At 32.7% G+C, this 130,982-nt stretch overlaps 10 protein-coding genes and 1 long non-coding RNA gene across 18 annotated transcripts; 6 read left to right on the top strand and 5 right to left on the bottom strand.

Moving 5' to 3' along the window:
* Nucleotides 1–16,416: 16,416 nt before the first annotated feature.
* LOC108211878 (probable receptor-like serine/threonine-protein kinase At5g57670) lies at nt 16,417–19,021 on the top strand. The gene is made up of 7 exons (XM_017383587.2): nt 16,417–16,767; nt 16,912–17,166; nt 17,264–17,421; nt 17,540–17,619; nt 17,717–17,852; nt 17,930–18,079; nt 18,676–19,021. The coding sequence occupies exons 1-7, from the start codon at nt 16,536–16,538 to the stop codon at nt 18,856–18,858; spliced, it is 1,194 nt and encodes a 397-aa protein (XP_017239076.1). The 5' UTR covers nt 16,417–16,535; the 3' UTR covers nt 18,859–19,021.
* A 14,317-nt stretch (nt 19,022–33,338) lies between these two features.
* Nucleotides 33,339–40,324, top strand: LOC108214338 (plasma membrane ATPase 4). The gene is made up of 16 exons (XM_017386285.2): nt 33,339–33,565; nt 35,834–35,953; nt 36,065–36,301; nt 36,395–37,156; nt 37,236–37,358; nt 37,519–37,623; nt 37,744–37,888; nt 37,976–38,140; nt 38,253–38,491; nt 38,586–38,618; nt 38,725–38,806; nt 38,908–39,068; nt 39,176–39,349; nt 39,439–39,621; nt 39,708–39,889; nt 40,003–40,324. Exons 1-16 carry the CDS (start codon nt 33,521–33,523, stop codon nt 40,097–40,099), a joined length of 2,853 nt encoding a protein of 950 aa, XP_017241774.1. The 5' UTR covers nt 33,339–33,520; the 3' UTR covers nt 40,100–40,324.
* Nucleotides 40,325–41,083: 759 nt separating this feature from the next.
* Nucleotides 41,084–44,236, top strand: LOC108213837 (uncharacterized). Its single transcript, XM_017385624.2, has 3 exons — nt 41,084–41,956; nt 42,352–42,573; nt 43,511–44,236. The coding sequence occupies exons 2-3, from the start codon at nt 42,502–42,504 to the stop codon at nt 44,090–44,092; spliced, it is 654 nt and encodes a 217-aa protein (XP_017241113.1). The 5' UTR covers nt 41,084–41,956; nt 42,352–42,501; the 3' UTR covers nt 44,093–44,236.
* A 2,964-nt stretch (nt 44,237–47,200) lies between these two features.
* LOC108215076 (putative glucose-6-phosphate 1-epimerase) lies at nt 47,201–56,100 on the bottom strand. Its single transcript, XM_017387410.2, has 9 exons — nt 55,856–56,100; nt 51,956–52,030; nt 50,815–50,871; nt 50,574–50,734; nt 50,314–50,454; nt 49,913–50,015; nt 49,712–49,811; nt 48,499–48,742; nt 47,201–47,553 (listed from the first exon to the last, which is right to left on the bottom strand). Exons 1-8 carry the CDS (start codon nt 55,940–55,942, stop codon nt 48,531–48,533), a joined length of 936 nt encoding a protein of 311 aa, XP_017242899.1. The 5' UTR covers nt 55,943–56,100; the 3' UTR covers nt 47,201–47,553; nt 48,499–48,530.
* An 839-nt stretch (nt 56,101–56,939) lies between these two features.
* LOC108214562 (villin-4-like) lies at nt 56,940–72,833 on the bottom strand. 2 transcript variants are annotated; one of them, XM_064090375.1, is made up of 23 exons: nt 72,670–72,833; nt 69,134–69,225; nt 68,780–68,879; nt 68,458–68,526; nt 68,139–68,375; nt 67,883–68,060; nt 67,661–67,793; nt 67,178–67,340; nt 66,937–67,084; nt 66,693–66,793; nt 66,225–66,380; nt 65,859–65,927; nt 65,698–65,766; nt 65,441–65,578; nt 64,091–64,219; nt 63,500–63,647; nt 61,559–61,707; nt 59,922–60,047; nt 59,773–59,838; nt 57,922–58,246; nt 57,633–57,805; nt 57,363–57,548; nt 56,940–57,239 (listed from the first exon to the last, which is right to left on the bottom strand). In XM_064090375.1, exons 2-22 carry the CDS (start codon nt 69,187–69,189, stop codon nt 57,435–57,437), a joined length of 2,847 nt encoding a protein of 948 aa, XP_063946445.1. In that variant the 5' UTR covers nt 69,190–69,225; nt 72,670–72,833; the 3' UTR covers nt 56,940–57,239; nt 57,363–57,434. The 2 variants fall into 2 exon arrangements, with proteins under 2 accessions (XP_063946445.1, XP_063946446.1); XM_064090376.1 differs by lacking the exon at nt 72,670–72,833 and adding an exon at nt 71,254–71,274.
* A 1,024-nt stretch (nt 72,834–73,857) lies between these two features.
* On the bottom strand, nt 73,858–80,716 carry LOC108211801 (uncharacterized). Of its 4 annotated transcripts, none has more exons than XM_064090978.1 (8): nt 80,421–80,716; nt 78,297–78,574; nt 78,141–78,205; nt 77,976–78,040; nt 76,695–76,781; nt 76,502–76,613; nt 74,827–74,927; nt 73,858–74,350 (listed from the first exon to the last, which is right to left on the bottom strand). In XM_064090978.1, exons 1-8 carry the CDS (start codon nt 80,614–80,616, stop codon nt 74,100–74,102), a joined length of 1,155 nt encoding a protein of 384 aa, XP_063947048.1. In that variant the 5' UTR covers nt 80,617–80,716; the 3' UTR covers nt 73,858–74,099. The 4 variants fall into 4 exon arrangements, with proteins under 4 accessions (XP_063947048.1, XP_063947047.1, XP_063947050.1 ...); XM_064090977.1 differs by having other exon boundaries at nt 74,827–74,932; nt 76,483–76,613; XM_064090980.1 differs by lacking the exon at nt 73,858–74,350 and adding an exon at nt 74,449–74,672.
* A 3,749-nt stretch (nt 80,717–84,465) lies between these two features.
* LOC108211358 (AP-2 complex subunit sigma) lies at nt 84,466–87,673 on the bottom strand. The gene is made up of 6 exons (XM_017382936.2): nt 87,513–87,673; nt 87,332–87,430; nt 87,185–87,235; nt 85,849–86,022; nt 84,851–84,910; nt 84,466–84,745 (listed from the first exon to the last, which is right to left on the bottom strand). The coding sequence occupies exons 1-6, from the start codon at nt 87,513–87,515 to the stop codon at nt 84,704–84,706; spliced, it is 429 nt and encodes a 142-aa protein (XP_017238425.1). The 5' UTR covers nt 87,516–87,673; the 3' UTR covers nt 84,466–84,703.
* Nucleotides 87,674–98,935: 11,262 nt separating this feature from the next.
* LOC135151140 (WEB family protein At1g75720-like) lies at nt 98,936–113,876 on the top strand. 2 transcript variants are annotated; one of them, XM_064088752.1, is made up of 2 exons: nt 98,936–99,194; nt 113,212–113,876. In XM_064088752.1, the coding sequence occupies exons 1-2, from the start codon at nt 99,054–99,056 to the stop codon at nt 113,719–113,721; spliced, it is 651 nt and encodes a 216-aa protein (XP_063944822.1). In that variant the 5' UTR covers nt 98,936–99,053; the 3' UTR covers nt 113,722–113,876. The 2 variants fall into 2 exon arrangements, with proteins under 2 accessions (XP_063944822.1, XP_063944821.1); XM_064088751.1 differs by having other exon boundaries at nt 98,937–99,194; nt 113,206–113,873.
* LOC108213151 (uncharacterized) lies at nt 99,718–103,623 on the top strand. Of its 2 annotated transcripts, none has more exons than XM_064088749.1 (6): nt 99,718–100,253; nt 102,366–102,485; nt 102,580–102,804; nt 102,900–102,982; nt 103,063–103,163; nt 103,482–103,623. In XM_064088749.1, the coding sequence occupies exons 1-6, from the start codon at nt 100,119–100,121 to the stop codon at nt 103,538–103,540; spliced, it is 723 nt and encodes a 240-aa protein (XP_063944819.1). In that variant the 5' UTR covers nt 99,718–100,118; the 3' UTR covers nt 103,541–103,623. The 2 variants fall into 2 exon arrangements, with proteins under 2 accessions (XP_063944819.1, XP_063944820.1); XM_064088750.1 differs by having other exon boundaries at nt 102,371–102,485.
* On the top strand, nt 105,911–112,311 carry LOC135151141 (uncharacterized). Of its 2 annotated transcripts, XR_010289681.1 has the most exons (5): nt 105,911–106,503; nt 106,590–106,644; nt 110,959–111,193; nt 111,349–111,428; nt 111,752–112,311. It is a non-coding gene; the product is annotated as an uncharacterized LOC135151141 (long non-coding RNA). The 2 variants fall into 2 exon arrangements; XR_010289680.1 differs by lacking the exon at nt 111,752–112,311 and having other exon boundaries at nt 111,349–111,744.
* Nucleotides 113,877–117,730: 3,854 nt separating the features above from the next.
* On the bottom strand, nt 117,731–119,711 carry LOC108211613 (uncharacterized). The gene is made up of 3 exons (XM_017383256.2): nt 119,113–119,711; nt 118,915–119,015; nt 117,731–118,380 (listed from the first exon to the last, which is right to left on the bottom strand). Exons 1-3 carry the CDS (start codon nt 119,577–119,579, stop codon nt 117,758–117,760), a joined length of 1,191 nt encoding a protein of 396 aa, XP_017238745.1. The 5' UTR covers nt 119,580–119,711; the 3' UTR covers nt 117,731–117,757.
* Nucleotides 119,712–130,982: the final 11,271 nt, after the last annotated feature.

Consider the following 130,982-nt stretch of genomic DNA (forward strand, 5'->3'; position numbering starts at 1 on the left):
TCGATGAGTGTCTCATGTTCAAATTCAGTTCTGCGAAAACTTATTTCATCTAGTTGCTATTTAGGAGCGGCAGTTTAAAAGCTCAGATTGTGCAATGTTTCGATAAAACTGGTTTAAAAGAGCCGGATCAAAATGTGAGGCTTGAGTAGTTCGAGCTCGATTAAATAGTTCTTACTTCATCTCAATCAAGTCATATTTTTTAAGCTGCGGGTATGAAATAATATTTAAATATCTATACTATACTATAAAAAGCCAACATGGGTATAATTTGTAGTCGTACAAAATTTTGGTTTGGTACACTCCTATAAAACTAAAAGTCTGCAACATGTAGATATCTATTATACAGTTTCATATACTAAAAACACTCCTGGTGTATATTAATATCTTTTAAATATTATTTATAATTAATTGAAAAAAGGTGAAACTATTGTTAATAACATATATTAATATTAAAAAATATTTATAAATAAATGTATAACTAATTATAAATATACAATTTTGAATATCTTTTGTCTAGAACCATTACGTAACATATGAAGATATATGAAATATGAAAATTTTAATTTAAAATTAAATGAATAATAAACTGTCACATATTAATATCAGAAAAATATTTATAGATAGATAATAAATTGTGAAAGCTAAATTTCCGTTAGAAGATATAATCAGTTGGTTAATATAATTTAATTAAAATTCAATTCATTAATACTAAAATACTAATAAAATGGCGTTACGATTTAAATTATAATTAATAATTTACGAATTATATACCCGCCCGTGCTTTGCACGGGTTAAATGCTAGTATAATATAAATTTGAGAAGCGAAGGAAAAATAGTTATTTAGTTGAATTATTTCTTCAACTATAATCTAAAGTCTCCTTGGCGTGATGAAACATTTATACTCTTTTGTTCTTAACTACATTTTGTTAATGTTTCTGCTGGCAATCTACGTTGATGTAGACTTCCCTTGCTCTTACAATATTAAAGAGTTTTATACCGTTCAAATTACAAACACTTGTGATGTAATACAAGATAAAAAACTCCACCATTATTCTTTTAAATATAATTTATATATTATTTATATACTATATATTATAATTTTAAATTTATTATATATAATTTAAATTCTAACAACATTTTATTAGTGTTTTAGTATTAATGAATTGAAATCTTATTAAATTATATTAATAAACGGGTTACATTTTTTAACTAATTATAAATTATATTTAAAAAAATGATGGTGGAATTTTTATCTTATACTATATCAAACTGTTTAGAAATGTAAGATTATGAGAATTCTGCGTGTACACTGTTTAGAGATGTAAGACTATGAGAACTCTTGGTAAAACGGACTTTTAGTTATAAACTGAATCATCAAACACATGACCAAATCAAAATCATCTTGGCCTTGTATCACAAGATAAAAACTTTATCATTATCCTTTTAAATATAATTTATAATAAACAAAATTAGTTGATTAATATAATTTAATTAAATCCAATTAATTAATCTATAATACTAAAATAATATTAAAAATTATATTATAAATAAAAAATTAAGAATTATATAGTCGCCCGTGCTTCGCACGGGTTAAAGGCTATGTTAGATATAATTGATGATTACTAATGTTCTTAAAGTTTGTTTTAGAACAGGGATCATCAGAGTTTAATCTGGAAGCTGATCAGAGTTTAGTAAAGTCTGACAGAGTTTGATAAAGTCTGACAGAGTTTGATAAAGTCTGACCAGAGTTTACATAGTCAAGATTCGTCAGAGTTTACACGTGGAAAGAGCTCAGAAGCGGATATACTTCAAGGAAGGATAGAAGCGGAGGAGTGATTTGCTGACTATGGAAACTAAACAGAAAACTGGAGCAATCTTTGATTGATAGAATTTATAGCAGATTTATAGGATATCAAATCAGAGATTGATTTTGTAACTGTGTCTATATAAACACAGATTAGGGTTACTCTAGATGAGTTGAGTTATCGAGTACATTGTTAAGAACCCTAGCAGCTCTTAGTGATACATTATAAATCACTGAGAGAGTTTTTGTAACCATTAAAGCTTTGTGAATATAAGAGTTTATTACTTTCAATCTCTTATATTGTCTTACTGTGTTACAGATTGTGATCACTATATCAGATTATATAGTGAGTTTATAGGACCTAACAAGTGGTATCAGAGCCAGCTCTGTTAAGACTACTACAGTGAGATCTTAATCACAATCATGTCTGAAAAATCACAAGCTTCATCCTTTAGAGTTCCAATTCTTAAGCCATCTGAATATCCAGTCTGGAAAGAGAGAATGATAATATTCTTAGACTCTGTTGATCCAGAATACCTTGACAGGATCTTTGATGGACCACATATGCCCACCAAGCTCTCTGTTGGGCTTGTTGATGAACCTCAGAAGATGGTTCCAAAAGAAAAGAAAGACTATACCCCTGAGGACATCCTGTCAATTGGTAAAGACTCCAAGGTGAAACACCTTCTGCACAGTGCCCTTGACAATGCAATGTCTAATAGGGTGATTGGGTGCAAAACTGCTAAACAAATCTGGGATGCTCTGGAAACCAGATGTCAAGGAAATCAGGCCATAAAGAAAAATAGAAAAACAATCCTTACACAGGAGTATGAACACTTTGACTCAAAGTCTGGTGAGTCCTTGACAGATCTGTATGACAGATTTGTCAAACTGCTGAATGACTTATCTCTGGTAAACAAGGAATATGATCTTGAAGACTCAAACCTCAAATTTCTTCTGGCTCTTCCTGAAAAGTGGGATTTGAAAGTTACCACAATAAGAGACAATCTTGATCTTGGAGAAATGTCTCTTGATGATGTTTTTGGAAGACTGAAGACCCATGAACTTGAGATGGAGCAAAGAAACAAACGTCATGGAGGCAAATCAAAGTCTGTTGCTCTGAAAGTACAAGAGGAAGCTGCTAAGAACAAAGGAAAAGCTCATGTCACAAAGTCTGACATTGAGTCATCAAACTCTGATGACTCAAACTCTGATGTCTCAGACTCTGATGATAGTGATGATGAAATGATGCAGTTAGCAGCATTGATGGTGAAAAGCTTCAAGAAATTGGCCTACAAAAAGTTCAACAAAGGCAAAAGTTTTTCAAGGAAAGACAAAAACTCTGACAGAGTTTATGATAAGAAGAGCTTCAAGAAGAATGAGGGCAAGGAAGGGAAAGCTGGAAAAGCTGACAAGTATACCTGTTTCAACTGTGGTGAAAAGGGACACTTTGCATCTGAATGCAAGAAAGCCAAGAAGGAAAAAGAAAAAGCCTTCATCACCAAGAAAGGAAATTGGACAGATACATCTGATTCAGAAGAAGAAGTCAATTATGCTCTGATGGCAAACACTGACAACAACTCTGAATCTGCTGCAAAGGTACCTCATTCTACTCTTGCCTTTGATACTGAAGATATAACTGAGTTAAGATTGTTTCTTAAAACTTTGCATACCAGCTTTAGAGATCAGACTTTAGAAAATGAAAGATTAAAATCTGAAACTCTAAGTGTAAAGAAAAGGAATGATTATCTAGAAAAAGATTTAGTTCAGATGTTGGAAGTTCAGAAAGAAAGAGATGATGCTGTCATTGTCAAAGATGAATTATTAAAGAGGTATGCATCTCTTCAATCAGAACTTGCTAAGGAAAGGGAAATCATTAAGACATGGACTAATTCAGGCAAAACTACTCAGGATATCTTAGGTAGTGGAAACTGGAAGAAGGGACTAGGTTACACTGATAACTCAGAAGCTGAGTCATCAAAAACAGAGTTTGTTAAAACTCAAAAACCTAAGGTTAAACCTGTAAAATTTGTTGCTGAATCCTCTAAGTCTAAACAGAATAGACCAAAATCAGAGATTAACAACAATTTAAAATCTGATAAGCCCAAACAGGTTAACATAGGACTGATGACTCAGAAACAGCTTAAACACAAGCTTAAAGAAGTAAAGTCTGATGACAAAAACAAGGAGCCTAGGAAAAATAGAAATGGCAAGATTGGTATAGACAAGAGTAATAACTACATGCCTGTTCCAAATGCACCTAGGAAGACATGCCATAACTGTGGTAATACTAATCATCTTGCTAATTTTTGCAGGAAAAACAAGGACATTAACTCTTTATCTACAAAGTCTGGAGTTAGAAAAAGTAGTATTAGATATAAACCACAAGATCCATGTTTTCATTGTGGTAGTTTATGGCATTCTATTTATACTTGCAAAGAATATCATAGTTTGTATTATGATTATTATCAATTGAAACCTTCTTTAAAGGTCAATAAAAACTCTGCAAGTACAAAATCTGTTTCTAGTACAAACTCTGTTGCAAAGTCTGTTAGCTCAAACTCTGATAATAATACCGCTGCAAAAGCTAACAAACTTAATAAGGCCAAGGGATCCAAGCAAGTCTGGGTCCTTAAAACTAACAATTAGTGGTCTTTGTGATTGCAGGGCAACAGGAAGAACATTCTAGTCTTGGACAGTGGATGTTCAGGACACATGACTGGAAATAAGGCCCTGCTGTCAGAGTTTGTGGAGAAGGCTGGCCCAAGTGTTTCTTATGGAGATGGCAACATAGGAAGGACTCTGGGATATGGCAACATCAATCTTGGAAATGTCATCATATCAAATGTAGCTCTTGTTCAAGGGCTGAAACACAATTTACTCTCTGTCAGTCAGATCTGTGACAGAGGATATCATGTTGATTTCTATGAAGAACACAGTGAGATAGTAAGCAAGTCAACAGGCAAAGTGGCAGTGACTGCTCACAGACATGGGAACATTTATGAAATCCACTTGCCTACAAACTCTGAAGGAAAAGCAATTTGCTTGTCTACAAGGATCTCTGCAGAAGAAAGTTGGAAGTGGCACAAGAAGCTCTCACATCTGAATTTCAACTCTATAAATGAGCTTATAAAGAAAAAGCTTGTGAGAGGACTCCCTGAATCACTACTCACATCTGATGGATTATGTGATTCATGTCAAAAGGCCAAGCAGAGAAAGACATCCTTCAAGAGTAAGACTGAATTCTCAATAAAGAAACCATATCATCTTCTACATGTTGATCTATTTGGACCAGTTAATGTACCATCCATTGCAAGGAAGAAATATGCTCTTGTCATTGTTGATGAGTATACCAGATACACTTGGGTATATTTTCTTCACTCTAAAGATGAAACAGCCTTGCATCTGATGGATCATGTGAAACAACTGGATCATGGATCTGAAGACAAAGTGAAGATCATTAGAAGTGATAATGGAACTGAGTTCAGAAATTCAACAATGGAAGAGTTCTGCAAAGAAAGAGGTGTAGTGCAACAATTCTCTGCACCTGGTACACCACAGCAAAATGGTGTAGTTGAAAGGAAAAACAGGACTCTTATAGAAGCTGCCAGAACTATGCTTGATGAGGCTAAATTGCCTACTTATTTCTGGGCAGAAGCTGTTCAAACAGCCTGTTTCACTCAAAATGCAACACTGATTAATAAGCATGGCAAGACCCCATATGAGATGGTGAAGAAAAAGAAGCCAAATCTGAAGTACTTTCATATATTTGGGTGCAAATGCTTTGTCTTGAAGACTCATCCAGAACAGCTTACCAAGTTTGATTTAAAAGCTGATGAAGGCATCTTTGTAGGTTATCCTCTGATAACAAAGGCCTTCAGAGTCTACAATCTAAGAACCAAGGTGATCATGGAATCCATACATGTGTCATTTGATGACAAGAAAATCATGGGCTTAACAGATATGGATGATCATGAAAAACTGCATTTTGAAAATGAAGAAATATTCTCTGATTCGATAAACTCTGATGAACAGTCAAACTCTGACTGTGAACAAGATACAGCAAACTCTGATGAAAATTCACAAGTTCATGATGATGAAGCACTTGCTGAGGGGGAGCATCAGAATGTTTCAGACTCTACCCAAGACTCATCAGAGAATGCTGACTCAAACTCAGCAGAGAATACTGATTCAAACTCTGATAGCACAAACTTAGGGGGAGCTACAGAGAATAATCAACAGAATCAGGAGAGCATGGATCAAGGGGGAGGATCCAATGATGAAAATGGTCAACTTCCACATGCTAGGAAGTGGACAAAATCTCACACACCTGATTTAATAATTGGCAATCCAGAAGCAGGTGTGCAAACAAGGACAGCTACAGCAAATGAGTGTTTACATCATTGCTTTCTGTCACAAACAGAACCTAAAAAGGTGGAGGAAGCTCTTCAAGATGCTGACTGGATACAAGCAATGCAAGAAGAGCTGAATGAGTTTGAGAGAAACAAAGTATGGACCCTAGTACCAAGACCTAAAGACAGATCTATAGTTGGTACAAAATGGGTATTCAGAAACAAAACTGACAGTGAGGGTGTCATTACAAGAAATAAAGCAAGGCTTGTGGCAAAAGGGTATTCACAACAGGAAGGTATTGATTATGATGAGACATTTGCTCCAGTTGCAAGATTGGAGGCAATCAGAATCTTTCTGGCCTATGCTGCTCACAAGAAATTCAAGGTATTTCAGATGGATGTCAAAAGTGCTTTTCTAAATGGGAAACTGGATGAAGAGGTATATGTTGAACAACCTCCAGGCTTTGTGGATCCAAAGCATCCAGACTATGTCTATAGATTGGACAAGGCACTTTATGGACTAAAGCAGGCTCCAAGGGCATGGTATGAAACTCTGGCTCAATTTCTTCTTGAGAATGGATTTACTAGAGGTACCATAGATAAAACCTTGTTTTATTTGAATCATGGTAATGATCTGCTTTTAGTTCAAATCTATGTTGATGACATTATTTTTGGCTCCACTAATGCTAAACTCTGTCAAAGATTTGCCAAGCTCATGCAGTCTAGGTACCAAATGAGCATGATGGGGGAACTCAGTTATTTTCTGGGTTTACAAGTTAAACAGACTGAAGATGGGATTTTTATAAATCAAGCCAAGTATACCAGAAATCTTTTGAAAAAATTTGGTATGCAAGACAGTTCAGCTGCAACTACTCCTATGGCAACAGCAACCAAACTAGACAAAGACACTGGTGCATCAGTGGATATCACAAACTATAGAGGAATGATTGGATCTTTGCTTTATCTGACTGCAAGTAGACCAGACATCATGTATGCCACATGTCTATGTGCAAGATTTCAGGCAGATCCAAGAGAGCCTCATCTGATTGCAGTAAAGAGGATATTCAGATATCTCAAGGGAACCACATCATTGGGATTATGGTATCCTAGAGAATCAGATTTTAGTCTAATTGGCTACTCTGATGCAGATTTTGCAGGTTGCAAAATTGACAGAAAAAGCACAAGTGGGAGTTGTCAATTTCTAGGTGGAAGACTAGTTTCTTGGTACAGCAAGAAGCAGAAGTCTATTTCAACATCAACAGCAGAGTCAGAGTATATAGCTGCAGGCAGCTGCTGTGCTCAGATTCTTTGGATGAAGAATCAACTGTTGGACTATGGGTTATCCTTTTCTAAAATTCCTATTTATTGTGATAACCAAAGTGCTATTGCTATGACAGGAAACCCAGTTCAACATTCTCTGACAAAGCACATCAGTATAAGATATCATTTTATAAGGGAGCATGTGGAGGAAGGAACCATTGAACTTCACTTTGTTCCCACAGAACAGCAGCTAGCAGACATATTCACCAAACCACTAAGTGAAGCAACCTTCACCAGACTGGTGAATGAGCTAGGAATGATATCAGGAACTGAGTAAACATACTGGTCAGATCTTTCAACTTACAATTGTCAAATTTACCATACGTATTGCTCACAAATTTGCCATGATATACTCTGATTGTTAAAATCTGATGACATTCTCTGATGATATACTCTGTGTGCTATACTCTGATGATATTCTCTGATCGTCATTCTCTGACGATATTCTCTGATGTTTGTAAACTCTGAATCTTGATTAATGATTTCATTTTTATTTCTCTGAGAAAACAAATCTGTGAAGATATTATGAAGCATGATATGAATTAGTAATCATAAATCTCAGTTCAGTTCCTTAATCTTGATCTCAATTTTGTGCTACCACTTAACACTATATGCATGTTGATATCATTGAGACTCTATTACTTCACATATCTTAATTATAAGTGAGACTGACTAATTTAAATTTTCTCTCAGTAAAATTAGACAGTGATTATAAACTCTGATGCTATATACATACCCCTGCAAATAAGCATAGTACTCCTTTGAGATCTTAGATGTCTATATGACAGTGACTGGGAAGACCCAAACACTTACTGGTATTAAGTAATTGCCAAGATTTTATAATCTATGGTGACCAGTCACAATCTCTGATTACTGGAGAAATACTGTTGCACAATAATATTTAAAGGTCGTGATTCATTTACACTGAAAAGCGTCCTTGAAAAAAAAAAGAAAAAAAAGAAAAAAAAAGGGGTTAATTTATTTTATTTTTCTCCATCAGAGTATGCCTATTGTCTATGTCTTGAGAGTTTAAATAAATTATTCTTGTCTACCTTATAATTACGAAATTGTGAAATACTTCAGTCTCTGATCTCATATGTTCAATTACACCCATTATTTCACAAGCACATTATTGAGCTATGGATTTTGTGACAAACTCTGATTTTCTGATGAATTTTCTAAAAATCATGTCTTTATTCTGAGGTACTTAGAAATTTATTTTCTTTGATGTAAATCTCAGAGTTTAAAATTCGAGAGATTTAATCTTGATTTTTAAATCTTGTACATTTCAGGAGTACAAAATATTCAGAGAATATGAAGGGAGTATTTCAAACGGATGTATTGTTAGTGGGTTTACATGAAAAACATTTTAATAGGAGAACGTGTAATCAGCATTTATTACTGCACATGTTTTACTGCGCTCATGATTATCACTCTCGTTTCTCTATCCCACTAACATTCAACTACCAGTTAAAATCTGACAGGTGTCCAAGTGAACAAAGAGCCCAAGCGTGTACAGCTAATCAAAATCTGAAGAGTTTATCATCAGATTTTATTGCTTATTCTTCACTTCTACACTTAATCTCTATACACTCTCTCTCAACAAACTCTTGCTCTCTTCTCTCTGACATTCAAATTTTCTCATACACACTTCCTCAAACACCTTCTTTCTTAAACTCTGTTCTAATGGCCACTACAGCATTCATCTTTGCAGGTGTGGAATTTGTCACCAATAACCATGCTGCTATCCTAAACACTGCTGACGCTCCAAGGGATTATCATCCTATGCAGCAATTTCTGGCACAGAGTGCCATTGCTACCGCTCTCACAGCTCCTGCCAGACTCTCAGGAAGCCAGATCATAAACTTCTGGAGGACGGGTCAGTATGACAATGGTGGTGAAGATGGATCACCATCGATTGTGTTTTCATATGAAGGGGAGGAGTATTTTGTTACTCCAGCCACAGTCAGAACTGCTTTCAATCTGCCAGAGCTCGACACTGCTTATATCACAAATGGGGATGCAAATCTGAGAACAATGATGACTGATTTGGGCTACAGTGAATCGCTTGACAAATTGGGACAACTAAAGCGCCCAGGGCTCAGAAGAGAATGGAGTTTCTTTTTCGACTGCATCACCAGGGCATTTCAAAAGAAGTCTACAAACTGGGATGCCATTCCAATGGACATGCTGCAGATTGGGTATTCTCTGATCTACTCTACTAATTTTGATTTTGGTAGATTAGTTCTTAGAAATATTGGTGAAAGAATGCAAGAGAATAGAAAAGTCATATATTTCTCAAGATTCTGTCAATTATTGTTTAATGCTACTGTTGGTGAGGTAGATTTTGATGTTGATGATGAGATCAAGCCATTCAGGCTTCATAAAAGAGTGTTTAAGGACCTCATCTCCAAGGATGAGAAGTATCCAATTCAAAGACCTCTTTTAATTCCAGCTCAAGTTAGAGCTAGGATGGATATGCCCCCAGTACACCAACAACCACAACCACAACAACCTCAACCTCCAGTCTCTCCTACAATCCCCAAACAACCCAGAACTTCTGCATCTAAGTCCAAAAGGGCTGCAAAGTCTGATGCAGCCCCCTCCACTGCCAAAAGAACAAGAACCTCTGTTGCTACACAAGTTCTGAAAGAAAACTCTGACGTGCAGACAAACACTGATGAGCCAGTAAACTCTGAGGCTCATTTAAACTCTGAGGCTCCAAACTCTGATATTCCAGTAAACACTGAAGCTGCTACTCTTCAAAAGCAGAAAAGAAGAAGACTGGTTGCAGCTTATGACTATGATGATCTTGAACCTGCACATGCTGTAAACTCTGAACCTACTCCTACAACAGCCTCTGAACTTGTTCAAGCCAGTCCTCAGAAGCCAGCCAGATTCAAAAGAAGAGCTCAAAAGCCTGCAAGAGCAAAAGTCCATATCACTGAAATCACAGACTTCACAGTTGAGGAAGACCAAACACCATCAACTCCAGTTGCTGAAAATTCTCAAGCTCTGAAGGTGCTTCCTATCAAAGCTGTTCCTCTGACATCTCCTACAGCATCTACTTCATCCTCTGAAGTAGATGAAGAAATAAAGTGTGATGAACCAGTTAACTCTGAAGCTGGAGCAAACATGTCTGATCTTCATACTCCACTATCTGATCATGGACCCTCCACTCAAATTCCTAATTCTCCAATGAAAATTCCAGAGGGTGCCATAGTTCATGATACAGCTCCAGAAAACTACAGGTCTGATGTAGTTGATGAATCTGACAGAGTAGCTATGGAAGTTCTACAGTCTCTTGCTCAGACTGGTGAAGAGCCTATCAAATCACAGTCTGAAGCTCAAGAAAAATCTGCTCAAGATACTGTGGAGAAAGTTGCTGATCCTGTTCCTGAAACTGACAAAGCAAACTCTGATGCTGATACTGATGATGATGATAGTTCAGATACTGACAAGGATGAAAATGATGGAGTTCCTCTGACACAACAAAAGTGGGAGTCTACTAGCCAGTATAATGCCAGGCTACAAACTCTGACTACAGACTCTGAGCCACTTCCCAGGGATCTTCAAGTTGATCCTCCAAATGAAGTATGGGATAAACTCTGGCTGAGTCACCAACATTCTCTGGAGCCAGCAAAGGCTGAAGATTTTCTATCTATGGCAGAGAATAAAATTTCAAACTCTGATGTTTTGTCAAGCCTCAAAGGCACAATTCTTTATCTGAAGACATTTCATCCTGCTCATGCCCAGACATCTAAATCAATAGATGGTCTAAGAACAGAGGTGGCTAATGTCAAGGAAACAAATGAGTTGGAGAAGAAAAGGACTATAATACCTCTGAGAGATAATGTTCAGAAGCTGGTGTCTGCACATGAATCTCTGGACAAGAGGATGACTATCATTGAATCAACTCAGGAGAAGATGTCCAAACAGCTTGAAGCCATCCAATCTTCACTTTCTCTGATCACATCCATACTGATTCCTGATGAGGATGATGTCAAAAAGGGGGAGAGAGTAGCTCCAGTCAAATGCAAGTCTACTACTCAAACTCTGAAGAGGAAGAAGAAGGATGATGATGATGATGCTGATGATTTCACAAAGCACAAGAGATTTCAAGCAGGGACTGGTGGAAGAGTTTCAAACTCTGACAGTCAGAAACAATCTAAGCAAAGCACAAAGTCTGCTCCAACACATAACTTCACTTCTGGATCTAAGCAAAGACCAGTGACTGGATCAGACAAACCCATGACTGATGAAGAGCTTGCTAGATTGATTTTTGAACAAGAAAATCCAGAAGCCAATTTGGATTTGGAGTTGATTGCTGCAGAAGAAGAAGATCTAAAGAAAGAACATGCTGAAGCAATAAAGTCAGGAAAAATCCAGAAACCTGCAAAATCAACAGCCAAACCAAAAGAAAAAGGGATATTGATTAAGGAACCTACTGTTGCTGATCAGAGTTTACCAGTCAAAAAGGTATACTCTGAAGATGAATATACTTCCAAGGGCAAAAGCAAAGTAGATGAACATCTGGAAAAAGGCTGGGAAAAGAAGAAGTCTACAACCTCTGACAAGGATCAAGTTGTAAAGGAAAAGAAATTAGAAGCTGCAATCTCTGACAAAGCTCATGTACTTGCAGAACCTCAAAAAGAAAGATTAACCTCTGACATAGCTCATGTTAATAAGGATGCAAAGAAGGACACAACCTCTGACAAGGCTCAAGCTGTGTTTAAACCAACAACTACTCCACTGGCTGGATTTGCAAAGCCTACTCTGATGACTGAGATAAGCTTTGAAAAGGGCTCAATTCAACCAATCTCTCATCGTAAGGCAGGAAGAGATAAAGGAGGGCTGGGATCCAAATATGAAAAATTTGATCAGAGTATAGGATCAAGACCAGATGACCCCTCATCTCTCTGTGCTCCCAAGACTGGAGTATTGCAAGACAAAATGGACAAACTTGATTCAGTCCAGCTGGTGAAGAATGACAGAGGAGATAATATTCTTATCTACTTCATGTCTGATGGAACAGTGTTTAGAGTACTTGAAGCAGATCTCTATGCTAAACACTGGGAGGAATTGAGATATGTATCACACATATTTCAAGTGAAAAACAAGTCATGCCAACACATCTCCAACCTGCTCAAAGATCAAATCAGAAGAAAGATGGGTATTACAGGAAACAAGAATGCTGGACCTTTCATTCCTAAATACCTCAATCATAAAGGACAACTGGTGGAGATGAAGAAAAATTCAGCAAAAATTGAAACAATAGGTGGAATCAGAACTCTTGCATTTAATGAAGAGTCTGATAAAGCTTACAATATCAGGCTGGATAGGGACTTGAAGAAGAACAAGATCTATGATCTCAGAGCTGCAATTTATCAAACTGGAGTTTCAGATCCAGAGCTGAGAGAGATCAAGAGACAAATGATTACAGTGCTTGAAGAAGCTGAAAGAGAACTCCTCAGAGGGTATCTACAGACAGCAAATGGTGTCTATGCAGCTAAGGAGTAAAGTATCTGTAAGTTTTAAAAGTTTTCTGTTATATAGTTAAACTCTGTTGCATTTGACTTAAATGTTTTGACATCATCAATTATCTGTTAACTTGCACATAACTTATTTATGCACAAGTTGGGGGAGATTGTTAGATATAATTGATGATTACTAATGTTCTTAAAGTTTGTTTTAGAACAGGGATCATCAGAGTTTAATCTGGAAGCTGATCAGAGTTTAGTAAAGTCTGACAGAGTTTGATAAAGTCTGACAGAGTTTGATAAAGTCTGACCAGAGTTTACATAGTCAAGATTCGTCAGAGTTTACACGTGGAAAGAGCTCAGAAGCGGATATACTTCAAGGAAGGATAGAAGCGGAGGAGTGATTTGCTGACTATGGAAACTAAACAGAAAACTGGAGCAATCTTTGATTGATAGAATTTATAGCAGATTTATAGGATATCAAATCAGAGATTGATTTTGTAACTGTGTCTATATAAACACAGATTAGGGTTACTCTAGATGAGTTGAGTTATCGAGTACATTGTTAAGAACCCTAGCAGCTCTTAGTGATACATTATAAATCACTGAGAGAGTTTTTGTAACCATTAAAGCTTTGTGAATATAAGAGTTTATTACTTTCAATCTCTTATATTGTCTTACTGTGTTACAGATTGTGATCACTATATCAGATTATATAGTGAGTTTATAGGACCTAACAGGCTAGTATATATAATAGCCCAACACGTTCGTGTCAAGCCTCCCTCCTGAGCAAATAAATTACTTAGCTCCGAACCTGAGCCTAACTCCGAACCTAACTCCTCCTCATACATATAAAAAAAGAGTTATTAATGGGACTCGAACCCAAGCCCTGTTCATTACAATCACACCACTCAAACCACTTGAGCTACACAGGCAATTAATTTTTTTATTCAAAAGCATTAAACTCATACATTAAAACTGTTGTATTTATATTCTTTTCAATATCTTATTTATTTGAGATAAGTTATTATTTCAGGTAATCATATGTTTTTTACATGATAGATTAATATCTATAAATTAATTACTTATGTAATAAATTTAAATTTGATAAATAATTTGAACAATTGGGCTCGAGCCATGTTTCAGACTTCAAAAAATGGATATAATTCATATTTGAATAAAATTGGACGAATTCAAATCTAACATAATACTTTAAACGAGTACCGATACAATATTAGAGAAATTTAATTCATGAATGTGAGAAATAAGCACAAAAACTAAGATTTCGGTGAGCATATTTGAAAGGAAAAATTGATGGATTTTCAACATGGACTATGTCATATATTTTTTTTATTTTATAAAAGGTGACTTATAAAGAGATTACAATATTTTTAAGAAAATGAAATAAGATAACTGAAAGAATATTTTTGTTTAAAATATTTTTTATTTTAAACTTATGAATTCAGAATTCGACGTGTAACCAAATCTTTTCAAAATTTTTTTATACATATAAAAATAGTGACAAAGACATCAAATTTGGTGTTAGAAAATATGTCTAAATGATGTGATTTTGGTGATATATGAATTTGAAATATTATAACTTGTGATACAAAGGTGAATTTAGGGAAATTTAATATTGTTAATCAAAAGTCAACCAAATAATAATAAAACGTGTTTACGAGATACTAAAAAGAATTGAGTTATAATTTTTATTTGCTTAAAATAAAATAACACAGAGAAATAAGTTATATATATATATATATATATATATATATATATATATATATATATATATATATATATATATTAAAGTCTTAAAACTATAATTTTAATATGCCATCCATCAATGTATAACATACGAGTTAAATAAAATGATTCAAACTATAATTAAATTAATTAATCATTTACAATTAAACTAATAAAATATAATTAATTCTGAAATGGATAATCCGACGCGGAAAGGTGAAAACTAATATCTGATTAAACGGGAATAGAACAAGAATAGTTTTCCATAATCCAGAATATCGAACACCTGATTTGATCTTTAACAACTGAACATGATATACTACATTGCTCACCCCTAAGAAATAAATGTATCAAAATATTTAAAAATGTGAGTTTGAACAAAACTAAAAAAAGTAACTATAAGACTAATTAAACTAAAAATTTCTTATTTTTATGAACTTCATGGTGCCTAACTGACATCTACTCTATTTTTGCTATTTGAGATCTGGTTTATAACAATTACATGAAAAATCATTAAAAGTTTTAATCAACAAGCTCAGAAAACTAATGATAAAAAATTAATATTTTATAACAAGACAATATTATAACACGCAGTATCAAAGTAATAATCATCTAATATTTTAAATTAATAAAAAAAATATAAGACATTGAAATACTATATAATTGATATGAAAATTAAAAAGGTAAGCCACATCAAACGTGTCGGAATTTTTCGGGTACAATTATAAAATTATTAGTTCAATTGATGCTTTTATGATAAAGTAGGTAAGGTGTGTGCAACATATGATAAAAAAGAATGTGTTGATGGTCTGTCCATCATATATCATTTAACTATTACACAAACGTACGCTCAAAAAAGAAAAATAAATATAAAACAACGCGGACCACACATCTTCATCTAATCATGATTTAGGATATTATAATTCACATATCAAGAACAAGTTTTCATATTGGATGAAATAATTTAATAATTTTCAACAATGAATTACAGATCTTTTTAATGAGGTATAATATATTTAAATTCTAAAAGTTTCAGTATTAATTTCCAATATAATTTTGAACATGTAGATAATATGGTAGTGGCCTCTATATCCTAACGAATTTGAATATAGAAAAATCAGTTCAAATGTTGTTTTTGATCCATAATTTTTTAAAATATAGTACATATTATTACTATCAATGTTATTAGATTGCAAATGTTACATTTCATATTTACATATTCTGTTTTAAAAAAGACATAATAATTATGCTCGAAATAATATGATGACACACGAATATTATTTAAAACACAACAAAACTAGAGTCCCGTGCCTCGCACGGGTTTTTATGCTAGTTAACTCATAAACCATGAACCTTTTGGAAATATAGGCTTAAAGTCTAACCAAAAACCACCAATTATCATGTTTTTAAATCTCAACTGTCCAACCAAACAAATTTATAAGAAATATTTATAGGAAAATCTGTGTGATCTCCCTCATTAATTTAAAAAGGACATGGAATTGCAACCTTTTATGCTGTATCACATAAGTAGTAAATTGCAAATTAAAATTGTGTACAGAATGTCAACTTCACAGTACCCAAACACTATTTGTTGGTAGCTCCATCTAACAACTCCTAGTTGAACCATTTATTAACCTCCAAATCACGAATTCAATATCTTTAAAACAATTGTTTTTAGTATTCGTAATGTCCCCTTCAGAGATATATTTATATCACAAGAAAAAGAGCTGTTTCATTCTTGTTACTAGTGAGTGTATTTTTTGTCAACTCCTCTGTATATGGGCATTATTTTGGGATGTTACTTGTGAAAGTAATATTCCTCATAGACCAAGTATGAGATACATTCGCACAGGAAGCTTCAAGAAATTCTTTCATAGTATCAGGAAAAGTAGAAGCTTTGATGAACAAGAATGCCAAAGAGTAAGTCTTGTCAGTGATCAAGAGAACAAGAATGGTGACTTGATAAAAGATTTTTCCTTGATAGAGCCTTCTCAGTCGCCAAGGTGCACTTGGAAGAGCTTTTGCTTTAATGAAATCTTCAGAGCAACCAATGGTTTTAGCTCTGGTACCTCTCTCTCTCTCCCTCTCTCCCTCTCTCTCTCTCTCCCCCCCCCCCCCCCTCTCTCTCTCCCTTCCTCCCCCTCTCTCTCCCTCCCTCCCTCCCTCTCTCTCTCTGGTTAGAAGTAATTTTGTGTGAAATGAGTTGCAGATAATTTGGTAGGAAAAGGAGGGTATGCAGAGGTATACAGAGGAGAACTAGAAAACGGGGTGGCAATTGCTGTGAAAAGGCTAACAAAATTATCAAATGATGAGAGGAAGGAGAAGGAGTTTTTGTCAGAGATTGGAACATTAGGTCATGTCAACCATCCAAATGTATCTTCACTTCTAGGCTGTTGCACTGACAATGGCCTTTATCTCATTTTTCACTTCAATCCCAAAGGCTCTGTTGCTTCTCTTCTTCATGGTAACAAATATACTCTCATTGTGTGTGTAGCTTTACCAAAATACCTCTCTCTCTCACTTTATGAGTAGCAATACAATTTTTTATGTGAATTTTGCAGATGAGAATTCTCCAACAATGGACTGGAAATCAAGGTACAAGATCGCGGTTGGAACGGCTTTAGGCCTCCATTACTTGCACGAAGTCTGTCCTAGAAGAATCATTCATAGAGATATTAAAACTTCCAATATTTTGGTGACCGCAGATTTTGAGCCACAGGTAGTTTTCCATCATTTTAGTAACTCAATTATGGTAGGATTATATACATAGAACAAATTGATAAACTTTTTCGAGTAAATCGACAGTGATGATCTTCTTTCCTGTTTATAATGTACAGATATCTGACTTTGGATTAGCAAAATGGCTGCCATCGCAATGGACTCATCATTCTATAGCTCCCATTGAGGGGACATTCGGGTATGCAACATTGATTTCTTAAACATATATAAAAGACTCTCCGCACTTATCGTAGTATTATTGCCGTTAGTTTTCATAAAGAGACTTGCTTTTTCAGGCATTTGGCCCCAGAATATTTCACCCACGGAGTTGTGGATGAGAAGACTGATGTTTTTGCTTTCGGAGTTTTTTTATTAGAGATTATGTCTGGCAAGAAGCCGGTGGATGGCTCTCACCAAAGCCTGCATAGCTGGGTAATGCACTAGTGCTAATTGATTCAAATTATATGCCATTTTCTCTTCTGTTAATGCTGAATTTACTGAATATGTAGGCTAAACCGATACTAAACCAAGGAAATAATGAAAAGCTGGTAGACTCAAGGCTTAGAGATGCATATGATGTGAAGCAATTTAACAGACTAGCATTTGCAGCATCTCTTTGCATTCGGGCTTCTTCCGTGGGGCGCCCGACAATGAGTGAGGTAATATCAAGTTTCTTATCAGGGTGATGACAATTCTACCAACTTAGATATATGCTAGTTAGATGGATCTTACTCTGACTATTTTCACCAACACCCATCCTCTGCTTTCGCAATTCCGTCTCTCTTAATTGTTAATAATAATCCTGGTTGAATGCAAAAACAAATAGCGATTAGTTTATCACGCACTTCAAACACTTAAAACTTTCGAGTTGGATTCTAACTGGCCTCAAGGCTCAAACATAAGAGGAAACTAATGATGCATAAAAGGCACGGCAGGGAGGAAATATAAGTTCATATCTTCACGAGTCACGGATACAGCTGAGCGATATTTGTAGTTTGATACGCATTATTATTGCAAACAAACAAATTCTATTACAGGAGACATCAAATATAATAACTGCAGTTTGTTTGTTTGTTTCATGTTTGGCGTGCATGAGAATTATATCTCACGGGTTAGTTCAACTATCATTTCACTTTCATGACAGAATTATATATGAATGTCTAGAATCTTAGAAAAGACCTTGCACAATGCTGCACGCCTTTGTTGCGAATATATATATATAATAACAAAAATTGTGATGCGATTAAATTGGCAGGTACTGAAAGTGATGGTAAAGGAAGGTGAAATTGATAAAGAAAGGTGGAAATTGCCATTCGAAGAAAAAGAGGAAGAGGAAGATGAGTTTTGGGGTTTCGAAGATCTTGAATATGATGAATGTAATAGCTCCTCGACCTCTCTTCAGGATGACTGTCCCCTGGTTCTTGGCGATGCCATTTGAATGTAGTATGTATATTTATTTTTAGTCGGACTAATTACTGGGAGAGTTATGATGAAAATCTTTACACCTTCATAATTTTGGATGCAACAGGATCAGACTCTAATTAAGAGTCAGTTTGCTCAAGTTACATTATTATATCTATGGGATTAGATTAATTTTGTCACATTAGTCTTAACAGATTGTCCTTGCCAAATACTAGCAAAAAGCTAAACTTGAGACAACCAGGCCACTGAAGACAACATACTTGATAATTCAGTGGCCTGATTATTCAACCAAAGATTCTGAATAAGTATGGGTAACACCCAAGTATTATTATTGTAAGAAAGTCTCATATTTTGAAATTTCGGGAAAGAATCAAAGGATATGATAAATAGTCCAGAACGCTTGAATAACTAGCAGCAAATGTAGTTTAGTACTTTCAGACAAATAATCAGGAATTTGCCATGGAGAGAGATTTTGGTTATCACTACTAAAGTGAAGTTGCTAGAGTCAAGACAGAGTTTTTCAACTTTGGTGAGGTTAGCAAAAGTGTGATGAGTTTTTTAGGAGCCAACGAGACTATTGGAGATGCTATAGAAGCCCATTTACTTAGTGATGCAGTTTCGTGTAAAGTACAGCAACATTTATCCGCCGAACTACAAGCCACTGAACAATATGTCAATTCCATACATAATATTATCTTGATCTCATGCAGATAGCACGGTGCTTGATAACGCTTTACAAACCAACTTGTTTAGTGTTTTTTGTAGCCCTTCAAACCCAATGTTAAGCCATCGATCTATGCAACTAATTCGTGTCCGCGGCATGGACCAAATGAACGTGTAAGTCGCGAAGCAGGACTTCAACTGACCAGAGGAGAATCGTCTTTCTTTTTCGGCTAATTAGAGAAGCATTTTTTAGTACATAAAAGTTACTCCACACTCCACAGTGTCCATTCGAACCAATATTAAGTGCTATTTAAGTCTGTTTTTTGTGAAGTGTTTACTCCAGAGCCGGATGGAGTCTAGAGGGGTTCATGCCCCATGAAGCATCATGATTAGAACAAATATTACTAGTATTATGTTTATACTATAGCGAATGTTTATATACCACAGTTAGTATAAGGTCGAGTTTTCCTGGGTTATGTAGTTTTTCTCCTAAATTGTATGTTAATATTGTCATATTGATACTTCTAAAATATGAGAAAGTCTAGATAATTTTATACAGTTTTGATTAAAGTGACATTTTAAAATTTTAATGTAAGTTAGTTACTTCAATATAATATTGTATATATGAAATATTGTAAAATCATATCTATATTTTCAGTAAAAAATAATAATAATAATAATAATATTATTATTATTATTTTAATTTGGACCCCAAGGCCCAAGCGACGCACAGATGACAGACCAAAGCCCAGCCTTACAAAGTGTTCAACTACAGTCTACAGATTCGCTATGGCATTTAACTTAAACATTCGCTACAGCGAAGAGAACACCACGGCATGAAGTGCGCTTAATGTTTCTGACCATCTTCTTTAGATATATACAACCTCAAGCAATGATTTATGAGAGAGAAAGGAGAGTTGACAAATATAATTTTACTTTGAATATCTTCTTGCAGCTATATAATTTAGAAGGAAGTGTCATCTGTGCAAATTACTAAAATGATGCAAGACTTGTATATCCATGGGCGTCCGAGATAAGTGTTGGGCCAAAGCCCAATAAAAGAGTCAAACCCAAGGACGGGCCCAGAAGAAGCATAAGCCCAGCTCAAAGTCCATAAATAGGGGAAAGCACAACTTAAAGAGTAAAAGAGCTGCCCTTTGTGAGGTAGATTTAAGTGAGAATCGTGAATGTTTTCAGCTTGTATTTAACAACATCGTAGTTCCATGCTAAATTTTTTTGGATATTCTGTCGCAAGAAGTCGTTAAGTTAAAATTTTGGAAAAAGTAATAGGGGCCGAATGAAGAAGAATTTCCCTACCTTTTTAATTTTTATGCCATATTTATTTTAATTTAACATTGGTACGGGGGAAATTCACTAGAAAAAATTTCTACATCCGTAGCTGTAATGATTTTTTTTAGCTATCCATAATTGGATTTTGACGAATAGAGAAATTGTTTGGTTGCATTCTTTACTTGAAAACTACTTAATACTGTATTAAGATAAACACGTATACTTTGTACCTCAAAATTTATAAAAGACACTGTTAGCGGAAGAAATCAAAACGCTACCAAGAAAAAGGAAAAATGAACACGTAGGGATGTGAATTAGTGAATATAGTTGTCATCGAGGTGGGACTGGGACTTCGTTTTCCATGTGATATGCCATACTGAAAAAGCAGTGATTTTTCTTTAAAGTCACCACAAAATCATATGCTTCAACATTCAGTGGTTTCCATTTTACGAAGAGTTGAATTCAACTTGTTAGTAAGTTTGGTCGTCTTAAATGTAGGTTTATTTAGGGGAGGACAGTTTGTTTTTGTTTCTCTGCCAATAATTCAAAAGCTTTCGAGAGAGGGATTGAAGCCATGGCCACAAACAACACAATCATCAGATGCATTTTACAGGAATGCGAAGAGGTAATGTTTGGTTGAAAGCATGAAATGGGAGGACAAGTGGGGGGAAGGAACAAACAGTGAATTAATGGACCATCGTACGATTTCCCATATTCTTCAATAGTTATGAACAAACATGCAGATTACAAGCCATCCATTTATCTCATACTTGCCGGGCCCTACATACTTGATACTCTTTCCGTTTCAATTTACATGTTCACTTTCTAAAAAAAATTTTGTTTCAAATTATTTGTCCAATTCAACTTTCAATGCAAAATCACATTTCCAAAGTTAATTTTACTCCACATATCTCTTATTTATATTTCTAGATCAATCCCACTCCATATATTTTGATCATTTAATGTAATTAATTTATGAACAACCACTTTTCTTAAACTGTGTGATTTTTCTAAAGTGGATATTTAATTTGAAATGGAGGGAGTAGTAATTTAGAGGAAAAGAAGCATCTTTCACCCTTTGAGACAAGTATATTGTAATGCGATAATAGTATAGCAGTAAAGTAAATTCGTTACAAATTTGGACTCCCTCCGTCCCGCCGGTGACAATACGGGTTCACTGTTACACGTATTTTGATACTCTTATAAAATATAATTTTATAATATTTTTTTAATTTTATTTAAAATATTTAAATATCAAATTTTTATATCGAAAAAGAAAATTTTAAAAATATTACGGAACTACACTTTAAAGAAAGTTTATAAAAATGTGTCAAAAAATAATGATAAGAATGAGACAGAGGAAGCATTAGTTAATTAGTCAAAAGATATAGTAGGATATATTCGTGAATACATTTGTCATGAATACATTTGTCATGACAAACAAAAAGATGAACGTAAATGATTCTCACATCATTATTTCAAGTACAAATGGAGAGAAATGCACACTAATTAACATGTAATAAAATCTCAAGAACAACGTTCATAAAGAGACTAATTTCTTCAATCGGAAAACGGTTTGAATTATAAAAAAAAATCTGTTTGTCAGAATTCAAATCGAGTTATATGAAAAATTTTGTCCAAGATATGAGATTCATATTTTTGTATTAAGTCTCAAGTATCTAACCAAAGAGATTTCATTATCTCTTTGGTGTAGATTTTATAATTATTTTGGATTTAGTTTGGGTTACTTTTTCTATTTCTTTATTCTCTAAGAATACCTATATATTTTATTAGTTGGTTGGTGTGCTTTTCTTTCAGCAGTTTTAATTGATTTTATGATTTATCTTGTATATAAAAACTTCTTATGATTCTTTTATTTGTGTTTGTTTTTCCAGGTTACTCAACAGGAATAAAAAGCCAAAAGGATAAAGGACCTCTGATGGGTGTTTTCTTCTCGAACATTAAAACTTTATTGTCTAAGTGTCTTCGGTCATCTCTGCATGTGTGAGGGTTAGATGGTAAATTTTCTTGAACGAGAAAGGAACTCCTGGCCACGGCTGTTGTGCTATCTCTTTATACGAGAAATATCTTGTGACCAAAAAAAAAAAACGTGCATACTATCTCAGTCCTGTAACTAGTTCGTACTTTTATCCTTTTTAGGTTATTCATTAACAATATTTTCTATAAGTTTATTGATTTTTTAGTTTCATAAAAAAATTTATATATTCCATGAAACCATGTGCATCCCAATTTAAGTGAATTGTATTTACAAATTTTTATCTATATAAGTTCTAAATAATTGCAGTTTTCTCACATTTACTAATATTATTATACTAGTTTATAACCCGTGCCAAGCACGGGATTATATAAATTTTTTAAGTTTATTATTTATTGAAATTTTTTAAGTTTATTACTTATTAGAAATATAATATTTTTAATATAGTTATTTAAATTATTATTGTTGAGATACAAAACTTATTATGCATTAACATATTAATATTTAATTATGTTTAAGTTTTATTTTTCAAAATGAATATTCTCAGGATACATGTTATTATATGAATATGAATTTGTTTTAAAATGATACGTTTTATTTTAATGAAATCATTATGTTGTTTTTTATTCTAGATAGATAGACGGGAAAAAAAAATTCAACACCAGCATATATAAATTGGCTGAGAGCGTATTTAATCTTTAATAAAACTTAATTTTTTTAGTTCATAATTGTTTTATACGTCTAATAAATATTATTAAGTGTAACGCTAATTGAAGTTTTTGTAAATTTAATATTGATGGATATTTGTTAAATTAATATAAAACTATAACTGAGATTATAAATAAATGAATTTTAAATTAATTTATTTATAAATTTTTTTGACAAAGTCTCGTAAACCTCTTTTTATGACTATAACCAGAGAATTCACAGTAATTTTATTCTTGTTGAAATTTGCGTTTGTTATGGTAGTGCGACCACCCCCTTTCCGTTATTATAATAATATTATAATATTGTCAAGAGTAGGATAACGTTAAATTATATGATAATAACCAAATTTTATAGTTCGATATTTGGTAATGATGTTCTTCCACTAAAGAAAAATTTCGCATATTAATAAAAAGTATATATATGGACAATATCGATTTGGCTATTAATATCAATATAAACCTTTATTTATTTGAATGCTGAAATATGATAGGACTTTTACAGAGTTGTTTGATAAATTAAATTATTTGAGTTCAAAAAAATTAAAATAAATAATTTTATTGGTGGTATAACTGTTGCATTACAAACTCCTAACAACATTGGAAGTCTTTTTTTAATAGTATAACATTGAAGTCTTTAATTATAAAATCCCAATTAATATCAAAATCTGTTAATTATAAAATCCTAACCAATATTAAAGCCTTTATTTATAAATTAAAATCATAATAAATATGAAAGTCTTTTCATAATAATATAATAAAATTATAAAATCCTAACCAATACGACATTTTTCCCATAATAGTTTAATGATTATCATTATTAAGTCAAAAGTTTATATTGATTATAAAATTCTAATAACGGTAGAAGTCGTTGTTAATTATAATATCTTAAAATATTACAAATTCCTGACCAATATAAGTCTCCTAATGATAATATAATACTTTTAATATGAGTATAATAATTATAATAATAATAATAATAATTAAATATGATATAAGATGACCAAATTTTGGTACTTTTGGTACTGATGTTCCACTGAAACGTGGTTTCGCTTATTAATAGGATTTATTGATTAGGTTTTCTAGAAAAGTATATTAGGAGTCCTTTTTAATTTTCAAATATCATTGATAATTATGATCAATTAATTTTGAACAATTATTTTTTAAAAAAACTCATATATGATGGAATAGAGAGAATAGCTGAATTAAACAGGGAGTAGAATGGGAAATAATTTTGCAAATATCCAAACCGAATGAAATTGAGAATAAAATTTTGGATCCCAATTCTCGCACTCACCGCTGAACGACATTGCATGTACTTATCCAAACAACATGAAATGGAATCTATTTGTTTCAAGAATCACAATAATTGTGTTAGGAGACAGAGTAAGAATAATACTCGCAAGACCTCAACTCCAAATATAGGCATATATGAATACACAGAATGTAGAAAGCACCGGACAAGAAGAAGTGGCACGGCCACCTAAAATATACTACTCACATAGATTAGTTTGAATCATTCTACTATCATTCTCTTTTTCTTTTGCGTTAATAATACATTAGTATTATATTCTTCCTTCTTTCTTTCTTTCATTATTATTGTGTCATTTTAGATATAATTCTAAAATGTTTATTTAATGTAACTGGTTAGCTAATGCATGAAACTGGGAAGCATAGACATGGGGTGGGGCCAATGGAATCAGCAGAGTGAGTGAGTGATCAAAAGAAATGGAACCTTTCAAATTAGTGGAAAAGTAATTCCCCAAACACGCCCCTAAACTTTAACTGGAGGGTTGGAGATCATGATGAGTAGGTTCTCTGGGATCGTTAATTCGTTTACTCCCGCCCGGTTTATATTTTCGTATCTGACTGTGATTGTGGTTGGTACGTACTACGTACATAAAATAGGATCTTCAGAGAGTACAACCGGATGTTTCTTGTGTTATCCTTGTCCCTGAACCCCGAGTTCGATTCCGGGAGAAGTATTATATTGTCCAAATTAAAATGGGCAAAATTAAAATATTCCACTCAAATCTATTTGAAATTAATCGGATATAGGGTCATCCGTGTTTTCTTTAACTTCTAATATTATTGTGTAGTGTGTTTTTTTAGTTTTAGAAAATATTTTTTACGATAATTAATAGTCAAGCTAGCAATTGGATGAGCTATCAGCTGTTCTCATTAGATTTATAGCAAAGGATAAGCTAAAATATAATTAAAATCTAACTATATATACATATATAAAGATAAGCTACTAATTTGATTAAACGTTGCCAAAACATGCTTCTTTTTTTTTTTTTACATATAGAAGGATACATACGTAGAGTCAATTTTTATGGATTACATGAAAATATTGGAGTATTGAATTTAAACTAAACTAAAGATATTATTTTGTGTATATTAAAGTCATTATCTTGATTTGAATATAAAAAATTATTGACATATTAAAATTGACTAAATTGAATATCAGTTTTAAAATGAATATCATTTTAATGATAAAATGTTAATATATTGTATTAATTTATCATTGACAAATGATTTACATAGTAGAAAAATTTTAAATTAACGATCAAACTAAGTTAATTTTGGAATTTTGAAATAATAATACAAATTTGATAATTTGAATATAAAAAGATGATTTTAATATATATATATATATATATATATATATATATATATATAATATATATATATATATAGGCAAGTGCTCAAATACAAACTCCTTAGTGTACAAACGTACAAACAATCACTAAATGACTTGAACACAATCACTAAATGATTGAACATAATCACTAAATCTACCAGGATGGTCTGATGGAGAGATAAGGGGAGGGGAGCACTTGTGGGGCGGCATAGCCGAGTGGTGGTGCAGCGCGGCCGGTGGCAGCCGCGACGCCGGCGCAAGGGCATTGCTAGAAACACGATTGAGGGATAGAGACACGATTGAGGGAGATGAGAAAAGCAGTGGTGAATGTGTGTGTTTGTGTGTGTATAACACTAATCAGTGAGGGAACAACCAGAGAGAGAGAGCCGCTAGCAGTGGTGGTGGTGGTGGTGGTGGGTGGTGGTGGTGGGTGGTGGTGAGAGAGAGAGAGGCGCTGGGTAGTGGTGGTTGGTGGTGGATGGTGGAGAGAGAGAGAGAGAGAGAGAGAGAGTGGCGCTGGGCAGTCGTGGTGGTGGTGGGTGGGGTGGTCGTGGTGGTGGTGATTGGAGGTGATTGTGGTGGCGGTGGTGATGGATGTATGTATGTATTTGTTAAATTAAAATATCCTAATCACTAAATATTATTGTCATAATCACTGGTTTGTACGTTTGTACAGTAAGAAGTTTGTACTGGAGTAAGACCCTATATATATATAGGCAAGTGCTCAAATACAAAATCCTTAGTGTACAAACGTACAAACAATCATTAAATGACTTGAACAGAATCACTAAATGATTGAACATAATCACTAAATCTACCAGGGGGTCTGATGGAGAGATAAGGGGAGGGGAGCACTTATGGGGCGGCATAGCCGAGTGGTGGTGCAGCGTGGCCGGCGACAGCCGCGACGCCGGTGCGAGGGCAGTGCTAGAAACACGATTGAGGGAGATGAGAAAAGCAGTGGTGAATGTGTGTGTTTGTGTGTGTATATCACTAATCGGTGAGCGAACAACCAGAGAGAGAGAGCCGCTGGCAGTGGTGGTGGTGGTGGTTGGTGGTGGTGGGTGAGAGAGATAGAGAGAGAGGTGTTGGGCAGTGGTGGTTGGTGGTGGATGGGGGAGAGAGAGAGAGAGAGTGGCGCTGGGCAGTCGTGGTGGGTGGTGGGTGGTGGTGGTTGTAGTGGGTGGGGTGGTCGTGCGTGGTGGAGGTGATTGGAGGTGATTGTGGTGGCGGTGGTGATGGATGTATGTATATATTTGTTAAATTAAAATCTGCTAATCACTAAATATTATTGTCATAATCACCGGTTTGTACGTTTGTACAGTAAGGAGTTTGTACTGGAGTAAGACCCTGTATGTATATATATATATATAAATTATATACTTCTGCTAAGCTGAACTGGCATATCTTGCCCATTCGTCTAAGGGGCCGTTTCGCTGGACTTAAAAGAAGTGACTTATTGCTTAAAGTAAAGAAGTAGATTAAAAATGAGAAGTTGGTTTGGACTTATAAGTTATTATAAGTGTTTGGATACCGTGACTTATAAGTTTTTAAGTGTTTGGATAACTTGACTTATAAGTTTGTATAGTTTCATATTTTTGTAATATAATTATTTGATATTAACGAAATAGATTGAAAAAAGTTGATGAAAATATGAAATTAGATTAATATTTATATTATATAAAAAATGGCCTTTTGTTTGCTTTGTCTCTCATTTTGTTATAAGTTTCATTTATTTAGTTTTTAGGATTATATTAAAAATATAATTAAAGAATAACATGAATACATATGAGATAACATGAAGTAGCTAGTAGGAATGAAAAAATGAACAAATACAATAGCAAGTTAGCAACCAAAGAGGAGGGGCGGAGGCTGAAAGAATAAGTTGTGTCCTGAAAAAAGCCAGAATGTATAGTGCCTGTTTGGCCAAGAGAAGCAGAAGCTACTTCTGGCTTCTGCTTCTCTTGACCCGTTTGTGCAAAAAAGTAGAAGCACTTTTAAGAAGCTGAGAATGCTAGCTTCTCTCTCACAGCTTCTGCTTCTTTTCCAAACACTTTATTAACTTGTTTACTTTTCACTTCTACTCCACTTCTTTACTATAAGCAAGAAGTCACTTCTTTTAAGCTAACCCAAACGGCCCCATAGTTTTTTCTCCTGACTTCTTTTGCTGTTTTTAAGTACTTTAAATTGTTTGCCAAACGCTTGGCAAGAAAGTGGAACTGGGCTTCTGGACTTTTAAGTCCAGAAGTATCATTCCCAAACACCCCCTAAGACTTTTTTTGCCAATTTACAACTTATAAATCAAATTAAGTTTGTTTCAGCTAAATTAATTTATAAGTCAACTGCTGAATTATAAATATCAGAAGTTGAATATCTTAACTTTTTTAGCATCCTATTTTTTATGACATTTGAAATCGTCCATCTGCCTGCTAGTATATATATTTTTTGATACTACTTATAATATAAACAATAATCAAGTGTAGACTTGCACCTATAAAATACTGAATTACTAGCACAGGAGTACAGTTTGTGTTGGTGTCTGTAATGTACACATGTGGACACAAATGACATTTTTAGAATTAAAAAATAAATTGATGACCATACATTTTTTAAACTTGAAAATGATAATCCTGTAAACAATTCTGAAATTATTTACATTCTGAAATGATAATGACATGTGGCCAGTGTTGGATATTCTAACAATCAGCCTGTCATTTAGGATAATATAAATAGATGCTCTCATTTTCAAAAATATTCCTTTATTCATTTCTTTATTTAATATATTATTAGTTAAAATACACTCTCTTTTAGTCAATTCATTTGTATATATTGGGGAGGGGCCACACCCTGTATTTTTCATATTCCTATAAATTATAATTTCGTTAATTATTTTAACTAAAATTTAACATTTAAGTTTTTATTCAAAAAAATTAAAAATAAGTTTAAATAATTATATTTTATATGAACATTAACGTGCGTGACCCGAATTGTGAATCTGAAAATAAATCTAAATATACTCGCCAAAATACAATAATTTAGATAATTCATCACAATTTTGGTGTAATTGATAGTAATACTGTTACAAACTCTGTTGCTTAAATTCATGACGTCCTCATCTGCCGCCTACGGCTACGGCCATACGTTGTTACATTAGACGATTATGTAGATTTGCTAATAGCTAGAGCCTAGAAATATCAATCGGCTTTTCTGATGAGTTCTCTTTTGTTTGCGTGAGAAGACATCCACCTTTGGAGACACCTGTGAGTTGCTATATATAGCCTTGATTAGGGTAGAGCGGATGCGGGTTCGGTGCGGTTTTTGGATAAAACCGCAACCGGAACCGCATGCCCTCGGTTTTAGAAATCCAAAACCTCAACCGCAACCTCATCCTCAGTTTCGGGTTCGGTTCCAAAATCTCGGATTCGGTTTCTATCGGTTCGGTTTCGGTTATAAAACCGCATGAAAGAAAAAAAGAAGAATTATACATGAAGGCAAGCAGCATATCAATAGCTCTGAACAACCATATAACACAAAAGGACTACTGGTAGCTTCCTTTATAATATAATAATGACCTCAGAACTTTAATTTTTTTCAAGTTTTTCTTGTATTATTCTTAAGTCTGCATCCCTAACATAATTGAAAACAATACAACAGAGTAGATTATTAAAACCAGACAGCAGATGTTCAGCCATATAAACATAAAGATAATAGAGTAATCAGCAAAAGCTTAACAGACTCACACAGCAGAGGTTCTGGCTACTGCACTACTTCACCAAATCAACAGAAATAAGATTCAGACATGCAGTAGTTCAGAGTTTAGAAAGAAAGCAAAAAAATCAGAAAAAGCACAAACTACTAGCACAGGAAGTCCAATTTAATCCCAGTAACTCTAGATTTCTAATAAATATAAATATAAATATATATATATATATAAGTTTGTATTTTTAAAATTTAAATCATACTATAAATATTATAAATATAAAATATTATATATATATATATATAATATTTTAAAACTCGGATCGGTTCGGTTTTTTTCGGATCGGTTCCTAGTTATAACCGGAACCGCATAATCGGTTTCGGGTTCGGTTTTTAAATTTGCGGTTTCGGTTTCGGTTCGGTTTTATACGGTTCGGTTTTGTACGGTTTTTAGCGGTTTCGGTTTCGGATTCGGATTCATTCGGATTTTTGCTCACCCCTAGCCTTGATACAGAAAACCCGTGAGAAGAAGTAAACACAAGTATGCAAATCTATTCATTTTAAGCTGTATAATATTAATTTTCAACTGTGACTATTCCAGTTCGATTTAGCCCTCCTATACAGTGAGCAGACAACCTTTCGTATATCAAGAGTTGTTAAAATGAAAAATAAGTATAATTCTATTACTATTATCTTATACTCACGCTGTTGTCATTTTTTTGCCCTTTAGGTGAGCCGTAAGGCAAGTTAATGATATGCAAGCAGAAAGCAGCTTATCAGGCCATCTCCAGTAGTTGTGATCCAAAAATCCAAATTTAGAACACTAACTGATCTAAATTCTGATCCAAATTTCTGACCAACTCCAACAACGTGATCCAAATTCTGATCCAAATTATTTTTTGTATATTATATTATATAAATTTTATATTAAACTATATAATCTTAAATCTAATTTTTAATCATTATTAACTACCTATATTATAATTAATTAATTAATTTAATTATTTTTTTAACATCAATCAAAGTATCTCAAAATCAAGGAAACAAAGATGAAGCTCGAGGATTTCAAAATGATATGAATAACTACGGACAATATTTTGATTATCTTAGAGCAATTGGAAATAATATGTTTGACTAAATCAAAATTTATATTTATCGTACTGTTTTCTAGTCATTTCCCGGTATTGTAATTTTATTTTATGCATTTTCTATACTTTTATTTTATGCATGTAATGTACTCTTTTTTGTAATTTCAATGAAATTTGCTTTCCTTTTTACTAAAACATTAATTTTATTAATTATAAACTATTATTAATTAAATATTAATAATCACAAATTAATTTTAAGTCCGATAAACGAAAGATGTAAAAACAACAAAATCATTATTTTATAATAAAGTAGGTGATCCAAATTTGGATCACTGATCCTGGTGATCCAAATTTGGATAAGTACTGTACACTGATCCAAATTTGGATCATTATTTGGATCATTATTTGGATCACTGCTGAAAGAGAATTTGGGGTAATCTGCCTCAAATTTGGATCTTTGGATCACTGTTGGGTTTGCCATTAAACATAGAATTATGCATGAAAGACTTAGCGGGTGTTTGTTTCCGGCTTAAAAGCCGGACTTCTGATTTATAAGTTAGAAGCACTTATAAAAAGTTAGGAAAACTAGTTTTTGTTTCAGGGTTTCTGATTATTTCCCAAACACTTTAATCACTTATAAGTCTTAATTTGTTTCTAACTTCTACCCTTTTTTTTATTTTAAACTATAAGCACTTATTTTAAGTTCATCCAAACGGCCCTTAAATAAATCAGTTTTAAGTTGATGTCAAGAGAAAGGGCAAGAAACAAGAAAGATATTTAAAATAAAAAAGTCTTTAGTGACCGTCACATTCGATAATTCGACTGTCACACTCCATGATTGCCTGATTGGGTTCATCTTAACAGTAGTACTACTAATCAACAGGGATACAACATGTAAAGCTGTACCTTCTTTTGTGATACCGTACAGGGTGTCTTTTTCCATTTATTCACACACAGTCTTATCTTTGCTGCTTTTAGACGGTGGATGGAAATCAGGATGAGCGAAATCGAAATCTAAATTGAAAACTGGAACTGGAAATCAAATCGAAATTGAAAAAATTATTAAGCAAGCATACATAACTTTCCAAATAAAAATATGATTAAATTAAAATCACATCACTAATTTGATTTCGATTTTGATACTACTTTTTTTGAAAATAATTTAAAATTGAATCAAGACAAGAAAAAGGCAAGAGATAGAGACACGAAGGAGACAGAGGTGGAGGTTGAGAGTTTGCATGGACATATTCTTAAAAAAAACTAGATTATCCAATCTAATAAATATCTTGTACTTGTAGTTTTCATATTATCTCTGTTAAATATCCTAAATTTTAAGATTTTATATAATAACCATTTTTCGAGTTATTTCGACATATTTTGATATTATGTCATCATATTTTGTAGACTGTGGCGTAGTAAAGAATGCACACAGAGTCATATATTTGTCCATCACTCTTCATGTGCATCATTTAAATATTTAATGGTATTGATTGAGACCATTTGTGTCTATAATCATCTCATAACCTTGTATTTGCAAGACTGCTAGTGCAAATAATTTGACTAAGAACACAATTTTCAAATCATAATATTAATAAATTAATAATTAATTTATAAGAAAAGCTCAAAAAATAAATTAATAAATTAATAATTAAATTCAAAATAAAACGCTGACACAATAATATAGTATCATATAACATATGATGATAATATTAATTGTAATTTGTCAACTGCAAAAAAGGGGAAATATAAGTAAGCAGTTTTTATCAATCCATACAAGAAAGAAATATATATTAAAAGTATTCTAGTTTAACATTGTAGAGATAAACTACCAAGATTTTGCGCTGAGATAATAATATAATTTAAAAAATTAAAGTTGTAAATTTTATAAATTTAGAACTTGGGACGGACGAAATTTTTTGAACTTATGTTTTGGGACTGTTTACATGTTATTCACCGTCCCTAGTTCAAATTTTACCTTTTTGTGGATTAATTTATTTTATTAACTTTCAGTCATTAAGCATAATTTACGGATCCAAATTCATTTTTTTCCATCTGTGACCGTTGATATATCTTTGGAGTTAATTTTATTTTATTTATCCGAGTAAAAATAAACCCACAAGCATACAAGTTGAAAAACTCTTGTGAGCCATTTTCAAAGACATGTAAAGGTTACAGTGGGGTCAAATTAAAAAGATAGTAATAATGTTGACAAGCTAGGGGCAAATTTGGGCCGGGACACCGCAATTTTGACGGCGTGTGTTGACGAGGAAAGCACATAGGAGCATTACCTAAAGTGCAACCTACAGGTCAGCCGGTACCCAGTCACCACTAATAATAAAAAGAAAAAAAAAGAGTAAAAGGACAATTGTGTGTATATGTATCTATGATTCCATTTGCGTATATATAGGATATCGCAGCCCAAAAGAAAATCCCACCCCTTCCTTGTCTCATTTCATCTCTGCAACTCTCTCCTCTCTCGAACCCAACACATTTCTTGGGCTCGGAGAGAGTCAGCAAGTGAATCACTAACCCCTCATATACATCTGTTCATACATACATACAATTCTAGAAGGTGGTGTTGGAGAGTTGTCAGGATGGGGCTCAGTCTTGAAGAGATTAAAAACGAGACTGTTGATCTGGTATTGCTTAATCTCTCTTTATTCCGTTAATTATCATGTTTATGAATATAATTAGTAGCTTTCTTTTATACAATTCTTGTTATATACTTTGCTTTCCACTTGCATGTGTCATGTATTCTGGCTCAACTACTCATGTACAGAGAACACAATCCCTTTCAGTTTCATATGTTCGGTGTTTGGTAATTAGACGGCGGATGGATTATAACGAATAATTAGGGAAGAAATTATTCAATCACCCGATTAATCGGGATGCGTTGAATTCAACGAATCTACACATTCATAGCCGTAATGTTTGTTTGTAGCGCTCCTATTTGTGTTCGTCACATGGGCTTTCTAACTGATTTCAATACTTCCGTGATTTCTCTCTACGCCATGTTCTATACAAAGTACAACTAATTCAACGTGAAATGTACGTTTGTATATATGACATAATTGCCCCTCATTCATAAAAGGATATTTTTTTATTTCTTTTTGGCCTCACTTGATTTTTATTCATTTTTCGGAATTTGAGATTCTAATAAGATTTTTTCGTCTGTATATGTGGTCCAAGAATTTCTCATTTTTCTAAAAGAATATGAATATTTTACGTTTACGTTTAGGATAAAAGAAATAAAAAGTATTTGTGGTATATTTCTAAAAGAGGTCTTGTGATACTGCACCTAACTAATTTACCTTGAAGAAAAAATAAGGAATAAATTTAATTTTAGTAATAGCAAAGTTTAAACGGACGAATCTTGCTTTTTATAGGTTATATACGAAATAATGGGATGTCTATTTTGGTCTTTTAGCACGTCTCGGTCAAAACATTCAATCGGTTCGGTACTCTTCCGTGGTACCCTGCACACTTTATTCTCCCACACCTTTTTGGTCACAGTCTGTCCAAAATACCCCTGAGAAACGTGATAATGCCAAGAGTGCCACAGACTTTGGGAAACGGTACAAAACAATAAAGAGGCCTAGGAGACTTTATGGCTTTTGGGTAGTGTGTTAAGGACATGTGAGTGGGCCCAGTAAAAGCCGAGTTGGCTGAAATCAATGGCCATTGCTTTTAGTTGTTGGAACTTATTCTGTTTTAAATCTTTTTGGAATAGTGTTGTTTTATTCTGAGGCCCACTTTTGATAGTGGAAAGTCAACTTGCATGACTTTTTAATTTTTATTAACATTATTTTCTTTATGAATAATAATTTTCTTTAGTAGAATGAGTATTATATTGAAACCAACCATGGAGACAAAAGCCAGTTGAAACTTGACAATAAGCAACCACAAAGTACTTATTTCAACAAAATACAAAAGAGTGCTCACCCGCTCCCCCCTTAACAGAATTTATGGATTCAAACAAGACAAAAGCACTTCTTTATCTAACAAGTTTAATCATGAAAACTTAAATATAGGGTCAACAAACTTAAAACACAATTGTTCAATGCTTTATTTGAAGCTTAGTGCAGAAATTAGGTAACTCAGGTGTTTTATTATGTGTTACAGTACTACAGAGTAGGATAAAGTTTGTTAAGTAGTTGAGCGTGAACGTTATTGACTGATTACAGAATCATAACCATAAGCAATTCTTTAAGAAATTCTAATCTTTGTTGCTATAATTTGCTTTAGATGAATCTGGTTTTGAACAAATGAAATTAGGATTTACGCAAATGTGACAGATTTTGACAAGTATGCAGCTGATTGTTTCGCTCTGTAGTACTCCCTCCGTTTCTTTATTCTTTTCTCGTTTGATATGTCGGGACTGTTCATAACATGAGACTAATTACTAATTTACGTCTAATCTATAAGACTAAATATAGTCATGAGTGATCTTGTTGGATTCATATTCACGAGTACTTTAATACAATGAAGTTTTTATATTTAATACTAATACAAAATTAATGATATTAAGGATCAAAAGTGTGTATTGGCAAACGTGCCAGAGAGAAACAGGAAAAGTAATAAGAGACGGAGGGAGTAATAACTTTGAATAATATGAAATGGTATGTGATATGACTAGGTGAATCAAAGGGTGTTATTAACAAAATATGTCTTCGCTTTAAAGCTAATTGTTTAAATGAATGATTAAAAATGAATGATTGATAGTAGAAATATACATTTTTATATAATTGTGAGCAACTTAATTGTACTTGTTTATAGGCTGATTAATGTTCAGAATTGCACTTTCTAATCCTGTAGTAGATTTTTGACTGATTGTCCTTGGTATTTTTTTTATTAACTTACTTGACAATCTGGGCTCACTAGTCAACTGTTTGTAATTCTGATTATAGGAGAAAATTCCGATAGAGGAAGTTTTTGAGCAGCTGAAATGTACCCGAGAAGGTCTCAGTGCGGACGAGGGAACCAACAGGCTGGAGATCTTTGGACCCAACAAATTAGAAGAGAAAAAGGTAATTTCGTGTTTCATATTTTGTAGGTTTTTTTTGTCAAGGTAGTTGCTCATAGTTGAATTACTTAGTATGTATTGTAAGGATAATGGTCAAGCTGTTTTGGAAAAATAGGAAAGCAAACTACTCAAGTTTCTCGGCTTTATGTGGAATCCACTCTCATGGGTTATGGAAGCTGCTGCCATAATGGCTATTGCGTTGGCAAACGGGAATGGGAAACCTCCTGATTGGCAAGATTTTGTTGGCATTATGTGCCTGCTTGTCATCAATTCAACAATCAGTTTCATCGAAGAAAACAATGCTGGTAATGCTGCTGCAGCACTTATGGCTGGTCTGGCTCCCAAAACAAAGGTATGTCTATATATATCAAGAAAACTTGAAGTGGTTCTTATTATTTATGGAAATTGTATTGTGGTTATCCTCATGTTTTATGCATCAATGCAGGTTCTTAGAGATGGTCGATGGAGTGAACAAGATGCTGCAATCTTGGTTCCTGGAGACATCATTAGTATCAAACTGGGAGACATTGTTCCTGCAGATGCACGTCTTCTTGAGGGTGATCCTTTAAAGATTGATCAATCTGCCCTCACTGGAGAATCACTTCCGGTGACTAGGAATCCTTATGATGAAGTTTTCTCCGGTTCAACTTGTAAACAAGGTGAGATCGAAGCCGTGGTCATTGCTACTGGGGTTCATACCTTCTTTGGAAAGGCTGCACATCTTGTGGACAGCACAAACCAAGTTGGCCACTTCCAGAAGGTCCTTACAGCCATCGGAAACTTTTGTATCTGTTCCATTGCTATTGGAATGTTGGTCGAGATTGTTGTCATGTATCCAATTCAGCACAGGAAGTATCGGGATGGGATTGACAATCTCTTGGTTCTATTGATCGGAGGTATTCCTATTGCCATGCCCACAGTTCTGTCAGTCACAATGGCTATTGGATCGCACAGGCTATCACAACAAGGAGCCATTACTAAGAGAATGACTGCTATAGAGGAGATGGCTGGCATGGACGTCCTTTGTAGTGATAAGACAGGGACACTGACCCTTAACAAACTTACTGTTGATAAGAACTTGATTGAGGTATTTGCAAAGGGCTTCGATAAGGAAAATGTCTTGCTTTGTGCTGCAAGAGCTTCGAGGGTTGAAAATCAAGATGCTATTGATGCTGCTATAGTTGGAACGCTTGCTGATCCTAAAGAGGTCCGACTCTTTTTCTATCTCTTGCTTACAATTTTTTACTTTAAATGAAAAAGGGGCTCAAGACATTAAACCTTTTCAGGCTCGAGCTGGAATTAGAGAAGTACACTTCCTTCCGTTCAATCCCGTGGACAAGAGGACTGCCTTGACTTACATTGATTCTGATGGAAATTGGCATCGTGCCAGCAAGGGTGCTCCTGAACAGGTATTTTACTACTAAATCCTTACTTTTCCTGCTTGTAGCATCAGAAAATTGTATTATAACTGTTTGCTTGAAGTGGTCATATTTTTCTCAACTCTTTTTTGGATCCTTTTCCTTTGTTGATGATTGCTTACTTGGGTCTTATTTTCTTAATTATTCTCAGATCCTGACTCTCTGCAACTGCAAGGAAGATCAAAAGAAGAAGGTTCATGCCATTATTGATAAATTTGCAGAACGTGGGCTAAGATCATTGGGTGTTGCAAGCCAGGTTTAAGATGTTCCATTTTTTACTCCCCTGCACATACTTATGTCTAGTTCTTATATTGTGTTTATATATTTAGGTTGACGACCTAATTTTTATAGTGCTGATGTTTTGATAAATCTGTAGGTAGTGCCTGAGAAATCAAAAGACAGTGCTGGTGGTCCATGGCAATTTGTTGGATTGCTATCCCTCTTTGATCCTCCAAGGCACGACAGTGCTGAGACTATCCGCAGGGCTCTCAATCTCGGTGTAAATGTCAAGATGATTACAGGTAAAGTAATTCTATGTCCTGCATTTCTATTCCGTATATGTGTTTTATATTCTCTTTATTTAATTTTTGTTTGCGATTTTTGTTTAGGTGATCAACTTGCTATTGCAAAGGAGACTGGCCGAAGACTTGGAATGGGAACAAATATGTATCCATCTTCTTCTTTGCTTGGTCAACACAAGGATGAATCAATAGCTGCACTTCCCATAGAAGAATTAATTGAAAAGGCAGATGGATTTGCTGGAGTTTTTCCTGGTAGGTTGCCTAGTTTTGTGATTAATTTATGTAAAACATTCCCCCTGCCCCAATTTTTTAATATTTTAGAGCTGTAAGATGGTTCTAATGCAAAATTACTGAAATTTTGTAGAGCACAAGTATGAAATCGTCAAGAAATTGCAAGAGAGGAAGCATATATGTGGTATGACAGGAGATGGTGTCAATGATGCCCCTGCTTTGAAAAAGGCAGACATTGGAATTGCAGTAGCCGATGCCACTGATGCCGCACGGAGTGCTTCTGACATTGTTCTGACCGAACCTGGGCTTAGTGTTATTATTAGCGCAGTGCTAACTAGTAGAGCTATTTTCCAAAGGATGAAAAATTACACAGTTAGTGCCTCTCCTTTCTTTTTCCAATTTTCACAAGTATTGACCAGCTATACAGTTGAACTTATTGTGATCTTTTGTCCTTGTGAATTGGCAGATCTACGCAGTATCCATCACAATCCGTATTGTGGTAAGTGGGTGACACTTTGACTAGCGTTATACATTGATTTAGTTGTTTCTGTGATTTGGTTATTTCTATAGTGATTTGATTTTGATATCTGCTACCTATTTTGCAGTTTGGTTTCATGTTTATTGCTTTGATTTGGAAGTTTGACTTTTCTCCATTCATGGTTTTGATCATTGCCATCCTAAATGACGGTAAGATAGCAGGCTCATACTCTTCAAAATTTCAACAAGCAATCTTCCTGATTTCGTTTTATACTGTTATACTAACAGTTTCTTTATGTTATGTTTATAAGGAACAATTATGACAATCTCAAAGGATCGAGTAAAACCATCTCCATTGCCTGATAGCTGGAAGTTGAAAGAGATATTTGCTACTGGAGTAGTGCTTGGAGGTTACTTGGCATTGTTAACTGTTATATTCTTCTGGTTGATAAAAGATACTGATTTTTTCCCGGTAGGAACTTTTTGCTATCCCCGCAAATACAATTGATTTTTATAAGATTGTTGCCATTTACTGTTACCATGTGGTTTAAATTATATATTATGGTCTTAATGGTTCAGGACAAATTTGGTGTGAGATCTATCAGACATAATCCTGAGGAAATGATGGCAGTACTGTACTTGCAAGTGAGTATTGTAAGCCAGGCTCTTATTTTCGTAACAAGGTCACGTAGCTGGTCCTTCGTTGAGCGCCCTGGATTCTTGTTGCTTGGGGCCTTCATGATTGCACAATTGGTACGGCTCGAGTGCCTTTAAATTTTTTTGTACAAATAGCTTTGTTGTTGTTCTAACAAGCAAATAAAATCTGAAAATTGGTCTTTTAGCTGGCAACTGTGATAGCTGTCTACGCAAACTGGGGTTTCGCCAGAATTCACGGATGTGGTTGGGGATGGGCTGGTGTCGTATGGCTTTACAGTATCGTATTCTATTTTCCTCTTGATATCATGAAATTCGCTACTCGTTATGCTTTAAGCGGCAAGGCCTGGCAAAACATGATTGACAACAGGGTAATCTCAATAAATGTCACACTTTAGCCTTTTTTTTGCCACCTTTCAAGTCAATTAAACTTGTCGTTTCTCATTTCTTATCTTAGACGGCTTTCTCCACCAAGAAAGACTACGGAAAAGAGGAGCGTGAAGCTCAGTGGGCTCTAGCTCAAAGGACGTTACATGGACTTCAACCACCAGAGGCCTCTACCATCTTCAATGACAAGAGCAGCTACAGAGAACTTTCTGAGATAGCAGAGCAAGCAAAGAGACGAGCAGAGGTCGCAAGGTATGTGATTTCACTGCTTCCTGTTACTTGTCATGTTCATTTCGTTCAAACATATTACTCAAGCACACTCTAGGATCAAACATTAATTTGTGTACTTGTAATGTGTTATCTAGGCTTCGAGAACTGCACACTCTCAAGGGACATGTTGAATCCGTGGTGAAGCTAAAAGGCCTCGACATTGATACAATTCAACAACATTACACAGTCTAAGACTGAGATGAAGAGATATATGATTTGGAAGATGCCATCACTGAAAACTTATCTAAGCCATAGGAAGATAAAAAAGAAGGCATTAATAGTAGTTTATGAACAAGTGTGCACTTAGAAACTGCAGTGGGAACACTTAGCCTTAGGGCTATAATTCCAGTGATACTTTGCTTTCTCTTTACATTTTCTTATGTTACTATCTTTTTGGAGAAGCTCTGGTTTTTCTCATGCTTTGGATCTTAAGTTTTAATTTAGAGATCTGCAGTACCCCCTTTGGCAACTCTGAGACAAATATATACTTCAAACTTGAAACTCCGCAATTAAAATGAGAAGAACGACATAGTAGCGATACTGACAATGCAAGAATGATTTTGTCAGTGCAAGCTTGTAGACAATGTTAAAGGCAAAAGACGAAAAATATGAGAAAATATGAACAAGTGAGAACACAATAACGAAAGCTCCTGAAATCAGGTGATATTGGAAACAACTATGCATTAGTAGAATAGGGGACATTAAAGTGAATAGATTTACATGATAGAGGGGAATGATATTGTTAGTTAGTGCCTAGACTTGGCATATGACTTGATCAACCACAAAACAACACACATGAATGCATTCAAGTTTAAGTGTTGTAGATATAAGACAAGAGGGAAGAGGCAAGGCCACGTTCAAAATAGAATAAAATCAAAATGGATCCACAAATGTTATAAAAATATAAATATCATGAGATGAATGCATGTGAAATCCCACATGTGTACAACTTTGAATGGGACAATGTACATTTCTACATACAAAATTATCCTCTCTTTACTTATCGCACTTATTATCCGCAGTAACTTTATCATTTATCCGGATCACATACTTATCGCACTTATTATCATCTGCAGTATCAAATTATTGAAGTTGAAATTAGTTAAATATGTCCTAAATCACTGAGAGGTATTTTTTATATTATATTTAGGGTTTGAATTAGGACAATGTTGGACTTGCTCTAAGTGCGACAAGTATGTTGCAACAGTCGTGCACCGATCCTGTAACTATTTCAGGTCAGCATTTAAGAAAGGAGCATGAAGCATCTAATCTAATAAGAAACATATGTGAATCATCAGCTATACCAAGAATCTTTCATCATCAGATCATGCACAGATCGACATCTTCATCAAGTCTTCTGCTCTCATATAATACACAGATTGTTTAGTCTATGAGACAAACATAGACATGGTACTATCCTTAACAGATGCTAAGAATCTTAAATCTCTAACATAATCACCGAACCTATTAATTATAATTTGTTCAACCGCTAAGCAGCCGTTCTATGGCCTAATCCTAAATTATTGAATCCGCGAACGTGTTATTATGCTTCTAAAAAATATAACACATTTGGTTGTATGTGTATTATACTAGACACAATGTTGCAACAGCTCCTCACCTCACACACACACACACAAACACTAATCTACGAATTCTGCAACCCAAGTAGTATATGTTATCCTTCACAGCCTGTCAATCATGAATTGTTTAATGTTAATACAGATTAAAGAAAACATTAAGTTGAGGAGTTTGCTGTTTATGCAAGAAAAGTAGGAAGCAGGGGATAGAAGAGAATTATTATTATTTATTAGCTAGCTGATGCCTGTAATAGGCTGGTTAGCTTAAAGATTAATGCTGCTCTGAAGATCTCCTAATTGTACTTAGCAAGGACAATTTTTAGAGAGATCTATCGTTCGCTGTACTTAAAATCTAGATTCAGCTCCTGTTCCTTCGAGTTGTTATAAGAATATAATTAGCAGTTGCATGAAGCTAAAGGTTTTCAATGAACACCGCTGCAGATTATTCTTGTCAGCCAACTCTGCATTCCAGGTACAGTGATTTCATGAACCTCTGATTTTGTTCGTCTCACATGATATAATGTGCGCGCACACACACATTTCCTGACAATGTCTTTTTGATGCCTGAGTGGCATGCTTTTAGTCTTAGTAAAGTTAAGTAGCCGAGATTTATATAAGCAGCGGATTTCTGAATTTAGTAGAATTCAGTTGTTATGCGGTTGGGTATGATCCAAAGAGTATGAGAACTGTGCCCAATTCTCTGAGCTGTGCACAACTAAACTAGATTTTTTTTTTCTTGTATAAATTGCATGGCAGAAATCTGAATCTGCCACTTAAGCACTGTTACAAGCTGCATTTGTACTTATGCTGTAATATCTGAAGTATCTATGACTGAATAACTAATCAAGTAAACTTCAAACATTTCAGGAATGGGAACAAAGCTCCAATTTGCGCGTGATCTGTTAGCTACCTTTCCTAATACAAGTGTTTCTGTTCTTCAGTTGGATAATTGGGAGTCTTTAAATAATATCTAGTGATAGAGAAACTTTACAGGCGCAGATCTTAGGGTTCGGTAGAATGCTTGAAAAAGTCCAGACAGAGTTCATTAAGAAAACAATGGTAGATCAAGAAAATATATTTCAGCACCAGGTATGTGCAATCTCTTATCGTCCTCTAAGTTTTTGCTCTTATTTTGTATCAAGTAGTCTAGGAAACCATATAATTAACCCTTACTGGCAGAATAACTCAACTACTACTTAATACAGTGACAATTCTCCCCTTAATGAATAAACTCTGTTACCACTTAATTGAGTGACCATTTCTCGTAAAACATCAAGGTGTTAGAATTAGGGCTTACTAGGATCATTATATCATGTTAAGTGACCATTTCTTCTAAAATCTCAAGGTGTTAGGCAGATGACTTACCAGGATCATATTATAAAGTAAGCTTATTAGCAAAACAGAAGGCTCAGAACCACAGAATCTTACAATCTCCAGAGCTCAATTCCTGAGGAGCCATGATGGGTGTTGGATTCCAACTCTCCTAAAATCTCAAGGGATTAGAATTTAGTTATATGACGCAATTTGAGATTGCCTGCTCTGAAGTTTACCATGCAAAAATTATCAACTCTTCCAAAACTTCAAGATATTCTATAGGTTTATGTGAATCATATTCTTTGATGGCCGGAGAGCTCCACTAGCTTATCCCTTCTATGCTATGAGGAACTCTGAGAGTCAGACTGTTAAATCTGTGAGGAGCCGTTGTGGTCTTGTGGAAGAACACCACTAGCTTCTCCCTACTACACTAGTTGATGAATCGCCAAGTCAAACCACTGAGCCAATCAACATCAATAGTTCAATCTAAATTGTGCAGTACCATGGGTACAAAAAAACCATTTTAAAGACTTCATTGGGAGTCATTATCTGACCCATTATGATCATCATGAAGATTCAATATATTCCTCTGTGTCTATCAATTGTGAGAATTGAAATTATCGCATGCTTCATTGTAAAGAGCATTCTTTTCAGCTAGAAAGTGTCCTGTGAACTTGCGCTTATATATAACAAAAAAAAACTTGTATTGCAGGTGAGAGAACTTCATAGATTGTATAGTGTTGAGAAAAGGCTGATAAAGGAGCTGAAAACTGAAATCAAGCAAATTTCTTTGGGGGGATCAAGAGCAGGCATCCACATTAAAGATCCAGAATCTTTATATTCACTAGCAGAAAGTGCCAGAGAAATAGACCAAAGCTTAGGAGAACACAGTGCAAGCTGCTCTACCGAGATCCTAAAAATGCCAAAGGGATTTGATCTACAAAGGAGAGCTGAGCAGGAAGATGAAATGTCAACTGGAGTTAGCGCCACTGACGAGGTACGGAAGAAACCTAGTACTGACGCACCCTGGAAGTCTGGAGGCGACGAAGTTGATGCAAAGTTTAGGGACATAGAGCTGACCCTCAGCATTGGAGGTAGCATTGGCAGAAAAAGATTAGAAAGCCACAAGAGCCTGAAATTAGATAAGCCAAGGGAAGTCCAATCCTCTTCTATTATTAAAGGAGAGGAGTTGAGTGACTCGAGCAATACTCCCAGGTCTAGTTCCAGCAAAAACAATGAAAAAGGCAAGCAGATTCCCTGGTTTTTTCAAGATTTGAGCCTGAGCAGAACATAGTCATTTTTACATGTTGCATGTCTGCATCATTCCACATATCTTCTTACATATGTACATTGATAGTGTTTATTAATTCCGCTACTTCATCACAATGTGTGTGTAAATTTTAAACCATATCAATCATACTCAACGTTATTTATTCTAGATCATTTTCAATTAAAACGGGCACAAGAGTAGGGAGCGTCCGATAGACATGTAATCGTACCTTCATTTCTTCTAATGATAAACACTAATACACTTATCTTGACGCCAAAATTTTTTGTTTAGGAGGATTTTTATGTTTTTCCGAAAATATCGAAGAATCCAAAAGAATGATTTAGAGGGGTGTATTCGATTGGGATTTTAATGTATTGTTTTTAGTGTATGGATTTTAATGGATTGTATGTGATTTTGATTTTGTGCGGATTCTTGATAAAATGTCGTAGAGTTTAGGGCTGTTCACGAACCGAGCCGAGCCGAGTTTTGACCGAACCGAGCCGAGCTTTAATTTTTTTTCTGACGAGTCGAGCCGAGCCGAGCTTTTTTATCGAACAAAAATTGTGTTCAAGCTCGGCTCGTTAACTAACGAGCCGAACACGAGCTTGTTCGCGAACAAATACAAGCCGAGCCGAGCCGAGCCGAGCCGAGCCAGAAAAAAAATAAAGACAAACCGCTAGTTGACTCTTAAAATAGCTAACCAAATAATTTTAATTTTTTTGAAACTTTGTTTATATCACTAAAATGTATATATGTTAACATCCATACGGTTGGATCAGTAAGAAATATTTTTTTAAAAATTGAAACACTAATTTAGGATTAAACACTAGTTAGCGGTACTAGTTAACCTTCTACTTGACTGTTAAAATAGCAAACCATATAAAATTATTATTTTCCGAAATTTTGGTTACATCACTAAAATATATATATATATATATATATATATATATATATATATATATATTATATGTTGAATTCTGAGTTCAATAACATATATAAATTATAAAAAAAACCCCAAAAATATTACATTTTTTCGAGTTTTAACGAGCCGAGCTCGAGCCGAGCGAGCTCGAGTCGAGCTCGAGACGAGCTCGAGCCGAACATACTAAAAGCTCGGCTCGAGCTCGTTTACTTAACGAACAATTTTTTGTGTTCGAGCTCGAGCTCGTTAACTTAACGAGCCGAGCCGAACGAGCTCTTAATGAGCCGAGCTCGAGCTTGTTCGCGAACAGCTCGGTTCGTTAAACAGCCCTAGTAGAGTTGATAGGATTTAAGCACAATGCTTCAAAATCCCATGAAATTTGGTGGGATTTCAAAAAACTTAAAATACACTGAAGAATGCCATAAAATCCATCATTTTATGAAATCCAAAAAAATCCATCAGCATTTGAATACCATCAGATTTTAATGGATTTTAAACAATCCCAATTGATTACCATCAGATTTTAAAGCATTATTTAAAATCCCAATTGAATACCACCAGATTTTGTAGCATAATTTGAAATCCCAATCGAATACCTCGAGATTTTAATGGATTTCAAACAATCCCAATCGAATACCCTCGGATTTCATAAATGAAAAAAAATGCTTCAAAATCCCAATCCAATACACCCCTCACACTCTTAGAATAAATGAATGGGTAGACAAAAATTTATCTTTGACGCCAAAACTTTCTGTTTATGATGATGTTTACAACACGTGTGTTTTTTCCGAAAAAACTGAAGAATTCAAGGAATGATTCAGAATAAATAAGTCTTCCGACTCGCAAAGACTTTGTCAATAAGAATTAAAAAGAAAAGAAAAAAATAGTAAAGTAATATTGATTTTAGAATTTATTGCTTCAATTTGAAGTTTGTCCTCAGCCGATTCACCGTTATTAACCATTTCTAAAGAAAAAAAAATAGTGGTAGAGTAATATTGATTTTTCAAAATAAGATTATTGTTTATATATTTATTTTTTAAAAATTCATGCATAAAAATGGGTCCTGGTCCCAGCCAGTGTTACATAAAACGGGGTTCGATACGAAACGGGGTACGGAAACGGATACGCGAAACTTCATTTTTAGTGAACCCGGTACGACGGAACGTACGGGTACGGCGGAACGTATGGGTACGATGGATTTTTTTTTTTAAATTTATTTATATATAAGGTTATAATTTTAAATTATTATAAATTTATCTATATTATTTTGTTTATACTTTAAAAAAATTATTTATTTATAAAACAATAATAAGAGTCTGGGAGTTCATTAGGCTGGTGATTTAAGTCCTTTAAACATTAAAGATGAGTTAGCTTGAATATATTGTTAATGGGCCTGACCCAAATATTAAAATACTCTTTAACCCTACCGTTTGATCAAATGCCGCAGTTCTTTACATATGTAGATACACAGAACATATACACACAGTTACCACCGGCTTTCTTCTTCTTCTTCGTTTCTCATTCTTCTGTAAACATCACCACTGACAAAGACACACAGTACGATCACAGACACAATCAACTCTTTCTCATCAAGAATCATGCGTGTTCATATGGGTACGTCACTACCAGCGTTTCCGGTCGCGACTTCTGGCGTTTCCGGTCGCGTTTGTTCCGGATTCGGGGACGAACGAACTGGCACAGTACGATCACAGACACAATCAACTCTTTCTCATCAAGAATCATGCGTGTTCATATGGGTACGTCACTACCAGCGTTTTCGGTCGCGACTTCTGGCGTTTCCGGTCGCGTTTGTTCCGGATTCGGGGACGAATGAACTGGGTCGCCGATCGTGGTCACGTTCCGCGTATCTATGGTCCCAGCAATTATTTATGCATAAAGATGGGTCCTCGTCCCCAGAAATTGATTGCCGAACACCTTTTAACTGGCCTACTATTTTTAGACAATTCCAACTGTCAGGATTATAACATTTTTTTAACACGTTCAGCGCATTTTAACTGTCGGAGCACTAAACGTGTTAAAAAAAATAAAAAAATTCTACTCCAACTGCCCAAAAAGCCCAAAAATAGTAGGCCACCTAAGACGTCCCAACAATCAATTGCTAAGGACCAGGACAGGACCCCATAAAGATACAGCTTCAAGTCTTCAACCAGAAAATAGCACCATTGTAAAGGAGTAAAAACAAAATTACATCACAGGAAGTTAAGCTGTCCCATCTTATTATCTTTTCTACTGTTTTAATCATCAAACACAGAGATGAACAAGGGTGTTCCATACAGACTTGGCTTTAAAATCACAATTGCCAACCAGAACATATCATTTCTACTAGTTGAACCATCTATCTTTTTCTCAGGTATGATTTATGCCACAAACAGATGTTAAAAAAAGAAACATTGTTCGACAAATTTATACCCAAAAAAGTTCACCTTCTACCCCAAGCTTATGGAGCTTCAACAAGAAAACAGCACCACCAAAGAAATAAAGTAATATAAGAAGTCCTTGCCAGAGGCTGATGTCAGGTTCTAACCACGTTGCAACAGGAGACCTGCGCAAGAAGAGGCCACCCGCAACATTTTAGAGAATGAAACAACTTAAACACAGATACTGAAGTATTGCAGCTAAGTCTGCGAGATTGATTAAAAATAATAAAAAAAACAGAAGAGAAGATAAAACGAGCCCATAATCTACAAACCTGGTGCAGAAATGACGTTTATAATGTAGCTAAGGTAAAAAAAGATTATTCTTTATGACTCTCCACTTGTCCAATTATGTGAAGTGAAAATGCTTTTTAGAATATATACCAAAAGTCTACCAATTAATTATATCCTTATTTAATTAGAGTAAGAGAGTTAATGTGGCATTGTAAGGTATGACGTGGTCAGTCACGTGGATCAAGTAAATTTTTATCTTGAAAAACTAATAATTAATAAAATCAAAATATAAAAGATTAATGTATATTCATAAACAAATAAAAATAACTATAATTAGGACGCCAAAAAGTAATAGCCATCAAAACATTTCTCCTTGAAACAATTTTGTCTCAGTTTTAATCTTTTATCTTTATGAGGGAATCTATAAGTATATGTGTTTATAAAAAAGGAGAAAAAAAAATTGTTAGTACAGTTAATAAGCCATGAAAACTGTAGTAGCAGCATGCATGTGTGCAAGAAAACATTAAGATCAGGTACACACGGTGCAAGTGATAACCTGCAAATATATATACTAATAAAACTGGATTTGCTAATACATTATTCAGCGAGAAAAGCTACATTTAAAAATGTAAACCTTAAAACTGAAGCACAACAAAGGATGGTGTGGCAGTGGCAAAAGGATACACCGAGATGAAAAAGAAAAAAAACAGGGCAAAATCTATCTTTAAATACACCACATATTCATTAATTTTAAGATTCTCGTCAAAACTTTTATTGACTTGATAATTAATCGAAGCCTGCAATAGTTTAATACAAGGATTAGTTATGAAAAGGTGTACCTGTACATGAGATGGAGCAGAATGATGGATTTTTAGCTGCCCAGGACTCTCCGGGGATCAAGCTGCCCACTGCAGTAACTTGAAGGAACAGCAGAGAGTTCCTGCCTTCCTCTCCACTCCTCACCAGGCTTCAGTGTGATGGGTTTTTCTACAGCAGCAGCCTCAACACAAAGCATGTGCTTATATTCTTCATCTCCAAGATCAACAATAGCCTTTGCCCTCTTGTCCCAAGGATTCCACACAACTGAGATGTAGGAGAGAAAAGATTGTAAAAACTAAGCGTATTTGAAGTGAAGATGCACTACTATATACTATTGAAATTTTAGTAACTTATATGTTCAATAAGTTAGATTCAGAATCAAGTTAGGAGATGCATTGTAATTTGTAAGACATCCAAAATAAATTAGAATCCACACTCACTGTTATATAATTCTTTTTTGACAACTGCAACATATCAGATACAATAATAATAGACCTAGTCATTTTTGTTCACTTTTGTATGTACTTTGTATAGTTAAACCTGTACACAACACAAAATGAGTTTGCTAACCTGAATTCCAAACACGAAACAACGCAAAAGTACACAAACTTTTTGTGTACACGACACAAAGGTGCTTTTAGTGTACACGAAACTAGAGTACCCAAAAGAAAAAAAATAACATATTTACAGAAATATTACAGAAATTAATAATTAATTAACATATGTTAACTGATATCTTGTTATTTTATTCATAAAACTCTACTATTTATATTAAATTGTGTATATATTTGTGTTATAAAATTAATGCATAAATATATAAATATTATAAATTATTTTTAATTTAATTATGTCTTATAACTTCTTGTAGTGTAAACTGTAAACCCAAACACGACCTTAAATATGACCGTGTACTTTCTTTTCTGTTACTGAAATGTAAACACGGACTTTAAACTTTTGTGACGTGTACAAATTTGCGGGGTCTCAGTAATATATGTATTGGAGTTCACAAAATTAGTTTCTTACCAAAAAAATTAGTAACTTCACAAATTAGGAGCTGATAAAGAAGATTTAAAGTTCTCAGTTTTGTTGGTCTTTTAGGTCATACCCTGTCTGTCACAAGTAAAAGAATAAAATTGTACATACAGAAACAGAAGACGTAGTAGCTCCACTACCCTGCATTTAGTTACAAATTAGATAAGTAAGCATTAGAAAACAGAGGGATATGGCTCTCACCAGCATCTGGAAGTCCGTCTTTGCGAATCACAAATGTCCGTTTCTTTTCATGATCCAAAATTGCTATCTTTGTTGGCGTGCTGAGATATATTTTGTCCACCTAATATAGTATTCATGTTAGTAGTATGTATATGTGCAAATAAATATCACAGAAGAGGGGAAGAAGTCATTAAGTAAAATAGGAATAAAATAAAATCCTACTTCTGATTCAAATGTTAACGCATCCCCTTGTTCTGTAAATCTCTCTTTATTCTGCAGATTGTCAAGATAGTCCAGAGTCTCTAGTCCTTCAACTCGAACTTCACTGAATACAAGCAGATAACTAGGTAATATGATATGCTGCAGGCAATAACCTCTACCCAAAAAACGAAGATGGCCATATTACATCTCACCAAGAAAAGAATATCAATTCTGACCAATTACCAAGTTTGGAAACAAGATTTACTGTGTTTCAGGACATGCACGGCCATAGAAATTAATAAGCACACATATAAACAGGTGTCTTTGAAAGGAGACTTTAGTGAAGTATTAATGAGCAAAAGAAGTTTTAAAAAAATTTGATAAATTTCAAGGCACAAAAAAGTGAATAATTCTTTATATACCTGATATCTGATACAGAGAAATAGGTATGATACGCAAATGTAAATGTAAATGGCTTTCCATCAGTGTTCGTATTTCTGATACGAGATGTCAACATCAGATCTCCTCCGGGTCCAAGGGTAATTCTCAGGCGAAATTCAAAACTACAGGAAAAAAGAGAAAGTATAAACAAACTCCTAAATAATTCTTTATTGATTTTATTACAGAAATTCAATTAATGGATTGTTCATATGTCATGTTAATAGTTTATTTTATAGTTTACCTATGAGGCCAGATTTTTAGATCATCGTCAGACGGCTTAAGGATCAGGTCAACAAAAGCTTTACTTGAGGAGCTTGTTGGAAAAGGAGGGGGGTCAGAATCAATGCTCCAAACCCTGTTTCTAGCAAAACCATGCTGGTCAAGAGAACCGTGGCTCGAGAACTGCAAACGGGAAGGACCAAATTTACTCGGGAAAAACACAATTAATGCAAATTAAACAAGTTCAATTGAGAGGCACATACCTGAGGGAAGCAAATAGGAATACCTCCCCGTATTGCCTTTGGAGGCTTGAAAATCGCCTGCACAAGTGCAGATAGCTTAAGTATAAGATATACTCCCTCCGTCCCATTTAATTCTATACGTTCACTATTTGGCACGCACTTTAATGCTTCTATAAAATATGGTTCCATAACTTATTTTTAAGATTTTATTTTTTGAATAAAAAGTTAATAGTTAAATTTAATTTCAGAAAAAGAATATCTTAAAAATAAATTATAGGACTATATTTTAGAGAAGCATTAAAGTGCGTGCCGCTCCCCCTGCGTATACAGTGATATTTAACGTATAAACTGGGGGACCGATTGATATTTAACGTATAAAGTCAGTATAGTAAAGGAAAGCAGTGGATGCAGTTGATTTTATATTATAAAACTATACTACTTTTGGTAAGTTTTGAAATTAAAGAAATGGAAGGGACATCCCAAAAAGGAAAGAGTAAAGAAATGGTTGGGACGGAGGGAGTAGTTTATTTAAGGGAAAATTAAATTATTGGTCCTTGAACTATAGACTTTTTATTGTCTAGGTCCCTAAATTAAAGATTCCGTAATTTAGATCACTTAACTTTTCCGTTTTTTAATCTAAGTCCTTCCGTCAAAAAGATTCTAACGGTGTTAACTATGGTTTTTGATGTTAATATGGCTCAAAGCAATTTTGAAGGTATTAGTGATATCCAAACTTAAAGTTCAAGTAGTCAAATTGAAACTTGAATCACTGGAGACACTCATATGACACCAATTTTCACAAATTAGATTTAATTTAAAAAACCCCTAAATTGGACCATAAATTTAGGGTTTTTTTTATCAAAGTTAGGGACCTAATTCTACAAATTTTTGAATTGGACCTAGTTTGTGAAAATTGATGTCATGTGAGTCTCACTAGCGACTAAGCTTCAATTTGACTACTTGAACTTTCAGTTTGGATATCACTAACACCTTCAAAATTGCTTTGATTTGTATGAAACTCAAGAACCCTAGTTAACACCGTTAGAAACAGAAGGACTTGGATCAGAAAACGGAAAAGTTAAGTATGCTTTTCTATATGCAAGGGAGTTCTGGAAGTAAGACAAAACAAAATCTCAATTAAAAAAAAAAAAAAGCAAGATACCTTATTACTGACAAAAAGCAACTCCTCGCCATAATCATTTTTCCAAGAAGTCACATGGGCCCCATACAGATATACCTGTACACAACAACATGATATAACATTCAATAATAAACAAATAAAAAAAATATCATGCAATTATCAATAAAAAATCAACCACTGTAAATGCACTGAAAGTATCGACTCTGATGCTATAGATTGGTGAAGATCTCTTTGGTCGAGAAGCTTCTAATAATCAATTGCCCATATCTATAAACTTGAAGCTGACTTTACATAAAATTTACAATAATTCTTGGCCGGAACTCAAAAGTCAAACATGTGGAGGCAACAAAGAAACACTAAACAAAAAAACCAAAAAGTATGATTCTTGGCATTATAAATATTAATGTAATATATAAATCTACAGGTCTAAGTACATGTTGAAAAAGGATGTTGTAATTATTGAAATCAACTAAAGATGCTATGTCGTAGTTTGTCAGGATCTGCTAAAATGGTGTAACATAATAAGAATAACATAATACGAATTCAATTAGGCAATTGTAAGTAAGCATAAACATCAGCTAACTGATCAAAGAAAATTCACCAAACATGAGCTCTATCAATGACGGGAATCTAAATGTCATTATGATGAATGTAAAATGACTTTTAAACAGGTATACTCAATTCAATAGTTGAGAATGACCATCAAAGTTCCTTCTTTCTCTCTAACTGTTTCACTCTTTAGTTTCATTCGGAATCTGCCCGGACCTCTCTATATCTGATTCTTTCATTTTTTTTTCCTATTTTCCTCTAATTCCCGAGTTCTAACTCACAAAACTACTCTCTAACCCAGCTTTATAGGCAAGTCCATCTTTGTATTAGCATATTGTTTAGAAGCTTTTTGCCTTATGATGCTAGTGTGATATATCCAAAAGATATTTCCTATAATTTCTGACATAATTTCTTATGCCCAACTGAAGCACTCATATTTCCCGAACATTTTGTCTACGATGAAATACAGTAGACTACCGACAGGTTCCAAATTTGACCGTGTAGTCATCGTGAAATAATTACACAGCCTTCATACCACCAACACCACTAGCAACCTAGTCAAAATAATCTCTCTGAAACTTGCCATCAATATTTTTTTCAATTACCAATTCAATAAAATGTTAATATCACTACCACAAAAGCAATCAATTGGATCATCTTAGACTGTCAAACCCCACTTGTCAGCATTGATATAATTAACAAGTATCATAAGTAAATTTGCATAAAAACACATTTAAATTGCTTGTTCCACTAAGGAGCTCGGTTTAAGGTTACAACTAACTTATAATGTTATTTATAGTATATTATGTACATAGGAGTTCTAAGTCAGTTTCATAATGAATCAACCCTTATCATCTGTCTATTCTCTGTTAACAAGTTGTGACTTCTAAATCACATATATAAACATGGTCATAAATAAGCCAGTTCATATTTCAACATTTAGTATCATAAAGATGAACATACTATCAAACTATAATGGCTTTCAAGAATTAGATTAAGCTTCCCTAAGCGGCTAAGCCACATGCTTAGGTCAGGTTAAACAACCGTAAACAGCCCCATTTTATCATATCCTAGTGTTCATTTTGGATAACTTTAAAATTAGCGTGATAATCTAAAAAACATGTATTGTGTATCAGAACCAAATTTCAAACATTTCTTTTATAAATTTTTTGAATCTTAATTTCGAAAATATAATTTGGAAAATTTGGCAATCAGGAAACAATTTCAACACCTAATAAAAACAAACTATTTATTAGGACTAACTAATTTAAATTACATATATTTCTACCAGATTTTAGGATTAACAAAAGTAAAATTAAAAAATTGATAATCTATACAACCTTTGTTTCAATTATATAAAAAGAATTGTACTTAAACATGTACCTTAAAACAGGAACGCCCAAACACGTGGCCCACTAATACAGAAAACACATTCAACGACTCTCATTTGTAAAACCTTGACTTTTACTGATACATATTTTGCAATTTACTAAAACAACTAAAATCAGGTCTTACTAAAAATGTTAGACATGGTACTTGAGTCTTTAATGCATTTGAAACATGGACCTAAAGGTACCACAGCCTTACAACTTTCACTACTGACATATATAAAGCATTAAGGCAACAACGCAGCCTTCCAAGTCTAGCTCCATTTGCTATAATTTTTTCCCGAAAAAGTTCGCAAGATGTATTCAATTCATAAGCAGAATGTATCCATTATGATAAAAATTAGGAAATAGACATCACGTTATAGCTCAACTGTCATTGTTTTAATATTCATTATGATGAACAAAACAAATAGGATTGCAAGCTTACTCTAGAACACAGGTCCAAGGTAAGGAAAATTTTGATGTGAAATTGACTGGCTGACTAACCAAATCATAAAAGCAGAGATTGAGAGCCTGTTTTGGGTAAGTTAAAAAAGTTTAGTTATACTGGCAGTGTGTTCCTGAGTTCAGGAAAGAAAAGAATAGAATGGAATATCGGTTATTTAATTTTCTCTCCAAATCTTTCAAGAAGTGGGAATTTACGCTGTGCTCCCAGGTTTTTAACAAGAGAAAAGAAAGTGAAAGAGAGAAGTGATATAAAATTTAATCAGGATCTTTCAAGTGCTCCCGAGTTTTTAGTTTGGAAGGAGAGAAAATTTTGAAAAAAGTAATATTTATGTAAATATTGAAAATGATATCTGATAGGATCCTTTACAATCAATTTTTGAAAATTTTCTCTCTGCTTACTCAAGAATACGACTACAAAAGAAAATTTTGAAAGTTTCCTTTCCCTTCTTTCCATTTAAAAACTTGGGAGCACAATGTTATTATATTGGACAAATATGCAACGATCTTCTTTCCAAATCTTTTCTTCTTAAAGTAACACTCATGAACAAATTACAGAAGTTAAATACATTTTCTTTTCTATCGTATGAAAAACTCTGGAACACACAATTTTAAAGTATCACTTGTTTGCTTCAAGTTAAAAGTGATATTTTTACTTTAAAATGTATGTATCCTTTTAGCTAATTTACTTTAAGTAAATTAATTTTGACTAAAAAATATAGTTTATATTATTTAAACTTAGAATAAAGGTAAGTACAAATACATACAACAAATTAAAGTATGACTCAGATGTGTGTTTCTATTTATATTAAAGTTTATTGTGAAAAAAAAATAAGCAGAAAATAAGTACCTCAAACGAAGTTACTGAGATTGTATGAACTAAAAAATAACTATAGGATCCAAAAAATGAAGTGTATGCAAACACGTCACACAACACTTTAGAGCAGACAGGCTATGACAACAACATAAGCTAAGCTATGTTTTACCAAATAATGGTTGCCAATGAGATTAGGCACAAAGTTCCGTCAGGAGTTTAAGCATCAAGTTTCGCCCGATTCTATTTATTTTCATTATAACATTCTCATACTTCTACTATATAGTAAGAAGTCGATTCTATTCATTTTCATAATCACATTCTCATACTACTACTATATATGCAATTGAGAAGAAATAAAAATGGCAATTGATAACAATAACAATAATAAACAGAATCAGATAATGCAGATTATCAACAACATAAAGTTCATACCAGAAATACAACATATAAAATTAACTACTTTAAAGTTAAAATCAAACTTGAAATCACATTCTTTAAAACCTCTTGACAATTAAATCCCTAGTACAAGATCGCAAATTAAAACCGAATCTCCACAACAAATCTCCTAATATCGAATCACCGCGATCAACAGATTTAAACAGTAAACATTCAACACTCACTAGATCAACTACCAATCATCATTTCAAACCACAAAAACAATCAAATCAGGCGAAAACACAATCAATCAAATCAAACATCAATACAACAGAAATAGAAGATGACCTCAGCGGAACTGCCGCGAATTTCACGGAGGACGACTTTATCGAGGCCATTGGTGCCTTTACAGTGCTCAACATGAACCTTTTCCATTGAAATTTACTCTCATAACCTGTTTTTTACAACTCAGAAGAGAGTGATTTTAGAGGATTATATATAGATACAAAATGGGTGTATGTATAGGTGTGTATAACTGAATGCTAATGCTACCACTACCTCCTCTTACCTCTATTTATAAGCACCATTTGCTTAATTTTTAATATTCGTTGAATATTATATAATTTATGCTTTTGTCCCTTTATTTATCTTTTTGTCAATGCTATTCAATTTTGGGATGTAGACTTGTGATGGCTCGAAAAGAGTTTAAATATCATGTTTTGAATAACTTTGTGGTCTTATTTATAGTTTTGACTACCTTTTCTTTTGATTTAAGAAAAATAACTAGCTACAAAATTAAAAATTAATAACTGGCTACAAAATTAAATATTATTTAAGTATTTTGAATAGTGTTTGATATGGTAATTGTTATCCTATAAATGTCGTTATAAAAATGAATTCGCACAAAATGGTAATTTTTAATATGTGAAATTGATGTATTTTTAAGTTAAATATTTCGAAGTGGATATATTTTAGTTTAAAATTTTATAAAAACGTGGTATAACCCATATTCAAATCAAAATTTTATGAATTGACTGGTGATTGAAACAGACGCTGAGAGCAAGTTATTAAAGTGTTAATTACATTTCCTGAATTATCTCCTGATTTTGCTCTTGCTTGCTTCAAGTTTTAAACACTTGATTTGGTCGATCTTATTGCAGCCAATCACATGGCTAATTTTGTAAATTAGACAATCTCATTTCTTTTCAGGAAAAAAAATTAGATATTCATGAAAATAGTTTTAGATACTTTCCATTTCTCAATACACAGACTATCCGCGGCTTTTACACTGCTGTACACACCTTGCGGCTAATGGCATGTTTGGTTACACTTATTTTCCCAAAATAAGGATTTTTTTTGGGGAAAAAATATACATTTCAAAGAAAGAAGAATACATTTTTACGTATTCTTTTTCTTATTTTGAAAAATAATGTAAGATGAAGGGTATATATTCTGCTAAAATAGAATGGAGAAACCAGAGCTTTCTGAAAGCAATGATAGAATAATGGAAAACAAGAGAACAAAAATGCAAAAATGAAGCTCAGAACACACAGAGATCAACAATAAACATCAATCACTTGCCTAGTAAATAGAAGAATGCATATATAATTGTAAGCAGTATGTAGAGAAACAGGAGCCATCTCCAGTTTTTCCACAAAAACGCTTCTTGGGGGCAGAAGTAGTTAAAAATGCACTTATGCTGTCCCTCTCACGTGCGGGAAAATGACTCCCACTGATCAGAAAGATATAAAAAGGATGAATTAGATTGAAGGTCTGATAAATTTGCAAAAGTTGAAAAATCAAGGTCTAGTAGGAAGCAAGGTCAGTTTTAAAGTAACTATGGTGGGAAACTCACCACTTTTCAACAAAGTCTCTAATCCACAATCTAAGAGTGTCAGAACCTGACAAATGACCAGATGAGCACTTCTTAGAACAGCTGAAGTGCCATTTTTAGCTTATTTTGTTTCCATTTCGGCAACTTATAGAATGCAGCCTTTGCCATTTTAAATTTCTCTCTGAATTCCTTTGACGAGAGATAAGTCTGTGCAGCAGAATTTTAAGTTTCAGCAACGTTTCTTAAAGTCATTTAAAACTCACTAAGAAGTAATGTTACTGAAACACATACCTCCCGTTTGGTCACATCAATATCTGTAACAGGATTGTTTGATAATTTTGTAAGACGTTCGTAAGGGTACGTTACGAGCTCCTCATCATCATCAGCTTCACCCTCCTTCACATCCTCCTGTATTGTTATGGCTTCTGTTATGTTATTTATTGGGGCTTTCTTGCTTTCTGCATCTGGTTTTCAGAAGGGTGTATAAGGGATCACTTCGCACAGGATAGGATAAAGAACATGTATCTGAGATGTCGAAATAAAAGCCTATATGTTGTGGAGATATTTGAGCAGTGTATACCTTTAACCAAGTGGGGAATCGATGTGTCTTCTGCTGGTTTATCAAAACTCGAGGTTAATGTTGTTATAGGTGATGATCTAGAAACCGATTTTGCTGAATCAGCGCTCCCAGATTTTGGGTAAAGCTTCTTAACAATTGGGGGAGGAGTGGACATGTTCCTTGTATTAGAGTTTTCAAAAGCAGCTGCTAATGCATTGAAGGCTGGAGATCTTCCCCGTACACGAACTCGCTCAGGGCTAAATGACACACTTCTGGAACGCTGTGATATTTCTGGCAAAGCGGCAGATCTTCCTCCATATGAAACAGGTGTTCTCCTCTTGGGTTTCTGCGGGCAACATGTTCACAATTACAAAATACTGGAAAAATAGCACAATGATTCATCAAAGCACATTATCATCACACCTCAGGCCAGTCTCAGATCAGATTGTTATCATATAACGGTCAAGTATAAGGTCCCAAATATCCTGGCTTAGTAGTTAAGAACCTAACATTTGTGGCACGTGAACTTCACAGCTGAAGCTGTGGATCAAGTATGTTTGGTATTATTACCCAGTGGAAATGAAAAGATTGGAATTTGGATGGCCCCTAGAGCTCAATATTTTGACCCAAGATAGTTTGGATAATATTAATTTTTGCTCAAGGCTTGTCACAAGAAGTGCGTAAATTTATCTCTGTGCATTCTATATCAGTGGTTCTGGGACTGATACTTGCAATTAAATCTTATTAGAAAATGTCAGTATCACATCTTGTCTTTGTAATCCCGCTACAATGACGTAATATTGAAGGTATTAATTTTTGCATATGAGTATGGGCCGTATGGCAATCTATAAGTGCAAAGTGAATTTGTATCCCTGTCAATTTGGGCTCTTGTTTTTTAGGTAAAAGTTGGTTTGGCCACCAGTTTAAACATATTTCTTTACATATAAACTCACACCCATGTCACACCCAATCTCAGCATGACTGGATCACTCTCTTCTCACAAAGGGAAAGAGGGTGATACCACTTAGGCACTGCCCATCAGTCACCAACTAGTTAACTTCCTCTGTTGTTGAAATTGATTTTTATTTATTTTTGGTTTTAAGACAAGATATTGTTTATTGTAATGCATTTCTTATGCTTTTTACTATTTTAGTACTTTTTTACTACATGCTTTTATGACTAAACAAAATTTTATTCTAGTATTCATATTATTTTTCACTTCAGCTTCTGGATGCCTTGGTATGGTTTACTCAAATTATTTCAAAACTTTTAAAAGAATATCAAGAAATATCTTAGGTTTCAACAAATTATTAGAGTACATAAAGTTTATCTAGAAAGCGAGGTCAATCATGAACAACCTCACTGCTCATAGGTGTAGAGGTGAGTTCCCATACATCTCACCCTCCCTAGAACAACCTCCATGTGGAGCATAATTAATTAAGGTTAGTGTGAAGGCACTTAGTCAAAATCAACAGTAAAATTTCAACTTTCGTTTCCTACAAAAATCAAGCAGGTTGAGCGATTATGATAATTCTGCATCTAAGCAAAAGTGAATATGCCATAGCAAGCTAACTTGCTAGGACTAAAGTGTTGAAGTTACAGTAAATGGTAATATATGCAATACCTAAGAAACTCAAATTTCAAGCAACAGCCTACTTCAATTTTTGTTTGTTTGCCTTTTATTTTTTCCCCCCTTCTCAGTCAATAAATTATTTTTTCATCAAAATTTTTACAATATGTGACAGAGAACAGTTCCTGATACTAAGTGCTGGCAATTAGTTCAAGAGCATACATATATGACCGACAGTAGGCACATATTAATCAATAAACTGCTACATAAAAATGTACAGACACTGACAAGAGAAGGCTTACATCCAGAAGTGGAGTCCCTCCATTTTTTACCACGGCAAGTTTTCTCTGGAAGGAGTTTCCATGCATCTAAAACCATGCAAATAATATCAAACCTACAGAAATCTGACAAAGTTTTGGTTGAATCAAACCTTTATAATAATATAGCTTACTGCAGACTTCGTGGAGTCCCATGTAAAGAAACGTGTGAAGAATGTTGGCTCACTCCCTTCCGTTATGATATATATTGGCGCTTGACCACATAATTTCTCAAGAAGAAAGTCGCATTCCAGAAATTTCTAGTTTGATTTTCACGAAAAAAAATTAGTAAAGAGCATGTCATTATAAAATTTGCTTCTTGCACAGGTGTTGTGATTGAAGGTCAATAATTCACTTGATTTTCTCAACTTACTGCATAAATCAGTTTTCCCCGTAATATTTCTCCCACAAATTTCACTGAATATTGATGGGATTTTCATCTCAACAATCTAAACCTATATCATGCAAGACATAAAGCATGACTTCAATTCTATTTAATAACAAGGTAATCCAATAATTCCGACACTGCAATTTGAAGTATGAAATCAAAATATTGGATGATTTTGTTGGCTTCAATATAATCTGTTTTTTTCATTTTGGGTTGCTGGATTAGTAAAAATCTCCAAAATTGAGAGAAACTTGTTTGCCCAGTGTCTTTGACACTTCCAGTGCCTGGGGAGCTCTAAGTTTAATTTAGTCTACCTTCCTCCTCTGCACTTAAAAAAGGAAAATAACTCCAAAAACAAAGTCTGGATCGAGGAGTCCAGATTTGATCGAGTTTACCCAATGAGTACAGAAAATATTTTTTGACCCGACTAAACTTACATATTAAATATATTGCAAACATTTATTAAAAAAGATTTGTAAATAGATACTCAAATTTACAAAAATAACCATAAGCTTTTTAATTTAAAAAATGAAAACGTACAAGTTTTATTTCCATTTTTAATACATAAGCACTTCTAATTGCACGTGTAAATACCTTTGTCAGGGTCAGTCCTGAGTTATCTAAAGCCCCAAGTCAAAAATAAAAAAATTGTGCCCGACAATGATATTGAGAAAAAGGTAATAAATAACATATCAATTATATTTTTTTTATTAGATCAATCAAATAATAAGATATTCTAATATATAAGTATTCTATCAAAGTATTTAGGAACATGTTTGGTACATTTCTAAAATAAAGCTTATAGATATGTGCCCCTAAGAAAGTTTTGTGCCTATATATTTTTTAAAATTCATATCTATTCCTATATATATGTAAAGAAAAATGTGCCCCTAAAAAATTAATCTTTTAAGTGCCCCCATTCATGAGCATAAGCGGCTTGGCCTCAGGGCCGGCCCTGACCTCTATGTTAGACATGTGCTTACATAATAAAGAATTTTTTTGACATTTAAACGAAATGAATATAGTTACTTCTCTCATTTTCTTCTCTCCCCGGCTTCATGACATCCAAACTGACACCTAAGAAATTCAATGTTTAGAGTTTGTCTATCCTCGATGCTCAATGCAGAGCTCAAGAGGAAATTGAAGTGTGACAAATAATTCATATTACAGTTTGTAAGTTATTAAAATAAAATGATCAGAAGCCGCCACTGTGGATCTATGCTATATAACACATAGAAGACAGATCAATACACGACTGCTTAGGATTTACAACTCATCGACAGGTCACACCTCAAGGTTCAAGACATATAAAATTCATAAAGCAATATAATTAATAACATAAGACAGAATTTTTACTTGCTAGAGAATCTGGCTAAATCTTACCTGTCCAATAGTTAGAGCATCCCTTCTATATTTGGAGTTGGCCTGTTGCCCCACCCAGACATATATCTCTGAATGACAATCCAGGATAAAAATATCTTCAGTCATCAAATCGTCCTGGTCAAAGTTGTATATCTCTTTCACCTGCATAACTAAAACACATATTTAGGCCCGACGAAGCAAATATTCAGATGTTACAAAGTCAGATTTTCATACTCTTCCAAACAAAGAGATATGATATTGTAATTTAAGTACTACTTCTGCTGTTTAATATTTTAATGCCACTTTTATTCTCATAACGTGCATACCAAAATAATTATACAATATGCCACTAAATAATTTGTATACTCTCCCAATCCTAATGATTTTTTAGAGCCATGCTGAACAAAAACTGAATTACAAGACAACTGGAACAGCATATGTGAGTTTAATAAGGATTTGAGGTTATATTGCTGCATAGAATTTTAATGAACATCTGTACTAATAATACAAATATTTTAACTCTAAGATATTTACTTAGGCTAGTATTTTGACATAATAAGGACAAATTATATTCAAGTGGGATGCTGATACGTGTATCTTGCCTACAGTTTACGTTAGCCTTTAGCAAACTCTATATGTTCTAAGAACCCTCAATGATGTTAGATTTTACTTAGGGCCCGTTTGTTTTCGACTGAATACAGCTGAATAAGCTTTAGCTGAGCGAGTCATGTTATTAAGACCATTTGAGGGATAAATTTTATCTTCTGAACTATTCATAAAATGCTGACTCAATCTGTTTTAAATTCTTGAAAGAATCGCTCAGATGTCCACATGTGTGTTTGTTAATACAACTGTAGAGGGGTGCCCGTCAAAATGTACATGCAAATCTTATAAAAATTGTACATTTTTTGTTAATCTGTTACATATTATATGTAATATTTTATCACAAATTTTGTTTGTTAAAATAAATTTCTCTGAAAATAATATAATAATAATTAATAATGAATTTTAACTATATAAATTTTATGGATATTAATATATGTAATATTCTATTTATATATGTCTAAATATTTTTTATTTTATAAAAAATCAAGTGATATTTATTTTCTTCATATTTGTATAATTTTGTTTTGTTTAAATATATAATCACATTTCTAATATATTATTCAGATATTCTGAAGTTAATTCGTCAAATAATATTATTCATTCAGAATTCAGATGAATTATTCATTCATATCATTCAGATATATTAATCATTCAATTTAGATTTGCCAAATGACCCCTTATTGTCATGCCTTGGTTATTCCTTGTAGTGGATAGCCAAAAGACAGCCACCATTTACATCTACAATATCCCAATCAACATATGTTCATCTTAGACTAGTAAGAAAATGTTTCGCAACAGCCAGAAAACATTTAGTCCTAGTATCGATAACATGGAACGGATGTAAGAAAAAGACGCACCTTCAAATCTGAAGATCAGAAATCAATTCCAGAAATAGTCAGTGCAATGAACACAAGAAAGAAGTCAGATTACAAAATCTAATATAGGTGACTGCAACAGAACATTAGAGTAAACTGGCATAGTATATAAAGGCTGCTCTAGTAAAATTACAGAAAATATGATTAAAGTTACTTGTTAAAATTTTAATTACACGTTAGTATCTGTTTGGATAAATTATTGTTTTGTGTAACTCGTGAATTATTAAAAATATAACATTAAAAACAAAATTTATAAGTTGTACATGTGAATGATGATATTGACTTGCATCATATAAATTTAAATTATAGAAGTAAACACGAAGTTTAAAAATTCAGTTATTTTTTTAACTTCTAAAACACTTTTTAACTTATTACACAAACACACATTTTTTAACTTAAAAGTCAAAATTCACTTTAAGTTCAACAGTTAAAGCTTAGACAAACATGTTCATATATAGACTGTAGAAAAAGTTCTACTAACCATTTGTAAAGGAACATGAGAATAAATGAGGATCACTTTCAACATCCCTGCCAACCTTCTGACTGGGGTACTCAGATTTTCCACCTAACATATCCCAAAATTGCTCAGATTCCGAGCCTTCCTTTTGTGGTTTAGGCTGCACATTTGGCTGCACGGCACATAATTGAATAAGAAGAAAGTGTTCTGGACAAAACATTATCCTTTTTAAACATAATGGTAATTCTAAAAAAGTGATAGACTGAAGATAAGAAGAATGCACTGTGCCACTACTAGTATTAAAAGTCTGAAACTGAACTGCCCATCGATTTAATATCTGTCTGATGCTTAGCTGCATATGAATATGATAGTATATAAACTAGTACAAAAACTATGCGCTTTAAAACTACTAAATACAGTATATGTTAAGTATTAACTGACTTCTTTGCAACTCAAACAAGCATTTTATACTACAGGCGCAGTAAAGAAGCAACATATGTATTACATATTTGAAGCCAGAATATGAGTAACCAAAACCAGATCTGGGGAGGTATTAAATTTTCAGAGGCTGCTGGTAATTAAACAGAATAATATTAAAACCACGTCATATCAAACCTTTATCAAATCCAGCAGCCTCTCAACAAGTTCCTGGTCTTCTGATGTTGTAAGGTTGCCAAGCCACGTAAATAAAGAAGATCCGTTGTGTAATATATAACCATGGGAAGAATTTAAAGACGATGCAACCTGATTCAAATGAGATAGAAAAACAAATTTCTTCAGATTAATACAAGACATTGTTCGAGAGAAAAAAAAAATGTTTGAAAAAGTTTGCGCTATAACATTCCCCTTAAGTAACTTTCAAGAGCATAAGACCGGCAGTAAGTGCACCAGGTTATCTTGAATTTTACTCAATATATTATGTTCCAATAAAGAATTTCTAAAACTGCAGGTTTTGAAAGAGCTGGTTACTTAACATGGTACTAGAGCATATAAGAGTTCAAACCAGTTCACCCCTAGTTTTTGGATTTATTTATTTGTTTGTTTGTTGGTGCTCTCAGTTGTCTGTTAATCCACTCATTTGAGTAAGGAGAAGTGTTGAATATAATGTGATCCATTGAAGGCCTCCTCCTAAAACCTTAAGGTTTTGGGGAGTTTGTTGCTTAAACATATGTAAATCATACAACTTATACCTAAGGGGGCCTCCACTGTTGAGGCTTTTTTTTTTTTAACTGTCTTCATAGTTTCCTGAAAAACATAAGTATAGACAAGGTTGTCTTGTTAAAACATTTTGGTCTTTAGGAGGGGCAATATACAGTCTCTTGTAAGGTTTGATCACGTGACCTCCAAGGAGTCTCTCAAGCTACCAACTAATAGAACAAAAAAATGACGGTGGTCAGCCATAGAACACTTGCAGGAAATTGTCCTGCAAGGTTAAAGACAAGTAGGAAGATAGATCTCATCATCTCAAGATATTATGCAGCAATAGGTATGAAGACTAAGTTAGGTATCTTCAAACAATAGAGCATATAGTGTTTATATATATAAGATTCCAATGACACAAAGATCTACATTCCCCTTTCAAGGTTATATTTTGTCGCCATGGTTTTTTTAAATTTGGGGTCTAATTAAATTTATTCTGATTAGAGTATTACTAGTCATTGATGTTTATTTTTATTTGTTTTAAATATAATATATAATCACTTAGTCCATTATATAATTTCATTAGGGGTCAACATAATTCCTCTTTGATGCTATTGAGAACCCCTAGGTGTAACAATGATTATGCATTCCAATGAACCTAATTCTAACTTCTTACTTAATTTCATTAGTAGTTTCATATTTTCTAATATTTAATTTTGTCCTATATAACGTTTGAATTGCTATTTCTACTTCATAAACTGTTCTATTATATCACCATCTGTCCGCTCACCAAATACATAGAAAATGCAAGGATAGGGAACTAACTGCTTCGACTTGAATTGCTTGCATATTTTCTGGTCCAGTTCCCTGAACCCGAAACAGGGCTAACCCATCCTCTGAATACGTAACATCTGGAAGTTCCTTCTCCGCTATATACATTTTGTAATTAGCACTAACACCGCCCTGACAAAATTCCAAGGGGACACAAAATAAAGGAAAAAAGTGACAACTATATGTAAAAGAAAAAATACAGAAGTAAACACCTCTAATATAGGTTCCATCAGCATCTACATTTTCCATACCTTAAAAACAAGAAAGCTCTGGAATATTGAAAAGAACTGAATAGATTCATTTCCTTCACATATTCGTGCCTAAAACATACCATATTGAAACTATTGTAATATTGGATATACATGAAACTCCTTGATAATTGGCGAAACTGAACAAAACAAACAAAAATCACCTGAACAGGCAAAAACTTTAGCGACTCTACCATCTTGCTTGCTTGTAAAGTTGCTGAATTTCTGTCTTCCTGTAATGAGCCCTTATATGTTAAAAGTAATAAGTAGAAGGGTTGATATATGTTGTTCATTTATTATTGATATATCTCCTTCTGACCCTCTGTTTCCGAAATGATGGGGTTGCTAATATATTCATTGCACAATTAACATGTTTCCTTTCTTCTTTATTGTTTTTCTTTTTCCAATTAAAATTTTCCATTTGTTCAAAAAAAAATCGAGGGTTTGTAGCTTTTTGTGTATATTTGAGAATAGATATTCCCATGCTAGACATCTGAAATTACACAAAAGACATTGAAAACAGTCATCACCTCAACACTTTGCTCTCCAAACCATGTGCCTACAAGGTATTGATCTCCCAGTTCCCCAGGATACGTGTACTGAAAGATATAGCAATCTCCAGAGAAAAATTTTGACATGCTGGAACCTGTAAGAGGAATTTTCCCTTCAGCATCCATACGCCAGACCTGTTTAGTGATGGTGTCAATACTCAATATAGTTATAAATGAATCATGATAATACTGTCCTGATGCACATTGGTAATATGGAAGTGTCAAAATTAACAAACAATAGCAGGCTGGCAATAGAAGTGTCAATGTTAGCAAATGACTTCACATCATGATAAATAATTTCTATCAGTTCATATACTTAATTTGTATTTACTTGTTCAGCAGATTTTCCACAATAGTAGACTGTTCTCCTTCTTTTGGTTCTCTTACTTCTATGATTCATTAGCAACCAATCGGTTTTAGCTGACTTACTATCTTTTCCGCCAATACCTGTAAGTTTCCTGTGCAGTCAATATAAGATTGAGGCTCTTCTTTTTCAGGAGTAGCTTTCAGTAGGCCCTTCACATTCACCCCTTGGCGTTTCAGAAGTGCTACATAATAACCAACAATGAAATTAACATTATCAAAATATCTAATATAATCAGAATTACACTATGATAGGAAGATATACAGAAATCCACAGCAATGCTGGATTTCTGTGAAGGAGAAACAATACTGCACCGCATACACTCACCAGCAACCTTGCCTCTACCTTCCTCGGACACTGTTACATCTGTTGACTGAGGCCAAGAATTAAATTTTGATCGGAACATAACTGTCTCGAATCCCTCCATTACCCGGACTACTTGAGTTTTTGGCCGATGAACCGTATGAAGTAACTCCTATAAATTACGATTAACACAATAAACTTGAAGCGGAGAACACTCATAATAAAACTTAAGAAGCTAGGGTACACAAGCAAAATAAGGAAGTACCTCTGCAGCTCCACTTGCACTTTTTCGCTCGTCAAGAGAAGTATTTCTCCCCATCCAGACAAAGATTTCTGACCCACAATCCAATAGATAACACTTATAAGTGTCAAGTTGCTCTCTCTTCAGGGATTCAACATCCAAAGGTTCATGCTGCCCCTTCACAACACTTGACAAACACATGATTGTGAGAATAAGTAAAAGAATGATGGTGCACCACTCAGTTGCACTTGTCTGAATTTGTGTTAACAAAATGCAAAAGTCATCATCCTTTGTTTGATAAATATTGAATTAAGAAAAAGCCATATCAAGTCCAGAAAGAAAGTACAAGATAAATCACAATCACACATAACATCTATAACTAAATTGATTATATTGAGTTACAGTGCATCTTCAAGAAACAAGCATAACACAGAATCAACAAGGGAAGGACATAGCACAGAATCAATGAGGGACAGGCATAACATGAATCAGGGAAGGATATACTACCCAAAAAGCCTTGTAGAAACATCACCGGTATCATTAACATCAACAGTGGCAGTTTTCCTAGGCAAAGGAGCAAAACCACCAAATAAACCCCAGAATTCTCCAGTTTCAGCGTCTGCCATTAGTTTCCCATCCTCTACACAAAAATATCAGAATTTCACTTATAATGCTGAACAAAATTCGGGTTGTCTTGTCTCTTCTACAACTTGGCGATAATACACTAACCAATGGCCGCTATTTCACATTTTCCATCATGATAAGTATCTTTAATGTACTGAACTACTTCTAGTGCTTTTGCTCTCTCTTGTATAGATGAGTTGGAACCATTAAACTGAAAAATTTTAGATGTCGTATCAACTATAAAGATATCATCATGATTGAGTGAGGACCGACCAAAATCAACCTGGCAATAAAAGAAGGGCAGGCTGAATTAGCATTGCATGTAAAAAATCAAATATATCTAAAGCAGTACCAGACTTGCCTCTTTCACTTGAACAACATGCTTGCCTCTACACACATATAATCGAGTTTTGTGTTCTTCAGCTTCAGTGTGATCAAATCCAGATGCAACTCCTCCCTCTTGAGGTATGATACATGGTTTAAAGTAAGAAAGGAATTTATCTGATTCATGGCCTTGCACTTCCCTATATTGAACAGCACGCCCTCCAAGAACAGCATCCAGTTCAATAGTCTTAATTGCTGCAGTTCCAGATTCATCCTATTTACAGAAGTGTGTTGGCTTAATGAGTGACTATATCTTCGTGAATGCGAGATGTGAGCTATGCAATAAATGCACTTACTTGACTAGTATCCTTGCCTAGCCAATAATGAATATCGTGACGCACGGCACCACTCTTTAAGGCAGTTGTCTGCGACAAGATGCAGGGTTAGCATCACGATCAAAATGTAAAATAGGTTGCAATCAGTCAAGGTCTTATATTTTAGATGCACTTAAAGGTGAATACACCATATTATGGGACATTAGATATAGCTTAAAGTTTAAGCCAATGAAAGAGACTGGCCATAGTACAATACAAAATAAGGAGCTATTTATGTAAGTAAATATCTGCACTTATTGCAAATAAGTGAGAAAGCCATTGGAGTAAATATTATAATGATTACCTTTAAAATCACATATGAGTCTCCAGTAAAAAACTTTCCATGTAAAGATTTCGACACAGGTACCGGACGGAAACTCTCAATGCGCCATATCTCTAAGCCACTATGATTCTTAAGGATAACAGAGAAAAAGACTAATAGAAAACCCTAAACATAGAATTCCTTTAAAATGAAATGATACAATGATGGAAAATAAGCTAATAAACAGTTCTTGACTTGCAAAAGAGACCGCCTGCAAAAAGAATAGCCAAAATCTTGAAAAACTTGTTGGAGAAAATATGTATGTGAATGTAACAGAATGGAGATATTAATGTTTACAAATTAAAATCAAGGAAAGCATCTTAAACCAAAGGATACGCCTTTTGCCCAGCTCCTTGAAAAGCTGAATCCAAATCTCGCATTGAAACAGCCATGAATACTTTCTAAAGGCCTTTTTCGCTTTTGCTTATCTGTAAAAAAAACGCCACCCAAACCAATTAATATGTGGGAGAACATGAAAAGAGTTACCAATGGGTACTTGACAGAATAGTGTGTGATGAACTGCCAAATAGGCTTAACAATATCTTCAGAAAGTTGATAATTAAGTGAATATATGCTCCCAATATATGTGATGCTAATGATCAACTAACCATAAGCATTACCAATGAGGCAATGATAAGAGGAGTAAAAATTGAAACTATTCAGTATATCAATTTGATCTGGATTTGAGTGAAATACATGGCCACACAATCACCTCAGCCATTTAATTGAATTGCGCATGTACTATTCTGATAAAATGTTGACATTAATTCTTATCCAGAGTTAATTACCCATGTTAGTATAGATTACCATCAGTTAGAGTATGTAGAGTACATCTTCATAGAGTATTAGCTTCTAACCACAGTTCATATTGGGCGATGTCACACCACTAGAAAGAACATTTGATATGCATAACATATATTCATCGATGATTTATTTCCTTTATAAGATAAATTACCCCTACAAAAATAAAAGATTGATGATGTTCAGTTTAAGATAGACGGTAAAAGTGTCACTAGTTTTAAATTCTGATACTTTGTAATTACTTGAAATATCATGGTTCATTACATATATAGGTAATGCTTCTTGATTTAGTTTCCCATTTGTCATGTCACATGCTAATATGATTATGTAAATTTATCCAATTTTTCTGCATATCTTGGCCTAGCGGATACCTCTTACCCTTGAGTAGACGGATATCTCTTGTCCTTAAGTAGCAAAGGTTGAGGATTCAAGCCATAGGGAGACAAATGTGTGCATGAACATTAAATATCTTGTAAATGAACCTATATTGAAAAAAGTCCTATTTTACATTTATAGGCATTTGCATTTTAAATGGCTAAACTAGAATGCACATAATACAAAGTTTTATCATCTTCTATACTTCTGTTGTTGCTGGTAATGGGAAATTAGTTTAATATCTTCAGTAGCAACAACTACATTTCATTTTGTAGGATCCCAGACTATTTCTTTCAATTTTTTGTTTTTGACCTAAATACTAAGCTATGGCAATAATGAACATACTGGATTAATCAGTAAGTATATTAATATATACAAGACAAAACGGCATGGACCAAAAAACTGGAAACATGGATTCTCAAATTACCATGTTTATCAATATAAGCACTAAGGATCTCCAATGGCCTTGGCTAAAATGGTTGACTAAAATAATACAATATACTGTGAAATTTGGTGAACTTGCATTGTGCTTGGATGGGATTGACTATATTTTAAAATATGTTAATTATTATTTAAAGTTGTTATAAATATAATATATCATTTTATTATGGTAACAATTACTCCCTCTGTCTCAGTCAATTGTATACATTTCTTTTTCACTGCTCGACACGCATTTTAAGGCTCTTATAAAACATAGTTCTATAACTTATTTTTGAAATTTTCTTTTTCTGTATAAAAATATAAATGTTGTATTTTTATTAAAAAAAAAAGAAAATCTTAAAAATAAGTTGTGGAACTATGTTTTATTAAAGCATTAAAGTCCGTGCCGCGCCCCCGTCCCCCAATGTATACTATTGACTGGGACGGAAGAAGTATGTGAAACCTTCTTACAGTTCTCTGGAAAACGACAAATATAGCCAGCATGAAGAGGTTTGTTTATTACTATATTAACCTTTAAGAAGTATGAAGATTACACATCATTTATTACTATATTGAACTGATATATTCTATTTATAACAATCTAAAATATTAATAACATACTATTTTTAAATTATAGCCAACCAATGTAGCCAATACCATCGAAGCACAATGTCTTGCAGGTTCAGCAAATTTTACATGATGTTTTACAGGTCCAATTTAGCCAACGATTATAGTCAACTCCATTGAGCATGCTCTTAGAGCATCTCCAACCACTGAAAACCCTTAGCTAAAAAGTGAGTTGGCATACTAAAAATACAAAATTTTAGCCAACAGCTCTAAAAACTCAACTCCAACCATACCTAGCTGTTGTCTATAATTTTAGCCAACCTCCTATGGATGGCTAAATTTGTCGAACCTCTACAGGTCTGTAAGAAATCTGTAAGAAGATTGCACATCATTTATTGCCATATTGAACTGATATATTCTATTTTAACAATATAAAATATTAATAACATACTATTTTTAAATTATAGCCAATCAATATAGCCAATACCGTCGAAGCAAAATGTCATACAGGTTCAGCAAATTTTACATAATGTCTTACATGTCCCATTTAGCCAACGATTATAGCCAACACCGTTGGAGATGCTCTTACATATTATGTATAATTTTTAATTATGGTATGATTTATTGAATTTTACCATCCAGCCACGGACAATGCTCTGCAGCGGTTACGGGAAAAGGGAACACCATCTCTCTCTTAAACTCTATGATTCTATCATCTTTTTTTATTATTCATACCAAATCTTGATTCTTTTTCTAAATCTCTTCCTTTTTCACAACTTGATTCCATATTCCTCAAGAACAAAATATTTAAACTATTACAGTTTCTTTATTTACATTAAAGTTTCTTCTGATATATCTGCACTCGATCGGACTTTCTCTGCCCATTTTTGGATTTTCGTCGGTTTCAATTGGTACAGAAGCAGACCAGCATCCCACACCATTATTTGTCGATAGAATGGAAGTATAAGGATGATTTGATAGTTGTCTGAGAGGCGTATTACATTGATCAAGGTTCAGTTTCGTAATTTACAGAGGATTTATGACACTCTGATTTGAAGAATAGACTCAGATCAACAAAAGATTTCACGACAAAGGTGAGTCCCATGCAACAAAAATTATGGGCCCAAGTATTATTTACATATATATCACACAATACTTTATTGCACTAAGCCGAGGTCTGCACAGGAACAGTCTCCCTAATCTTTCAGAATAGGGGTATGTTAGGTTTGGTTTGGTTTATTGAATTTTAGTTAAGGGGGGTTTTGAAGAGTTGGAGATGCTCTAGGAAAATAAACTCACTACAACATTCATAGTGGCACTAGACACGATATCAATATGAACAAACAATAGAGTACAAAAATAACACTCGTGCTAATTACAAAACCGCTTCTTTTGCAATATTCAGTATGCAAATATGCAACAGCAATGCAACTCGAAAACAATATTATAATCTCTTTACCAATTCATTTCTATCACCGTTAAACTCCGAACAACAGATACAATGTACGTGACTATAATCATCCACATAAATCCATCAGAATTAAGCAACTCGACAAAACCAAATGCAACACCTACTCACCATTAAATTAAAACCTAGAAATTAAGACAACTGAACATATCAAGACAACACTAATCAGTTCTTACAGTAAAAACACTTCAAGTAACGAAACAAAATTACTATAAATAGAACAGTGTGTTTATTTGAATACCTGGAAGTGGAGAATCTGATAAAACGGATCCAATTATAAGAGTGAGATGAAGTTAAAGTTGCAGAGAGAGGAAAGAAAGAATTGAAACTGAATAGAATTGAAGAAGAATAAAGAGAGAAATAAGGAAAGCAGTGGAAAAAACATAGAAAGTAAGAGAGTGTTATGATGAGTTGCCAGGCGTGCTTATCACTAACGCCACGGTCCCACGTAAACGCTGTGTGTATATCTATACGAATCTTTATGTGTGTATCAGTGTAAGAATTTCTTTAAATTTAGTACGAGTACAATTAAAGAATCGAGAGTTGACCCCTTTAACAGGTGTGTATTGTTGGCTTGTTCAAACTCCGAGTTGCTTGTTTTTCGTTTGCAAACGCCAAAGAGTAACTAAATTGTAAATAGGTTCTTTACAAAAAAAAATTGTAAATAGGTTGTTTATTATTTATTTATTGTTTATTATTAATTACAAATATATAATCTTTTACGTAGGATGAGATAATTTTTAGTTACTGTGTTTATTCATCTAAATATACTAATTTATTAAGTTATATTATATTATTAGATAATTGTAACCACATACAATCATACTTGCCATCCTATGAGACCCACGTGTAACTATATTGCTATCACATATAAGCATTGCAATCCTAAACATCGTATTTTTACAAATATTTTTTTAAAAATAAATTTTTTTCACAAATATTTCAAAAAATAGTAAAATCGTTAAAAAGAATCGAGTATCATGTATCTCCCTCTCTCTTTTTTTAGACGGAAGAGTATCATGTCTCTTAAAATAAGTAAGATCGGATGATTTTGACTTTGTTTTCAAAGACTATCATGTCTTGATTTTCGGTGCACACACTAATCACCAAAATTGATAAATTTGAATAGTTTCCATTGGTTTAACCTCTTTAATAATAGTAGACCCCCTGCATTTACAACCACCACACCAATCAAAATCCTCCAATTCTATAAATATAAATGCTTAGCATATATACATTAATGAGAAATTATAATCTAGTCCATAATGATTTTTGTGTACGTTTCCGAAACATGAATGATTCAACCGAACGCATTCAGCAAATAATATGTATATCTGTGTAAACTTCAGTGGTTAAAATGGTAATAAGCCCAATAAATATGCACAAAGCAAATACACAATCACTTGAAGAATACTGGTATGCCATATGCTTACATGAAATAGATCATATAGGAACCCGGTTGATGTTTGATCAGAATGGATCAAGGTCAACTAAGCCTGCACAGCTCCAAGCAAAATATAATAGATATCTGAGCTTATAAGTTATAAATCCAAGTTGTATACTCAGGTAAGATGGTTGCTTGTAACTCCGATATATTATACTCTAAAGAATAGTTAGCCAGGAATGTTTGTTTTTTGGCAATCTAACCAGAAACCTTTTAAGTCTGACTTCTCAGTTGTCTCTTTTGATAGTTCTAGTGGAGTTGGATAATCCATACTTTGCACGATGTACATAAGAACCTTTCCTACTTGGAGGAACTTGTCCCCATATAAGACTGGCATATTCTGGATGATCAACGAAAGGATTTCTGTTGTGCTGGTAAAGTTTACATACTCTTTCATTTCGCAACTTCTCTTCCCTTGAAGGTGGATCAAGATCGTTCCATCTCAACAGCGTGGTAAGCAAACCCATCTCATTTTTCGCTGAATACAAAACATGAACTCATGAAGAAGGGCTCAAATGGGAAAGCTGCATTATTTATCTTTGGGGAGGGGGGATATAAAGACCAAGAACCAATATGTTCAGAAAAGAATTTCTTGCATATCAAAGTCTCTTCTGTCTGTAAATGTAATCCCCAAGCAGACAACGAAAATATGAAGAGACTGTATAGTGTATACACACATATTCCTATTCTTTTCATTCGAAACATTTATTTCGAGTATATACAAAATTGGTCTTGCAATATATGAAAGAGAATTATCAAATCAGCAACTGTTTTCCTTTTACTTTGTGTTTGACCTGGCACTGCCACATATTTGAGTCAGATTATATCTAAGATATATAATTATAATTATTTTCATGCAATTACTATATTTTAACTACAGTAAGATGATAATGATAGCGACAGCATATCTTGCAGAGAGAACAGAGGAGAACTTAATTCACTTTACAAACATACCAGTTCTTGGAAAATCAGACAGCCTCAGATTAACCCCTCCATCTGATTGAGGAAAGCCATAACAAACTGCCATATACATTAACGCTCTAGCAATGTCCCCTCTGACCTGATTTAAATGTTTCGGAAAACAAAATCATGAAATCCAGTAAAGGAGGGAAGGAAATAGATCTCATATCACAACAGGTTTCATAGCCTTGTTGCCCAAATGTTGTCAAGATTAATATTAATATATACGCAGAAAGAACCCAGAAAGTTTTTTCTTTTACTAAATTAAATTTTTGTAACCTCAATATTGTAGAACCTCAACTTTCAGCAATTGGATTACTTACAGAGCACAGTAAGTGTAACGAATTCAACTGAAGATGCAATAGGTTATTGACGGCTGATTAATTAGTTTACCAGTGTGAAAAGGAAATTCTGACTTAGATAAATAGGCAGCCAAAGGATACTAAATTACTAAGTAAAGTCTATATACTATTTATACATATGTATACTCGTTTAAATCTTCAAATGAAATTGATATGTGGAAGATCTACAGAATTCTCAAATACATATTCAGCAAAAAAATTTGAACATGTCTATTATTAAAGTCTACACTTAGGTGTCATATTTCCACATATGTCATGTGCATTGTTTCTTTACTAATTTTGCACTTGTCTCCATAAGACGGAAAAATTGTAGAAAAGAAACAAAACAGAACAGAACCAAAAAGTAGTCAACATCCAACACCACCAAAATAGATGGATATTATAAAACTGGTGTTCATCCCCAACAAATCACCAACAGTGTTATATACTATTTTATGCTATCCTATACATTCTATCCAACTGACAATACCAGAGCATGCAATGTTATTCATATGCTTAACATACTTGCATACACTTGAGGAGTTGAGGTGTTCTTCACTACCCACAGGATGTGATATTTACTACTCCCTCTATCCCATTCAATTCTATACACCTTCCTTTTATGGATATCCCACTCAATTCTATACATTTCAAAAGTTACCAAAAATAGTAAAGACTTATTATATAAAAATCCACTTACATCCACAATTTTCTTCCACTACACTCACTTTATATATTAAATATTGATTGGTCTCACCACTTCACCCACTTCTCTTACTTTTTCCCACTAAATTACACTTTTTCTTAACCTCCGTGCACAAACTCAATGTATACTATTGGATGGGACGGAGTATACGATTGTGTACATACCTTTTATTTTCACTTACGAGGGGAGAAGATGTCCAATAAAGGACACTTTAAGGTAAATATTTGATGAAATAAATACACACACACTTTAAGATAAATATTTGATGAAATAAATACACACACACCTCTAAATATATATGTGTATAAATTATATAAGAGCAAAACAGAACCAACAACATAAGATATTACAAATGCCCTCCACATATGCAACAATACCAGCATGTTAACAAAAGATTCAACTTCAGAAAGACTTTAAACAATTTCTTATGTTCAGCCATCAGCGAAGCTAAGCCATTTTGATATTCAAGTATCATATATACTCTAATTCAAGCAATAAAATGCAAAGATCCACAATTTCAACCACATTTTATCAAACTGGGATGTATAATAATCAATTAATACGTATACATGTGTATAATAATTGCAGGGGATAAAACTAAACCTGCAAGGGGGGCGCCCACCTCTTCTTGTCTGTTTCTGTGTCGGGTGCAGCTTCTCTGGTAGCCGGTCTCAAACAGTGGCTTGTATCAGGACTGCATTCTCCATAGTACTTGTTTCCCCTAGATGAATTAACTTCAGAAAAGAAACCTATTGAGTTAATTACCATATAGCTTCAGGAGATCTTCATACTAGGTGCTGAAGTAGTTGCATTACCGTTGGCATCCACGGCCCTAATATTGTGCACGTCAGTCAGAGTTTGATGTGTTATGAGCCCATAAGAGCGAGGCCACAGATGTTCTCCTGGGTTAAACACCAAGATAATTATATTAAGATTTGGGTGATTCAAGACTTTTCAGTTTTCACCAATAGACAACACATGGGATTAGCTTGCTTTAAACCTTTTTTACATAGTTTTATATTGCTTTTGATGCTTATGGAAAGTGAAATGAAAAGAATGGTAGGTTTTTGTTAAGAACTTCAAGAAGAGTCTAATTCTTATTCAATGGGCTGTATGTAGTGTGGCAACTGGGAACCTAGGCTTTCGGTGTCTATCTTTCATTAAATAGAATGGAATGACCATTAGCCATTGTGTTGATACTTATGCATGGTCTTCATTCAATACCTCAATTCTTTTCACAAGGTCTAACTCCATACCTTCAATAATACAATAGAATGCCTACCTTCTCCTACTCATAAATCCACTAATTCATTATCTTCTCCCTACACTAATCTGTTCATCGTATCCTTTAGTCTTTGCTCTCCTTCCTTTCCCTCCACTTCAAATTGTCATCATACATTTTATTTGATTCTCATACCCCAATACATTTCACCCAACTGAAAATAATTTTAGGGTTAAATTGGTGTAGCGGCTCATAGGGGTATCTAATATTTTAAAAACATTAAGCGGGATAATTGAGAGGATGAGCTGTAAGGCAGAGAAGTTTGAAACAACTGGAGGTCAACAGCCATTTTGTGGAGAACAAATCAGGCTGGAAACAAGTATTCAAGATTGGTTTATAGAGTTGAGTTGAAATATTAGATATAAATTACCATCCCACAATCAGTAATACTAACATGCATACAAAAAAGACATTATCATAGTCACTGAACGAGACAATGACCCTAACTTCTAAGTATGTAGAAATCATCTGTGCGATTCTTCTACTGACAAGCTATCTATTGTTTGTTCCACTTTCTGTACCATAAAGTTTTGATCAATAATGTTCAAGCAGTTTATAATCCTAAGCTCCTTACCATGCCTCACGACTCACGAGAACAGATCAAAGGTGTTACAACTAATTAAGCATTCTATGGTCATGGTGAATTGGAATAGTGAACACATTGTGATATCATGTTGTAGTTTCATATTGACAGTGTCATGGTCAATTACGTAGCAAAAATCATGGCTGGCTAGATTTACAACCGATTAGTTATTATAGATATAAGACAGAAGCTCCACTCATGCAATTGAACAAGTTGAAGTCAGTGACTTACTGTTCCATCCATCAGGTTTTCCAGCTAAGCTCTTTGAGACGGTTCGCAACGAGTAAATTTCAACTCTGTCCACAGTAAACAGAGTAAAAAAGGAATGGGTGAACCATGACCCAAAATTAGTTTTAAGACAAAACCCAGAACAACCAGGAAATGAAGCACGCTTACACATCAGAGGAGGCTTCTGGTACATCCACATCAGCAGCATCCAGGATCTTGATAGCATCCCAGACCTACTTATTTGTTCCACTACTTCAGAATTAAAAAATATATTACAAGGAGCTGTAATACGACTAGGAAGGATAATATAATTAATAAGAATACCTGTGTGTAGGGAAGGGATTGATGCTCAGAGATTATAGTATTCAATTTTTCCTTTAATTTGTCACCTTTTAAATGTTGAGCACCAGCATAATAATTCTGAACATGTTCACAAGCATAATATCCTGAAGCAATTTGATCAGGATGAGCCTCTGCAACAAGGCATAGGCAGATGCAGTACATGTAAACAATCCAAGAAGGGAAGCTCCACGAAAAGTCGAGCCATCTGGGCCGTATAAGATCACACAGCTCCCTAATAAAATGCTTGCAATTTATATGGCCTAAGACATAGGATCAACATATCAACAAATGATTTTCTCAAAGATAGCTTAACAACTTCAATTTTTTTTTAAAAATAGGAAGAAAAACTTAGGAACTCTTAAGAATGTCCTAATTATAGTAGAGCTGTTTGGATTAATATCACTTTTTACAAGCACCTCATTTGTTCTGGAATGTATATTTATATATAGTAAACTTTGAGCGCAATGAGATAGCTCAAGTGGTAAGGGCTTATCTCTTGTCATACGGGATTCAATTCTCGCTCATCTGAGATTTGTTATAACATATTTCTAAAAGTTCAGAGTTTTATTATCGTAACTCAACCCACAAGATTAATATATCCACACTTATAAATCTTCAGTGCGGCCTAAAAGATTTAACTCAGCTACAGATAAATTTTCAAAATTCCGTATATTTATTATTTGATCCGGTCCGAAACATCAACTGATCCATATTACATACTACTATCTGATATCTTTGTTTTGTAATTTTTTTTAAAACCTAGTCCAGGATACCATTCGATTAATAATTTTTATACTTTAACACGACACCAAAGATCAACCGACTACCAAAACATATTAATATTGTTTCTAAAATATAGTGTAGATAGCATGGAAGTCCAAGATCCAAATTTTAAGAATCTTTTTTTACAGCTATATAATGACATTTATACAGCTCAAGTCAAGCAAATATTTATGCTTCAAAAGCAATCAATTTAAATCCATGCATTTAATAAGAAGGGAAGCAAATAAAAAGTAAGGGCCGAAGCAGGGGCTTGTGGAATTGAAACTTAGAAAGTGACTACGCAGACATCCAAATATACTATAGTCAGTAGTCACAACAAACATAAGTAATCATTGTTTACATTAGTTGAGAGTTTTTAAACATATTTTCTTTTGTAGTTTTAAAAATCGAACCTCGGACTTTACATAAAATTTATGACAGGGTTATCAACCCCTACTAACCAACCAATGACCAAAGATCTCTAGTTCGGCCTTAATAATATATAGTATACATAGATAGCTGTATAGACATGCGATTTTGTAACCAAAATGGCAGTACTGTTAAAATATAGCATAAGATTCATTTGGGGCATTCCTCCAACACCTTAAGATTTTACATGGACTGGTTCTCAACATGGTATCAGAGCTCAAAAATGGGATTTCGAGTGAGGGGGAGTGTTAAAATATAGGCATATGGCATAAGATTCATTTGGGACATTCCTCTAACACCTTAAGGTTTTAAATGGACCGGTTCTCAACAAGTACTAATGTCGAGTCCAGTTCGGCGCTATTCCTAATTAGGCTCTCTGCCCGTCTTGCATAAGAAAAACAATTAAAAAGTCAAATTTTAAGTAGTGACGGAAACTTAAAAGTAAGTTAAAAGACATATTTTTAACTCTAGTGAGGTTATAGAATTTATTCAGCCCCGAAAAAATCATTTGTTCTAGTTTCACCACTGATACTGAATGTTTAAAACCTAAATACTAGTACAGCAAGTCATAAATATACCAATCACTGACAATGAAGAACTAAGAGAGGTTGCTCAGTAAAAACACAGAGATAATTATTTCCCAAGGTGTTAGGAAAATGTTGGAGTTTATGATCTTCCGATCCATCTCCATAATGATTCAATAACTACAGATAAATAAAGTTCATTTCATCTCTAAAAAAGGACTCAGACATGAACATAACACTAGTGTATTACTATGACACACAAAAGACTAAAATTATTTACAGGGTCAAAACAACATTAGCAATGCATAGACAGATTATTGAAGAAAATAGAATTTGTACTGAAACATAAACGAACAAACACACACAAATGCTTAGCAGATGAGCTGATTACCTAGGAGTACTGAAACCGGTACCTCGAAGCTTGCTAAAAATGAAAATTTGGTATTGGGTAAGTTTAAACTGAGATGCAAGTGCTTTGGTAGAAGTGGGGTCTTCCGGTTGTATATTTTGACGGCGCCAGAAGAAACTCCGTTGAGTTTTTGAGGTGTTGGGAATTTGAATGGGTTTGCCGAGCAACAAGACCACATTTTGTCGCTTTATCACTTTGCTCAATGGGTTATTGGCGATACGGATTTTCTAGCATGCCACCTATCAATCCTATTTCAGAAACGCGATGCTCCCGTCCCGAAACAAGCTTCAGTAATCTGAGATACAAATAAAACATATTTATACATAATATTTATTAAAAAATTTGAATAAAAATAAATATTAAATTTTTATTAGAAAAAACCACTGTTACAGAAATCAGAAATCGGACCTAATCGGTTGTGCTACCGATTCAGAGATTAATCAGAAATCGGGTATTAATCGGAAGGATTAATCAGATGAAAATCGGATTTATTTTAATATTAAAATATTATTTAATATTTAGTTATTATTATATTAGCTATTTGGTAACTAATATATTTACTATATTCATAAACTCTATAATTAATCATATTCAAAGTAATATAGTATTTTAGATTTATTAATTTATCATATATAATTCGATTAAAAAATATATATAAGGATTAATCGGATTTCAAAAATCGAATTGGTGGCCGACCTTGCAGGGGATTAATCGGTTAAATCGGGGATTTTTAGAACACTGGAAAAAACTGAAAAATAATACGTAGAAGTACTTTTTATTTGCACTTCAAATTATGCGTAAAAAATTAAAACGACATTTATTTTGGGACATAGGTGGTATATTTTCATGGAGCCTAGGTGCACAGAATTGTGTATATAAAATTTGTTGTGGTTGGTTTTAATTCGAGTTGTTGAGGTAAGTAAAGGGGTCGTTCCGATTAAAACCCATCACATTTCATTATGTACAAATTTTTTACACAATTATGTAGGGCTGTCAAAAAAATCCGAAAAATCCGATATCCGTCCGAAAAATCCGTTGCCGTATTCGGGAAAAAGCGGATATAATCCGTATCCGGAATAAAACGGATATTATCCGTATTCGAATCCGGGGTTTGCGGATACGGATATGGATTTAGGCGTATCCGTATCCGAAATTATTATATATATATATATATATATATATATAATACTTATATAAATTTATTATTTATTTATTTTATCATATAAATTTTGAAAAAGAATTAATATTTAAAATTAAAAAAAAACATTAATGTTGTGTTCGGTTGGGGTGAATGATTCCGGAAGGAATGAAATGAAAAATGAACTATCTTATGGATGATTTTTAAGAAATTTCATTACTTCCTCCATTCCATTCCCTACATCATATGCTAGATATCACCCCTTCCATTTGAGATGGAATGCTCCATTCTCTCCCATCCTCAGTTTCTTCTCAAATCTCATCATAACAATTTTGCACTCTTTCAAATTTTTTCAAAACTTTCTTCTTATCTCTATTAGTTTCAAGTATTTTTTACTCATTCCATTCTCCCCAACCAAACACAACATAAGTATCTTGCAATAGAACTATCTTCATCAAGCTTTTTCTTTTTAAAATTGTTGTTGATAGTGTTGTTTTTGTGATTATAAGTTAAAATTAATATTTTGTTTAAAATATTTGGCCTGAATGTCCAAACTTCTGTTAAAGTATGTTATTAATTTCTGACTGAGTGTACATTTGTTGTTGAATGGTTCAAAATATAATTTTTAATTAATTTGAGAATGTATATTTGATTTTTGGTGATGTTTGAAAAAGCGGATCCAGATATTATCCGTATCCAGATAATATCCGGCCAGATACGGATATGAATATTTTTATTCTAAAATTTGCATATCCGGATCCGAATCCGGTTTTAAGTATGCGGATACGGATATAGATATGGATATGGGCAAATCCGTATCCGTTTTATCCGTTTAACACCCCTACAATTATGTGCACCAAATATTTTTCTATTTTTATTCGCTACAATCTAATCAATACTCCATCCGTCCCCGGTCATTTGTATATGTTCACGCATTGCACACATTTCGACACTTCTAAAAAGAATAGTTTTATAATTTTTTTTAAAAAAAATTTCGAATAAAAATTTATATATCAAAATTTCATTCAGAATTTTTTTTTAAAACAATGTTTTAGAGCTATATTTTAAACGAGTTTTAAAAAACGTGCCAAAAGTAAACGTATGTAATTAAATGGGACGAAACAAAGGGAGTAATGATAATCACTCTCTATATATATAAAAATCTCGACTAATTAAAATATGAAGAAGTGAAATAAAATTATAGATATTTTTTTCAATACCTCTACTTAAAATAAAATTTTCATTTTATTCCTTCAAAATCCAACTGCACAGAGCGTTCCATGCATCCAATAGCTTACTTTGTTTCTACCTCGTTTAAACTGTCAATAAAATTCATTGGGAATTAACACCTCCGGAACTATAAACTCTTTACCATTAGCATCCCACATTCCAACATGACCCTCGGTTTCCAATTAGTATTCGCTATATATATATAATACTATAAGGAACACAGCTGTAGATCTGCACAAGCAAAACAAGAACTTTAGGATGGGTTTCTGGAGTGGGATTGCAAGTCTGGCAAGTGCTGCAGTAGGTAAAATCAAAAGTGTAGCCAAAGCTGCGGTGGGTAAAATAAAAAGTTTTGCAAAAGCTTGTTGGAGCAAAACCAAAAGTTTTGCTATTGCATGTTGGAAAAAAATTATGAGTGTGGTAAGTTTCTTGTGGAGTAAAATTATGTGCATGGACGAGATAGCTGGTGCGGTTGTTTTAGGGGTCGGTGCTGTTGCGTTTGGCATGGTCAGCCTCTTAAGCCTGATTCCTGGATTAGGACTAATTACGAAGGTAATTTCTAGACTTTTATTTGCCAGAAGACTCGTGGAAGTACTGTTTGGTTTCATTTTCAGGGGTGCTTTCCGGGAAGACTCTGTTGAATCTTATGGAAGGCAGCGCAGAGAAAGGGTGGAGTCATTTGCATTCGATCTGTTGATGTTGTGTTTAAGTTTTCTGGGTTTATTGTTGTTTGCGTTCTAAGTTTGCAATCCTATGTTTAAGTCTTGATGTATTTTGATGTGGTGTTTAAGTTTTCTGGGTTTTTGTTGTTTCGATTCTGAGTGCAATCTTATGGTGAAGTCTTAATGTATTTTGATGTTGCTGAATTAAGATGGATTCAGTGGACTGTTTTTCTCAGCAATCATGTATACATATGTAACGATCATTGCACTTGATTTTTTGTTGTTTTTAGTCCAATTTGTATCCATGAAAGAAAGATTTATCAACGAAATTAGGATTTGGTATATATACATAAGGACGAAGCCTTGAATTAAAATGATTTATTTAGAATTTAAATTAATGTTATGATTTAACAAGAACAGAGAAGAGAGAAGAGAGCTAATTGAAGAGAGTAAACCTCCTTGATCCGATGGTAATTAAATCGTGGCTCATACTTCAAATACAGTGCATCACAAGTGCAACTTTCCAACTACAGTGATCCACCACCCATGTTGTAACCTTACAAACCCATAATTTGGCAACTCTCACCATATGTCAAGACACTGTGCTAATTAGGCATCGCCGACAACCGCTATAAGTGGTCAGGTCCTCGAATAGGTTCAATTAGCCAATCGTCCTCTTCCTATGTTCCACATGGTTTACCTCACCTCCTTACCCTGACTGATGAAATGCATTCCATTTATAAGGCCTGGTCAATAAAGCAAACCAGAACTCTTCTCGCCATTGTTAAGGTGTCCATCAATTACATCTCACCCTCTCAAATCCTACTTGAGTGATATCACACTCTCATACCCTACTTCCGGGTGGTATCCCACTGAGTGCGATATATTAGCCATTGGGTCTATTTGGTTACGGTTTAAAGTATGAAATATGAAGCCAACATTAAAAAAAAAAAAAAAAAAGATTAACTGAATTTGATATATATAGTACGAAGCCAGCTTAAAAAGAAACTGTCATCTAACAAATTTGGACAGACTTAATCAAACATTAATATCACTTATACTTACAATAGAGATCAACTGAAACACGATAATACAAAGATGTAAATGATAGGTACCAATGTCTGCGGAATTTATAACAAATTTGTGATTTATAATGCTGGAGGTGCTGTAAAATTTTGTTTAACCAAAAATACAGGGAACTGCTCCCATATACATTGTCTGCTAGATTTTGGTCATCAATCTTGCTTCTCTAATTCACCCATTCTTTCAATAATTGCCTGCATGGTAAATTGAAATTCAGTACAGTTACTCTTTTTATGCTATACCAAAAAAGATACGAGTGCTGTAGAATTAAGCAATTGGCAAATGTGAGAAGACTCTACCTTTTTGCTAGTTTCTTGAAGTTCCCCAGCAAGAATGAACTCGTCCAGAATCAAGTACACCTTTTGATAAATGAGTCACATTAAAACAATACAGAAGAATTATATGTCAAGTGATTATGTGTCCATTTAGCAAGGATGCAGTTTAAAGTAATTTGCTACTGTGAAGAGAAATTACACCCAATTCGTACTGTCAAAGAGCTTGCTAAATAAAGATAACTCTGACTGCTGCTTGTGTTAGGTCAGAACTGAGAGGTTAAAAATTATGCTCATATCTTAGACTTTTGCACGTATGTTGTTAAGTAATACTAGCTTATATCCCGTGCATCGCACGGGTGATTTTTATATATATTCTCTTATGATTTATATTTCAATATTTAATTCTTTATTTATATTTTTACTTTATTATAGAAATGTATATGTTAACTTTGTAGGTTTCAAATCTATTAATAGGCTTATTGATGTATTTGATATCAACATGTTTTATTAATATGAGTTTTAAGTATCGCCATAATATAACTAAAATTAAATAGAATCAATAAATGTGTTTAAATTATGATATTAAATGTGTTATAATTAAAATATAGTTCACCCCTTATCAGGTCCATCAATACATATTTAAATAAAAATAAACCCGAGAGATATGTTTTTAAATTATAATAAATTATAGGTCGTATAAATTTAATAGAGGTGGCAACAAGGAACACAAAGCTATCTTTTCTGCGAACAATTTAAATTTGTTGTACTGCACAACAAGGAACACAAAGCATTGCTGGTTTGCCAAAGTAAGTGAATTTATAACCACAGGTGTCACGAGTAGTGAAAAAGTATAGCAGACAATTAATTATGTTATTAGATTTCTTAGCATGATATATCTATCAGATCACCATTGTAAATGACACTGAAAAGCAGAGTACAAGTATAATCACCTAATCAGTCTTGCATAGTTGCAGATAACTTGGATATCTACACAAAAGAAGTAAGAATGTAGAGTGGCATACCTTATGAAAGTTAAATACTAAATCTAGCTCGCACACATTGCTGAAGAAGTGATCCAGTATCTCAACAAACAAATGAATGCACTCCAAGTATGCTAGCTCATTGTCAGTTATATCAACACATAGTGAGAAAAACAATCCAGCATAGCGTCTGTAGATAACCTTGTGAGTTCGAAACTGCAAGACAGCAAGAGCAAGTGTCACAGCAATTTAGTAGCGAAAACTTAAAGAAAGGCCAAATCACAGACTTAAAACATGTGAAATGGGCTGAGAGAAGTATTGCATGTTAGAATCACATTGTATGAACAAAAATTATTGAAGTGAATGCGAAAAATAGATTTTTGCTGCATTATCTACTTTAAGTATCGGTGTAGTCAATATATCAGAAAACAAAAGCAGTAGATTTTATCCCAGCTTTTCTTTTGGTGACTAAAGGCTCCCTGATCTAAAGAAAGTATTGATCTGCACAACCTTGGCACAATTATCATATAGAAGCTATTTCATAGGGTTGAACAAGTGTGAAGCATCCACTTCATAAGGTGCTTACGTTATTCTAATATGTTTTCTATCCTAAGAAACTGGCATTAGCAGCTCTATTGTCATTCTCTGTGATATATTACCTATATTAAGATCATTACACATCATTTAACATCCAAATACTTGTTTCCTTTTAATCTACAACACTACTAGGATCAAACCTGCAAACAAAAGATTCCATATCTTCACATCCAAAGAGCATATGTACCAATGGCCAAAAGAAAGGTAATTCGTTAGACAGATTGACAGAGTTTACTAATCCTGCAGTTCTTTACTATTGGTCCATCAATAAACTCTATCAATCCGGTGGTTGCTTGCTTCATCAAAAAGTAATGGAGTTTGCAATGGATTGATGGCCATCAATTTAACTGATTGACAAGATAGTTAATTTTTTGCATAGTAACGGACTCCACCAAGTTACTTCATAATTGACAAGTTAACGGATTGAAGGGGTTCATTGGATGGCGATGCACATAACCAAGCAAAATTCACATCATCAAACAACTCGAATAGTCTTAAGCAAAATCTATGATGCTGTTGTCCTAAATGCAAATTTACCGCTTCCATTGTTCAGGTCAAGCCCTTTGATTACACTAGACGAAAACCAATAAAGCATCACACAAATAAATGTAACACATTGCTGACGGAAAAGGGGGATGGGGGCAAGTACATACAAGTAACAATAAAAAGAAGCAAATAGTTATCTCTCGCAAAAACTAAAAAAGAATCAGCTAATAGGCTAACACACATGACAGGATTCGACAATTAACAAGTGAATAGTAATTCAGAATGACACACAGACCTCGACGAAATTAGTGAACTTGGGATCTCTGTTCACAACCAATCGATGAACCTAAAAAATTAGATACAAAACAAAAAAAAATTAAAATTAAAATTCATAAAGAAATAAGTGGAAAGGGATGTAATGTAAAGAAGGAAAGCGACAGACCTCGTATTCAACTTTGTGTTTCTCAGATTCCTCAAGAGGAACATAATACTTGGCCAGGCGAGTCTTGCCTTGCCTGTTCTGAAGTAATATGAATCGGATCTGCATTTTTTTTAAGTTTACATTACCAACTGTATGTAATTGTGAGAAAATCGAGAGAGAGAGAGGGAGAGAGAGTAGATACCATGGCTTGAATGAACGGGAGAGACGATGAAACGGGAGGAGTTGTCTGTGTGTTTCGGTGGATCTTGTTTCTTGGTCAAAACCGAGACGCTGAGACCAGCTCCCTAAATCTCTATTCTCTTTTTCTTCTCTTGGCCGGAGAACACCAAGTTGAATTTTATTTTTATAATTATAATCCCTATTATTATTTATTTAATTATTTATTTGTTATTATATTATCTATCATTATTATTGTTACTCCTAATATATTAGTAACAATATGTCTTAATTAAATCTATGTTTAATTTGTAGTTGATAATTTTATTTAATAATATAATTAATAATATAATTTTTAATTAAAATTAATTTAACAAGTCATAGTATATTATATTTATCTTTATATAATATTATATGTACCGATCAAAATTAATACTTATTTATAAAAAATTAAAATTAAAATTATTATAATTAATTTTTATTATAACGTACACCATTTAATAAGAGGATGGAGTATATTATAATATAATAGTGAATAAAGCCGCGCTTCGCGGCGGCGTTATAAATTTTGTATAAATTTTGATAATAATTAAAATTATAATATTATAAAAATTATTTTGAGTTATCTTCCGGTTAAACATATCACTATTAAAAAAAAATTGTAATTAGTATAAAATTCTTTTTAAGTGATCATCCTGTCAAACACAATACTAATAATAATATTAGTTCGAACCGCCCTCTCGTCAAAAGACAATATTAATCCATAATTTTTATTTTTATGATAAAATTATATATTACAATATAATTTAGATCAAAATTAGTTTGAGCCACTCTCTTGTCAAACACAATACTAATAAAAATTATTTTAATCATGATAAAATTAAAGATTATAATTGGATAAAAATTATTTTGAACTGTGGTCCTGTTTTAACAAATAATATATTATAACATAGATAAAAAATTATTTTAGTCACTTTCCCGTCAAACATAATACTAATAGAAAAATTATTATTATTTAGATAAAAATTAGTTAGGGCCGCCTCCCGTGCCCGTCAAACACAATACTAATCAAGAATCATTTACATTATCATAAAATCAATATATGATTCCTATTTTATATATCCTATTTTATTTTATTAATTATTTTTATTTTGTGATTCCTATTTATTAGTTAAAAATAATTATTCTTTTATGATTCTAATTATTTTGCTATTATTTTTTTCTAATGATTATTATCTTCACAATACTTTATTTTTTATTCGAAATTTAAGAAAATTATAAGACTACGTATTACCTTACAAATCTTAAATATAAATTGTATTTTATCTATGATTGTTAGTTTAAATAAATATAAATATTATTTTATTTATGATAAAATTAAAGATTATGATTGGATAAAAATTATTTTGAACCGTGGTACTGTTTTAATAAGAAAATATATTATCACATGGATAAAAATTTATTTTAGCCATTTTCCCGTGAAACATGATACTAATAGAAAACTTATTATTATATAGATAAAAATTAGTTTAGGCCGCCTCCCGTGGCCGACAAACACAATATTAATCAAGAATCATTTACATTATCATAAAATCAATATATGATTCCTATTTTATATATCCTATTTTATTTTATTAATTGTTTTTATTTTATGGTTCCTATTTTTTAGTTAAAAATTATTATTCTTTTATGGTTCTCAATTTTTTTGCTGTTATTTTTTAATGATTATTATTTTTACAATTATTTATTTTCTACTCGAAATTTAAGAAAATTAAAAGAGTAAATAGAAAATTGTACGCATTGGACAAATCTTAAATATAAATTGTATTTTATCTAGGATTGTTAGTTTAAATAAATATAATCAAAAGGATTCTTATATAAGAAAAGAATTGTCTTACTTTTAGTATCCAAAACGTAAAGAATTGTATTAACTTTTGAAATTCTTGAACCTGATTTTTTAAATTATAATTATATTTTCAATCCGAAATTTAAGAAAATTATAAGAAAAGAATTTTATTTTTTCAGAATCCAATAAAAAAAGAATTGTATTACCTTTAAGATCCTTGAATTTGATTTTTTGAATTATAATTTTATTTTCTATTCAAAATTTAAAAAAATTATAAGATTGAATCCAACTATTATCGAGATTGGTTGTAATTCCATGCATACTATTTGAATGAGTTTGTGAAGATCTTAAAGATGTTTTCTTGATAGAGATGATATCTTCTTAACCATTATGGAACGACGTGAGTTTAGCGCTATAAACCTGTTTAGACAATTTGAGATTCTTGAATATGCTGGTTTTTATTTTTAAGATATAGAATTTGAAAAAAAATTAATATAATAAGATTATAAATTCTATAACTTTTGCTAATAAGAATTGTATTTTTAAATTATATTTGTTTAATAATTGCTAATTGAATAAATAAAACACAGTGCCATCCTTGTTTATTTTTTTGTTGCAAGCAATATAATTAAGTTGGTGATAATCAGTATATACTGATCGTTCAAGATGGTGACAATGAGCTAATCGAAAATAAAAATTGTATTAACTTGCATTACAAATTTTAAATATAAATTGTATTTTATCAATAATTGCTAGTAATCCTATTGCTTTTAAGATTTGTAAATAAGAAAAGAATTTTAAAAAAAGAGTTGTATTACTTTTAGAATTCTTGAACCTGATTTTTTGAATTATAACTATATTTTTTATCCGAAATTTAAGAAAAATTAGAAGACTGAATCGCGCTTCGCGGCGGCGTTATAAATTTTGATATGAATAGCATTAAAATTATTTTGAGTCATCTTCCCGTTAAACATATCACTAATAAAAAAATATTATAATTAGTACAAAAATTTGTATAAGTGGACATCATGTCAAACACAATACTAATAATAAAATTAGTTTGAACTTCCCTCCCGTCAAAGACAATATTAATCCATAATTATTATTTTTAAGATAAAATTAAATATTATAATTTAGATCAAAATTAGTTTGAGCCGCTCTCTTGTCAAACACAGTACTAATAAAAAAACATTACAATTTAGATATTAGTTTAAGTCGCTATACTGTCAAACACAACACTAATAAAATTATTCTAATTATGATAAAATTAAAGATTATAACTGGATAAAAATTAATTTGAACCGTGGTACCGTTTTAACAAAAAAAATATATTATAACATGGACAAAAAATTATTTTAGCCACTTTCCCATCAAACATAATACTAATAGAAAATTTATTATTATTTAGATAAAAATTAGTTTGGGCCGCCTCCCGTTCCCGTCAAACACAATACTAATCAAGAATCATTTACATTATTATAAAATCAATATATGATTCCTATTTTATATATCCTATTTTATTTTGTAATTATTTTGAACCGCCGTTTCAACAAAAAAAAATTATAACATAGATAAATATTATATTAGCCACTTTCTCGTCAAACATAATACTAATTGGAAAATTATTATTATTTAGATAAAAATTAGTTTGGGCCGCCTCCCGTGCACGTCAAACACAATACTAATCAAGAATCATTTACATTATTATAAAATCAATATATGATTCTTATTTTATATATCCTATTTTTTTTGTTAATTATTATTATTTTATGATTCCTAGTCATTGGTTAAAACCTAATTTTTTAAATATAATTCTATTTCTTTTTGGATTACTAAATAAGAAAAAAATTGTATTATCTTTAGAATTCAATAAGAAATACTAAATAAAAAGAAAAAGAGTTGTATCATTTTTAGAATTCAATAAGAAAAGAGTTGTAGCAACCTCATATGCAACTAAATGCAACTGAAAACTGTAAGTTGCAACGGATGTATGGTGTGCCCCTGGCGGGGCCATTAGATTGCAATAGAATCAACTGAATGCAACCATATGCAACTGAATGCAACCATATGCAACTGAATTCCTGATTTCGAGTTCCAGTTTTCAAATGTCATTTTCGACCTCATATTTGGAATCCATATATATATATATATATATATATATCGACTGCAAAGATGAGGTCGAAAATGACATTTGAAAACTGAAACTTGAAATCAGGATTTGTAGTTGCATATATGGTTGCATATGCAACCACCGTATTTTTGGAAAATATTTTCAAAAATGTAATATTTTTGAAAATATTTTAGAGATTTGAAAATAAGATTGGATAAAGTAGTATTTTTGAAAATAAGATTGAAAAAACAATATACAAGATAATTCCCCTAAAATTAATATATGATTCCTATTTTTTATATATTATTTTATTTGTTAATTATTTTTATTTTTTGATGCCTGTTTATTAGTTAAAAATTATTATTCTTTTATGGTTCTAATTTTTGTTGCTATCGGTTTTTTTAATGATTATTATCTTTACAATCCTTTATTTTCTATTCGAAATTTAAGAAAATTATAAGACTAAATCGATAATAAAAATTGTACGTATTACCTTACAAATCTTAAATATAAATTGTATTTTATCTATAATTTTGTTAGTTTGAACAAATATAATCCTATTTCTATTAGGATTACTAAATAGGAAAAGAATTGTCTCATCTTTAGAATTCAATAAGAAAAACTAAATAAAAAAAGAATTGTATCATATTTAGAATTCTATAAGAAAAGAGTTGTATTACTTTTAGAATTCTTGAACCTGATTTTTTGAATTATAACTATATTTTTTATCCTTCGCGGTGGCGTTATGAATTTTTTATAAATTTAGATAAAATATTGTTTTAGCTACTTTCCCGTCAAACATAATACTAATAAAAACATATTATTATTTAGGTAAAAATTAATTTGGGCCGTCCTCCCCTTAAACACAATACTAATAAATAATCTTTTTTATAAATTTTGATACGAAATAATATTATAATTCCATAAAAGTTATTTTCAGTCGTGTTCCCGTTAAACATATCTTCAATATATTATATATTATCGAAAATAAGAATTGCATATATTACTTTACATAACTTAAATATAAATTGTATTTTATCTATTATTATTAGTTTGAATAAATATAATCCTATTTCTTTTAGGATTACTAAATAAGAAAAGAATTGTATCATCGTTAGAATTCTATAAGAAATACTATTGTATCATCTTTAGAATTTAATAAGAAATACCAAATAAGAAAAGAACTGTATCATCTTTAGAATTAAATAAGAAAAGAATTGTATTACTTTTAGAATTCTTGGACCTGATTTTTTGAATTATAATTATATTTTCTCTATGAAATTCAAGAAAAATCAGAAGACTGAATCGAGTTATTCTGGAGACGCTCGCATCCTCCTTTATATATATATACTAGTTAAAGAAGCCGCGCTTCGCGGCGGCGTGATAAATTTTGATATTAATCCGTATTATAATAGCATAAAAATTATTTTGAGTCATCTTCCCGTTAAACATATCACAAATAAAAATATTATAATTGGCATAAAAAAATTTTAAGTGGTCATTCTGTCAAACACAATAATAATAATAATAAAATTAGTTCGAACACCCTCCTGTCAAAGACAATATTAATCCATAATTATTATTTTTATGATAAAATTAAATATTATAATTTAGATCGAAATTAGTTTGAGGCGCTACCTTGTCAAACACAATATTAATAAGAAAACATAATAATTTAGATATTAGTTTGAGTCGCCTTATTGTCAAACACAATAGTAATAAAAAGTATTCTAATTATGATAAAATTAAAGATTATAATTGGATAAAAAGTAGGGGAATTATCTTATATACTGTTTTTTCAATCTTATTTTCAAAAATACTACCTTCTCAAATCTTATTTTCAAAAGTACTACCTTCTCTAAAATATTTTCAAAAATACTACCTTTTTGAAAATATTTTCCAAAAATGCGGTGGTTGCATATGCAACCATATATGCAACTATAAATTCTGATTTCAAGTTCCAGTTTTCAAATGTCATTTTGGACCTCATATTTGGAATCCATACAACCTCATATGCAACAGAAAACTGTAAGTTGCAACTGATGTATGGGTGCCCCTGGCGGGGCCATTAGATTACAGTAGAATCAACTGAATACAACCTCATATGCAACCATATATGCAACTACAAATCCTGATTTCAAGTTCCAGATTTCAAATGTCATTTTCGACCTCATCTTTGGAATTATATATATATATATAATACTAATTGGATATATATATATATATATATATATATATATATATATATATCCAATTAGTATTATATATATATATATATATATATATATTGCAACCACAGTATTTTTGAAAATAAGATTGGATAAGGTAGTATTTTTGAAAATAAGATTGAAAACGTGGTTATGAATAGAAAAAGCCCTAAAAAGTATTTTAAACTGTGGTCCCATTTTAACAAAAAAAATAATATTATAACATAGATAAAAAAAAATATTTTAGCTACTTTCATGTCAAACATAATACTAATAGAAAATTTATTATTATTTAGATAAAAATTAGTTTGGGCCGCCTCCCGTGCCCGTCAAACACAATACTAATCAAGAATCATTTACATTATCATAAAATCAATTACGTTAAAAAAAATAAAAAAATCAATCTATGATTCCTATTTTATATATATTATTTTATTTGTTATTTATTTTTATTTTTTGATTCCTATTTATTAGTTAAAAATTATTATTTTTGTATATTTCTATTCGAAATTTAAGAAAATTATAATCTTTACAATCCTTTATTTTCTATTCGAAATTTAAGAAAATTATAAGACTAAATCAAAAATAAGAATTGTAATAATAATTTTATATATCTTATATCTTATAGAAAATAAGAATTGTACATATTACCTTACAAATCTTAAATATAAATTATATTTTATCTATTATTGTTAGTTTAAATAAATATAATCATATTTCTTTTAGAATTACTAAATAAGAAAAGAATTTTATCATATTTAGAATTCAATAAAAAAATAATTGTATTTATTTTAGAATTCTTGAACCTGATTTTTGGATTATAGTGAATAAAGCCGCGCTTCGCGGCGGCGTTATAAATTTTGATACGAATTAGTATTATAATAGAATAAAAATTACAAAAATTATGTTGAGTCATCTTCCGGTTAAACATATCACTGATAAAAAAATATTATGATTAGTATAAAAACTTGTTTAAGTGGTCATCCCGTCAAACACAATGCTAATAATAAAATTAGTTCGAACCGCCCACCCGTCAAAGACAATATTAATCCATAATTATTATTTTTATGACAAAATTAAATATTATAATTTAGATCAAAATTAGTTTGAGCCTATCTCTTGTCAAACACAATACTAATAACAAAACATTATAATTTAGATATTAGTTTGAACAATTCCACGTCACCTATTTTGAATAAATAAAATCCTATTCCTTTTATCATTCTCAAATAAGAAAAAGAATTGTATTATCTTTACAATCCTTTCACCTTTATAATACTTGAACCTAATTTTTATATGATTATTTTATTTTCAATTTGAAATTTAAAGAAATTATAAGATGAAATTGAACAATTCTTAATAATATTTTTTTATATTAAATTTAAGAGAAATAACTTTTTGATATATAAATTATATTACAGTCTTTTTAATCCTTGAACCTGATTTTTTTAAGTCATAAATTTACCGCAAAGTCCAGACTAACATTCTCACGAAGATAAGATTGAAGATTAATTCATACAAAGAAATTTTGCGCCTTTTGTTTGGAGATGTTCGTGGAGTTTATTCCGTGGATAATGAAATCTTTTCTAGTATTGAATTTAAAGCCTGACGAACTGTGTTCATAAAAACAGTTGTTTTCTTGGCATTACAATTGTTTTTGCTGCTTGTGAAGACAAAAACGTACTTCATCCTCTTTTTGAAGGTTGATATCTCAGCCTTCGCAATATTCGAACAATTCTTAATTTTGTTTTCTATTTTAAAATTAAGAAAATTAATTTTTAGATATATAAATTGTATTATCTCTGGAATTCAATAAGAAAAGAATTATGATTTTTTAGAATTGTATTACATTTGGAACTCAATAAATAAAGAATTGTATTACCTTTAGAATTCTTGAACATGATTTTTTGAATTATAACTATATTTTCTCGGAAATTTAAGAAAAATTAGAAGACTGAATCGAGCAATTTTAGAGACGTCCGCATCCTCTTTATTACTTTTTAGAATTCGATAAAAAAGAATTGTACTACCTTTAAAATTCGATTCGATAAAAAAGGAGTGTATCATTTTTAGAATTCAATAAGAAAAGAATTGTATTACTTTTAGAATTCTTGGACCTTATTTTTTTGAATTATAATTATATTTTCTCTCCGAAATTCAAGAAAATTCAGAATACTGAATCGAGCAATTCTAGTGAAAAAAGCCGCGCTTCGCGGCGGCGGCGTCATGATTTTTTTTAAAAAATTCTGATATGAACTAATATTATAATAGCATAAAAATTCTTTTGAATCATATTCCCGTTAAACATATGACTAATAAAAAAATATTATAATTAGTATAAAAATTTGCTTATGTGGCCCTCATTTAATGTTCTATCAAACTATCAAGAATCTTTGGATGTATGATATATTAAGGTGTATTATCGTAAAAATTTGTTTGCTTTATAAAAGCCGTTTGATATAAGGTGTGATTACTTCGCGGCGGCGTGTAATATCTATTTATAACTTATGATATAGAATAATATATGAAACTTGTAATATTAAAGATTATAATTTGATAAAAATTATTTTGAACCGTGCTCCTGTTTTAACAAAAAAGATATATTATAACATAGATAAAAAAATTATTTTAGCCACTTTCCCGTCAAACAAAATACTAATAGAAAAATTATTATTATCTAGATAAAAAAATAGTTTGGGCCGCCTCCCGTTCCCGTCAAACACGCTACTAATAGAAAAATTATTATTATTTAGATAAAAATTAGTTTGGGCCGCCTCCCGTGCCCGTCAAACATAATACTAATCAAGAATCATTTTGATTATCATAAAATTAATATATGATTTCTATTTTATATATCCTATTTATTAATTATTATTATTATTTAATGATTCCTATTAATTAGTTAAAAATACTGTTCTTTTATTATTCTCATTTTTGTGCTATTAGTTTTTTTAATGATTATTATCTTTATAATCCTTTATTTTCTACTCGAAATTTAAGATAATTATAAGACTAAATCGAAAATAAAAATGGTACGTATTACCTTACAAATTGTAAATATAAATTGTATTTTTTCTATGATTGTTAGTTTAAATAAATAAAATCCTATTTCTTTTAGAATTCCTAAATAAGAAGATCTTTGAATTTGATTTTTTGAATTATAATTTTATTTATTCATTTGAAATTTTAAAAAAAATTATAAGACTGAATCGAACTATTGTCGAGATTGGTCGTAAGTCTATGCATGCTATTTGAATGAGGCTGCGAAGATAAGGATGTTTTATGTTATATTCTTGTTGATTATTATGGAATAAGGATGTTTTAGGTTATATTCTTGTTGATTATTATGGAACGCTATGAACCTGTTTAGACAATGTAGATTCTGGAAGATGCTGGTTTTTATTTTTTTAAATATATAATTTGAAAAAAAATTAATAAAATAAGATTATAAATTTTATAACTTTTGAAAATAAGAATTGTATTTTTTAATTATATTTGTTCTATAATTGTTATTTTGAATAAATAGAATGCTACTCTTTTATGATTTCTAAATAAGTAAAATAATTGTACTATCTTTGCAATCCTTTTATCTATAAAATATTTGAATCTGGTTTTTAGATTATAATTTTATTTTCTATCCGAAATTTAAGAAAATTATAAACTGAATCGAACAATTCTAGAGACGCCAACTTTATGATTCGAACATATTTAGATTATTCTTATATATATCTTATCGAAAATAAAATTTTATAATCTAAAATTCAACTACATCTTCGATATATCTTATCGAAAATAAGAATTGTATATATTACTTAATAAATATTAAATATAAATTATATTTTATCTATTATTATTAGTTTGAATAAATATAATCCTATTTCTTTTAGGATTACTAAATAGAAAAAGAATTATATCATCTTTAGAATTCAATAAGAAATACTATTGTATTATCTTTAGAATTCAATAAGAAATAGTAAATAAGAAAAGAATTGTATCATATTTAGAATTCAATGGGAAAAGAATTGTACTACCTTTAGAATTCTTGAACATGATTTTTTGAATTACAACTATATTTTTTTTCCGAAATTTAAGAAAAATCAGAAGACTGAATCGAGCGATTCTAGAGACGCCCGCATCCTCCTTTATATATATATACTAGTGAAAAAGCCGCGCTTCGCGGCGGCGTTATGAATTTTTTATAAATTTAGACAAAATATTGTTTTAGCTACTTTCCCGTCAAACATATTACTAATAAAAAAATATTATTATTTAGGTAAAAATTAATTTGGGCCGTCCTCCCCTTAAACACAATACTAATAAATAATCTTTTTTTATAAATTTTGATACGAAATAATATTATAATTCCATAAAAGTTATTTTCAGTCGTGTTCCCGTTAAACATATCTTCAATATATTATATATTATCGAAAATAAAAATTATATATATTACTTTACATAACTTAAATATAAATTGTATTTTATCTATCTATTATTAGTTTGAATAAATATAATCCTATTTCTTTTAGAATTACTAAATAAGAAAAGAATTGTATCATCGTTAGAATTCTATAAGAAATACTATTGTATCATCTTTAGAATTTAATAAGAAATACCAAATAAGAAAAGAACTGTATCATCTTTAGAATTAAATAAGAAAAGAATTGTATTAATTTTAGAATTCTTGGACCTGATTTTTTGAATTATAATTATCTTTTCTCTCCGAAATTCAAGAAAATTTAGAAGACTGAATCGAACAATCCTAGAGACGCCCGCATCCTCCTTTATATGTGATACAAATTTATGTGGAAACTTTAATAAAATAAAATTGAAGATAAAATTTTAGTTATGTTATAAATCTTCAATATATAAATATATAAAGAATTTTATTACTTTTAGAATTCGATAAAAAAGAATTGTATTACCTTTAAAATTCGATTCGATAAAAAAGGAGTGTATCATCTTTAGAATTCGATAAGAAAAGAATTGTATTACTTTTAGAATTCTTGGACCTTATTTTTTTGAATTATATTTATATTTTCTCTCCGAAATTCAAGAAAAATCAGAAGACTGAATCGACCAATTCTAGAGACGCCCGCTTCCTCCTTTATATATATATATGATATGATTGATATATTGATTCATTTCATGTGTTTTCTGTACATGCCCCCATGACAGCTTCACGTTAAAAGTTGAAACTGTGGGAGTAGACAACAACATTGTTAGTGAAGTGGACGCGAAGAAACGAAGCTATGCCCCTTCATATATTATTATTTCTTACTTTCTCTGATCACTACTATCTTATAAACACTCTGTCACCCTTACACATAATCATTCTCATTCCATACCCTCTGTCTCACACTGACATTTTAAAACTAATATACCAAGGTGATCAAAACTGCTACTATGGAAGGAGATGATGCATCACCGAACAACAAGAAAGCAGAAATCGACACAAGTGCGCCGTTCCGATCAGTCAAGGAGGCTATAATGCTTTTCGGTGAGAGAGTTCTAGCTGGAGAAATCTATACCAGTAGGCTCAAAGAGGTACATAATGCACCATCCATAAAGAGTCTTTGTCATCTTAGTAATTTCGTTATAAGGTCTTGCTAACAGAGTGATCGTTTCAAAAAATTCGCTCTGAATGTGATGTACAAATGCAATCCAATGTGCATTTCAAAATTTTCGCAAATTTTACTATGATTGCCTCTTCTGACTAAACACCAGAATTTCAGCCGATCGCGAATCTGTTAATTTAAATTATAAAATGAGGGTACACTTAAGTACCAACAGAGATTAAAATTAAAAGCAGGCAATTTTCCTAGTAAAACAATGCGAGACAGTGCCACATGTGTTGCCTTCTGATCAAAGCCAATTAAGTGATGATATATCATGTTGATTTGTTACGTTTAGCCATGACTGTACAGTTTAATTTAATCAAGAGAAGCTTAAGCCTCACACAAACACAAGAATCAATCTACATGAGTTCTGCTCAGAGATGCCAATTTGGTAGCCAAGCAATCCCTTGATGGAGTACATCTATACTATACTATAATAAGCCAACATAGGTATAATTTGTAGTCCTACTTTTCCTTTACGTTTTTTGGTTTCGTCGTTTCTTTTTTCGTTACTGGACTATTACACGGTCCTGTTAGAGTTCTATTTCCGAGTGGACACTGGTTCTCCAAACTAAAGCAAGTACTATAGAAAACAGATACTTGAACCACCGCCCTCTTTCTTCCTCTCCGTCAGCCACATACGACCAAGCGACTCTTTCTCCCAGCAGAGATTAACTTTGCAGACAAGACCAAATACTACTCATAACACTTAACAGTCCACTAATTAGCCCGCTGTAGATACAGAAAATATAACAAAAACCCATATACAAAAACTCTTTAAAACCCCAAGATTTTTGAAGAATTGAAGAGATGGGAGCTGATATACCCTATTGTGGAACAGAGTTTGTGCTGTATGTATTTGCAAGTTTGGGTTTGGTATTGCTTGCTGGGCTTATGGCTGGCCTTACTCCTGGCCTTATGTCTCTTGGTCTTGTGGACCTTAAGGTTCTTATCAAGTCTGGGCGGCCTCAAGATCGTAAGCATGCTGGTGAGTATCATCTGCTGTTAATTTCTTGAGAAATTTGTTTTTAGTTGCTTATAAGGATTTGATCTTTGTTTTTAGTTGCTTATAAGGATTGATTAAACTAAGAATGAATCATGCACGTAATGTGTTTGATCTGAGAGTTGTTTGAAAAATTAACTCGTTTTTAAAATCATTAGAATTGTGCAAGTTGCTTTAGTTATCTTTTCTAACCAAGTGTATGAAATCAGTGTGATATATAATTATTTATCTGTTTGAGATGCAGCATTTTTTATACAAGTTTATCATGCCCTGATTCAACTGCAATTTATTTGTAGCAGAACATTGTTAAAATGGTCTACATACCAACCACCTCTTTCTCTGGTGTATTTTTCGAATGAAAACCCCCAGTCCTATTTAGTGAAGTGAAGCAAAAATCATGCATTAACTTTTGAGCGATCTGTAATGTGCAACGCAGTTGCATTTGGAGTTGTTTTTGACAAACAAGTTCTCTATAACTCAGCAGCTTTATGCTTAAAAACATAGCAAGAAACAAGAACTATATGAATCTCTATATCGAACAAATCTTGGTGATTTAGAGAAAAAAGATTGGATTTTTAAGTGAAAAAATGAGGGATTGAATAGGAGATGGGTGAAAAAATGGAGAAGAAGAGGGAGAAAAGTATGAAAAATGGAATATTAAGAGAGAGAAAGGGAGGGTCAAACAACGTTTGGCTTATTTGTTAAGACAACGTACAAGTTGTATCTACTGCAAATGTACATGTTAATTAAGTGTACATTGTTAATGTGTGTTTGGTGTTTGCTTTGCTGTTAAATGGGGTAAGAACTCAAAACAAGAAAATTGGGTACTTCTAGTGCTAATTATGAGTAACTTTTTAATAAGATAGTATTAGTACTCGTTTTTAGTCGAAATTCTCGCTGTCAAGAACTCTTTGTTTTCTAGAAGATGGACAGAGTTTGCTATGAAATGCTTCTGGTATATAAGCTTGTGACATTAGTGCTGATGTGTTAATTTTTTTGATAATTTAGAAATTATTGAAATTATATTTTCGTTAACTTGGTATAAATAATTGTATATATTCTGAATGAAAGATGGTTAGGGTTGCAAGAAAGAATGAGTGTTGATAGGGGTAAGGTTTATAATAAATGGCATGAAATAACAGCTCATGACACCACTAAAATCAAACATGTTGTAACCGTCACAAGACTTGCCATTCACAAAGAGATCGCAATTTCAGTTATGAACAAATAGGAACTGCTGTTGCTCAGTTACAAACAAATAAGTCAAAAGCTGAAGAACATGCACGTATAGGCCGTTCTGGTGGTCTTTTTCTGTCAAAATAAGATTCATTTCAAATAAAAATATATTATCTTCGTTCTACACGTGTGTGCTTTGCATAACAACCAATTTTACATAACAACCACAAAGTAACAACCAAATATTCTACTATTTCACATAACGATTTGGACCATATATATACTATCTTACTATACTATAATAAGCCAACATGGGTATAATTTGTAGTCCCATTTTTTGTTCACTTTTTTTCGTTTCGTTTGGTCACTTTTTAAAATCACCATCTCAGTGCTATACTAAGTACTAACTGTCTCCTATTCCCCCTATGTATAAATACATCCTGCTGTATTCTGTTACTTTGATATGTGACTTGTGTAATTTTTTAAGCAATATTGATTAATATCATAGATTCATAGTTCATCCGAGTTTAAGATGGTACTTTTTGTTGATTTAGGCGGAGAATGATGTGGTTACTATAGTATATACTAGCAATCTGGCATTTGGTAGGGAGGATTATTTTTTATTTTTATATTTTTAAATGCGAGGGACTAGGGAGGATGGTAATAGGGATGTATTTACTACTATTGATTAATACCAATAGTAGTATAACAGAACTTACTTTCATGGGTCATTGACTCATTGTCACAATCAGTCGATCACAATAATTAATGGCCATTTCAAGATCCTTCCATTTAGGGCTGTTAATTGAAGTACTGGATTTGAAGTCATATCCATCAGAAATTTGGAATTGAATACAATGCAGGAGGTTGACTTGTATATAGTATAATCCTACATTGTTATACTTTGTATTTTTTGATCAGGACAGAGGAAAGGTTAATGCAAAAATCCAATCTGAAAGATGTGAAGACGAATGTGATGAAGCTGTTCTGCTCAAGTGTGGATTTAGGATGTTGGGTGCAGACTTGCTCAATGATACTAAGGTAATTTTGGCATGAACAGTCTTGTACTTTGAAATTTGGGGTACTTGGCTTATTTTGGTATATGACTGCTGTTTGTATACTGTTCTTTGCATAGATGCTGGAGATTAATAATGGTGCCAAAGAGCTTAACATCCCCACCAGCGATGCCAACAGGAAACTGGTTGCTTCGGACAATGGGGGCTTGCAGAACCCATCTTATTTGATATTTAATCCTGTGTGGGATTCTAAAGGAGCACCAAGTCCTAACAAAAGATTCAACTATCCATCAGTGCCAGGTGTGCAGAAGCCAATTTCTGATGAAGACATTGCTTTTATGACTGTAAGAGCTTTTTATGATGATTACATGATCAGTAGTTGATAATTTTAAGTCCTATTGTTCTCTGACGTGTAATATGCATGACATTCTGGTTGTAGGTTCTTGAACTGGGGCAACTCATTAAGACCAAACAAATTTCATCTGAGGAGCTTACAAAGATTTTCCTGAAGAGGCTAAAGAGGTAATAGCAATATGCCAGAGTCTCCGGGCCATATTGCTACTCAAGATTGCTTTCTAATACGTATTAGAATATTAACACAGGTATAATCCTGTTCTTGAAGCTGTAATCACTTTCACTGAGGAACTGGCATACAAGCAAGCCAAGGAGGCTGATCATCTGCTGTCCCAAGGAGTGTATTTAGGTATGCAAAATTTGTGTCCTCAAATTCATGCAGCATGGTTTAAATCAGATAAGGTTTCAAGTTATCAAGCACTATCATCTAGTGTTTTATTTTATTCGTAGGATGTCAGCTGCTTAGTTTCCTTGACTGCCTCTATTAAAACAACCTATACTTCCAAGAGATTTTCTTGTCCGTATGTTTTTGGTTTTGTGTAACTTGAATTTGAGAAGCTTTAAAATTTTACTTATGAGATAAAGTATTTATCTTTACGTCTGCTTATCTGTTCTTAAGATGGCATGTTAGAAATTAAGTGTAAAATCAACAAGTCTATATTTGCAGACAACCAAATACACCACGTAACAGCAGCACCACCGTGCAAGATCCTATCACCACCATAGCCCGCTGTCTCTCTCTTCATCTAGGCAAGCTCCTGTGCTACTTTTCATTCCATCTATCAAGAACACTACTTAATTCATCTCCCCTGAAGGTATGTTCTGGATACATATAGATGAATATGAGTTCCTATGTTCTAAATAACTAGGTTTCTTTGTTATCTAATTTAATTGCTTATAAGGATTGATAATTTCATCAAAGTTGTGTCAGAAATAGGTAGGCAGAATGGTAATTCGTCCAATAGTGTTGTTCCGGGGAAATTAACATACTTGAGTGAGCTTAGTTTGAATTTCGGGAGTTCAATTAATTCTGGTGCGTTTGGATACTCTGGTTATGTTAGCTTAATATTCTACTTATAACAATGAGCCCCCTTGGATGCCTCCACACAAGAGAAATCTTTGCCAGAAACACTCCAAAATTCAACATGTTTTTGGTAATAGCAGAGAAACTTTGTAATTGTACCTGCTCCATTCGTTTTGTCTTGGAATGTATTTGCTTTAAAAGTTCAAGCAATTTTGCTTCATAAAGGCCCTGAACTGACTCAACCTCTTTCTTGGGTTGATGGACCATTTCCTCCCGATATTTATTCTCTAGACCAAATTCATCTGCTTCAGTAAGTGTTTATGTAGCTAGCTTATCATTCACATCTAAAGTGGATGAGATTTTCAAATAAATCCCCCTGAGTTCCTTTTGTAACCTTTCTATTGTATTTACATTCTGCTGCTGTGCTTTTCTCAGGTTTTCCCCTGGTTTTATGGCACATTCTTTTTCTAGTGTTTTATGTAGTATGACAATTTCAGTACTTGGGTAATATCACTATCCTTAAAATTCAGCATTCACATCAGATAATCAGAATTAGCATTGACACTTTTAATAAGCTTTGTGTTGTTGCCTTCTGCCTCTTAAAACCCATGTGCTCTTTGCGCCTGGCATCGTCAATGACTAAACATTTTATGCAATTGTAGATGCTCTATGAGAAAATTTGCTATATGGTATGGTCATATGTTCAAATTTAGGCAGCAGTATATTTCGACTGAATTGTAGTTTGTCTAATGATTAGAAATGAGTGAAAGTTTGTTTACGAAGATTAATGTGCAAGTAATTTGCGTTCTTTCTATTTTAATTTATAATTTAATCAAAGTATAAGGCAGATGTCATATTCACAAAGAACCCTCGTGAAGGTGCATTTGAGTCGTGTAAAAAGGAAAACTTCATGTAAATTGCAAAGGAAAGAAGTAAAATTATTTATCTCGAACTGATCCAGACTTGTCAAGAAATATACTTGGGGGATTTTTGTTTTATTAATCTGTAGAGTATCTTGCAGACTTTAACTAGTGGTACCCTGTTTTAGCAAGTGAACAAGGTTGTTTTATTCCTTTGAATGCCTCCAGATCCAGTATATACATATCTACCAGTTTAATGTATTAATCTTTGTTGCCTTCGTAGATATCATTCCAGTCCTGAAGCATGCGCAGCAATTCTCTAGAAGACTGCCAAAGCATCTCCAAAGGTTGTAAAAACTTTATTTTTAACTTTGAGATCTTGGCTTGCTGGTTTAATTTGCTGAAGCTTTTTTTTTTTTACTTCTTTTATTTGCAAGCGGCTGAGAAGCTTAAAATAACTGCTACTGAACTGACTAAGCTGCGAATTTCAGATGGCATTATCCCTGTATTGTTCTACTTAAAATGATATTCTATCTAGCAATTTATTATCCTCCCCTCCCTCATTAACACACCCATACACACAGGCGGAACCCCCATGTGCAGTACTGAAGTTAACTATCAGATGTCCATATTATGTTTTTTCTATCCCCTCTAGAAAAAATCATAATATATTTCATGTTTTAACTATTGCTTATAATAATCTATTATCTTACAGAACCTGAGATGCCGAGGGGAGCTGGAAGTGTGAGAAATGCAACAATATCAATTATCCTTTTAGGAGAAAGTGCAATAGACAAAATTGTGGGGCAGATAAGCCGTCCGACACCAAGAAGTCCCCTTCAGAACCTGTAGATGATAATGATCAGGTCTGTTTGATGATGTCTATATGTTCTATGTACACCCGTAGCTATTCTTTATCAATCTTTGTATGTATTGGAAAATTGAGAACAGCTCAAGTGCGCAATTATTATGTAAAGTATTATCTCTTGCCAAATCTGTTCACTGTTTATTTTCGGGTTTCTTTCCTATTTAAACTCAAGTATGATCTTGCTAAGATTTTCTTTCTTTTCAGTTATATGATTCTAGATTCATTAATTGATTTAAAGTTGTCTACTGTTCCAGTGATTACTAGGCATGTCTTCTCAGTTTGTTCTGGTGAGTCCAGGGTTTCGTCATGTTATTGTAGGACTTTGTACTTTGGCAGCTAATCTAATGTAGTAGGTGCTAGAAATGCATTTCTCGAATGCCACCAGTGTCAAAAACAACTCTATGTGTCGTCCAAAACAATTTGAAATGTGTCGCCCAAAACAAATCTTCCATTTTGCTAATAGACCAGAGGTTCTCTTGTTTTGCAGTCTCAATAACTCTAATTTTCAAACTACTGAGTATATAAGGCTACTAATTTCCATTGCAACAGCAATGCCCTCCCCGGAAATGATGAAAGCAGGCGCGATATCTGATCACCTCCTCACGGTTATAAACCCCTGAAAATATTTCTGCAAGCTAATGGCAGTCTCTATTATAACTACTTATTTTTGTTTTATGGTTGTTTCATTTGAATCAGAACTATGTTTCATGTATCTCTTTCGTCGATTGGTATATAAGTTTTGGTTGTCTAGGACTTTTAATAGTGTAGTAAAATATTGTGTTGTATTTAAACTTGATTTGCATCATTTTCTTTTTATACAAATTGCTGGCAGTATTTTACTATTATGCCAGCAGTGTTTTTTGTACAGATTGTATTCTGACAGGCTAGAGATTGACAGTCTGCTTCCATAATGGAGAGCTATTGGCACTTGGCACAGGTTAATATGCTTTTCATTTGTAAATTGTTTTAGATACTGTTTCCAGATTACATTTCTGTAGTTAATTGCTTGCTATATTGTCATAGGAGCTTGGTATTAATTGAATTGCAAGTCCCTGTAGTTCTCTTCTTTTCTGCCACTGTAAGTCCTCTTTAAAATTTATTTTTTTTCATAATTTTGTTTTATCAAATTTACATAATCTTCTGATTATCAAATATTTATAGATATTACATCTTTAAGTGCTTATATTACATGGTTATTTAATATTTGTTCACTTATTTTCTATTTTTTAATATTTACCTTTATATTTGTATTTATTTGCTTTAAAAAGATGTGTTTGTATTAAAAGATTATGTGTCTTTTAATTTAATTAGTTTTTCTTTAAGAATTATGTTCTTTAAAATGGTCTATATGAAGTAGGTCGATAGATGTGTTTAAACTTAATAAAGTTTTTATTAGGTTCATCGAAATAAGTTTTAAGAATTAGGTTGCTTATAAGGATTGATAATTTCATCTTTGTTGTGTTTGGTAATGCACGTAAAGTGTTTGATCCGAAAGTTGTTTGAAACATTAACTTATTCCGAAACCCGGCCATGATACTATTATATGAAGAGGCTTATAACCAAGTCCTTAAAATCCTAACAATAAACACTTGGCAAATTTAGGAGTTAATTACCTTTGTCCCAAATGTATACTTCAACACCAGGAAGTAGTTTTTAGGAAGCAGAGCTTCTGGCCAGCTTTCTTGATATGAGTTTAGCACTAAAGCACAGAGAATAGCAGACTTCGTTTAGTATTAGCAAGATGAAGCTTATACATAAATGTTATGTTACCAATAGCAACGTTTGTAACTAAAAGTAACATGTCAAATTGAAAAGAAAAAGGTGTCAAGTGAAAGAGCCAGTGGTTCAAAATGTAAAATATCTCCCTTGTGCTACAGATTCAAAGCAAGCACCTTTTTCTTTGTTTAGTTATTAAATAATATTATTCACTTAAATAAGCATCATTTAATAGCAGCTTTGCTGATTAGTACCTCAACAAAGTTGCACCATTCATCGAGGAGTCGAAACCTTCTAGCTAGGACCAATCTCCAGGCTGTAACTGCCCTGCTTACAGCTGATATAATTAATGGGCAGAGCTTCTGACCAGCTTTCTTGATATGAGTTGAGCACTAGAGCACAGAGAATAGCAGACTTCGTTTAGTATTAGCAAGATGAAAGGGCACAAGGAGTGCCACTGCTGCAGGGATACACATGTGGTCACGTAATTAGACTACGGAGAGGACATTTAAAAAGAAACAGAACAATAAGTTTTATATTGGAAAGATTGTTGACTGTTTGAGTATTCTGCAACAAGTACTAAAACATTATTGTTACTCTAAACTTAAATTACACTGATTTGCATTAATTTTTCTGTCTTAATGACAACAGAAAGTTCATTTGCTTAAAATATATAATATAATATATTATGCCAGATATATTGATAAGTGTATTGTCCCTTTTTAATTTATTTGTCATTAGTCAACATATCCACATATTCATTTCTCAATACTAATAATAATAACCTTTTATGTATCATCAGAGACAGGAATTATTAAATAAAATTATATTAATAAGGAATTTAAAGAAATTACGCGGTGATAGGGATCTTCATCTATCCGACTGTATTTCCACCGTCGCATAGGTATGTTATTCTTTTGAACCATTTATTCCCAGAATTTTAAAGAATGTGCTCATGAATAATGTTGTATGTCTTAAATCATTATGTATATTGATTTAATATTGTTTGTGCAGAGTAATTAAGCAAGATATAACACATGGAAGATAAGGATAAAATGTACGGTAGATAATTGTTTTGGAGTGTGAGTAGTAATGGGCCAATGGCCAATGTATACTCTAAGGACAAAGCATGAAAAACTTTATAACAGTTGAAAACATGATATAGCTTTTCTTAATTGATATTTGTTTAGGTTTTTATTGGATTATGCTTTAGATTTACAATTAAAAGGTAATATAGATTAGTCTAGGATCAGTGTAATATTGATATATAGATTAGTCTATAGACAGTGTAATATTGATTGACTATGTTCTGCTGTTTGTGCAAGCCTTTGAAAGAGTTTAAATTCCCCAACGATTTACTAAATGAAACCATTCCAAAATCATTTTCCAGGCTTGGTGAACCTCGCCTGAGTAGACTTTTAGTCAGGCACTTAATCAGAATTTTACATGGAAGAAAATAAATTTGCAAAATATATACAATAAAGAAGAACAAGCAGTATAGATACATAAAATATGAAGAGCAAGTATAGATAAATGGTACTTGGCCTAGCACGGCGAGATTTACAGTCCTAGGCAAATGTCTCTGTTCACCTGGACCATATATAGCAGCTTAATGAATTGCACAGGTGATAGTTGATTTGTATTTTTTATATGTAGGGATACACATGTGGTCACGTAATTAGACTACGGAGAGGACATTTAAAAAGAAATAGAACAATAAACATGCCTGTTACCACTATTGTTACCACTATTACTGTATATGACCAACCAAAATTATGTTTAAATAGCACAATCAACATATAGAGAAACAAAAACTCCGGAGCAAAAAGGCTCAGCAGCTCCACAGTAGTGTATATGGTGTTATTAGGAGTGCCAGTGTAATTAAATGGCATGAGGGGAGTATCGAGTATCTTAGTGCTCTCTGACATTATCTATACTGTAAATTCATTTCAGAATCTTAATAACTGCGCATATCGTCTCATATTTGTATGCGTGTTCAGTGATTCAACATTTGTAGCTGCCAAGGTATTTACAGAAATTATTACAAACTTTTTTTTATGTGGAGAAATTATGACAACTTTAATCATCCACATTTCGTAAAATATATATCACTTGCTAACAATAAATCTCAATTGGTCTATTTAGGGCATCTTCAATGGGGTTAACTAAAATTGGACTTACAAAACTATGCAAAATCTGTTAATTTAGTAAGACATTGTGCTTCGATGATATTGATTGTATTATTTGGTTTGATTTTAAAAATAGTAAGTTATTAATATTTTAGGTTATTATAAATTCTTATAAATTCTTTTTTATGATTATGTAGAGGTTCGACAAATATAACTAATAATAAGAGGTTGGCTATATATATAAATAATGAAAATGTACTATTGGAATTGGATTCTTGCACATAATCTGTATATTTTATTTATTTATAATATATATTAAGGGAAAATAGATTTTTTTGCCATCCAACTTATTATTTGTTTAGAAATCTACCACTGAACTATAATTTTTTTCTTTTTTGCCACTAATGTTAGGTTCGGATTTTTTTTTGTCACTAACGTTAGGTTCGGATTTGATTATTAACACTATGTTATTCTTTTTAGAGTTAATTGCATTTGGCACCCTTTTGATTTCAGCATGTTGCACATTGCACCTAATAATTTTGGAATAAACACTATGCAGCCCCTTCCTTTTAACCCGTAGACACTTTGCACCTTTTCCGTTATCTTCTGTCGTTACCGTTAACTTTTGAAGGGGCATTTTGAGAAATTTTATCATATTTAATTAAAATCAGACCTTTATTTAAATTTTCCGACCATCTAAACGATATTTTTCGGAAATTTATTTTTCGGTTGTCTGCAATATAATAGTGATCTGTGTCTATATCTTTATATGTAGTACTCCATATGTGTCCTAGATAGTTTATCTTAGAGGACGAGAGTACGGATTTTTTTACTCAGAAAGGAAATCTCAAAATTAACTTATGGAACTATATTTACAAAAAGTGGGAACCTTAAAATACGTGACAAGTAGTTGTAAAGAACTATAAAGTCAAGTGACACTATATATTTGTGAAGTCTTAAAATAATTCATAAAACTAAATTTTTTAGGTTCTTAAAATGGCTGTTAAACTCTCATACTTCAAGGTAAACTAGCTAAGGGACATATAGATGAATGTATATAATGTTATAGACATATATCATATCATTATAATATTGCAGACTACCACTATGTTTTTATAATGCCAAAAAAATAACATATTGTTAATAATCAAATCAAATCATAACGTTAGTGACAAAAAAAATCCAACGTTTTTTTATGGAAAAAAAACCAACATTAAATTTTATTCAGAAAAAATAAAATAAAATAATTTTTGAAATTTTAATGCGTGTCCAACTCTCGTCCTCCAAGATAAACTACCTAGGCCACCAAGATATAGACACATATCAGATCGCCACTATATTGTAGACTAACACTATATTTTAATAATACCAAAAAAATAACATATTGTTAATAATCAAATCCGAACCTAACGTTAATGATAAAAAAAAGTCTGAACCTAACATTAGTGACAAAAAAGAAAAAAATTATAGTTCAGTGGTAGATTTCTAAACAAATAATAAGTTGGGTGGTAAAAAAATCTATTTTCCCATATATTAATTATTTTCAGTAAAGGATTGCAGAAGATTGTTTTAAAGAACTACTATCCGAGCATTGATCACTACTCACCAGGTCGACTACTATCCACTCCCCGGTGCTCCATATATCTCTGAAGGGTCAAATTACGATAGGAATTTGGCCAAAAACAATCTCACTGGACTGATACAATTCTGTAATGGATCAGAGGTTTCAGATATTTTTACTGCTGTTATCCATTCAATTTTTCAGTATAGCATTGCAGGATGGTGAGTTCACTTGATCTTTATGTTCTTCGTAGTTTTTATGCCTTCTACTGTGGTTATGCATGTTTAATTTGTGTCTTTAGATTGCTAAGAAAGTTAAGCAAAATTTTGAATTGTATATACAGAAGGCTGACTATTCTTCTTTTTATGTGCTCCAGTTCCAAGCTTTACGTTCAATGGTGCATACAAATCCTGAACTGTCTCAGCCTGTTGTGAATTCCTCAACATTGTCTCAGCCGTATGTTCTCTGCTTATGAATATAATTCTAAGTGAAGTTGCCATTTCTAATCTTTCATAACAAGCTCCAGTACATCGAAATAAACCCTATTGTCCCCTGAATTCACATATATCCCCAGTTTACAGCTTATAGGATTTTAGTGGCTATCTTTGTCCTTTTGATATTTGCTTCTTTCCTTCCCCTCCGTGCCTTTCAATTCCCCTCTATGTTACCCAAGTTAATATATTTATAACTTGACACCAACTGCAAGTAAGAATCAAAATGCTTACATTTTTTCATGCTTCAACACTTTCCTGCAAAAATTTGTAATATTCCTCTTGCAGAGACTATAGATGCTCCACGAGTTCGAAGGTACTGCAGCTAAAGAATGTATTCAACAACTCGAGTACTCAGGTTCGAGGACTGATGAGGGAAGATTTGAGGAACAAAAAATGGGTGAAGTTGAAATTTGTACAACTCAGATGAGGGTGAAAGAAAATGAGAATGCTGATTTGAAGAGTTTCAAAATTGCTGGAACTAAAGATAGTAATAAAAATTCATTTGATCAAAGCGCAGTTGTGGAGAACTGTTCTGTCATTGGCCAAAAGGTTACCGGTGCTCAAGAGTGTAATGTAAATATATCTCATTCTGTTCATAACAATAGTGATGATATACATGACGCAAGAAGGTCTGGCAACCAGGTCATCCCAAAAGTAGATAGTAGTAAAGAGCGTCTCAGTGCAACACCTGGGCATGTGATGAAATATGAAGATGAGGATAGTCGATTTGCAGCTACAAAATTGTTGAAATGCTTGATGTGAATATACCTTAAGGTTTAGATGATAAGAATAATGAGGACAAGCGGAGTAAGTACCTCTACTATGACCCACCACCTTTTGAAGAAACATGGATTTTTGCTGAAAAATATAAATATTGATTGTTCGTACTTATATTTTATAATATAGAAAAATATTGTGCAAGACAAAATTTCAAAAGTGGATATAACCAATCAGTTAATATAATTTAATACCATCATATTAAAGTAATAATAAAATACTAATAAAATGATATTAAGTTTAGAAATAATAAAATATAAATAATATGGTCGCCGTGCTTCGCACATGTTATTTTATAGTTTTAAATACTAAAAGCACTTATAATAATATATTATCATATAAAATTTTATATAAAAACTATAATGTTGTTAAAAAATAAAATTATAAATATCCAATCTTGAAGATATCTTTTTTCATACATATAAAGATATATAAAATATATGAAAAAATGTAAAAATATACGAAATAATTTTTTTCATACATATGAACATATACAAAACATGAAAAAACTGATTTGAAATTAATTGAATAATAAATTATCACATATTAATAATATAAAAATATTTATAATTAGATAATTAATTGTAAAAGCAAAATTTTTAAGAGTATAATCAGTTGGTTGATATAATTTAATTAAAAATCAACTCATTAATATTAAAATATTAATAAAATAATATTAAAATTTAAATAATAAATTGTGAATTATATACCCGCCCGTGCTTCGCACGGGTTATAGGCTAGTATGTATTATTACATTACTAGCCATCAAGCATCATTTCCATCACTGTTTTTTCAATCTAATAATGATCTGTAAATTCATTTGACTCTGTTTGACTTACCTTATTTTTCAGAAATAAGTCACTTATTTTTTAAGAAATACGTACATGTGTGTGCCCTTTGACAGAAACAATTTTTTCTTGTGAAGTAAATTTGAGTTAATATGTTACATTTCATATATGTAGCTACAGAATCGAAGAACTGAAGCCGAGCATGAAAGTTCTGAAAATAATGGAACCATTGCAGTTGAGTTGGAGGAGACAAAACAGAACCTTGAAAAAGCTAAGGATGAAAGCATGTTAATGGCAACATATATCTTATCTCTGCAGAAAGATCTTGAACGTACAAGGCAAGAACTCCAGCATATAAAAGAACAACGAATGGAAAATCTGCAGCTTAAGCCAGAGGTCGAAGAAGATGTTAAACATGTTGAGACTAAGTCCGCAACAAAATATGACGAGATGATAACTAGTCATGATCAGATTCAGAAAGTGGAGTTCCTGAGCAAAAAATACGTAACATTAAGAAATCCGCAACCTGTAGCCAAAATTCACGAGGTGCCACAAGAGGAGGAAGCAGTACTAAAGAGACATCCTTCTTTGAGGAAGAAGAAAAAGAAGTCGATCCCGCTATTTGGCTTCCTTTTTTCTAGAAAAAGAGGAGACACTGATGCTAAAGGTGCAACAGCTGAAGAAGCTTGATCGATTTCATGGCATCACACATTTCATTACCAGTTTAGATCGCGTATAATTATCAAAATTTAATAATAAATATTTGTGCTTGAGTTAATTTCATTTTATATCAAACATAAGTTTATAATATACGTCTGGGAGTAAGGCATCATCTGACACAAATAGACACTGTAACAAAACTCAGAACATAAGTTTTGTCCAAATTCAATATGCTCAAAGTTTTTATTTATTCAAATTTTCACCAAACACAGAACTCACAGTTGGAGCACGTCAAGATCAAGCTAATGTTCGACGAATTATTGGATCTACAGGTTAACTGAAATGACAAAATATGGAAAACAAAGTAAAAGTACAGATTCTATCACCAGTTCACCACATAAGATCAGAGTTCCTTGAAACAAAGCCACCCTCATGGGAAGACTTATTGAGAAACTCGATGCAATCAGCAATAGCTTCGTTATAGTGAGAACTGGATGAGTAATACGAATTAGATGATAAGTAGCTGCATGAATTCTTTGGAGGTTCATGAGGCATGTCAACGTCACACGATTGTCGTCTGAGACCTTGCTCGTTTGATCCCTGAGACCCGCCTTTACGAGAAGGGAATGAGAAGATAATCCGCATCAGAATTCGTCGAATATGGTGAAACAGCTTCATAGGAATTTAGTAGCTTGGGAAAGTTAAGTGATAGAGCTCTGTGTTTGAAAGTTAAGCTCTGCTAAATACTAGTAATGTACATTCCTTTATAAATTAATTTTGTAGCCAAGTCCAGGTAAGCTAGTGTCTTACCTTAGGGAAATGTGATGTCATGATTTGTTTCATGAGGGAAGTTATCTACAAAGAATAATGACAGATTTTTCAGAGTTTTATTCTTGTATGATCTGTACGAGGGAGACGAGATGAGCATCTACTTCATGTCTGGAATATATGTTGTCTTGCATGTGACCTAATGATCAACAATGTCCGCTCTTCTCCTTGATCGATACAGGGGTGTATAATGGATTGGAATGGAGCTGAGCTAAACAGTGTCAAGTTCAACTTGGAGGTCTAAAAAGTTCGGATCGAGCTCGACCAAGCCTTAAATTTTAACTCCAAACTTGGCTCAACAAAATTTTGATAGGTTCGAGCAAAACGCTCAAATGAATTATACCAAATACTTACAAATGCTCGAATATGATTGATTTTGTTCAGGTTCGAGTCAATTAGATATGTAAAATATATTAAAATTATGAATATATCTATATATATATAAACAGGTACATGACTCGGCTTTTGCAATGTTTTTTATTGTGACAGTTGCCGTCAACACCCCATTGATATGGCTTATAAAGACGAAGGTAGAATTGTGGCATTCAACAATCCTACCTTTGTCTTTGCAACTATTAAGAGGGTGTTCGTTTTAATGAAAATCGAATAATTAAGTATTTATCCTCCTCACTAATTTGGATAAATTAAAACTAAAATTCCTGTAGGTATCCTAAATCCGACACTCCTCGGTGTTGTCTAAAGCTTCTGATGGATCTACTGTACACTTCATACATGGAAAAATGAAAACAAATTCAATAAAAAAAAGAATTTTTTTTTAAATAAATTACAATCCTTTCAAGTTACACTTTTGGTTCGATCTTTGTTTATAGTAGCACAATAGAACATCAGTCACATGACTAGGTCTCTGTAAAAACAGTGTTGCAAAATCTGGAATCATATTTACTTAATTCCAAGCTCCAACACGGCAACAAAACACATGTGGAGGTCTATGCAATTTAACTCTGCAGTGAATAACCTATTATTGAAGCAAGCTAAGCACACCAGAAGAATCTAGTACATTATAACACGAGGACGATTTGAATTTGAAAACAGGAAGTTCTTCAGAAACTACTTCACATCCAAGACCACAAAACTGTTAAACACTGCAAAAAAAAAAAACATGTTTCAGCGCTTCGCATCGGATATTGTATGATTTGAATGAAAGAGCCTACAAAATGTAGTATTAAATCCTGTAATGACATGGCTTGTATAAATTAAGGTAAGCATATACTGCAGCTAGCTGCTCTGGTATCCACCATAAGGTTAGTACAGTTACTATGATTGCTGGTGCTTTTTGATAATCATAAAGCATGTGTTCGTAATTATTTGTTTTTATGAGTAACAAGCGAAGAAGCATGGTCAACTTCTCCCCCTTCCAGAATCCAAACAAAATGTTGCATTCTCCCCAAGATCGTCACACATGCCTTAAATTATTACCACTCAATTAGTTTTGACTAGACCAAACCAGAACCCAAAAACACCCAGAGCAGTATCTATGCGTAAAGTAATTAAGAAAGTCTGATTTGCAAGTAGAAAGATGGGTAAAATTATTTCGGGGACGGGTTTGTATTTCTAATTAGCAGAGAAATAGTTTTCAAGCGGATATTTCAGGTTTTTATTAAACCATTGTCGAATTGGAGTTTAGGGTGTATTTTTATAATAGGTTCTGGACCCAGATAATGTTTAAACTGTTATGCTATTTTTGTGAAATGACCTGTCCAACGAATAAAAAGTGTTGGACGAGTCCTAGAAAAAACATTCGACATGTTAAAAAAATGTTATAATATATCTTTGCATCGACAGCTATTTTCATTTTTCTCAAATAAGCTGGTGGTTACAGGCTGAGGACTTGGAAGCCCTTGTATATTTTTGCTGCACCTTTCAATGTGAAAACTAGCTAAAAAGCCATCTTCTTTTTTGGTACCTATGTATAAAGCCATCTTTTACTGCAGATTTTCGTCTTATTTGTGCATCTGCATTGAAATGTGATAACATATGCATACACTTTACTAGAGAAGCTCAATGTTTCATCAACTGGATTATGACAACCACCTCCTTGCACTAAAGTGAATTTGGATAACCCAAGTAATAATCATCAGATTAGTCTTTTCAAACTCTTAAGAATATCTAACATGTTTTAAACTATAAATCTGTAGTGCATCGATGGGTAAAGTAAAGCTCCGATATGTTGTTCATGAATCATGCGTTTAGTGTATCTTTGCTCAAGCCAAGTTGCGGAATTAGTGTTTGTCGTGACCAAATATATGTATTTGAAAATCTTGGATGAGCGGGGAGTAATTTATTTTGAAATATTGTGGTATCGGTTTACGGAAAATAGGCATGATATATGCGTGAAAGACTTGAAATCAATTTCGTTTACAAACACGTGAGACTAGATGCCCGACCGTGTATTATGGAATTGCTCATACTCGGCACGGTTGAAACAGGGATCATTAACACATGTTATGTTGTGTCAAGTGTAGAGATGTTCAAAAAATCCGAAATCTGAAATCCGATCTGATCCGATCTGGAAAAAAATCTGAAAAATCCGATCCGAAAAAAACCCGGTCTGGCCCGGCCCGGCCCGAGGGCCTAAAACAGGCCTAATATTTTCAAAAAAACCCGGATAAAATCCGGATTTTTGAAAAATCCGGGCTTTTTATAACTAAACCGGGCCTAGTATTTTTGGAAAAATCCGGCCCGGCCCGGCCCGATTTTTAAAAAAGCCCGGCCCGATCTGGTTTGAAAAAAATCCGGATTTTTTTGGCCCGGTCTGGATCTGGCCCGAACAGATCTTTTGTGCATCTCTAGTCAAGTGTCAACACATTTATTTATATCAATCTTCTTCATAAAATCATGGGAACGAACAACCTCAGAACACACATGGTCAAGACTTTACCAATATTATTTAAACATCACAACAAACTTCTATAAAATCGAACTAATCATTTTTCTTCAGTCACACCACAGCTGTACAGGATTTTAACAGCTGTTGTTTAGTCAAATTCATTTTTTAGAAATATAAAGTTATTTCTGGAGAGGAATATATATATTCTTACCTTCTTTCTTTCTTTTTTTTTTTTTTTTGAAACAACTTACCTTCTTTCTTTTAAAATGAATTTTTATTTTTTATTAAATGAAGAACATAAAACACCTTCTTAATATTTATAACTAAGAAAATTATAAAACATATAATTTTAAAATAGATATATATATGTAAAATCACACAACTTTCGCATTAAATCAAAGCCTTGTAAATAACAACAAAACATGGAAGAATAGCCTTAGGATTACACACATACAGTTCCTCCGTACTTGAATAAACCCCTGCTTTCCCCACAAACGAGTCATAACTCGCCGCCGCAACACCATCATCCTCCGCCGCCGTCTTCACCTTCCCGGCGATCACACGGCACACAAGCATCGCCCTCCGCATTTCACTCCCGCCCAAACAATCATGGGCCCTACCACTGCTCGCAGTAGTGTGGACCCCACTCTGACCCTCCCCAAAACAAGTCCCTCGAAACCCATGTCGAATGATAGTACACACTCCGCAACCAGGCAGGGCCCCACAGAGCGTTGAACCGCCACGTGCACCGAGCGTGCACGTGAGGCTCGTGCAGTGGAACCTCAGCAGCTCGTTCCCGTCGGCGGCGCACCTGGGATTTTTTCTAGTGTGTGAGGTCGCACGAAGCTTCACTGCGTCACGACAGTCTTCGAACCGTTGGATCGTTCGTTTGGTGTTGCGCACTTTCAGTATCCGTTCGATGTTGCAGTACGGGCTGTCTTTTTTTAACCAGCTCGATTTGAATATGATCTCCACAATATTCCGACCCGAATCTTCCGGACCAAGCTCCGACACTGCATCATTAAAAATTTACACAAGATCTCAGATACTGTACTAAATTACTTGGCTTTGTCGGTCACCCATCGAATCATACCAATACAGATGCAACACATAATAATTAATTTATGTCACAATAATTGCTTAACTAATCATTTTTAATTTTTCAAATATTTGTACCAAAATGTATTTACCACATTGCACCCTGCTGGGCTGTTGCATTATGTATGTCTGGTAGAGTGTCTTTTTCATCGCTTCATCACTTATCAGGAAAAAAGTGGCTACTACAGAAGAGTCACTTTCTTTGAAATTTATATTGACAAAAATTACGAGGATCGATTAACATTTTATATTAACATATTTTACTTCTGTTACTGGCACGACAATGTTGTTTCCACAAAAGTGAAGAAGATAGAGTTAAACGAGTTAATAGTTGTACTTATAGTACATTATTAAGCTTCAAACAAACAAGATTTAACACATGTAACATACTAATACACACAATTATATTTATATAATGGATTTGTATCTACCAAAATGAGGTTTTGTACCAGCATGTTTAACAGCTTGATGAAGTTCCAGGCTTTCGGTATTTGGAAATATCTCTCCGCACTCTGAGCAACCGCAAATTGTGGTTCGCGGAATCGAATACCTGTATTTAATTTTGATTAATTAATTACCTCGATATTTGAATTAAAAAGAAGCGTTGATGATATATGATGAAATGATGTAGCAAGTGCAATGAATACCTGGTGGGATCAACAATCATATGACATTCATAACAACCAGATAGCTTCCTGAGCTGCATTCCTCTGGAAGACGCGGAGAATGAGCCACCATTCGACCTCACTGAAGCATTACTCGCCAAGGACCTCGACGAAGATGACAACGACACCCCGTGATTCTTGTGACCAAGTAGCCCGGTTTCTTGACCAACTGAGCTGTTCTCGGGGGAGTGGTCAGGTCTGTGAACAACCCTAGTGTTGCCGTGAACCACGTCCTTGAAGCTACACATGGACTTACAATGTCCTAGCTTCAAGTAGGCTCCGGTTATGGTATTCATGTTGGTTTTTGAAGGGTCATGAACGGAAGTTGAGGTTTGGATTTGTTTGCAGGTGAGGAGGTTCTTGATTTGGTTCCATGAAGACTGGTGCTTGCGCCGTTTTGACGAGGGTTTCTGTTTTTTGGTTTCTGGTGTTGAAGTGAGGAGTGCCATGAATTGAATGGAAAAAATAAGGAAGCTAGGAGAGCATAAGGAAGCTAGGAGAGCAAAACAGTGGTGTGGGAGGATGAAACGGAGACAAGAAACCAGAAAGTAGCAACAAAGCAAGAGACTGTCATTTATTTTAAAGGAAAGTCACCAAGAAGGTACTGACTTATTGTATATTTGGAGCTATATGCTGTGTTAGTGTGTTATAAGGGGCGTTTGGCTGGACTTAAATAAAATTGACTTATTACTTGAAGTAAAGAAGTGAATTATAAGTAAAAAGTTGGTTTGAATTTATAAATTATTAAAAGTGTTTATATACCCGTTACTTATAACCGGCTTTTCGAACATCATTTTAAGTATTTTTATCAGCTACCCAAACCGTTTTCGAACATCATTTTAAGTATTTTTATCAGCTACCCAAACCGTCCTGAAAAAACTGAAACCCATTTTTTTTATAAATAAGTCATAAGTCGGGGTTGCCAAACTACCGATGTGGCAAAAAAATTTATGTTAACCATCCTTAGTTTTTTACAATGAAATCGATAATCACTTTTACACAATCAATTTTGTACCTATTTTTAGGCAAGGAAATTTATATCGAATTTGGCTAAATTGAACAGATCTAGCATCCAACATCAATTTTAAATAATCAAACTCGAACTCGTGTCAAGTTCCCATATATTTAGAATAGTTTAATTCATATTGAATCTGGCTTGATAAATATCAAATATAAATTGTTTATTTTCTCAAATAATATTTTATTTTTAGTTTCATTTAAAGATTAGATTTAGAGTCTGTTTAGGAGTGTTGTTAAAAATTGCAATCATGTTAGAAAAAAATGCTCTTACTGGAAAATCAGCTAATTATTTGATAATTTTTTGACATTTATATATTTTGAGTTATAATATAAAAACTAATATTTTATAAGGTTTGAGGGTGAAATCTATGACATTTTCCCACTAAAACTTAAATCAGATTTTCAAAAAATATGAAAAGATCTACTTTTCTAAAAGCAACTTTTGAACTAAAATGTGTCATTTGAAAAAATTAATTGCAGAATAATTTTTCGCATGGCTTTCAGTAAAAGCTAATATCGCCGCTGTAATATAGCAATAAAAACCGATGCCATGTGCTATACTTTCTTTTCTTTGAACGGAATATATATATATATATATATATATGGGTTAAGTTCCAGGGAGACGCGCCTTGTCAAGAGACCAGAGAGACGTAATATTAGCTGTTGATCATATCTCTACTCTTTAAACAGCTACAGGGGCACGCTAGTCAAAAAATAATTTCATACGCTGATACAAATTACATGTACACGATCCACATACGTTTTTTTAAGGTAAGGTGTATATTCTTTTGATTCCGCGAATCAATCATGGGATTTCCTAAATTTGGAAGCTTTGTAGGGCTTAATATATACGAGATACAACGCAGAATCAAGTCTGTAACTGCTGAGGAAAGTTGCAGAGAGTTCTAAATGTCAACATCGATTGAAGCTAACATGGGTGACACAGGGTTTGTTCTTGCTTTTGATCTCATTGAATGACAGTTTATATATGATTTTCGTACAGAACACTGCAAGGAACTTTAATTTTTCATGGTTTTTTGATGTTCTTGATCAGAGATGAGAACCATGGGGAAGAGTTGTAGAATTTAGTAAAGAACAGTATAAAGAACAATGATTCTTCTTTGTTGTTGATGTTTTTTGTTCAGGAAAGAGAAGCCGATTGTTAGAATTAAACCTTGTATGCTTGTTGATGTTTTGTCGTCACTGTTTGATGATAATAAAACATGGATTTCTTCTACCGGGTTTGGTTCCATAATAGGTTTCGAACTGATCGAGTACCTGGTAAAGATTTCTAAATTTTTGCTATCATCTTTTGAACCAAATCCTGCAGTTTTAAGGATTAATGAAAAAAAAATTGAGATAGCGGAGGAGGATGTACATGAAATTATGGGTTTTCCTCTTGGGAGAGTAGATATTGGATTTGTTGAAAATAACCATCTGAAAAAAAGTTGGGCGGAAGTTTTCGGGCGAGCAAGACAATGTTATCAAGTCACGCTTGCCGAACTTTGCAAGTTTATTATTTCAAAACAATTCTGCTGATAATCAGTTCAAGATGAACTTTATGGTGCTTATGAGCAACGTATTGATAGAGCTAGGTTCATCTACTCCGTACGTACACATAATATTTTGTATGATGTAGATCAGGACGGCCAGATGCTGAAGAGCAAGAAACGGACATCCAAAGAATTAAGAAGGAGGACTATATCTGGAAAGTGAGTGTGTGTTAGGCTTGTTTAGAGCATCTCCAACCATCTAAAGCCCTTGGCTAAAAAGTGAGTTGGCATACTTAAAATAAAAAAATTTAGCCAACAGCTTCAAAAACTCAACTCCAACCATGCTCACCTGTAGTCTATAAATTTAGCCAACCTCCTATGGATGGCTAAATTTGTCGAACCTCTACAGGTCTGTAAGAAAATCTGTAGGAAGATTGTACATCATTTATTACCATATTGAACTGATATATTCTATTTTAACGATTTAAAATATTAATAACATACTATTTTTAAATTATAGCCAACCAATATAGCCAGTACCATTGAAGCAAAATGTCTTACAGGTTCAGCAAATTTTACATAATGTCTTACAGGTTCAATTTAGCCAACGCCGTTGGAGATGCTCTTATTTCTCCCTAGTGTTCTTATAGAGATTCTAATATTATTAAGAGATTTGTATTAAGGTTTTATGGTGTTCTTATAGAGATTCTAATATTATTAAGAGATTTGTATTAAAGTTTTATCATATCAAGAGATTGTATTAAAGTTTTACCATATTAACATTGAAGGTGTGCATTAATGCATAGGTTTACAATCCCATGATATATGCATTGTATTTAATGATTTTGAAATTTAAATTTTCCTTACTAGTTTCCTTATTTATGTTTCTGTAGTACGATTTGCTTGCTATGGATGAGATCCTTTCCATTCTTTCATGATTCTCTTCGGATTTTTACTTCCAAAGCTAATGTTATATTTTTAACAAATAAAGAAACAACAGCTGAATAGGATTTTTATTCTGAAATAATAAAATATTTAATCTTATACTACAATATTTAAATATTGAATCTTACACCGGAACACTAAAATGGATCAATGATAAGATAAGTGAAATATAAACAAATATAAAAATTGTATAAAATTGAAAACAATATTTACTCACAAAAATTATATTGAATTTTATATCAGAACAATTCATATATATTATGCACAAACCTAAATATTTCGAGAAAAAAATGTTGTTAGATCTCTCATTAGAACCTTAGTATTTTTGAGAACACCTTAATGAATCTTCATATTAATCAAATAATAAATCTCTATTAGTAAATTTCATAAAAACACAATCATAAATTTTTTATTGTATGGCTACGTAACACCTTAAAGAATCTCCAAAAAAGAAGATATTGAATTAATATTTGAAAATTTTAAATTAGTAGGACACTTAATGAATTAATTTATTTGTTTTTTTAGATTAATCATCTAAATTAAATAAAACAAAAAGGTACAATTTTTATCGCATTCGTAAGTAACATCTTAAAGAATATCTATGAAATCAAACAGAAAAAATTTTAATATATAAATTATTCGATAATATACGTAACAAAATAATTCTTATATAAATAATTTAAAATATTTATAATTTAAAATATTTATACCTTATTATCTAACTTTTAATAAAACAAAATATTTTTGATTGTTGAATTATTATCTTGTGTCTAAGGAACACCGGAAAGAATCCAGTAAAAATGAGTTAGTAATTTAATATTAAAAATATATAAATTAGTAGGAAAAATATACTACAACCGTTAAGAAAGAATGAGTATTTCTCGTTCAACTCATTATAGTAATAAATACAAGAGATTTTGCAGATATTAAAAGTAGACCTTGTTAATATTATTTTGATTTTAATTTTTTTAATCTTAATATTAAAAATATAATTATTTTTACCACTTTTCACGAACACGTTATACAATCTTGTAAAAATATATAATTGTCTAAGGAACACCTTAAAATATATAATTGTCTAAGACCTTGGATCTGTATTGATATTATTATAATTTTAAATAAAATTTATTTTAATATTACAATATAATTATTATTATCACTTTTTATTAACACGTTATGGAATCTGCATATAAATTAAATGGTTAAATCTGTTAGTGTAGGTGCCCTAGAGGCAATACATTATTCTTTTAAACATTTATGTCAGTTGTTCATTCAATAAATGTATTTATTATGATCTAAATTATTGCGATATTTTGTTAGCATAATAAATGTCCTTAGAATCATGATACATATTATATAGTTTAAGTACATGACTTGAACTTGAGATTATATAATATATCATATTCTTAAAGGTCCCTAGTCGAGTATTATTATATATGATGATTATAATACATAGATAGACTAGTATGTTGTTTGACAAGATAACCACATCTCATTGGTTATAAGTATGGGGATACTAAAGTCAATACATAGGTACATGTAAGAGTACATGGTACTGGACAGACCCACAGTGAGATTCTTCATGTTTAATAAAGTCATAAGAAAGACTCACAGTGATAATGGTGTAAAGATCCTTTGACTTGAAATCATTATATTTTTATGCGAGGATTAATATACTTTGACTACATTAAAAGTTACCTTTGACCGGGTGATGATAAAAGTGGACATCGGGTATATCATGAGTCGTATGAGAAATATGAATGATAGATAAGGAATTTAACACTCCTCTAAAGAGGAGAGATATTATTGGTTTCTTGATTGAGTAGGACTATAAAAGCATGGCCATGCTCAAATAATGATTTGTCTTGATAGTCTACTCATGGATCAAGTAAACCCGGATTAAATGTTGAAGAGGATGACTGAATACATGCCTCGAGTTTAATCTATAATATGTAAGGTTAAAGGGATTATATTACACGAAAAACATTAGTCACGAAAAGTTTTATCTAATCACGATTTAAATATTGTTTAATTGGGTAACAATGATGTATTGCTAGATTCCGCTCATTGTTTATAATTTTATTAGAGAATAAAATTATTGCTGATTAAATGATAGCATATAGGGTCACACAAATAGAGCACTTAATGGAATAGTTAATTTAAATTATTGATTTAAATTAACTGATGATTATTTGAATTTTATTATAATTAAGTGAGACTTAATTAAGATAATATAAATTCGAATTAAAGGGAATGCTTTTGCCCATAATAATTAAGTATGGCTTAGTTATTAATTAAATAATAGAAATTCATTTTATTATTTAATCCTATACCTACTAGGGTTGGGCTTTGCTGTTACGGGCCTTTCATTCAATCATTATAAATACATAATGATGCTTGAGGAGGTCATAACGTTTTTGTGAGAAAAAACCTAGCAGCAAAGAGAGGCAAGGCAGTTCCGATCATCGAGAAGGAGGGTAGTACGTCCATCCGTCGGTGCTCGTGTGGATACCATAGAGGTGTTTTCCGAGAGGTAGACACAAACCGTGATAGCTAGGATCTCCGTTGAGTTCGTGAAAGTCAAGCTTTTGAAATGTATGATTCGTTATCTCCATAATCTGCCCATAATTATACATGGATCCTGTTCTTGGGTTTCGAAATTTTCGTTTTATTCACGTATATCCGCTGCGTTTTATGCCTCGGAACCCAACAAAATCCTTAATACAAACTTTTTCAAATCTCTATTCACCTTACCAAAAGTCAACATAAAGTTTCTCACATTTTAAAATAATAATAAATTAATGAGAGATCAATTTGAATTATTGAAATATTTAATTTTTAAAAATTTATAATGTCAATATTTAAAATTTTAAAAAAAATAATATCTACTTGTAATGGATAGTAAAAGGACATTAATTATTTTACTATGTATTTGAGAATTATTCAAAGTAATTCAACTTAAATTAAACAAAAATGCCTAATTCTTAACACTCGCTTCACCAACACCTTAAGTAATCTTCCAATACCATCTCACAATACCATCTTTTAAGTTGTCTAAGTTTAATGCATCAATTAGCTAATCTTAACTAATGTATCAATAAAATATATTCTAACAAAAAATTTAAATTGAATTTAAAAGTAAACATAATTGTATTGTATTGTATATTCTATTAGAATTTTAAATTTTATCATAAAAAATATAATTGAACTTAATATAGAATAAATATATTCAATAATAATATATTCGAAATATGATACTATTGAAATAACTATTATATTTTTGGTAATATTAAGGTAACACTTACTAAAATTTATATTGAAGGAACTTCAAAACTTTAACATAGAATTTTTAGAAAATTCTATATTTCAACGACTTTTCCAAGAAAATGTTATTATGAAAGAGATATAAAATATGAATAAAACACTTTAAAGAATCTCATTTTAAAAATAAAATACATTAAGAAATCAAAAATTTTAAAATATGATGATGTAATTTGGAGGATAAAACCCAGGGACCATATTCTTCTCCGATTTGAGTTTTACTCACATCTCGAATGAATTCAAGTACATATTCGAAGAAATTCTGACCGCTAGTTGGAATGGTTTGTGGGTTCCGAACAGCTAGAGTAGCTGAACCCAATAAGATAGCAATTACAACCCAAAAAGTAATAAGTACTTGGCCGTGGACTTGGAAACCTCCTATTTTCCAATAGAAATGTTGGCCTACATATGACTTCTATAAATTCTCAAAATAATTTTTAATAATATTTTCTAGTTATAAATATATTGTTTATGTCAAATGAATTTTTTTATAATTTATGATTCTTTAAAGTGTTTTTGATTATTTAATCTTATAGGTTTTCTTTAAAGTGTTTTCTTTTATTTAATATGTTCGTGGATTCTTCCGTTTTTATTAATGTCTCCTAATGAAGAATATATTATTAAATTCTACAAAATAAAATAAATGGAAAGCTATTTGGAAGAATATCATAATGAATCTTTTAGAGATTAAATTTCTAAAACTGTCACATATAATTTGAGTTAGTATGATAGCAATCAAAGTCATGAATTTAAATAATATAATTTTTGAAATTTTGTGGTTTAGATTAAACATGTTATTCTTAAATTTTCTGGTTCTATAAGAACACTTATTAGAACAATACATATATAAGAATTTGCAATCGGAGAATTAACGAGATTAAATCCAGCACTGTATCATATTCCACTTCTATATACCTAGCTTCTTCTTAATCAGGCATTTTAAACCCGTAATATATAGCCAATAGATCAATATACACTTGATCTTCAGAAGAATCTATACCATAATAACCACAAAACAATGACCGATCTTCTCCTCATAACACAACCAATAGAAGACAAATTGATATTATTATTGCAGTAGCCACCAACATCTGTCTTCAATATACCAGGGGGAGGTTTTAACCAGGGGACCATTGTAGTGTAAGTTGTATAAGATGAATAAGATCTTTCACAACAACAAAGCAAGAACACACATAAAAGCATAAAACATGTTAGAATCAATCGACGTTGATTTTAGGATCTTCGGCACTCTTCCCCACTGTTCTCATTCCTGAAGAAAAACATCAAAAAACTAGAACATTTGAGGGTTCCTTATAGTGTTCCCTAAAGCAAATTGTGCATAAAGATTGTTATAGAGAGGTCAAGAGTAAGAACAAACTGTGATTCATCCATGGTGGGAGCTTCTTCAACCTTTTCCTGTAGTTCCGATTTTGCTTCTGCGTTGTATCTGGTAGCTATATTGTCCCATGATCCAGTCTCTACCAAGCTCTTGTACATCAACATCAAAACTTTTATTCCGTATTCCCGTTGTTGGTCTCCATCAAAAGAGCTTCCCGTTGAGAGTAAACAAACAGACGATATTAGATGGACAACTGTAATGAACAGAAAAGGAAAAAGATAATTTGGAGGTGAGAATCAATTAAGGAAAGTAATTGTTCGCACAAAATCACGCAAGCGTACGTGGTCACAAGTAGTATAGAATCAAATTCAGTTCGTTCCCACAGAGACTGGTGTATTCAGAAATATGCACTTATGCACCAATGTATGATTATTATTCAATGCTTAGACAAATAACAATTCGGTTGGTTTTATCTAAATTAACTAATTAAAATCGAATTATAACTAAGTGATTAACTGGATTACTAATGAGAATAAAACATGGGATTCTAACTTCATTATATACTTCATTCAGAGCTATGCCTTATCGATATGTGATGGTTTATAACTAATCAGATAACACGAAACTGATACACGCTAACTGTCGTTATACGTGCACCATACTGCTACACATCCACAATTAAGATAGAAGGTAAACAGACACCAATTATGCTTAGACCCTATATGTCTATAAGATTTGAAAACATAACGGTTGAAGAACAAGTTATCTATCAAGATTACATAGGGCGATGCAAGATGGTTAAAATCACACCACTAATCATGTATATCGAACACATAATCCTATGTTCGCATGGCAAGTTCTAAATCAATATATTCACTGTCGCTTCAATAAAGATTAACAAACAATCTAAGATGTTAGCTACGCATCCAAGACGAATAAGCACAACCAATACGAAGAAATCAACATTCATCACACAAATAATTAAGGCAAATCAACTACTGAAATCCATATATAAATCCGCTAGAATCCCACGATAATGATTAGTTCATAATCGAACTTCTCATCATCATGAGAATAAGAGTAAACATGGTACTGAATATGAAAAACAAACTCAAAGTACGAGAATAAGAGTTAAGAAACAAATCCGAAACGAGCATCCAAAGTTACGCCTACTTCGAAGAATTACAAAAGTAAAAAGTATGAAATTCGATCTTGATCTTCTCCGTAGCCGTCACGTGCTCCTTAGAATGTTTCTAGGTTATGTTTTTTAGTTCCCCAAGCCTTTCTTTTACTTCCCCAGCGAACGGGCCTTCAAACGGATCAAAAATGGTCAAAACGGGCCAAAAATCCCGCCCAGAGTGTGAGGCGGGCGCCTCACAGCTCAGGCGGGGGCCTCACATCTCAGGTGGGCGCCTCACAATGGCAGAACGCGCACCCGACACTTCTTTGCTCATAACTCTCTCCTCGTGCATCCGATTGCTTCGCCGTTTTTTTTCAATGAAAGTTATGAATCCCCTCTTCGACCTCCTTCCAAGAAACCTACACAACACAACACTAAAAAATATCAAAAACATCAAAAGCTTGAGGCCATTTCATCGTTTTAAGTCAAAACAAAGGCTTCCACGTGGATACGAAATCCACTTATCAGTAATGAAGGAAAGTTTTGTAATAAATCTAAATTTGATACACTCACAGATACGTATAAAGAATTTATGTTTTTAAAACGTTCCATATACTGCCCCTGTGGATAATTAAGTGTATTTATACAGTATGTAGAGTATTTAATTTGATCACATGATCAAGACTATCCAACGGATAGAAATCACGTCTCTTTTGTCTCTCGCTAAGGCTCCGTCTCTTTTGAACCTCCCCCTATATATATAGAGTTTTACTCCAATAAAAACCTCCTTATCCTAGAAACTAAAAACCAAGCTGAAATATCACAAAATCCTAAAGCAAATACCACTAAATTCTTAAACAACCTCATCTCCACCTCCACCTCCACCTCCATCTTCACCAAACCCACCTCCATCTTCACCAACTCCACCTTCACTACCACCACCTCCGTCGTCGCCTCCTTCATAACCACTACCACCTCTATGCCGCCCGCCCCCTCCATAACCTCCACCTCCATCTCTACCACCACCTCCACCTCCATTATTTCTCTAACAACACAACCTCCAAACCTCCATCTTCACCAACCCCATCTTAATCGATGCTTCAACTCCGTTCATACTTCTTTCTCCACCTCGACTCAACTTCAAATGCGGAGCCGCCACTATTCCGGCAACGCTCCAACCCCCCACTTCAAGCCACCCAAACCTCCGCTACAATCATCCTTCCGCCATCTCCACATTCACCTCCACCATCTCCATCTTCACCTCCACCATCTCCACCACTATCACCACCATCTGAATCGAAAACATGAACAGATCTGGAGATTCTAAGCTGGAACATATCTGGAGATTAAGTTTTCACTAATTCCTGCAACACATATCACTAAATCTTAAAGAAAATATCACTAAATTGTACTGAGAATATCACCAACTTGTATTGATTTCTAGTTTCTATTTTAAGATTGGTTTCTATTTGATCATGAGCCTTATATATATATATATATATATATATATATATATATATATATATATATATATCTCGATGTTATCAGATTTTACACATTAACATGATTTCTTAATCTATTTAATTTTCACGGGCCGATAGTCCAAGCGATAGTTTCATGAGGGCATGATAAAAAACGCACCCAATAATTCAACGAAAATACATGAAGCGGACACTTAAGTACTTGTATATATATGTATATTATCTTCAAAGTATCGCTTAATTAGAGAACATACGATTTTCAAATCGATCACTGGTATAGACATTATTATTAAATTATCATCTTTGTTTAAATAAACAAACATGATTTTAATCTATTTAATTTTCACATATTGTTCAACACAAAATCTCGTACAACCTGTTCAAATATCCGAGTAATACTCGACGAAAAAGAAGAAAAAAATCATAGTGTGCATATCGCCATATCGGGTCCCTAATTGTCGTGGGTGTATTAGAATGCGAAAACCTGGCATGTGGGCATGAGGACTTGTCAAATGCTGGATTGTTTTTATACATTCAGCCTTTTCTTATCTCTTTGTATTCTCTGCAGCTTCAGCATCAAAAGTGATTATACCTTTAAGGAATTTTCTTTTTTCGCTTTTCTTTATCTTCTCTGTCTCAAAAACATTATTGCTAATTATTTGAAGCCCGATACGATGTATCTCTAATCTAAGTACAGATCAAGTTGTAATGTCCTTTGTTTGCATAGAAAAAGGAGAAGACGAATAAGACCAACCCATCCATACATAATTGCATCAGCAATAATATGATAGCTAATGCATCAAAAACCAAGATCAAATTTGACACAGCTCGACTTTACCGTATGTTGTTTGAAAGCAGTATATACAAAGCGAAATGCTTTAAAAACCCACGATCGTTTTTTCTTAAGCATGGTTTGGTTGACAGGATTTAGAATTAAATAATAACAAAAAATAATTGCGAAACTATTTATTATGAAATTTTAAACACATGTGTTTGGTAACAAAAAATTAGGTGAAACTAGGTTTGGTATGACTTTAAAAATAGTGACATAAAAATATTGTAACAATTAATGCTGAAAAGTAATTATAACATATATAAATATATAAAATATTAAGTAAAAATTAAACTAAAAA

The sequence above is a fragment of the Daucus carota genome, chromosome 3, assembly GCF_001625215.2.
Source record: "Daucus carota subsp. sativus chromosome 3, DH1 v3.0, whole genome shotgun sequence".
Lineage (NCBI taxonomy): Eukaryota > Viridiplantae > Streptophyta > Magnoliopsida > Apiales > Apiaceae > Daucus > Daucus carota.

Excerpts from the sequence above, each read along its gene's own strand:
- LOC108211878 (XM_017383587.2), top strand. The coding sequence starts at position 16,536 with ATGAGATACATTCGCACAGGAAGCTTCAAGAAATTCTTTCATAGTATC. Across the intron at positions 17,167-17,263 it reads TGTTGCTTCTCTTCTTCATG|ATGAGAATTCTCCAACAATG; the intron begins GTAACAAATATA and ends TGAATTTTGCAG. Across the intron at positions 17,422-17,539 it reads CCGCAGATTTTGAGCCACAG|ATATCTGACTTTGGATTAGC; the intron begins GTAGTTTTCCAT and ends TATAATGTACAG.
- LOC108215076 (XM_017387410.2), bottom strand. The coding sequence starts at position 55,942 with ATGGAAAAGGTTCATGTTGAGCACTGTAAAGGCACCAATGGCCTCGAT. Across the intron at positions 50,735-50,814 it reads TTCCTATTTGCTTCCCTCAG|TTCTCGAGCCACGGTTCTCT; the intron begins GTATGTGCCTCT and ends TCCCGTTTGCAG. Across the intron at positions 49,812-49,912 it reads CGTTAACATTTGAATCAGAA|GTGGACAAAATATATCTCAG; the intron begins GTAGGATTTTAT and ends ATACTATATTAG.
- LOC108213837 (XM_017385624.2), top strand. The coding sequence starts at position 42,502 with ATGCTTGAAAAAGTCCAGACAGAGTTCATTAAGAAAACAATGGTAGAT. Across the intron at positions 42,574-43,510 it reads AAAATATATTTCAGCACCAG|GTGAGAGAACTTCATAGATT; the intron begins GTATGTGCAATC and ends CTTGTATTGCAG.
- LOC108213151 (XM_064088749.1), top strand. The coding sequence starts at position 100,119 with ATGTATTTGCAAGTTTGGGTTTGGTATTGCTTGCTGGGCTTATGGCTG. Across the intron at positions 100,254-102,365 it reads TCAAGATCGTAAGCATGCTG|GACAGAGGAAAGGTTAATGC; the intron begins GTGAGTATCATC and ends TTTTTTGATCAG. Across the intron at positions 102,486-102,579 it reads ACTTGCTCAATGATACTAAG|ATGCTGGAGATTAATAATGG; the intron begins GTAATTTTGGCA and ends TTCTTTGCATAG.
- LOC108211801 (XM_064090977.1), bottom strand. The coding sequence starts at position 80,616 with ATGTGGTCTTGTTGCTCGGCAAACCCATTCAAATTCCCAACACCTCAA. Across the intron at positions 78,041-78,140 it reads CCAGAAGCCTCCTCTGATGT|AGTTGAAATTTACTCGTTGC; the intron begins GTAAGCGTGCTT and ends TACTGTGGACAG. Across the intron at positions 74,351-74,826 it reads GTCTGATTTTCCAAGAACTG|CGAAAAATGAGATGGGTTTG; the intron begins GTATGTTTGTAA and ends TTTTGTATTCAG.
- LOC108211358 (XM_017382936.2), bottom strand. Across the intron at positions 86,023-87,184 it reads AGTTCACTAATTTCGTCGAG|TTTCGAACTCACAAGGTTAT; the intron begins GTCTGTGTGTCA and ends GCTGTCTTGCAG. Across the intron at positions 84,746-84,850 it reads TTCAAGAAACTAGCAAAAAG|GCAATTATTGAAAGAATGGG; the intron begins GTAGAGTCTTCT and ends TTTACCATGCAG.
- LOC135151140 (XM_064088751.1), top strand. The coding sequence starts at position 99,054 with ATGGAAGGAGATGATGCATCACCGAACAACAAGAAAGCAGAAATCGAC. Across the intron at positions 99,195-113,205 it reads ATACCAGTAGGCTCAAAGAG|CTACAGAATCGAAGAACTGA; the intron begins GTACATAATGCA and ends TCATATATGTAG.
- LOC108214338 (XM_017386285.2), top strand. The coding sequence starts at position 33,521 with ATGGGGCTCAGTCTTGAAGAGATTAAAAACGAGACTGTTGATCTG. Across the intron at positions 33,566-35,833 it reads AAAACGAGACTGTTGATCTG|GAGAAAATTCCGATAGAGGA; the intron begins GTATTGCTTAAT and ends TTCTGATTATAG. Across the intron at positions 37,624-37,743 it reads CATTGGGTGTTGCAAGCCAG|GTAGTGCCTGAGAAATCAAA; the intron begins GTTTAAGATGTT and ends ATAAATCTGTAG.
- LOC108211613 (XM_017383256.2), bottom strand. The coding sequence starts at position 119,579 with ATGGCACTCCTCACTTCAACACCAGAAACCAAAAAACAGAAACCCTCG. Across the intron at positions 119,016-119,112 it reads ATGATTGTTGATCCCACCAG|GTATTCGATTCCGCGAACCA; the intron begins GTATTCATTGCA and ends AATTAAATACAG. Across the intron at positions 118,381-118,914 it reads TCAAGCTGTTAAACATGCTG|TGTCGGAGCTTGGTCCGGAA; the intron begins GTACAAAACCTC and ends TTAATGATGCAG.
- LOC108214562 (XM_064090375.1), bottom strand. The coding sequence starts at position 69,189 with ATGGCTGTTTCAATGCGAGATTTGGATTCAGCTTTTCAAGGAGCTGGG. Across the intron at positions 63,648-64,090 it reads GGCTGCTGGATTTGATAAAG|CCAAATGTGCAGCCTAAACC; the intron begins GTTTGATATGAC and ends TGTGCCGTGCAG. Across the intron at positions 58,247-59,772 it reads GAGGGACTCCACTTCTGGAT|AAACCCAAGAGGAGAACACC; the intron begins GTAAGCCTTCTC and ends TGTTGCCCGCAG.